Genomic DNA, 144,179 nt, shown 5'->3' on the forward strand with positions numbered 1-144,179 from the left:
CTTAAATATCGTTTTTCGCTTTTTGTCATAACTGATGTGACATTCGATAGGAGAATACATAGTCTATAATATAATATATGTTGCAAAATATTGTAAGTACATATATATTTATTTAATTTTTTTTTTTTTTTCATTCAAATAAATAAATATATATATAATAAATAATTCTATTTATTAAATATATATTTAGTTACCAATGCCAAGAATTCTCTTGGCATCTCTTAGGTATTGGTTCAATCTGTTAAGTAAGTGAGAGCTGAGATGACTAGGCCATACGCATAGGTTTAGAACGCGTCTTAACCGATGATTTCGAGTTCAAACCCAGGCAGGCACCACTGAATTTTATAATTCATCTCATTCCGGCGATGATGGAAAACATCGTGAGGAAACCTGCATGTGTTTAATTTCAACGAAATTCTGCAACATGTGTATTCCAACAACCCGCATTAGAATAGCGTAGTGAAACATGCTGCAAACCTTCTCCGCAAGGGAGAGCAGGCCTTAGCCCAGCAGTGAGAAATTTATAGGCTGCTAATGTAAATGTAAATGTTAAGTATTACCCGGTTTGTGACTTTGTTTCAATTCCCATAAAATTTTACTGCTAACCAAGAAAACGATTTCGAATTCTACCAAATTTTTCTTATACTCAGCATTAAAGTTCCCATAGTTACGAATATACGATGAATTCTAAAAGGAATTATTCATATGCATATGTAAAACAATACATTCATTCACGATGAGCAGAAAAATATAAAGAAAATATTATCTCTGAATTACTTATGGTACGAATGAATTGATAACATTTTTATAAATATTGTACTTTAATTGTGCTTCGCTCTGATTTTTTTATATCTCAAGAGTATACTTGTGCTGAAATCAAAAGTATTCTTCTTATAGGAATTTAGTAATAGCTTCTGAATATAAATCATTTATTTTATTTGCGTAATAATTTCGTGAACGCTACGAGGAATTGATAAATTTTTCCCCATTAATTTCTATCGGCAGCAGAATTGCTTCTCAACAGATCAATTTTAAAAATATCAATAACATAATTAACTGTCCGTAATTGCAATTGCAAGTGCTATTCATGCTAGATACCCACGATCTTTGATAACACGTCTTTGCCCACCTTTAACTGTTTAGGAGTAAATTTCCCGATCCCAAGACTGTGTAAAATCCTGAACCAGGCGTGTTCTTTTGTTGATTAACGCGGACCACAATTGAGGAAGTATGTTGTCATGAACTTCAACGATTAGAGAATCTTTTGTATTTATTTATTTTACATTATTTCTTTTGTTTTTATTCAGATGCTGTAATTACTTTCAGGTAATCTTATCACTTAGATAATACAATTGATTTCAATAAATGTGTAAGTGTAGGTAATTTTAATTAAACCTAATAAAAAAGTAATAAAAATAAAGAAAAAAAAAGTAAGATATTTAATAACTAAAATATAAATTTTAATTGTATAAAAAAAATGGTCGTAATAATTAAAAATGTAGTCCATTTATATCACGGCGTAATCAAGTTACAGCCTTTCAGCGCCATCAAAAATGAATCACCAAATTTCGCACCGAAATACGACGTTTTGTCAGTCAATTGGCGGTAGGGATGCAGAAACCACCAACTCATTACTCATTCTACCGCTAAACATTGAACCTTATTATTACTATGCTATAGCTCGAAGGAGAAGCGATATAGAATATTAGATTCAATAGTTTGCGTTGCATTTTGTGTCACTATTATCAAAAAATTGTAGCACAAAAAAAACTTTTACTCCTTATCTTAAGTTTAATAAAAGTAAAGTAAATTAATAGTCTTGCGCTCTTATTAAAAATAATTCAGATTATAATATATCGACAATATGTTCCTTCCGCTGATTATTGTTGGAGATTTGTATGTCTGTATTTTTATGTTATAGTTTCTTATGGGAGGATAAACCGCTTCGTTACGTAACGCGTTACGACGTTAGCCTGTCTGGCTTCCCCTTTTCTTCCACATATGGCAACAGTACACAGGCTCCTCCTCTCTTACTCTAACCCACAGTGCTAGCCGTATTTGCGACATATGTTTTTTTTTTAAGTAATCACTGACGTCGGGCGTCCCGTGACGCACGGGAACTTCTTTTTAAAGATTACTTTATTAACCTACCTACATTATCATGTTGGTCACTAAGAAGCTTTGAATGAATCATATGCTTATTAAATATAGAAGACAATGATAACTTCAGTTATACTTGCCCGGATGTCAGAAGGTAAATTATTATCGTTAAGATTCATTGTTATCGAATTTACGACTACTTGATAATAGGGCTGTCTGGGTGTACTACCCACTCATCAAATATTCTATCGCCAAACAGCAGCACTCAGTATTGTTGTGTTCCGATGTGAAGGGTGAGTTGGCTCATCAGTGTAACAGACACAAGGAACATAACATCTTATTTCCCAAGGTTGGCGGCGGATGGGTGATGTAAGAGATGTTAATATTTCTTACAATGCCATTATATATAGGAGATGGTGAAACATTAAGCTATATCATAAAAAAATATCGACCTTCAGCTGTACATTTAATTTGAATGAGGGGGATTTGCGTGTACGCTTCCCCCAAAAATATTTTGTGTTCTATAAAAAATGTATATTAGCTGTGATGTTTAATCTGTTTTATACAATTTACAGATTTTTTATCTATTTCTTTATTTACAAGAAAATTTTCTAACTACATAAAATACTTTTAGCCAAGCACTTGTCAAAGAAATTGATAAGAACGCGATGTTAATTGGAGCAGCAATTCTAGTTCAATAATAAATAGGTCGGAGGAGTCTATCCAACTTACTAATTAAATACTATGTTATCTCGAATTTCTAGAGTAAATCTCGTTAATATCTGTCAAACTAACTAATTATCATTAATATCTGTGAACTTAGATACAACGACGCGTTAAACTTATGGGTCTTTTATTTTTATTCGGATCATTATTTATATCCTATTTTAATATCTTCAAACTAAAATCGCATTTTAAAGTTTTTAAATTAGAAAATTATGATAATGACTCTCCGTGACTGCTTTTCGCAATTCTCGGGAGACCAACTATCTGCTCCGGACATATTCTAGTGAACAAGTTTGTATGTAAACACTAGTAAACTTTTTATTCCCTCGTTCTCGTAATCTGATGCCACTGGAAGACATTATGCTGTGATGCTGAATTTTAAGCAACTGAGCGTTGTAACTGGTAGATAAGAATTCGATGATGAAAAGAATTTGATAATCCTGGGTTAAAGAATAATTAAAAATCGATTAAATCGAATACGAAGGTGGTGAAACAAATAGGTCATTCATTATGTCTGTTAATAATAGAGAAACGTAAAGCCACGTTAAAGATTAATACACTTAATTACATATGCTTTGTATAACGTCACACCATCTCTAAGACCTACAAACACCTGGTACCATGCTCACTAAATGAACATTTGACGCGCAGCTTTCAGCCACATCGAATTAATTACATTGCGGCTTGCTCTCTCAGCTCGTATGCAACGAGCTTGAGTACCTTTTAAGTAATTATTATATTGTTAAAACTTTGTTACAACGTGTGTTTGAGTGTATTTGCTAAAATATTTAATAAAAAAAGTGTAGAACAAAGTGCGGACTTTGTATCTCTTGACTGCCAACCATAGGATGTACAGGAAAGAACGTTAGTTGTGCAAAGGAACAATAAACTTTACGGAAAATCTTCATCATCCGCATTATACAATCAAATTATACGTTGGTATATGTGCCATTCAAGCAACGTGTTGGAAAAACTCCAAACCCATTTTTCGACGGGCGAAAAAGTCCTAGCTCAGAAATGGTGTATATCAAATAAGTATTTTTTTATTTATTTAATACTAGACGGATGGGCAAATATACCGCCTGATGGTGAGGAGTCATTGGCATTGTCAGAATGATTAACCAACTCCAACATCGCCAACCTTGGGCGTTACCAACTAAGATATATATCGTTTATGCTAGTAGTTGGCTCACTCTTACTTACTTAAATCACTTTCACTTGCTAAAATAAAATTTTATGAAGAATTTAACACAAATCCGAATATCGAATATTGTTCTCACATATATATATATGAGAACAATATATATATAGGGATAAAAACATGAATAAAAAAACATTTATTAATACTTATTTATTATTGCATTTTCAATTATTTTGTAACTAAAGTACATGTAAAGTAAAAAAAAGTACTGTAACATAGTTGAACTTTTGTGGTTCGATTGAAATAATTTCAATAAAACTGTTCATTTCTATTTGGGATACCATTTACAATTATATCACAACCGATAACTTATTAATACATAATACAAACCATATACAATTTTTCATTAAAATGAGATTAATCGTGATAAACAAAAACGGCCAAACCACACATTTTGACAAAGGTGTAGGGTTTGTGGAGAACTTGAGACTAAGATTCACGCAGAACGCTTTACGCTATAATAAGGATTAGAGTGTTAGGTTAGGACGTGTAGAGCTAGGATCTCCATTAAATCTGATAAAATTTTGACTGTGCAAGCAATTTGTAATGGTTTCGTCATTACTTTACGTGAAAACGTTTTTGATAGTAGGTATTTACGCTTATTAATTGATAATCAAAGTAAAACTACAATGGGTCCTGAAAACACCAAATTCTTTATTTTTTACAGGCTTGCATTAAGATTTATTTATTTATTTATGATAGCCCGTTTTAAGTTTTAGCATGATTATTTTTCTCGGGGTTTGGTCCTGACGAGCGAACTCCTTATCGGAAAACAGCACAAATACAAAATTTTGTATATGGATTAAATTATGAAAGATAAGTCACACCACGATAAGCTGCTGTACTCAGGTTTGGCTTGCGACGACTGAACTGCAAAAGATAAAATTCTCTATATGAAAACAATTATGATTTTGACGACCTCCATGGTCGAGTAGTGTGCACACCGGTTTTCATGGGTACGCCACTCCGCGGTCAATGTAGAAAAAAATTCATTATTTTCTATGTTGTCTTGGGTCTGCGTGTTTCTGGTACCGTCGTTACTTCTGATATTCCATAACAGAAGTGCTTTAGCTACTTACATTGGGATCAGAGTAATGTATGTGATGCTGTCCAATATTTATTATTATTACAATGATAGCACATTATAAAGTCAGGTATAAAGAAGATTGTGTTCACGTTATAAGTACTGTGATGATGTCATCGGGAATATTTCGGCCACGGTTTCCAATCTTATAACCAGGAGACGGAGACCAGCCAAAAACAGGCACAAACACAGGTGCACTCTATATTCCGTCAATCTCATAATCCGATGAAAAGTTATATCGGAAAGAGTTCAGGCGCAAGACTTGGCTTTACGTACAGTACTGTACTGACGTAGAATGTTGAAGATCATAGCATGCGAGGTTTGCACGAGACACAAAATGCTGGAGAGTAATGTCGACAATTGGCTCAGAGATCTTCGATGCTGATCAAGCTTATTTTTCTTTAAGTACGGTCAGGTCCTCATTGAAGAAAAAAATTGAATACTATTAATGATTATGATACTATGAAGTATTCATTAAAATCAATAGATTAAGAATCATTTACACAGAAAAATAAAACATTAATATTAAAACTATATTTTTAAAAACCAACTAGTATTTAAAAGTCAAGAAAAATTTACTTGGTGGTGGGGTTTGTGCAAGGCCGTCTGGGTAGGCACCACCCACTCATCAGATATTCTACCGCCAAATAACAGTACACTGTATTGTTGTGTCGGAACACACACTAACCTACACTAACCGGAGTTAGAAGGGTGAGTGAGTCAATGTAATCACAGGCACAAGGGACATCACATCTTAGTTCCCAAGGTTGGTGGCGCATAGGTGATGTAAGGAATGGTTATATTATTCTTACAGCGCCTTTGTCTATGGGCGGTGGTGACCACTTACCATCAGGTGGCCCATATGCTCGTCCGCCAACCAATGCCATAAAAAAAGAAAAAGCAAAATTAGGGAGCAAATTGAAATAAAACAGAAAAATGATTTTAATTTCCATGTAAAACTGGCTTTTTTTTTCAAATGATTTTAAAGCATTTGAATAATCGATCGATTTTGAATAAGCAATCATTGTTTGAATATGATTTCGGAGATGTCGGGAATTTCGTTATAAATAGAAAGAAGTTTACGCATTATTTATTTAAAAAAATCGATAGGTTTGAAATGTCGCGAGAAGTCTTCATATCATATAAAGTTGTACAACGTAACGAAACGATGGGTTTAACTTAAACGTAATAAGGTTAACATTCTACTTTTTTTGAATATATGTATAAATAAAAACTTGTTCAAAAAAATGTTTACTAAACAACCAACCAACCCGCATCGGAGCAGAGTGGTGGAATATGCTCCAAACCTTCTCCTCAAAGGGAGAGTAGGCCTTTAGCACAGCAGTGGGAAATTTACAGGCTGCTAAAGTAAACAATCCCGACAGTATGCAAACTTGTTATTTGCTTTACTTTTTTAAGCAGGCGATTTACGATATAATAAAGACTTAAAATATAAAATTTATTAATGACTAAATTACAAACTAACTTACGTATAGATAGATCTCTGTAGTCTTAAAATATTGAACAAATAATGAGGTGATTAGAGCACTATCTAGGAACTTTATCTTTGATCTGCTGTCTGGATAAAACGAAATGTATATTATAGAGAAGACGCACATATTTATATTTGAAACATTAAGAAGCAAAATTTCGTCACAAGCAAATATATGGTTCCATGTTTAAATTGATATTTATTTTCCGCATGATAACAGTTCATAAAGGGCTTCAAAGATCATATTTCATAATTTCTACGAAATAGTAAAAGCGACCCAACATCTAAACGTAAATAAACATGGATATAAAATTATTTTAGAGTCACTTCACTTCCCTTTTTCCCCGAGGTAAAGTAAAATATACACTATGAACCTTTCACTATGCATGTATCTCTGGTTTCTGATTTAAAATAATATAAAGGATAATATTCACGTTAACCTCTTATATTTTTATATACGATGAAATCAAGTTGTATTAAATATTTTTAATTAAATTTATGCATGAAATATATTGTATATTTAGAATGACTTAAACACAGAATTAATTAAATACGTAATTGCACACAATAAGGTGACTGCCTTGTTATTCTAACCTGATAAATAATTAAAAACTATACAAGCAATAGTAAAATGAAAATTTAAGTAGTTTTGTCTAATGATTTGTATTTTTTTAATGTTAGATGTTGGTGGACGAGTCACCAGATAGTAAGTGGTCACCACCGCCCATAGATAAGAAGTATTAACTATTCCTTACATCACCAATTCGCCACCAACCTTGTGAACTAAAGTGCTATGTCTCCTGTGCCTGTAGTTACTCTGGCTCACTCAACCTTCAAACCAAAACACAACAATACTGGGTACTACTGTTTGGCGGTAGAATGATGAGTGGGTGGTACCCAACCAGAAGGGCTTAAACAAAGCTCTACCACCAAGTAGTGTGTTTATTTACAAATTAAATCAATGAGAAAAATACAATAAAATTTTATAATATATCGATATACATTGAAAATAAGTGTCCTTGTTCTATTCACAGACGGTAAAACTGAAATTTAGTTAGTAAAACTGGAACGAAGTTCTTCTACACGGCTTCCAGTAGAGTAAACTAGCTGAAATCGTCACGTAAGGTTGACCCACTCTACGCGACCGGTTTCCTTTCTCTTTCTATACACGGTTTTATATTATATATTTTTTGCTGTTGTTTTAATTCACACGGGACTTTAGTGACATTTTTGTCCGTTTGATTCAATTGTTCTCAAACATTGGTAATTTAGTTTATTTTTCCTGCTATTTCATAAATAGAGAAAGCAACTTTGTTTCAGTCGGATGTCTCACGACACCTTTCGTTTTCTTTTGTTTGTCTTTTTGTCGTGGCGCGTTGTCGATTCACTGAGATTCTATTCTTTAGAAATTTGACGTCGAAAATTATATACTAGTAAAATAAATGACAAACGATCAATGGGGAAGATCACCTTTTATCTTCAAGAGAGGTTGAAGTTAATTCCACCAAGCTGCTCCAAAGTTGCATACTGGGTACACGTGTAATTGAACTAAAATTAATTGGAAGATGAAGGCTTTCCCACTATGTTCTCCTAGCAATAGCTACCTACAAAACCACCGAGGAAAAGCTAATTTATATGCAAGAATTTAAAATTTAAAATATAAGTGTTTTGAAACCTGCAATCTTGGATATAAATTATAAATAGATGTCGTAAAGTCTGGATAGTTAGATATATATATATATATCTAAATAAATCTAAGAATTCAATGAGTCTGAAACAGTAAACCTCGTTAACTGATTGAATGAATGTACAAACCTCTGTTTATTTAAAGCTTTGCCACAACTGTCGCCCTGAAGAGCTGTACTTAAGGAAATTTAGGATAAACGCAGGCTGGGACTAAGGTTTACAGGAGAGTTATCGCCTACTTGAATCTGGGTTGCTATTTTCATCATTGGAATTTAAATTGAGAAACACATTTATAAATAATTAAAAGTCTGGCATGACTAATTAGCTTAGTCGAAATTTCTTGCTGTTTTTAAAAGTACAAGAGTGGTTTACAATCAATGTAATCCTTTAACATAATAATTCAATAGTGTTTAGACGAGCCTCTGACTTTGGATAACATTTTATTTCCCATTTAAAACACTAATTTTAAAAATAGTATCAAATAATTTTACTTAGTTGTAGGGCTTACAATAATTTAGCTCATGGTGGACTATTTGCCAGTTCAACTACCTAGAACTTAAAATAGGACATTACTCTGCTTATTTTCAAAAATGTTAAAGAATCGATAACTACCTTGTCAACGTTATCAAGTTTATAGAGGATCTCGAGATCTAGGGATAGTTTCTTCTCAAAGAAATCACTATAATCTTGTAACATCGTCCCCAAAGTAAAGTGTAATAGTGAAAAATAAAGTGTTGTGCAGTTTGTGTGATTAAGATAATAAGAAAAGGCCGTAACAGAACTCTCTCGGAGTATTGGATAAGTTGTCTCATTAATTATGAGAGCACAATTTTCATTATTATACCATGTAACAGTTGGACACTTGGCTAGTCTCTCTTGAGATTTCCAAAATCTGGTAGAAATACACCGTTTATTCAAATAATGATAGCAGAAGCTTAAGGCCTTTTTTTGTTGTTTAAATAGCCCCACGGATAAATGGGCCACCTGATGTCGCTGCCAATAGAAATCTTTAATATCTCCAATGTGTCTTAACCTTACGAATTAAAATATTATATCTCTTGTGCCGAGATGGCCTCATGGTTGGAACGCGTGCATCTTAACCGATGATTTTGGGTTCAAACCCAGGCAGACACCACTGAATTTGCATGTGCTTAATTTGTGTTTATAATTCATCTCGTGCTCGGCGGTGAAGGAAAACACCGTGAGGAAACCTGCATGTGTCTAATTTCAACGAAATTCTGCCACATGTGTCCACCAACGCGCATTGGAACAGCGTGGTGGAAAATGCTCCAAACCTTCTCCTCAAAGGGAGAGGAGGCCTTAGCCCAGCAGTGGGAAATTTACAGGCTGTGTATGTTATGTTATGTATCTCTTGTGCCTGTAGTTACAGTAGAAAATATATTTTTCAACCCTCACTCTTAATAATGTTACAAAGTTTCCTGTAATTTTTATAAAATATTTATCACTTAAAAATAAATAAAATGTAAATGAATGTAGATTACGAAGTCGAGATCTTAAGATTATTCAGTTTCATTGTTTAATTCATAGTATTATCGGTTTGGGAATTCAATCTTAATGTCTCCTCTGGTGTGTCAAGCTCGGCTTAGCTCTTAATGCAATATTAATAGGGAACAAAATCCAGGTCAATTGGAATCAAATAACAAACACTTGGCGAAGATTAATATAAATTTGAGTAGTTCTTTGTGTTTGTTATCAAGATTCATAAAATCACTTACAGTTATGTAAAAAACATTTTTAGGTCATGTTTAAATTGTATTTTATCGATAGACACATGAAAATCGCTGGCGTGAATTTTAGACGGAAAAAAACGTAATCTACATGTTAATGAGGGTTTTGCCAAGCTTGTGTAAAATGGTTTCAACCGGTTCAAATAATTAAATCACATCAACATAGGATTTTGACTCAATTGTCTTGCTAGACTGTATACTTAGAGTACACTGTCCCTGGAAGTATTTAATATAGTTTGAATATTTGAAACAGTTCGTAATTGGCTCTCTACTAAACAAGATCCAACAGTCCTCTAAGGGGAAGGTTTCTTGCTTATTAAAATTAATCATGATGCTTCACAATACACCGGTGGACACACACACGTGTGGCAGAATTTCAATTAATAAATAGCTCGTTTCCTGAAAACGTTTTCATTCACTAATCTCAGTGATGTTTGTTTAATTTGTACCCTTTGATCTTTTATTATTATTTTTTTCGATAAAATTTTATATAGATGAAAAGGATATCGTTGATTTCTATTTTGGATAAATATTGGATATATACTGTATTGATTCAATAAACCTGTAATTACAACGTCGGAAAAAGGAAAAAAATTCTTTCCGGTTCTTCTCGGTAGAATCTCATTCTGAAAGCAAGATTAAATTAAGTTTAAACTTAATTTAATCTTGCTAAATGGTGATTTAAAAGTGCTTTTTAGTCGTGCTTTACTTGGTGGTAGGGTTTTGTGCAAGCCTATTGGGGTAAGTACCGCACACTCATCGTAATCTACCGTCAAGCAGATCGCTGCTTGACGGTAGAGTATCGACTTAGTGTTGATGGTTTCCAGTATGAAGTGTGAGTGATATATATAACCAGTATAACCATAGGCACAAGGGAATAATATCTCATTTCCCAAAGTTGGTGCACTGGCGATGTAAGAGATGGTTGATTTTTCCTAGCGTGCCATCTGATGGTGAGGCTTATAGACATCTATGAGCCTGAGCATAAGGTAGCCTATGCCATAAAAAAATGAATGTAGTATCTTTTGATATTTCATCTTAAACTGAAAAAAAATTGTAATGAAATGCTTGTGAGTAATAAAACAATAGGTTCCTTCTAGCTGTTGTTCGACTGGAGGTTCATCGCTGTATAGAAGCGCTTCTAGAAATACAAATTGAGTTAATCTGTGTGTCATCTCGCAACTTCGATTCTCCCGTTCAATTATTATTTAAACCACGAGCCGGCCGGCAGCTAACGTACATTTATCGAGTTATCGATGGCTAAACCAGCCCGCAGCAATCGAAGTAATATATGGATATGGCTATGTGTCACCAACATATATTAAATCAGAATTTATGATGTTAATGTTATATATGGGTCTGTAGGCGCCTTGTCAAATGGGCTTCTGGATGGTACATTGCCGTCTTATTAAATTTTAACCATATCTTACACAACCAACGCTAAACAACCTTGAAAACTGTGATGCTATGTCCCTTGTTCCAAGCGGCCCCTAAATTTTACCCCTTGGCGTTACTCGTTTCAAACAAATACACCAATACTTTGTAAAAGAACAAAAAAAAACAACTTCATTTGTTGCACAATTTTAAATACTGTCATAACAAATGTTATATATATGTTTATTCATTAATCCGACTAAATTTATCTTACTTCGCAATTTTATGCGCTCGAAATTAATACATATTTTTTGTTAAAGCACCACGTTTGTGGTATTTCCACTTTCCGTTTAAAATATAACGCGCAGCCACAATGTTTTCAACCGACTAACACGTTCAAATCTAAAATTTATCACTGTATGAAAACTAATATATTGTATGTTACTACAACTAGTATGATTAAATATTATGATATTAACACCGCTCTACAATTACATTTCATATAAATTTTAGTAGAAAATCATGATCATAATTGTAGTTTATTATGCCATTAAAATACACTTTAGTCATTAAATATTATCAGTTAGGTTGTTAGCATTTCGTTCGCTCAAAGATAAGAACTTCAATCGTTTAGCTTTTGTTTCCAATTCACATTACATTTATTAATAAATAGACTTCGTCCAATTTCGACGATATCTGAGTCAATTGTGTTTTCTGTAACCATGGCAACGCGTATGCAACATTTAATGATGATAGATTGTATAGGCCTTGAAAAACAAACTCACATTCTTATATAATAGTTAGGATAGGTGTAAAGGATGATTTTCCAAGGAAAATCTGCACGGCTCGGAAGAAAGTGTACGCAATTACTTAAGCAAACCCCAGACCACTGAACACTAAATGCTATTCCTTAAATGGAGAGGTTTTCGTCCATCTTTAGTACATTTATGACCTATTAAGTAAACACCTAATGTTGATGTTTCGTTTATCATTAAATATTTATACCAAAAGGTAGGATTGAAGGTACATACATATTATATAATATTCTATCTTCTAAACCATACTTTACGGACTTACAGACGATTATCTCTTGACCACTTAAACTTCCTGAATAAAACTTATATGCAGGGCTACCAATACGACATATTTTTTTAAGACCCAGTGGTTATAAACGCAATTATTTTTCGAAAATTATAATTTCAAACCGTAGCCAATACCGACGAGTTTTCGCTGTATATTAAGCGGCGTATCCCTGCATTAAAGCACCGTGCAGATAAGCTCTTAGTCTTCTCTAGAGAACAAGAGATCTCAGCCTAGAATTGGAACATTTACAAGCCGTTAAATTTGTACTATCACAAATATTCAAATATATCTGAATAGATAATAATTTCTCAATGTAACGTTTCGTCTGAACTATATTTATAAATAATAATATGATGTTTATTTTGGCGCAATGGTTTACGGGCCGCCCAGTGATGTAAAGAGTCGCAGAATCGATCCAAACCCCTTGGGCTATCGTAGTACCCACTTATGAGATAATTGATAAGCTTAAAAGGAGGGGTAAATAAGAATACTGACATCAGCCCGCATTCGTTCACTGCTGGACATAGGCCTCTCCAAATGCACGCCACAGTGGTCTTATTGCCGAAGAATATGAATATTATCAATTCCTTAATTAACTTGAGGCATTGTTACTATTCTTAAAAAAGAAAAAAACTATATTCATAACAAGACAAAGTGACGATATAATCTTACAATATTTACTACGTATATAATATCGTCAATATTAATCTGCGTCCTTTAATATCCGGTGCAACGAAGCTAGAGACTTGATCGAATCTAATATTTCCTTGCAAATAATATACGTCAAAAACAGATGATCAAACAGCGTGATGTCTGAGATGAAGACTTGAGCGGAATGAAAACGAAAAGGAAAATAAATTCGTCTTTACGAATAAATCTGCATACCTGCTATTGATATTTGTCAAGTAGCGTCTTCGTTGCGAAGTTTTATGTCAGATCAAAGGCTTACATTGAAATCGAGGGCTTATATAAAGACATAAGAACAAATAGAAATGACATGAGCGATATCATTTTTATTAATAATACGATATCTCTATTCATTATATTATAAGCACTGCGTACACGTGTATGGTATTATGATTTTATATACTCTGAAATTATTCTGTATAAATGAGCGAGCTGTCTAACGCCAAAATTTTGTTGGATCTGTCAAATAAATAAATACACTCTTTACCTTAATGATATATTATTATAAAAATGAAAGTAACTGTCTGTCTATTTGTTGCTCTTTCACGCAAAACCGTGGAACCAAATTTAATGTGGTATGAAGCTTATATTATAAGCTGCTTTTTATGCCTTACAACTCTACGAACAAACGAATAAGCGAACAACTCCTTATGCACGAGAGAAGCTGAGGACGATAGCTAGTGCCTATTACACATGGCTGGCAAGTTATCGATTGCAAATTAATTTAAGCCTCTACATAAAAATTAGCTCATTAGATACATTCTATTTAAAAAAAAAAAGCTCATCACAATGTATACCCAATAAACAAAATGGCGGCACATCATACTAATTTAAAAAAAAAAACTCTTCATTGATATCAGGAATTAATATATAAAAAGGTAAAAGTTGGTCAATTCAAATATGCTATCATTAAATGCATTAAACGAAAACCGCTGAGTAAATATTTTATTGACTTAAAAAATACTTGATAATAATATCATACCGGTATGATCAAAGATCCAATTCATTTATACGAAGTGGTTTCAGGCAGAAAAGAATAAGTCCACCCCAACCCAATCCGTGAGTGTCGTAAAAGCCGACTGCGGGAATATTTTTTAAGTGGAAATATAATCAATACGATTGATGAATTGAAGCTCATCAGTAGCGGGCAAACACACCACGACCAAAATATTATCAAATAGTGATGTCAGGGAAGTCGTACATAGAAGTCTGCCAAATCATGATTTGGTATATTGTTGTAATAGCACTATCGCAAATAATAGTGATAAATAAATCCATTAATATTTTATGACATAACCACATTAATGGAACAATAAAAGTTTTACTAATGCTAGGCCCATTTGTCTTGGTAAGTTAAACGAGTTATTCCACCGCTAAACATATACCTATATTGCATAGTTTTAGGCTATATATTTATATTTAAGGGCTACGTCCTCTTATATACCATGTTGGGCGGAGTTTTGGGAGTTTGAGGAATAGTTTACACTTTGGCAATGGTGGTCAAGCCGACCGAGTGGTAGGTACGACCCACTCACAACATATTCTCCTGCCAAACAAGATCACTTAGTATTATTGTGTTCAAGTCGGAACGGTGAGAGAGTAAAACCTACAAGTAAAACTTAGTTAGAGTCATATTTTAGTTCCAAATGTTGGTGGGTTGTGGGCATTGATAAATAGTCTATTAGTTCATTGTGTCCATCATTAGGTGGCCCATTTGCCAGTCTGTCTGCCTGTATGAAAAATAATTTTGACAGGTATTCACATATAATCATTAAAATTATAATTAAAAAAATTTAATGGTATTCATAACAGACGCCAAAAATAGTATTATTTATACAGAAGCTGATGTTTTTAATTATCTCAACGGACTTAAATATTGCAAGCAAAGCTCTATGTTTTAAGGAGGAAAACAATATGATAAGGAAACTTGTAAGTTATGTTCGCAATAAACCAGAATTTCATTGCATCTTATAAGGAAAACCTTACTTAGCGGCGTACATTCATCACTTGGTATTAATTTACTATCCGCTTTGACTTCAGATGAGTAAAATTTCATTTTTGTTGAGACTTTATAAAAAACTTCATGTAAACAAATCAAGCGGATTAAGCGCTACATTTGAACTGTAATTATTTATCTTACCGGACGCCTAATGTATTTTATTTAACTTGCAATGTTAGTATGTTCGTGTGTTTAGATGAAATCTCGCAGGCTGATTAGGATTCACTTTATCTTATCTTTTATCTTATCTTGAGGAGTTGAAATATTAATGAAATATACATGAAAATGCATTTTGTTAATATTTATCTAATTCTATATACAGGTTTTGCTCCAGAAGAGAGAGCACTTCAATTATATGCGGCAGAATAACTGATAATTGATTTTTTATGAATATATGACTTTAAAATATTAATGTAAATTACAAAGTGTACATAATTATTTAAAAAAAGACACCTTTTTTATTTATTAATGTTATTTTATTGTGATGGCGTGTCTTGTTTTCTTAATCTAAATTTTTGGATACGAAATTGATGACAAAAATGTTCATTGAACGCTACTACGACTTCGTCGTTGTCTCGGAGCTTGTCTTTGTTTAGTATTCCTTGGTATTATGAGTTTTGGTGGGATTCGATTTTATGCGGCCTGTCTGTTCATAATCGGATCGTCTTAACAATGGATCGTCATTTTAAGGTTGTAGTTAGAATCTCTACTTTAATCGTAATCCGTCTGCGACATGTACAATTCCAATCTCAAAGTGATCCACTCACTATTCACTAGACTACATAATACATATAAATTCGCATTGCAAGATTGTGTCCTGTTGCCAATGTGATGCCAAACGTGGGATCTTAGTTGTCACGTCTGCTATTCCCTAGCTCTTCTATCTCGAACGTAGAAATATTTTATACACGCTGTATATCCAAAACTCGCACCGGTAGAACTATTATTTAATACTATTATATTATTTGAAGTAATGATTTAAACAATAACAATATTTGAGAAACTTATTGCTAGTTTCTGCAGTTTATTGTCTGAAAGTGCTCATATGCGGATTAGTATTTAAAAACACGGTTAAATTCGATCCGAACCGGCAAAAAACTCAATAGTTACTCTTTTTCAACATCTAAAAATAAAGTCATGTTATTTAAACACAATTATATATGTATGTTATATATCCTGCCTGGAAGTCAAGAAGCATTAACTCCACACTTTTTAATAATGAATAATATGTCCTCTTTACCAATGTATTTTTTTACAATTTATTTGAATTTATGAAACGTCAAAGTTTAAAATGTGTTGATATATGCCGATATCTTTTAATATTTTAGAGAATAAAAAAAAACAGACATAAAAAGTTTTTGTATATCTCTTATATTTTTATTATACTGTTCGATTGCTTTGGTAGTTATTATATTACGTCTTACACCATTTGGCTGTTTCTGTAATAAGATTCCACAATTTCCTGTCAAAATAGGCATACTCAAAAAGGATTATATTAATATTATATTTCTTGCCGGGTCTTCCTCGGTAAAATTTATTTTCGGAATTGGCTTTACATTGAATTATGTATATATAACATGATGATAAAAAATACTTATATAAGTCGATTTAAATTAAATATTCAATTTGATTTTAATGAATACTGTGAAAAACTAGAAGTCCACAAATCGTACAGCAATGCCCGCATTCCGTACATACTTGCTTAGCACACTATACGCAAACGTTCTTATTACAGGAATTGCAGATGTGATTCATTATTCCTTGGTCTCACAGAAAAAACGTATACGTATACGTAACCTTTTCTTACATTATTTGACCAAAACGATCAAAACTTAACTTCTATTGTATCACAAAAAATAATATTACCACTGACGTGTATTCAACTATGAATATAAACCTACATGAAACAAAAATAAATAATAAACATACTAAGCCATAAGCTAAAACAATATAAACATTAAAATAATCGTATCAAGTGTCAAAGAAAAGAATTACTTCATCATTATTTTGATTCCTTTGTCCGATAAAAATATTTAAAAAAAAAGAATAACGAATGACATTTGCGATTCAATTGCGTTCTACATTTAAATGGATAGTATATTACATAATAAACGATCATAAAGTTAGTTAGATAATAAATTCAGTAACATTATTATTGTAATGGAATTCGATTTGAGCAAACGTTGTTACGTAATAAATATTCATAATGGTAAAATTATAACCCAAATATGTGACTATTAATTACGCCGGGACAGGCCCTCGCCTATTACTAAGTTTTACCGATTATCTCGCATCGTCGTTTGATTACGGGTGCGAAGGTTCTCTGAGCTCGGCTGAAAACGACTCGATATTATTATCTCGTATATCTTATCATATATATTATTTATATTATAATTAAATTAATAATATCATATTTCTAATTGTAAAAAAAACATTTTGAATTCACTGGTTGCTTAAGATATAAGGACGACGTCATATTGCATAACTGAATATTGGCACATCGTAGATAGAGCACACATTTTCTCATTGAGAGGCGTGTAATTTGTTCTTAAAATTAATAACAAGGCAAGTGCTAATTTAATGCTTTGATCATTTATTTATTTAGAGCGTCCAACATCAAGCAAATAAAAATACTTAAGGCTCAACCATACCTGTAATAAGTATACATATGCATATCAATAAACTATTAATTGAGTCTGTACCAAGAGATCGAATACGATACCTTTTCTGTAAGTTGGTATTGAGTGGAATAACTTGCTGATTCCAGATGATGATATAGTATCATACAATATCATTGAATTCACGGTACAAAACATAAAATCAACCAGCTTAGTAGAAGCTACTAATACTAATTCTACTACTAAAAGAGTTTGTATATGTCCCACTCAGAGACGGTCTAGAGCTAATTCACCACACTGCCCCAATTTGTTACTGACACATGTGTCAGAATTTCAATGAAATAAGACACATATAGCTAAGAACAATCAATCGAGTAACCTAGTTTAGGACCTAAGATACCACAGATATACGTGCAGATAAACATGTTAAACTTACAACCCTCATTTTGCAGCGGGGTTAGAAAAGACTGAATTTCCAATTCTTGCGTGAATTTTTACCTAAAACTATGCATAGCTTTTTCTTACATGTACGCTGTATGACGACGCGAATGGTGATCGATGTGTGCGTAAACATTTCTGAGTACCAGTTTTTGATATTTCAAAAAAGAATATTTTTTATATAAAAACAAAAATTTAGTACATATTAATGGAATTAAAATATTACGGTCGTAAATTGATTGTTCAAGGAGGTTACTTATTTTCAATATAATTCTTCGGTACAATGGAAGCATAATAGGAAGCGAATAAATATTTTTTTGCTAGTTACCAGAGTTAGCGTTTTATGTTCAATTTTTAAAATAGTATTAACATAAAAACTATTACTGCTTGGGTTATTGTTAAAATATTTAACTATTTATTAAAAAATCGTGCAAAATTGTATTACAATTATTATAATGAAATGAAGAAAGTATTTATTTACAACAAATAAATAAACAAGATACATAAATATTAACAAATTACTATGTACAATATCAATGTCAGTTGAGATATTATTAGGCCAATATATGTCATTAATGGCTCTAATTGACCTCTATCAATACTACGAGGCGGCTTTGTTTATACAGGCGGCTACTAATCGATATTCAATTAAATGAAATTTTGTCTATTTTTTATACAGTTAGGCTTATATGTCATAGTTGGATCTCTTTGACCTCTTTTGACAGTATGATACGCCCTTATTTATAACGAGAGGCAATTATTTAGCTGAAATTCTTATGCGACTTTTTTTTTCTGTCAAGCTATATTCCACCGCGATATTGCAATAAAATGCAAAACCTTCTTTGTAAAAGGAGAGAATATAAGATGTTATACTTTACTGCTATGAAGCCGAAAGGGCCAGTGAAAACAACACGTGAATCTTAACCGAAAATTGTCTGTTCAAGGCCGACCAATCACAACAGCACACAACAGCAGTTCTCGCGTACTTTATTTGCTTTTATAATTTATATCATGCTTGGGAATTAAAGAAAACATCGTGATATGTGAAAAACTTGGACCAGTTTGGTGAAATTGAATTTGGAATATGTTCCAAACTTTCTCAAATTGAGATGATATTTTGGCTGTTATATATTTACTAAACAACTATTAAGATGTTCTTAACTCTAGTAAAATAGTATATTACTATTTTAAGTTAAAGCTTTGATGTAGATCTAAGTGAAATTGCGAAACATAGTTATATATCATAACGATATTACAATTTAATCTATAGTAATTTCAACGTCTACGCTCGGAAACTCAAAGTATTTGTTTCGAGGCGGAAGCCGCGCCCTCGTCTGTGAAATTAAAATTAAGGGGCTCGTTGACGAACTACTAGTAGGGTTGTTGAAAACATATCGTTTTCGATTTGGATACGAAAACCTTTAATCGATAAAAAATATTTATACTAATATAATCAAGTTAAACAGTTTGATTGCTTTTTTTTCGTACGCTGTGTGCGTAGATATTGCTGGGTGCCATTGTGGGTGGGTGTATTTGATATTTCAAATAAAAATTACGAAAAATGATTTTATATTTTTTGACTTAGCAAATATTAGATTTATTTTTTTTGTATAAAGACGCTTATTTCTTTAACTACCAATCAGATTTTAATAATTATTTCTGCATTTGATAACCCAATAATTATGGATAAAGTTAAAGGGTTAATATTATGATATTTAAATTATAGCATTACGTTAAACGTTCTTGCTTCGCTCCTTAGGAACCGGTTACGTAGCAGCCAGTATAAAATAAACATCAGCCAATTTTTATTTTCATACTACGAAGTTCTTATCTGACGAGACCTATCATTTAGATCATCAAAAATATCACATACCCTTTCCAAACTTAAATATTCATCTAAAAAAAAATGTTCGCTCCTTTATACGGGTGGATAAATGTGGAGTGTGATCCACCACCCAGTGGATTAGTAAGCTGAGTAAACAGACTTTTCCTAAGCGGTTGTCACAATGTTGAGTAAAAGTAATTTCCACACCCTAGAAAAACTTAAAATATAATATAACTTTTATAACATTTAGTTATTAATAAATAATATTTTTATATTTTTTAACTTATTCAATACCAGAATCTAGAATTTGTGACACTGAAAAAAGATATCTGTTGTCAGAAAAAGGCCTCAAGGTCGATTCATAGACTTCGGCGGCGGTACGGCATTCATAAAAAAGAACAGAAACATTTCAGGGCCTTTTAAAGTATTCTGATATATTGAGAGATATCATCGATGTTTATACAAATATTTTGAAAAGCTATAAAGAAAATTTTATTCAATTCAACAAAGTACACAAAGAAGATCATACTTTATGAATATATGTACTCGTACATATGTAGAAAATGATATTCCCTTTTTGTTTTTCTTAGTATAAAACTCCCCAAGTTTAAAAAAACATCTTCTGCAAAATTATCCATTTATTCAAGTCAGTAGACAGAAATCGTCATTACCGAAGTTTAATTAAATTGATCTGAAGTCTATATCGATATTAATTTTATAAAATAAATTAGGCTTACATATTTATTTATTTTTACAATGCACATCTTTCAAAAGCGTCTTCATCCATATAAAATATGTTACAATTTACTTGTCCTATACATGAAACAACCTTCTATACTATATACACTCTGTATAAATATTTTCTTATAATTACTTTGAGAAAATGACGATATTACTAACATATTAGGTAGGTATGTAACACTCGAAGTGATAGAAACGAATGGGTATGCAGTACATTAAATCGTTACATGATCATATCGTTTTCAAAAACAATGACACTTTAAATTAAGATTTTTAATAGAAAACGAGCGTTAATCGTAAATCAATAAGGTTCATAATGTTAATGTTAATTATAAAATTTCCAATCGTTTTTAATTATCGCGTTAATTCTGTGAACTAGAATTAGAAGCATCTGCTGCGTAGTGGAAATGACGGATGCATCCATGCTTGCTATTGCAATTAAGAGCGCCGACACGACTCCGCGATCAGCTAAGCTATTCTGTAGGAATAAACTTGAAACTCATCGCAGCACACAGTGGTATGGGACATTGGCTTCAATTATTATACGATTTAAAGTATACATTCATCAAAATAGAATATTGACTTAAGTCCGTTTTTAAAATGTTACGAGTCAGATACTGAGTTCTTATAGAATAGATCATTTACGGTTTTGTACAGGCTCGTGTGTATAGGTTCTAACCACTCATAAGATGTTCTGTCACCAAACAGCAATGCTTAGTATTGTTGAGTTCCGGTTTGAAGGGTGAGTAAACCAGTGTAGGTAGTCCGTTTTTTTATTACCATTCGGTTACGATTATGTACCATCCGGTGGCCCATTTTCCAGTCCCCCATACTTTACATTAAAAATGTAGTAAACTTAGGTACTTAATGAAAAACATCGAAATATACTATGTACTCGTAAATAGCAAGAACTAACTTAACTAGTTTAATGTCATGAGTTACAGCTGACATAATAGGCAAGGCTCAAAATTACCTAGATAACATAACGCTGCCGGGAAAAGAAACTCTTAGAGAGACAAACTGTTACAATTATTTGTGTCTTGTATCCTGTAAATTGTTCTTGAGATAAATAAGGCAAGGATATCAAGCCTCGAATAAAATCACCCCGAAGGCAGATCCTCCATATGAAACGTACAACTTGTATAATATAACGCGGAGGTCCGAGGGTCGAACTGTGTATTGTTTCCCAAACGTCTCAACTTGACGTTTATGCCCCATACTTTTCCTTATAATAAAACAAGATAAGATAAGAATTTTGTACTCTTAACATGATTATCGCGTGGAAACCTGTATATTATTACTTAATAGGGCTTTGTGCAAGCCCGTCTGGGTAGGTACCACCCATTCGTCAGATATTCTAAATCAGATATTGTTATGTTCTGGATTTAAAGGTGAGTGAGCTAGTGCTGAACAGGTATAAGGGTCATTACATCTTAGTTCCCAAGGCTGGTGGCGTATTGGTGATGTAAGCTATGGTCAATATTTCTTACAGTGCTATTGTTTATGGGCGTTGGTGACCATTAACCAACAGGTGGCCCATTTTGATTTATTCTTAATAAGTGATGTTCTATTAAAAGTCAATGACACTTGGCTTCTGATTGGCCTGAAAAATTGTCAAATAATTATAAATCTATTTACTTAGGAATTCATGTTAACTTATCGACGGGCATTAGCACGAGCGTACCTTACTCATACTAATGCAAGCCGATAATAATAAGGGGCGCATCTTCGTGAGTCAATCTGTATGATAATACCAGTATTCTCATAAATATATATAATATTCAGTATAAAATGTTAAGACAATTTTAAAAATGGATCGCAAAGAAGTCTAGATCCAATAAAGTCTGAAAGTATACACGTACGCCATTAACTCGTACACGAGGTGCAACGACTTATTTATTGAATTTTAAAAGTTTTATATAGTATTAAATTCACGTTCCTTTAAGTTGAAATCAATGTCACGTTTTCATAATTTAGAGGAACGACCGAATAATTTTTCACATCGTTCGTGTATTTATTTATTTCGCTTAAATAAAAATTATTTTATTTATAAAATTTAAAAGCCTTCTAAAAATATTATATTTGTCACCCATTTCAAAATAAAAGAACTAATTGTATGAAATTCAATCAAAACCAAAGTAGGAGCACGCTGTATAAGTCACATATTACTGAAACGACTCAAGTTCTGCTGGGACCACTTACAGTTTTTAAATTTCATTCTTCGTAAAGAGGCCGTTGGTCTCAGGCACATAGACTGTAATACACGTGCCTTTCTTTTCCTCTCCGAGCATGCTAAAGTTTGAACGACGTTAACTTCAGTCACCGATTAAAATGAAAAATTCAAAATTAAAATCGGAGCGAAAACGCTACGTTTATATATAAAACCTGTAAGAAATCACTTCGTATCTCACTCGTGAATTTTGACAACCGACTTAAGGCGGTACACCATTTTGATACGTTTGAAAATTTTATACACATATCATATTCTGATATTTGATGCTCGTGTTCCGCGGTGAGTTTCGACTTTCTTCTTATAGATTGCCTCTACTGCTTATACTTGTCACATATAATATATTCACTAATTATATTTATTGTTATTCAAGCATTTATTACCGATGTTAATGTAAGGGTTATAATTATATTCCTAAATATTGATAAAAATCAAATAATAATGATTCGTTTTATATAATATTCACCGTGGTTCCGTACGTGTGCAATTTATTGCTGAAGAAAATATGATATAAATATAATTTGCACCCTACAGTACTTAAGAATAATAGTGCTTATGACCAGTTAAGTTTTTTTTAAATTGGGTCATTAGTTCCGTGTATTACATATATACAAATTTTACCTCTTTTTAATATTAATACAGAAATATAACCTTATAACTTCTCCCTTTTCATGACATGTGTACTTTATACTAAGAGAATATATTTTTTTAGTATCGACCAAACACTATTTTTTATTTTAAACCATATATATATTTTTAATTAGTATAAATTATTTTAATTATAATCAATATCGATATTTCACATCTACCGTATATTTACAGTATATTTATTGATTGATTCACTTGAAACGTACGATTTCACGTATTTCATTGATTTCAGTACACTCCGGGCTAATTCTGAAGGACTCTCAGGACAATGGCTGGAGATGAATGTAAAGGTGAATAATTTGAGCGTAATAATTTCTTGTAGTTCCGAAGTTACTGCAGATATACCTATATAGCTTCTTACAGCTCAAATATTAGTTAGGTTTTCTTGTGGTGGTACGAGGAGTGTGATTTCAATTCCTATTAAGCAATACAATTTATAATTATCGTGACATTTAAATATAATATGAGAATTTAGATATAATATTGAACACGAAGTTTAATCCGCATCACCTAGATGTTCGAACATCCACAACAGGGTGATTTTTACGCTACCACTTTGTGGAACCATTTTTCGCCGGTGGCTTTTCTGAACCGATACGACTTGCGAACCTTCAAGAAAGAGTGTACACATTTCCTGTTGCAGATATCCCTAGGCAGTGGTAGTCACTTTCCATTAGGTGAGCGTCCTGCTCGATTACCACCTATACCATAATAATGATTTGATCAAAATATAAAAATAATTAACGTAGTGATGAAATAATTTCAGTCTGCACATTAAGGTTTCATTAGAAGATTTATACACAGAAACTAACTAACAATGTTATTTAATCAAATTAGTAGTAGACGTAAAAGCATTTATTTGAAGAGAATTGTTACGTGTGTTTACATTTCGACCTTTTTTATCTTAAATTTCCATTAACTTCGTGCACTACGTTTGCTTGATACTTCTTTCTTAATTTGTCAAGAACTTTCTTTTTGAGATAAAAGTTTCGTCGTTAAGTGTTCTGCACGCGATATTTTCATTACTCGCGGCTATTTTCTAGTAACGAGATAAAAAGGAAATAATGCGAATGTTTCAAAAACATTTTATAACATTGAAAAAGTGGAAGATATTTTTCTTAAAAAGTTAGTAACCTCTTGTATCGTCGTATCGCTTGTATCACTCATTGTTATTACACCTTGACTGTTTTACGCTTTTAATATATTAGAATATAATACTTTGACATTGTAATTCTAAGTAGTAGTAGTAGTAGTAGTAGTATTAGTAGTAGTTTTAATGATCTACTCAATAGTGCTTGTGAAGTCACGCGCAATATTGAATTGATCGACAACATTAAATAATAAATATAACTAATCTAAATTGGATGAACGCAAAAAATACGAAAAAAAAAATCGCATAGGAGCCGAGATGGCCCATTTTTACACACTATATAATAATACACACAGCAATAAAATTTATTGTCTTTTAAAAATACGTCTTTAACTTACAAATCCCAGCCACTTCATTCTCGTTAGGTATTGAACAAAGAGTTATTATAAGCTTGCAACGAATTTTGAATATCCGCTGGGAATCCATGAACATTGTCCGAGGGTTGTATGTAGAATTTTGAGAAATTATATTAATCTTATAATCTTCAAACAGGTCAACAGGCTTAACCATAGCTAGAATACTAAATATCAAGTGACCTGCCAAACAATAAAAAAAACGAAATAACATATTCATCTACATAATAGCTACGATACCTCAGAACCAGACAGATGGTCTGCCTTTCTTTAATTACCAATTTTCAGTGCAATCAGTAAGTTGATGTTCGTCAGCGCCATCTATCGGTGGTTGATCTTAAAATAAATTAATATCATAAAAAACATTTCCATGAAAATTACACTTTACTTTAAGAGTAATCGATAGAACTGTGTCGAATTATATTAAACTCAAGAATATATACCGACATCTAATACGAATTATTATTAAATAGATAATGAAAAACGAGGTAGACCGAAACATAGCAAGTAATGACGTCACTAAGGTTCTTTAAAGTGTGATTTTATATAACTAGTACTATTTATAATATTTATAAATGAGAAAGAATCTCTGTCTGTCTGTTACTTTTCACAACCAAACTACTGAAATGGATTTGATGAAATTTTATATGAAGCGAGCTTGATTTCCAAGAAAGGACATAGCCTAGTAGACTTTTTTATGACTAACACTTTACGACCAAACTCTAAAACGGGAGCAGAGCCGCGAGCGACAACCAGTACTAGTAGACTGTATAAGTCCATTATATTACGTATAGTCAGTAAACAGACATTTCATAATGTTACTACCTCTTTATCATATTTTATGGCATTAGGGGCCCGTAATAAAATAGTTACGTTTATGACTGCTATATTAAATATATATGTCCGTATTTTTGTCATTCAGTGGTTAGGAGTGTTGAAACAAGTTCAGTGGAACTAATTTTAGTAAATCTTATTAAAAAAAAACTGATGTTTGACAAACAAGAAAAGTATCTTCAAATGTTTTTGTTGTTTGACAAACAAGAAAAGTATCTTCAAATGTTTTTGTTGTTTGACAAACAAGAAAAGTATCTTCAAATTTTTTTGTTGTTTGACAAACAAGAAAAGTATCTTCAAATGTTTTTAGAAAAATAAACATTCGATATGAGTTAAGCTTCAGCATATCGCACTTAGATGATTCTTCAGATCCTTAACGATAATGATCAATACGAACTATAGTGCATAGTTGTTTAGTGTTAACTTTAGTCAGATTTACGACACGTATACTTACGCGTATGTATTACGAGACAATAGAACCATTAGGTTTTATATCTAAAGTGACACCCAATAATCCAGTTGTTACTCCGAAGCGTCCTGTGCTTGAGCTACTAAAAACCTGTCATTATTTATGGCAAAGGAAATTTATGTAATCTATTATTGTATATTCCTAAAAAAGATAGAAAATCTATGGTTTATTTTGTATTTTAACTTGTTGAATAGTAATCGGAAATGTATCACATACTTTGAAATAGCACCAAATGATATCTGAAGAACGATGGTACCTGTCAAGACAAACTTATGCAAAGTCTTATCTCCAAGTATATCGAAACTCTGTGGACTTCGGCGCTACATGAAGTACAGCATCTTCGCATTGCGTAACTAATGATTGCAGGACCCATTTGATGCCTTCACTCTAGAGTCTACCGGCTTACATCTACCGTCATGACAACATAAGCTTAAAAGATTTAGTTTTGTGTAATTTTTACACATTTACTAGAATCATCTCCGAAATTCATACCATTCGTAGGAAAAACCTACATATAATTCATATTAAATGTGTGTATTAAATAATCCTTGAAACATTATTTATACGTCATATCAATCATTATTGTTGGTAGATTTTCATCCGAATAGTGCACGTTTCCTTATAATATTTTCCTTTACTTCCGAGCACAAGATAAATTATAAACGCAAATTAAGCACATGAAATCTTAGCGATGCCCGGATTTGAGTCCTCGATTTTTGGTAAGACTTTACGTGTTCTAATCTCGTGTATGTTTTATGAATACTCGAAACAACACCTAATCGTTGAATTTAATTTCATACATTATTTTTAAATGTACAAGATATACTGTGTCGATGCAGTGTGGCAATTTAACATAGCCGCTTAAACCATTGCCTTTATTTCTCAAGACCCACACTTCAAACTGAGCTCAGTTCTCGAGACACCAAAAATGTGAACCGATCTTGTGGCGACATCCTTTTATTGGATATTGTAAAGCTTGCTCGGATCTCAAAGGGTAGAAACTCATATCTTTCGCTATTTTCAAGTACATCGACTTATCACTTTATTACATTGCAGACGTATCAAGTATTGATTTCAGAGGCAAAATTTCATACACTAAAGTGAGACTTGTCTTGACATATATATTTTATTGTTTTGAAGTAACGAGCCGAGGTTGCCTAGTGGTTAGAACGCGTTCATCTTAACCGATGATTTCGGGTTCAAACCCAGGCAGGCACCACTGAAATGCTGTGTGTGAAAATCATGTGCTTAATTTGTGTTTTTAATTTGTGTGAAGGAAAACATCGTGAGGAAACCTGCATGTGTCTAATTTCAACGAAATTCTACCACATGTGTATTCCACCAACCCGCATTGGAGCACCGTGGTGGAATATGCTCCAAACCTTCTCTTAAAAGGGAGAGGGAACCTTTAACCCAGCAGTGGGAAATTTACAAGCTGCTAATGCTAAATGATAATGCTTTGAAGTAACTGTTCACTTTTTATCTCCTTTTATGATATGGTAAAAATATTTCGAAGTGTAGAGCTATAATGTATTGATGTAATTATATATCGAACTAATAACAGAACATGATTCTGCAATGGAAACTAAGATATGCATTTTTATGATATATGTAGGTGAATAATTGGACCACCTGATAAGTGCTCACCACCGCTTATAGACAATGGTGCTGTAAGCAATATTGACCATTTCGTACATCGCCAAATCTTGGGAACTTGGATGTTATGTTCCGTGTACCCGTAGCTACACGGTAGAATATCTGATGAGTTATCTACCCAGGCAGGCTTGCTCAAAGCCATACCACAAAATAATGCAAGGTTGATGGTAATTTCCAGATATATAAATCAAAATCAAAAACAATCGGCCGGGTGCCGGCAATGCACCTGCAACCACCCTGGTGTTGCAGATGTCCATGGGCGGTGGTAAACACTGTTCATCAGATGAGCCTCCTCTCGCTCGTTTACACCCTATAACAAAAAAAGGTGCTTGTAGAAATACAAGCACTTTTGAATGTTAATGTACTAATTGCTTCGTTAAATATTATTCTAGAAATTTCGATAAGCACGCTATCAATATAAGGAACAAATAAATATTTGTAAACTTTGAAAATTTTTCAACAAAAAAAAAGTAAAAAAAATACTAACAATAAACATTTTGTGAAAATTGTTATTATGAATCCAATGACTTTATAGGTGATGATAGCATTTGTCAAGCAATGAACCGGGAAACCTTCAGAAAGATACTCGTATTCGGTGAGGGCTTGTTATCTAGGATCTACTACAATCACTATGATGAGCGTCTTGGGCACGGATTGGATAGCTATTTCTCACTCATAATCTTAAAGTTGAACACACGCATCAAAATAGTGAATCACCGTCAGGTGATTTTCGAACTGTATCCAGTGAAATAAGAAGTGAGAAGAAGAATCATAACACACCAGTGTTGTTCGTTGTCATCGTTACATTTGTAACGAGTTAACAGTAATTACGAATATTGTAATTTTCATGTATATCAAACTAACATCATATAAATTAATTACCTCGTTCGTTTTTTATCAGTGAAGAGTAAATGTTTATGGTAAATAATAGAGAAAAGGCATCACTGTTGAGGTCTCCTCAACTTCTAGGAACAATATTTAAAGCTTACTCCTACACACGATTATTACGACAGAATTCCATCTAACATGTGCAGGTATACTTTTTTTCTCCTCTGAACACGAACTGACTTATAAACATACATAAAGTACTTTCGCTGTTTATAAAGCATTAAGTAACGGACACATTGAAATAAATTAACAATGTTTAAAAATTATTAAATAACAAGAAATTAAATTGTTATTAAAAAAATAACAAAAGTTAAATTTAAATAAAAACGTATATGAACGCCTGGACGAGACATAATGCTTCTTACGTGCCGATTTCTGAAATTTCACTCTACAGTAAGCCGGAAGAACTTCCTTCCATAAACAAAGAAAAAGTTGCATGGATTTGAAACCGTGATTCTAGCCCAAACCCATTTCTGGCCAAAATGAATATTATATTAATTGGGCTATCTCAGCTCTATTGATGTCTATCATTAGTAAAACATACTAGGTAGGTTTTCGATTTTGTGCAAGACCATCTTGTACCCACACATGACGTATTCTACCGCCAAACAGTAATACTTAATATTGGAATGTCTTTTGGTGATGGTGACCATTAATAAAAAGTTGGCACTTATTATATATATAAAAAAAATATTCATTTTCATATTCCAAACACTATACCTTAGTTTTTATTAGTGTTATTTAAAAGCTAGGTAGGCGGCCGGGTAAATAACCTGATACTTTTTTACAAATCTGTAATACATAAAACAGTAATTATGAGTTTACCTTACAAGATATCCATGCTATTATGGATTTTGCTGTAGGGCTTTTTAAGACTTACAATTGTCTAATACATTGTTTTAATGTAAAGTACCCGTCACGAGAAGCTATAAATTATGTAAACAAACATCTTTTGCTAAGTAAACATTTTATACTGCGAGATAATAATAAATTGACCATATTCAATCGACATGAAATATAGACGGGTTATATGAAAGTAACAACCTATTTAATTTAGTCGGATCATATTTTAACGACGCAAAGCGCTATCGTTTGTGTTTTTTGGTACCGGAACGCGTCCGTCGCAGGGATTGTAAACTATCGGGACGCCATTTTGAAATAAACGCGTCATTCGAGTTTCGAATGCGTACGAGTTTGTTTCATTGCTTTGCATATATCGCGGATCTGGTTGTTATTGTTAATTTTACTTATGAATCTGACGAATAATTATTCTTAAATAATATATGTTAATTAATATTTGTTACTTAATAATTTATTAAATCTTAAACAAATTCATTTTTTTTGGTGGTCCAAATGTTGTGAACTCCTGAACACTTGTTTACAAAATAGCTTCTCATGACGGTTACTTTAGGTATATCTGAATGCCGTTTGATAGACATATACGTTCACGAAAACAGATTTTTTTTGGACACCATTCTGCCCTTTTGTATAAAATATTTACAAATTATACATACATACCACTATTCCGCCCTCGTTTACCAAAATTCGTTGAATCTTTAAGAAGAAGAAAGCGTAGACAGAGAGGCAGAGAGCGACTTTATTTTGATTTACAATTATATATAGGGCTGTATTCAAAACGAGTCCAAACTTGAAAGGCTTCCAAGTAGCGTCGAAGAGTGTAACTACCTTTTTCCTGACTTGACCATGATATTATAGCTTGAAAGATTAAAATTATTGTACTGAAATTCGAATTATATTTAACATTAGTAGACCTTAGAACCTAACCTAATATTTAGTATATTACTATATACAAATTATTTGTTGTAACATTCTAATGAAGCTAATATTATTTAATTTATACGGGTGGGATAGTAGGTTTCGTAGGTCAAATTAAAACGCAAGATTAAAAAAAAGAAGAAAAAGTATCTCAAAATTTGTACGGATTTCTTTCTTCTCCATCGATGTACTCTGTTCAGAGAAATGAAAGGCGATATTAAAAATACACTTTTATTCCAAAGTCATGCACACCTACAATTTGTTTTCTAAGAGTAACATTGTGATATTGTGCTATTTATATCGAAAAATCTATCCAGTCTGCCGTTTATGAAATAAAGGGGGTTCAGTCAGCAGAGTTGCAGCATCATGGTGTACAGTCGGCCTTAAAAATATGTATGCGAAAATAAACATCCATTGTAATTTCGTAGGCTTTTGTTTTATAATATTGAACGAATTCACAGGAACAAAACCTTTTACACATTTCGGGTACAACATTTAAACAATACATATAAATATTTGTCCGACCTTTTAGCCGATATATTGACTTAACATTTTGGTTTCAAGTTGTGGACATGTGTTTTTCTTCGCGTTTTATGTTGTGTATGTCACCGTTAAATTTTAAGAACCATTAGTTAATAATAATAAATCTAGTCACATTGTAAACAATCGAAAAACTTCTACGAAACTAATTACAATATTTTACTAACATTTAACAAATTACAATATTTTATAAAACAAATACCAGATATATTAAAATCGAATTGATATTCGATATAAATTACATTACAGTAATTTCGAAACGAAAAGCTTATAATTATGAATGTTGCTAGTTAAATATTTTAATCAAAAGTTGAAATGAATATGACATGACGTAAATTCATTCGTTTCGTTGTACGATATATTTTGTGAATATCAACCAATCTGAGTTTAATATGCGATGAATGTTACATTATTTATGTCATAACAAAATAACTGATTGCATGTTAAGTAACGCATTATAAAAAGCAATACATTGATAGCTACGTAGCCATTGGCACATTTTTGTAGTCCACACGAATGCTGTAGTGTGTTCAGCTTGTAAACAAACAGTAATTTTTAAAACTAGATCCACACACTCCTTCTTTACAATTGCCTTCTATCAACCTGTTGCAGTACAGTTTCTGTGAACGGCTCTTTGTAACAGTGACCACAGGCCAGTTTTACTGACATCTAATCTGACGGTTAGCTATCATACCATCGGAGCGCACGATGAATCGTGATAAAACGGAGAAAACAGCAATTTGATGTGAAATAATGATGCTTAATACACAAAGACTATGACAACATACTTCAGATATACTGTCATATTTTACAAGTGTACGGATTTATATATACACTAACATTATAAATTCGAAAGTAACTCTGTCAGTTGCTTTTTGACGCCAAAACCACTGAAAAAGAAATACTTTTTTATGCCCGACACCTAAAACGCTAGAAAAAATGCAGCCGACTTATAAATCTATATAGATTGTATAGACGGTCAAAAAATTGTACACGGAGCCTTCGGAAAAAATGTTGATTATAATCTTGTAGGTTAGGTTAGTTTTTTTTTATAATTAATAACTGAAATCGACCCGATATTCTAATAATAAAATGCGGCGTTTATTATTTTTCGATAGCTTGCAATTTGTCTCACAATTAGGTAACAGATACAAAACGCGAACTTAACAAATAATCGTGCTGTTATATTATGTAATTAATATATAATTTACAGGATAAATAATATAATAGATAAATAATAAATACTTTAATATGTATAAATATTAAACAGGCGCAATGACGACACTATATGAAAATTAAAATTTATAAAATCGTTTAAATATCAGTTGATAACCGAATATCAATTTAAAATTTCATTGTATTCAAAACAGTTGAATTTACAAATGATTAAACGACAAAATTAACAGGAATAAGTTTTGATTATTATTTAATATGCTCGTGATTAATGTTAAAGTTATTACAGATAACACAGTGCTATTTTATTTATATCTCAATACAATAATACTTTTTATGTCAATCTATTATTACTCGGACTGATTGCGTACATGAGTCATTTTATTTGTGGTACCAATCATATAGTGAGTATGTATGGCTGCACCTTTATAATGTATTGAAATTAACTGTCTTAGATTGGGTTGCTTAAGAATTGTTTTCCAACATAAAAATATAGCGACCCGCCCCAGCTTCGCACGGGTGCGATGCTGCCACTAAATATACTACAGAAAGTCTTACAACGTTCACAGTTGTTTTGAGTCGGAAAAACCGCGTCCCTACGTTTTAAAACTGTAATATCTGCGAAAATATTCATTTAAATTACATGATGTTAAGGGCCATATTAATCTATATTAAATGTAAAATGTATTTAAGGTAAAACTATCGTTTTACAGAACTATTTTATTTTGTACAGAAATTTTCTGTATTTTAAGTCAGTGGTGTGTAATAAGGTATTGAAATAGAAAGATCAACAGACAGATAGACACTTTCTTTCGAATTTAAAATATTAGTATAGATAATGATTGTTATAGTTGCACCAAATATCATAAATTAAAGTGCCGTCAATATATCTTAGTAGTTTTGATACTTTAAAAGCAAATTACATACATACATTTCAAAAATCTTAATCTTAGGTAACTATTTCTTTGTTACAACCATTTGCTTGAATAAATTATATAATATAAATATATTTATATAATAACTGAACTAGGAAAACTATAAGTATAAAACAATTTCATTGTCATGACTGTGAATTGCTTATGGCACCTTTTTACGCAGTAGACTTTGTTAGTATTTGCAGTATAGACCACCGAATTACTATTTTCCTTATCTTAGGTAAACACAAATAATACATTTAAATTAATTTTATACATACATATGAAATTTAGAAGAATGATACAATTAACAACTCGGCTGACTGAACGTGATTAGATATTTACCCAACTGTAATACAATTCTATTCAATAAAAATAATAAACACGAAAGAAAAAATATTTTCTTACAAAAGATAGACACATTATTATAATAATTCCCTATAGATCGTACCGACACTTGCTTCGTAACACAATTTTCTGACACGTTACAATGTATAGAAGTTTGTTTTATACTAATAATCTGTGAACTTATTATATTAAAGCAGTATTTTATTATATATGAGTAACGTTCATAAATGTTTCGTACAAATCTCTGTCGAACATATTTTCGAAACATAAAATATATTATATTAAAAATATATAAGACTTTTTTTATTTACTCAATGAAAAAAAAAATGTACGGTATAAATAGTTCCTCGGTTAACTGTTATGCTTGGTTTTATCGTTTTGCTGGCTGCAAGTTACCATTAAATATTATAACAGATAATTATTTAATATAACGGCGCTTTCCAAATTGTTTTATATGAGCAAAAACCTAACTGAGAATTGCCAACGATATTAGGAAGATTTTGAGCTTGTACACGCTGCTTTAATGCGGATTGCTAGGTACATAACGGCAGAATTCCAACACTTTAGATTCACACGTTTTAACCACTTTATCAACCCAGCTCCCTGTTAGATACATATATTGCTTGTTCTTTAATGGATTTACCTTTTCCCCCATTTTATATATAGCTAAGGGCAGCTAAGTAAACGCGTGGAAAGTTTATGCATTATTATGTAGGAACGTTTCTCTCAATCGTCAAATGTAGAATATTTAATAAAAATCAAATTCTTCGAAATATATACCCTCACCTTTTCCAAAGAAGTTTCACTTCTTAATAATACAGTTTTTATTATATCTTTTATGACGTCTACGTAAAATATTTCAAGAAATGAATAAACCAATTAATTTTCACCATAATTATTGTGATCTTAATACTGTGAAAAGGGTTAAATCTTTGTATTTGTAATTAGAATTCACTTTATTTTTTACTTAGAAAAAACGAATTATATAATATTATTACGCTACGAAATAAAGATGAAGTGTCGTCTCCTATCAGTGTGACTTTTCAAAGCACTACTTAGTATCTTTTTTAATTATAGTGACATGATGTCAGAATCAATCTGTATTTTAATTCTTTTGAAATCGTTACAAATTACATTTATAAGGATAAATATTTTATTTAATTAAATGAATAATTTATTTTTTTTGCTTTAAGTAGAATACCCTGTGTCAGTGGTTCAAATATATATAATTATAAAATTACATATATATTTTAAACAGGACTGAATACAAAAATATTTGTATTGCGTGCAATCAGATTATAAAACAAAGGGCGAACGGAGCGCACGAACATTATATCGTCGCGCAAAATCGTACAAAAAGATGAATATTTTTGCCAATACGTCAAAAGTTATGTCATTTTAATTATTATAAATTATTGATGTATTAATAAAATGTTCATAATTAAACAGAGTTTTGCACGGTATTAACATTATTGATTTGGTTTCCACTTTTGTTGGTTCCATCTGCCATTGAAATCCAAGACTTTAAGAGCAGCGAACACTTCTAGAGACCAAGACGCAAAACTGTATTTATTAATTTCTTTAAAAACTTTTAACTTCATTAGAAGTACCGTCCCCTTAAATAATCCAATTTAATATGTTAAAGTCATCTTCGTTACCATATAGTAGTAATAAATATAAATAGGGGTAAAACTTGAACCCTTCTTGAGCGGTAGTCAAGTAAAAAGTAATTACTTAGGCTATTGGCTTAGAAGCTTTCTGACCTATTTTTACATCGATTCGTTTATATCTATAGCACATAGTGCAACTTCATAGTGTGATACGGTACCATTGCTCTAGAAAACTCATTAAAGAAACATAATTAGCAAGTTCAAGAGCATGCTACAACTGGTTTACGGGAACGTGTTGAAAAATGCGCTTGTCATTCGGTACACTGGAGTCTATGCTTTCCAAGTACTGACTGTCTCAATGGTATGTTTTTATTTAAGTAATGTAGTCTTGGAGCCGTAATGATGCAGTAATTACATGACCCGGAGCAAGCACTTTGAGTTCATGTGCTTAATTTATATTTATAGTTTATTTCATGCTCCGTGGTGAAGGAAAACGTCGTGAGGGAATCTCCATGTGGTGGATAACAATGTGCAATGTTTATCCACCAACCGTCATTAGAGCAGCGTAACGTTTGGAGGCTACTCCACTAGAGTAACCTCCAAACGTTAACCTCAAAAGAGAGAGCTTTTATCCAGCAAAGGGAGATTAACAGCTATAACTAAACTTTACTTTAAATGTAAAATGTTGACAACCCTAATTATAAAATCAGAATAATAATATTATAATATAATGTATAATAAAACTTTATTTTAATCGTGTTTATATTTCGATTGTATAACTTATTGAAATTTAATTTAAAAAAAAAACATCGTTTATATATTTTTAATGTACTCGTATTTCTTTTTCAATTATAATATTGTTTTTCAATAAAATCAGTTTTAATTGCAAGATTATTAATTAAAAAATATATAAAATTAAAAGTCATAATTTTATTTTAATATATTATTATTGTTGCTCAGACGAAATGAAATATGAACGAAACAAACCCTTTTCTAAAGATAATCCACATGACTTAAATCTAAAATCTAACACGAAAAGAGATATATTGGAAACATACGTAACATAAAAAAAAAAAAAAACATTTTATTTAAAAATAGCTGAATCGCGGCTTCCATTACAAAATGAGAATGGAATCTCACGAAATAATTTTGTTGAAACGAAGCAAATGTCAGTACGACCGCGTCTATTTAAAGGGGGATACCCTGATAAAGATTTTATATCTTGTTCAAACATTTTGCAACAGAAAATGTCTAGTATTTTATTTTTCACTGGAATGTATCCAGATCGTATTTATTTTCCAAACACGTTTTATTACAATGGTGAAACTAAATGTATCATACAGTATCTCATGAAGACCAGTAACATCTATTCTAGAAAGACAATTGTCATACACCGTCTGAGTCAAGAAATATAGAAAAAAAAATAGATGATTATTACAATTGTGATTTCAAAAAACGAATTATAATATTTCGCCCGTGATACGATCGGAAATAAAGTTCGTCTAAATTATATAAGAACACATTACACACGGACGGCATGTAAAATAAGATTTGCCTGTTTATAAAAAAAAAAATTAATAATTAGTTTTTTTTTATGTGTCTTACGATACAATTTTTAATGATTGTTTAAAAATGAATATAGTTTATTTTAATGTGCGAATGTGTCAGTGTGAGTGATTACTTGAATTCGAAATCTTAAAATGGAAAGTCGTAACTCACTATGAGAGAGCTTTTTGCAAGCCCGCCTGGGCACAAAATAGCATCCGTTATTCTACCCCCAAACAACACCACTTTATATTTATGTATTCCGGTTTGAAGGGTGTATACTTCCGATTGCTGACGCCGCAAAAATAATATTATAATTAATATTTCTTACAGTAAACAAGCTTTGGTAGTAACACCATTTATTGTCAGGTTGCTCATTTGTCAGTCTTCCTTTAGTTTAAAAGAACGAGGAAAACTTGAAAATGAAAATGCGTAATAATGAATAAAATTATAAAAAAATTTAAAGCTCATTAAAATTCAGCTTTACTCGAGTTTGAACTGGCAATTTCCGGTTAACATTCCCGTCTTTAGCCACTGGGCCATCACGGCATCATTTTGTAAGGAATTCTTTATCGTAATATAGTTAAACAAGCACTAAACGCTTTGGTTTCACAAGTGAAAAGTATAATAAATATAAAAATACATTTTCAGTACGATATAAAATTTATCCTTAAAAACATATGTGAATTTTTTTATTTGTTCTTGTGTGCTCAGTGATGCTGTAAACGGATCGATTGGATGAATACGAATGTCACGAGTTTCCGTTTAATAAATCATTATTAATATAATATGACTGAAAATCAAATATTTACGCGTTTTACGATTCTAATTTGAATAAAAAAATTAATACTTTTGATTCGTCATAACGTAAAAAGAAACGGCAGTATTGTATCACAAAAAAAAAAATACTTTTATCAAAAAGGCCGATATTTAATTTTTTATCATTTCATTGTAAACTTTTTTCCATAACTTTAAAGCATAAAAGACGAAATTAAAAGCTTTCTTCAAATTGCTTTTTAGTCGAGAATTCCACGATTATATTTTATGCGAGAATGTTTGACCATTTTCTTATGAAGTTATAATTTTCATTTCAAATTAAACTTTAACAGCTATAAAGCTATACGAAAACGAATCGTTATTTATTTAATTTAAAATTATTACCATCGACTGAATAATACTATTATACGCAAATGTTTTGATTAACTTTATCGTAAGAGTCAATGACGAAACTAATTTTTATATTTAAACACATAGCTACTGAGAAGTCAAAAAAAGTATTTTGAAATTATTCTTTTAAGAAGAAGTGTGGGAGATTGAAAATAAACAAATATTTCAAACTAAATATACATTAGTATACATTAGTATATTCATAAATTAAGCATCTTAAAAAATGTTGAAGCGTTTATGACACTAAACGAAGTCTCATGGCAATGTGTTCCTTAATTATAATCAACCTTACCTTCAAACCTCTAATCGCATATTATTTTAAATATAAATAAACCTTTAAGCACAATCTACATATGGATTTGTCTATCAACCGCAGGCGAAGTTGCAAATGGTAAAAGCTGGTCATAGTATAATTGCTTTATAATTCTTGGCGGAGTCGTAGCTTGGTAAAAATAGCTGCAATTTATTAACCGCGAGTGAATTTTACGATAATGTGCTAACAAGATTGAGTATAATATTCTCAAATTATATAACTAACAAAATAATACTACCTATTCTGTAAAAGTAACACGTTCGTTACAGGAAACAAAAGCGATTTTTTCGTGTTAGATGGATATACTTTATATTCCTCGTTTCATATTTGTTGCAAAATGTCTGAACGCATTACGAACTAGTGTCTTTCCACATGGAAATATCATATTATTAATATCTAATATATACAAGTCTATATACATTTTTTAATATTACTTACATTATGAAAATTTTTGTGTCTTATAGTATTATTATGTTGAAAATTTAAGTATTTAGCTTAGGCTGTTGATTCATGCTGCATTCAATCAAAACAATTCGAATGTCACCTTTGAATGATATACAGTTTGCAGTAATAATAATCGTAATACACAATAAAATATTAAAACTAACACAATAAATACATTTTCGTATCGAAATGTTATACGTTGGTATAATTAAATTATTACACATTTTCAGACAAAGTTTTACAATCTCATAATTAAGATTAATAATCATAATTTTCTAGAAACCACCAGAAGTGTATTGAAACTTATTGATTTTCTAAGTCGTAAGACGCCAAGTGACGAATGATACAATTATAAATAAATTAATCCAATCAAACAAATATCATACAGAAATTTCGACGTTTCTTTATTAGCACACCGAAATTCGTCTGACATTAAATATTGTTACATTTCAATATTAATAAATAAATATTAATATATTAGATTATTTAAACATTTAAATAAAAAAAAATAAAACCGTAACATTGTATTTATTGTTCAGTATGGTACGGTAACAGAATTAAATTTATCATAATATTATAATAGACTGTTATTATCGTGACTAGAATAAATTATCAACATAATTACGCAATTTCTTTCCCCTTCAATTGCTTTAATTTAATATAATAAAAGACCTAGATTAAGATGGCTTTCTTTAAAAGTATTTTGTTAATGTAATAGAACCTTTTTCACTCCATCGAGGACTAATTGGGTCGGAACGTTCTACAGCTTAATATTTAATCGCCTATAAAAATATAATAGAAACGAGTACGTATAAAACATTATTATGATTTACATAATTTAATTCTAAATTCGAATGATTGTGCACGATACACAGAAGTTCTGTCCGCGTACTTTTAATAAGCTTATATACAATACTATTTTCATATTCAGTCGCTTTATCACTTTTTTAGCGTCTAAATTGCCCTGTTTACGCGTTATCGTTCCGGCGACGACGTCAGATGTCATTCGCGTCGCCGACATAACCCTCATCGGGGCTCTCGGAACACATATCAGAGACACACTTCGCGTTCGATACTTGAGGCAGCGGCTTCAAGACATTCTCCGTCCCTTCGCCCGGCATCCGAGCGTCCGTTGTCTGAGTATCGACACACCTTGTTTCCACCTGATAACACCTCCCTGGACCTTCCGGCATTCCCATAGGGACCATCACCGCACAGGTTCCTTTTGGGTTCCAACTGGAACATGTCTCTGTGGGTACACAGCACTGAACTGGCTCAGTTTTGTAGCCTTCTGGAGGCGAAGGTACGAACTCTTCATTATAATAAACAGTTCCATTTCCAACGAAAGCAATCTGACGATTTCTGGGAACTGGGTAGCCCTCTAACGTCCGTCTTACATTTGTCGCGCTGAACCCTTCACTGAAATTAGGACAAGCGGGTGGTGTCGCATTAAATTCGTTATCTTTCGCGAATTTACAAACTAGCTTCTGTCCTTTAGGCCTATTATGTGGTAATGTTTGATAAAAGGGTCCAACGACAGAATAGTTTGACATCATTGTTGGTCGACATGGGTGCTTCGGAAGGCCGTAATCGTATGGGTAGCCTTCGCTATCTAAGAAACAACCAGGATTGAGGTGAACGTCCGCCGAATGTTGGTACATAGCGTTAGGAGGCATGTTCATTGGCGGCATGCTTGTTAAATTTTGTTGATCCTGCCATGTGACTTGTCGCGGTACTGTCGGAGCAGTGAATGCGGTCTCCTCTTCGAAAGTGTCGTTAGTTGTTTGTGCTTTGTATACTGAAAGCGCTGTGTTCTCGTTTTGTGCGTTGTTAGCGACGGTTTCCGCGTCGCTAATTAGGTCAGGATTCCTGTCGACAAAGCCTTTCATGTTATTGCTTTGGTATGCATCGCTCGACTCATAATCTCGGTTTGTCTGTACTGTGTAATGCAAAGCATGATGCGAGTGAGCATTCACTATAACGCTTCCGTTATTTTTTGGCAATGATCCGTTACTTCTACTAGAAGGTAAAATTTGGTTACATAAAGCCACATCTTTTCCACTCTCTTTCTTTTTACGACTCCTAGTATCCGTTTTAAATTTCAATAAGACAACCGCTATTATTGCTATCAATAAAACGATTATTAGAAATATAACAGTTATTATCACTACTAAATGTCGGTGAGGGAACGTGACGACAATAACGACGGGTTCCTCTTTCACGAGAATTTTTATAGTATAATTTGCACGAACTTTTCCAGCTGAATTTTCTGCGATACACGCATACGTACCATTGTCATCGTTCCCAATATTGAATATGTACAGCTCGCTTTTTTTATCTATAACACCGTTTTCTACATAAAATACGTGATGGGGCTCAATAGCGGACGTTGAATAATTTCGAATAAGTTGGCCTTGATAGAACCACTGTATCTTGGCCTCCGGAACGGCCTTGACGATACACTCGAGAGATACATTGTTTCCGACATTCGTCTCTAAATATACGGTTGTAGGGGTCAGTTTTGGTAAACAAGATAAATCGAATTCATTTACGTCCGTGATAGTACGTTTTTTCAAACGCTCAGGTAGTGAGCAGATGGGTTCAACGGCATGTGGCATATTGAAATTCGATAGCCAGTTATGTAAATCTCTCAAATTACAATCGCAATTCCAATTATTGTTTTGAAGATCGATACCCCGAAGCGTATCGGGAAATAAATTATCTCCTTGAATATTTGATAATCGGTTACCATTCAACCTCAACCATTCTAAATGTTTCAGTCCAGAGAACGCCTCCGGTTCAATATTCTCAATTTTACAGTTGCTCAATTCTAATGTATTCAAATAGGAGAGATGCTGGAAGCAGTGCGTCTTTATACCGGTTATAGGATTATTGTTCAGCGAAAGTCTCATTAGTGATGGGAAGAATACGAAATTGCTCGATGGAATCACGGTAATATAATTATTAGATAGATCCAACTCAACTAGATTTGCAAGGCCCCTGAAGGCGTGGTTATCGATTTTCTGCAGTCGACATCTCTGTAGATAAATTTTCTGTAAGTCTAACAAGCCTAATTTGTGAAATGTCTCCTTTTGTAATACTTGTAAATCATTACCGGTGAAATCTAATACTTGAGTTTCGGAATCTAGCGAGTTTGGTATAGCTTTTAAATCCTTGTCGGTACACTCGACGTATCGTTTTCCGTTCTTCCACTTGCATATGCATTGGGTCGGGCAAGCGATTGCCGGTAGGAGTAAGCAGGTAGTACACAAGGCTATGAGCCTCACGTCTAGACTCCGTTTGACTTTCATATTGCCTTAAGGCATCCGAGTATCAGCAAAGGTGGCGAGCATTATCTGGAACAAAAGAAAATAGACGTTGAATTATTACTATTCTTTTATTATTCCTTCTTCCGCTGAAATATTATTCAGCTCGAGCCGTCTCTTTGTTTCCTAAAATCAATAAACTTATCGAATTGTATCGTAATTTATTAGAGTTCCCGTTGTGAATATTCCGTATTGAAAATATATATTATTATTTTAATACGAGTATATACGATATTAAGATGTTCTACTCCTGATATAATTGCTTTTGTAGAAATATTATTAAAATTATATTTCAACATTTATACGAATACTATTTTTGTTATCAAATAAAACTTTGCTTTTGAAGAATCCGTATTCGAAATGTTAATAGAAAATACGTAACAAAAATATGGATCAAGAAGAGCGGCGTATAATTATTACAAATACTTGTAAAGAAACATTGGCTAAATTTGAATTTTGTCTTCAAATTAATAACATACGAACTTCTTGTAATTAAATAAAAGTAAACATACTCTTACAAAAGTAGGAGGTTCCTTTATAAGCGATATTCGAAATTAAAACTCCGCATCAACGATGGGAGGTGTATATTTTAATTTGGCTCCATGTTTGGTTTTTGTCAGTAATGTGTTGGTATTTCGTTATTCCAAAGGCGACGAGTACTTTAATATAAATATATCGGTTACATAATGTACCAGAATTTAGTTTCCAGTGAGTCTTGTTCTTCTAAAAATCGTATAAAGATTTAATTATGGTTTTTTATATACATAATATATAAAAACTTTTTGTAACGTTAAATTTATTTCAAAAAGCGATCTTTTTATTCTATTTAAACTCGAAGGTCTATTTCACCTCCTTAGATTTAACCTCTTTTGAGATACCCTTACTTAGTGCTCGCTTTTATATGAAGCTTTTGTATAGAATTTTAAGTTCTTTTACGTTTAGAGAGTTTTGGGTTTCATAGAAAAGCCGCAGTGTTCGTGTATTCGTTAGCTTGGACGTTGACGATACAGCCTTTTTTTTATTCTTATAGATATTTTTGAATAACGTTATATACGTTAACCTAGTTATGTTGAACTGTTATCTGATTATATTTTTCTAAATAAACATAGAAGCTCCTATAAGTGAATGTTTTTATATAACCATTTTCCTATCCATAGTACTTATCAATTAAATACAAAGATGTAAATAACATAGATTTATAAATTATTCATTAAAAATAATATTTATATTATGTAGCTGATAAACAAGATAATAGATAATAATATAATAATAATATAATTGCGCTGTATATAAAATTCTAAATTTATAAACTTGCATTATACAATATAATTTTAATAGGCAAACAAACGTACTTAATACAACATCCGACTTTAAAGTCTGTTAAATTATTAATTTAAAAAAGTGTCCTTTGTATATGAATAGAACTAATAATTAATATTAAAAAATTAAAGCCCATGTTAAAAAAGATTGATAAATAAGGTATAATCAATACAAGATCATATTAATGATAAAAAATCGAGGACTTAGTATTTTTTTTGTATGCAAGTAACATAAAAAAATTAACTGCTTTAACTCTGTTATTAAAATGTGAAAGGTTGTAACTACTGATCAATTTTCCGAAACGGTGGTAACATGACGATTCGATAATGATTCAATAAAGATTTTTTTTTAATTTTGATTAGTTAATTAAAGATTATCTTTAAATACTTTAACATATTTAATTTTGTTCAAAACTATTTCTAGAGTAAAAAGTAAATCATAGTGTGATATTGGTTTAATTTCTAGATAGCTCACCCATAATAGACTTAGTCTAGTCTTAAGTTCTTAGTGCTTAAAGTCTCTGGTGATATGATTAAACTACGGATTCGCACGACTTTAAACGGGTAATTAAGATTTGATCCTGTAATATATCTCATTACATCTAAAATATATAACACCTAAATTGATCCGATAAGACTCTGTAATGGATTAGTTTATACAATAAATTAATTGAATAAAAAAAAAAAAAAACAATACAAAAGGGTGCTCACGACTACTCGGGGCGCTCGAAAGATGTGAAACAACAGAAAATAAATAAAAATGTCGAAAAAGTTTCGTAAATAAAATGAATAAAATTTTATTATTATTATTCCTATACGTCAGTCATATACTTGAACTAAATTATCGTCCCGGTTTCGCTCGGCTATAATAATTTTCCCACGTTTTTGTAACATTCTTCATTCATAGTCCGGTCTTATTATTTGTAACATGTGCTTATAGCCTTATAGCCTTTCTTGATAAATAGGCTATCAAACAGTATTTTTTAATTCGGACTATTATTTCAAACACTTCAGCCTAATAAAATTAGCATAGATAATAAAAAAATTTAAACTAAAAAATATTTTTGTATGTTAGCCAAGAAGCTCGCACTTGGCCAAGTTTGTTAACCCATATCTTACCAAAAGCCACATAAATTATGTATGCAATGCATTATTTATTTCTGTCGGTCGCCCCTTTTCATTCTATCTACGTTCAGTTGTTTCTTATTTCTCATTTTCTGAGCTATTGTTTACTTCGAAAACTGCTGTATCACAAAAATCGTACGCCACAAAGGGTATCTTTCAGTTGGTTATGTCTAAGTTGCCATTATTAAACTACAACGAAAGTACTGTTGCTATTTGTATTCATAGTAAGTAATCTTTTATTACCAAATTGACCATATTCATATTCAGATAGTCTTTTTCACTGACGTGAAGTGACGATATTTGATAAAATACGAATTTTTTTTAAACATTTTTCAACTTCACTTTTGAAGTTTCATTTTACAATTTTTAAACTACCGGTTGAAAACGTAAATTCTATCTAGAACCGGTTAAAATTTGAGAAACTCGTCGTTTATTCGGATTATACTAGATACATAGAACGATTAATTAAAATTACATTCAATATATTCTGCATGAAATAATGAATAATATGTAAAATAAAAATAAATTAAACGGACATAGACAAACTCTTTTGTATATAATTTATATACCAAGTCAGCTTTCCACTCGAAAGCCATTATTCAATAACTTAATGAAATCGCTCCGTTATTATTTAATAAACCTTTTATCGAGTGAAATGAATAATTCTTAGGCTTGGTACAGAGTTTAGACCTTTTTCTACTATTTTTTATTATATAGGTTGGCGAGCGAATAGGCCACATGATGGTAACCACCGCCCATACAAATTGGTGCTGTAAGATATACTAAACATTCTTTACATCGCCATTGCGCCACCAACCTTGGGAACTAACATATTAAATCCCTTGTGCGTTCTAATATAAAAAATACATTCTGACATACAATGCACAGTCCATTTTCACCCTCTAACACACATACTGCTGGGTGTGAGAGGGTGAAATTTTTCTTAGGAATTCCTTACGGAACGTATTATCATAAAAAAATTGTTTTTAAATTAATCCTCTAAGGAGTTAAATGAAGGATGACATGTTTTTTAATTTCGAAGTTAAAAAAATGGAAATCAATGCTTAGGCATATTTTATGACTATTACAGAATATACAGCGGTTTTGAATATCCGTCACATAAGAGGGTTAAATATGGGATGGAAGTTTATATGGAACCGGAGATAAAATGAGGGTATGCCTAACACAGGTTACCAAAACTCTAATACTCTTTGAATAATGAGATATACCGTCGGATACACGTATATTTCTAATAGTATTTAACGAAACTTTAAGAAGTATTTAATATACATGTTTAATCTACACTAATATTATAAACGCGAAAGTAACTCGGTCTGTCTATTGCCCTTTTTTAATATTATATAGGTAGGCGGACGAGCATATGGTCCACCTGATGGTAAGCGGTCACCACCGCCCATAGACAATGGTGCCGTAAGAAATATTAATCATTCCTTACATCGCTAATGCGACCAACCTTAGGAAATAAGATGTTATGTCCCTTGTGTAGTTACACTGGCTCACTGACTCTTCAAACCGTAATACAAGCTCTAGGCAGTCGAGTTACAGGAGTAACAAGTTTGTGTTTGTTCCTTGTACCAATACTATGAGTTTGTGCATTTTCTCATTAAATCATTAATATTTTTCCATACATACAAAACATTACAGAATATGTATTGAGAAGCAACTGTTAATATCTTGATTTCTTTAAATTTATACCTTAATCATTCTTTGGTTCCTAAGTTATAGATTGCGCGAATAGCCCTTTTCTGCAGCACAAATACAGTCTGGATAGCGGCTGCGAAAGTAACTGAAATATACTATAACGATACTTTGTACTGCTGTTTGATGGTAGAATATACGATGATACCCAGAAGGGCTCGCACAAAGCCCTACCACCAAATAAGATGTTCTTGCACTTCCAACCAACTTAACCGAATATGATGAAATTTGGTGTCAAGATTCTATGGGCTACTTTTTCTGCCTAACGGCTGACGACCAACCCCTAAAGCGCGAACGAAGCCGCGAGTTTCAACTAGTGTTGAATGCTTTGATATTGCTCACTTATTCACACTAATCTATCGTAAGACATTATAATATATCACATTCTTTATATTTTTCTACACACACATCATCCGTGCCCTAGGTGTATTTTATCTTTAATTTGTCTTTGTTATTACCGTGTACCTGCATATTTTTATTACCACATAACTTTTTAAGATTCCGGACTAACTTTATATTTTATTGTAATATGGTGTTACTAATTTATTTATTTTGTACTATTTCAATTAAATTCTATGTTAGTAGTCGTAAATTTCATACGAAACATTAATATATCATAAATCTATATTTATTTTTCGTATCTAAGCCGGCTAAACGTCGGCAATTATTTCGTAATTCGATTATTATTATTACGTAATGCTTTCCCATATAGAATTGGATTAAAATTTGATCGAATGGTTACTGTTACATCCCTTTACGATCTTCAATTCGTCTCCAAGATAATATCAGAATCGAATGATTCTTCAGAAAATATTTGCCTCGATTTAATACATGTTTGCCTAAATGGATAGGGCGCTGTTTTTTCAACCGAATTTATGTTATTTATGTAAAAGACTATTTGGCATAAGATACGAATGAACTCTGACAAAGAATAAAACGACAATCCTGCTTTGTATCTAGTTTTATTACATAGTAAAATATAAAAGATTTAATAACATAATTTCATGTTAATGTTAAGTAAGCATAAACTGCTTGTATTATGGTTCTTTTTTTGATATAAAAATCTTGGAGCTCAGAGGACTTCATTTTGAATATAATGCAAAAAAAAAGAGTTTGCATAGTTGGATGTTTATCACTCAATGAAAGAAAAACGGTTAGACTAATTTTGATGAAATTTGGAAAATAAATAAACAGCTTACTTAACATAAACAGTTTACCTAACATGTGGACCAAGTTGTGGACGGAAGCTGGTTCTTTTTTGATAACATTCTTTTAACATTAGTTATGATAATCTAAAGAAATTAAATGTATAATTATATAAATGAAGTTTTTGCTTTATCGTTTTACTTGACAACACAACAACAGTAACAGCCTGTAAATTTCCCACTGCTGGTCAAAATCCTCCTCTACCTTTGAGGCCAAGGTTAGGAGCTTCTTCCACCACTTTGCTCCAATGCGGCTTGGTGGATACTTTTTTATAATATATTTAATTAATTATGTGTTATATTACAGTGTTTGCTAACTTTGGAGTTTGGAGGGAGAGAGACTTTGTAAAGGGATTACTATAATTAATTGTTTATAATATCTGCACTGTACTAACTATATTAATGAGATAATTTCGCTTAATCTATCTGTAGGTTCATATAATTAAATTATAGCAAAGCCGTATCTTAACGTAACAAAGGAATATTTAGTGCTTTATTTATATTACCATAGAGGCGATAACACTGTTCGCATCAGACAGGAAGGTTGTAGTGGTACTTGGCTTTTATCAGAGAGTTTAGAATACTCAAATGTTAAATTAAATTAAAAAAATATATTGGTAAACAAAGTTTATGATGTTAAGAAGTTTATATTGTGTTGGTAGGGATTTGTGTAAACCCGTCTGTGTAGGTACCACCCACTCATCTAACACAATACTTTAGTATTGTTAATTTCTGGTTTGAAGGGTGAGCGAACCAGTGTGTACAGGGATGGACGGACAAGGGATATAATAAATATTAGTTTCCTAATGTCTATGCGGTGGTGCCCACCTACCCATACAATTAGCATTAGCATTAGCATTAGCAGCCTGTAAATTTTCCCACTGCTGGGCTAAGGCCTCCTCTCCCTTTGAGGAGAAGGTTTGGAGGATATTACACCACGCTGCTCCAATGCGGGTTGGCGGAATACACATGTGGTAGAATTTCGTTGAAATTAGACACTTTGCAGGTTTCCTCACGATGTTTTCCTTCACCGCCGAGCACGAGATGAATTATAAACACAAATTAAGCACATGAAAATTCAGTGGTGCCTGCCTGGGTTTGAACCCGAAATCATCGGTTAAGATGCACGCGTTCTAACCACTGGGCCATCTCGGCTCCATACAATAAAATATATTATATTCTAAGAAATCGTGGAATTCATATTCGTTGATTTTGATTCCGAATAAATATTAATTAGAATAACATCCGTAACGTAAATTAAAGTAACGAGTCTCTTGATGGTTCTGCTCGATAGATGACATTATGAGCCCGTGATTGGTTTAACTTACTACTTAAAAATGTTCGTATGGTACTTGAATAAAGAATACTTATATCGTAAGTAACCTAGATCGGACCAACTTCGAATAAATATTTTAACATTGTATCTTTGACCGTTAGAAACGTCAGTAAACAACGTATACGAACCTGTATATACATAATATGCAAAAGCTAGTGATGAACAAATCTCTATGATAATTTTTATATCTATTATTTGTAACGGCTCGAAGGCGATCGTTTTATTTCCAAGATCTTCAAAATCGTTTGTATTATAAATAACTTTTATTAAACAAACGTTGCTTATCATTTTATTTGCTTTACTATTGAACATTTCTGAACGTTCTCTGGGATTTCGGTGCGGAAGAACATACTTTATATAGTCGTATGTATTGTTTCGTCGAGGAAGTTGAAATAAAAATGTTATATAAAAGTAACATTCTATTCGTTTAAGTAAAAAGTAAATAAACCATACTCGTCGAGGTACTATTCTTAATTCAGATGTTTGCACTTGAATACAACAATAGAGACAGACATCCCCCGGGGCGTCCGACCGACGTCTGAATGTATGATGTTAGCTACAACAGTCTTGTTTTTATTGAGGAAATATTTACATTTTATAAGAAAACTGGCAAACCACGAAAACATTACAATTAGACGGAAATATTCTACAATAAGATTCCACGGTTATTTTTAACTTGGACTTGAAGCTCATGTCAAAATTATGAATAAGACATAATACTAAATATGAGATGATATTAGAGATAAAATAAAATGTGGGGTATTTGTCTAATTCTAGGCAGAATATATAAATTAAATTGTACTTAACTGTCATAGACTGTAATTTAATTAGTGGAATAGACTAAATCCTGAGTTTTTTTCCGATTCTTCTCGGTAGAATCTCCTTTCAGAACCGGTAGTAGCTTTACATGTAATTCAACACTAAAATGACATTTCAAAAATGTTTTTATAGACTTACTCGAATAAAAAATATTTTGATATTGTTTTTTTGTTTTTGAAACGTACTTTTTTTTGTTTACTTTTTTATTAGGATTAATACGTGTGTATTTATTGATATAGACTTATCATTTCAAAAAAATGGATGCAGTAAACAGTTAAGTAAATAGCAGCCTGTAAATTTGCTTCTGGGCCCAGGACTCGTCTCCCTTTGAGGAAAAGGTGTCCGCCACCCTTACGGTTCGTGTCCACCCTCTATACGGGTTGGTAGTTCTACATGTGGCAGAATTTCATTGAAATTAGACACATGCAGGTTTTCTCACGATGTTTTCCTTCACCGTCACATGAAAATTCAGAGGGTGCCTGGCTTGCCTTGGTTTGATCCCGCAATAATCAGTTAAGAAGCACTCGTTATAACCACTAAGTCATCTCAGATTCGGCATACAGTGTCGTATATCAATAAACATAAGATATATGCAGTCGCTGGCTTTGCTGTAGAAGTTTGAAAGATCTACAAATATTCATGCAAAGTTTTCATATATCTGGTACGTAGAGTTTTGGCAGCGTTTGCTTAAAAAGCACCCGGACCGACTGTTTTCTCTTCGACTACGTTGACATAATAACTTAGAATTCATAAAATATGTAACATTTAAACGTGCTTCAGAACTGAAACTATAAACTAAAATCATCCAAAAGTTTCTTATCAATCGGTTTAGGTATTTTACGAGTTACCATAGTGTACAAAGTTTATATCGAATATGATAATACGTGACGTGATAGACGGACAGTTAAATGACACTAAAGCCCTGTTACAAATAATTAATTATGATTAAAAATAATTTGATATTGATAAATTATTTGAAATTGATAATGAACACGCGGTGCTGGTACTCGGTGACAATTAGTTAACTGACTTATAAATTGTTAATTAAATGCATCATGAATATTGGCGTTAACGCTATGTTGCAATGTGCGGTTCATTGTTGAGTTTATATGGAAAAAACCTTACATCTATACCTGCTGTATAATATTGGTATAAATATTATTTTTTATATATCGAATCAAAATTAATTTCAACTGCGATTTATCCGAAACTTTTTTGGTAACGTATAGAGCTGCTAAATATTAATTATTTAATATATTATGTATTTTACATAAGTCGTAGTATTTAATTTATATAGCTAATAGTTTGAACAGTTTGCCAGTTAAAATTTTATTACCTACTAGCTGTGCCCGCGACTTCGTGCACGTTTGAATTTAACAAAAAAGTTTTTATTCAGTTCGCAGATTTTACTATTACTTATTTATTATATATTAGGCAGCTTTTGTGATATTAAGTCGTTGGTAAAGGCATCTGACGTGACGGCGGAATGGTGGCGTGCGCAATGGCTGCGCACTGCGGTACTGGACAGTATTTGGACATTATATATAATACTAAAATAAAACTAGCCTAAGTTACTCCTTATTAAATCAGCTATCCGCCAGTGAAAGTCCCGTCAAAATTGGTCCAGTCGTTCCAGAGATTAGGCGGAACAAACAGACAGACGAACAAAAATTGTATAACTTATGCCGGGTGCAAGATAAATTATGGGTAATATATGGTGTAGGTATTAGATAAACATATTACATTGAAAAAGAATAAAATAATAAGTATACATTTTATACCATATGGTCTATCCTTGGCAAAAATTTAGAAGTCCATTCGTAACTAGTCTTATTGATGTTTCGTTGCATCTATATCTGTCATAGATAACAAAAGGGTATATGTGCTTAAATCAATTAACTAATTGCTTATTATTAATGACGTCGGAGAAGCGATAAGCCCCTGTAATGGAATGGTCGTGTTCTAATCTGATTCGCTGAAAAGATTAACGTCATTGATAAATTGTCTAGAGTTCTAGACCCCAAATTAATCTGGTCAGATTGAGAATGATATCAGCTAAATAATAAATAAAATTCATGTTGTAAATTATAAGTCTACTGCTAGAAGCAATTATATAAAAAAAATCGGTTTTACGTTTCCACTAATAGCTTATTTAAAAAAAGAACTCTTATCTTAATATTTATGACTCTTATAATTTTAAGATTAAATAATAAATCAAGTAAGATTAAAAACATATAGAGTAAGCAACAAAAACAATTTTCTAAACGAGTACGAAACTAAGCGAGAACATAGTGATTTAAAAACAAAACTAGAAAAAGTATTCTAGTAGCTAAAAAAGTTCAAATGAAACGAGCGAACCTCAGGAGCCATAGAATAAAATTCAAACATGTGGCGAGGCGGGTGCAAAACAATCGCTGCAAGGTTTTTTAAATTCTTAATAGGCGGGACTACGCTCCATTACCCGTTTCCCGACGTCTCCGTGCGACGAATACTTGATATTTTTTCGTACTAACCGTTGAATGGCGAACAAAAGGACCCATTTTAAGCGAAAAAAAATTATACCTTCGCAATTCGGACGACTCAACTGTGGTGTTCTTAAATGGATTTTTCATGCCTTTTTAAGATATCGATATACAAATTTACTTTTTCTTAAAGTTACTGAAGATATTTTGTCTTATACAGAAACTTTTAAAAGTATTATAGACGGTAATGTTCATCGAGAAGTTGCGCCGTCTCAGTTTCTCGGAAAAGTCAAAGAGAAAATTTTAAATTCTACGCCAGTGCTTTAGATGTTAGGTCATAAATATACAGATGAAAATAAACAAGATATTGTGGCAATGCCACGAGGAAATATGTTTGGCTTGGTTTCACACGTACGAGGAGTTCACGTACGACTGTAAGCGGCAAATGTATTCCGGAATAGTACTCTAACCCATTCTCATCTAATGGTATATTTATCACAATGGCATAACATTTACGATATCTTCTTCAGTCCGCTTGCATGGTTTTATTTTCTGATTTAGTTTTAAATTTTATTATTAAAAAAATATTTTTATTATTTAGTTTTTTAAACGTATCAGTTTCAAGTGTTCCAAAATAATCATTATATTTACGAGACATTTTACGAAACCCTAAAGGTTAATCGATTCTTCAACAACTTGGGGTAAATAGGTATAAGGAAAGTTGGAAGATTAAAACACGTTTCTCCCTCTCAGATTTCTGATCACGCAAGGCGCCGCCGTCGGGCCAGCTTAAGTTACTGAGGGTGGGACTGACATCGCATTGGGTTTTTTGTGCCAAAAAAATTATCAGTGAAACTTCTTGCTTTAATTTATTTTTTCTTGTAACGTAGCGATAAGAAACAGATAATACTAGTTTAAAATAATACATTTTCTGATTCGAAAAGTATTTCAAATGCAAGAGCAAGAGCAGTTTTTGTCATATAATAAATATTTTATAATATGACTTGAATAAGATACGATTTGTAAGTTCAATAGTGCTAAAGATATGCAATTCTATGCAAGAAATTTCCTCAAAAAGACGCTGCAAACGATTTATCGTCGCTTTTGATATTTGAAGCGGATTTTATCGATTCCATTTACGTCGGGAAAGGTTGAAGATTGCTGGTGATTGGAAACGAAATAACTGGAACGGCTTGGAAATATTTCAAAGATTCAGATCTGTTCGATGAGGAAGTTACGAACATAAATTCTGATAATGATTATATGTGTTAGATAGAACACGTTTTGGTTTTTATGACATGATATTCAGTTTTATTTAATGCGTTCCAGATCTTATAATTTTACAAAAAAATACTATTAAAGTATTCATACACAATTTTTTACAAAAGTTTGTCAAAAGAATTGTCTCCCGCTTAGCGGTTAGTCATATGTTATTAGCTATAAAAAAGCAAATGTCCTTCCTCGAGGTTCTAGTTCATGCAAAATTTCATCAAATTTTGTTGAAATAGAAACACACAGACAGAGTTACTTTGATATTAATAATACTAGTTATAGATTTGGCGGATGGTGTTTAAGTATATAAAATCTATCTATCTATATATTAGGTTATTTTAACTTGTTATTTGCTTAACTATATGCGAACCATCCATTGCAAAATCAAAACATCAAATAACATAAATATTGCAAAATTGTCCTAAAGTATTTAATAGTTTATAATATCAATATTAGGTATAGAAGATTGGATCCAAATCAAATTTTCTTGATGATGAATACACTTCAGATATAGTTCCACTGAGCTAATAAAACTTATGAACGCATTTCATAAAGCTAAGCCGTGTTCAATTACTAGGTTTGAAAGCAGCTGACAAAGATTAATAGCGTCATTATAAAACTCTCATAGAGCATCGTCAATTTGGTCGTCGGTTACCAGATTCGAGCAATTTTCCATGCATTATACAAACGGGCGTAATATGCACTTTAATGAAATTCCGTTCTTGGCTTAATCCGTTCCAGTTGGAACTTTATTTCTCCCATATCATGTTCCCACTTACATTTTAAACGCTTAATTTAAAAGTCTCCGCAGTTACGAGCCTGCAGATAAGTTTGTTCTCATCTGTAGTCATCGTTTCATTTTCCATTTCAACATTAACTTACCCTTTAATTTGATTTCATAATTCTGAAGCATTTTATGCATTCATAATAGTATTTAAGTCAATTTACGCACTTTTTATACGTACTATTTTAGAAAAATTCATTTATTTTAGTTCATAATTATATTTACACCATACACCAAAGTAAATTTTCCGAAAGCAAACTCAATCAGAATTGCTTTAAATTCATCAACTACCTAGTTTTATTGCAGGTTGAATTTTCTTTCAAAGCAAAAGCTTATTTGAATCCTTGACATTGTTTGGTTAGATTTTATTCATCTTATTGTGACTAATTGTGGATCGTCTCTCCGCGTTCGTGTAATCCTCTCTTTTCATTCAAGGATTGCTTCAATCGATATTATTCTGATTCTGAGAGCAACTTTGGAAATTGTTTATATTTGAATTAAATTATCGCTTGATTTAAATACTTGATTAAAATGAAACAAAACAAAGATTTAAAAGTAACGTAATATTTTTCTAAATTGTAGACACGAGGCAAATTGACAAAATGATAAGGTATAACACGTGCGACGTTTTAGAGAAATTATTTATTTAACAGCTTGCCAACGACTCTTAAAGTTAATATTTTTTAAGAATAAAAATAATTTATATAACATAAAACTTAATCAAATAAAAATGGTAACAACATCGTTTAAAGCATGATGGAGCAATCGATCGATCGAACCTTCTGCAAGCCATTAATAATAGTTACATCTTAATATTTCTGACATTGAGTGCACTGAGTTTCTAAAAGCAGAAAACATAGGCAAACCGTAAGGTAAGAGTATGGTGCATTTTTGTTGTTTTAAATGGGTCATCTGAAGATCAACACCGCCCGTAGATGTTGGCGCTGTAAGAAATATTAACCCTTCCTTACATCGCCAATGCGCCACCAACATTGGAAACTGGCTCATTCATCTTTCAACAACGATACTGAGTTATGCCGTTTGGTGATAGAATATCTGATGAGTGGTAATAAAATTCTACGTGATCCCAATGCACTTGAGCTGAAATCAGTTCGGTAAATTTAATTAAATATCCAAAAATCGAAATTTGCTTTACGTTACATATCATTTTAGGATAAGAATGAAGAGTTAACAGTCATTTCATAGCATATTGCATTAAATAATAATAATTAAAATACACACATATATAGTAAATATTTTAATTTAATAATATACCGAAACATTTACAAAAACAATCTCCCCTCATAATATTATGAATCTGATCACGACTGGTAATATTATTGAACATTAAAACTTAACCAATGAGCAATTACAAATTTGTTAAATTGTAATGTAGTCGTTTTCTGTGTTTTTGTAACAAAGTTGCTTGCGTTTATTTTTTAACATTAATATTATAATTCAAATTCTTATTCAAGCTATCTCCAATTCCAATTTCTACATAACTATTTCCAAATGCAAATTTGGTATACGTGAATATAACTCAACGACCCTACCCTCGTAAAGAAAACGGAACGAGAAGTGAATTCAATTAATATCTAAAATTCAAACGCCGTAGCCTCCATTTTGAAAATGATTTAATTTATGGTGGTTCTGGAAAACAGGTTAGATGAAAAATTAAATTTGTAACAGCAATCATATCGTATCTCACACATCAATTATTTAAAATCTAAACATATTTTTTTTTAAGAAACTACAGTATCCATTGGTAAAAAGGCAAAATTAATAATTTATAATTCGAGTTTATTAACTAAAATAAAGTGTTTTATTTTATCCTAAAGCTTAGCTTTTACATGAAATTGGACTACAGTTTAGTCCTTATTTCATCAAACTAGCCTATCTATCAAAATGTATAAGTCCTATTTAGAAAACACTTCATATAAAAAGGGTTAGGTGGTGTTTTATTTTTAAATTGCAAATTTTGACTTAAAACAATGAGAAAAAGAGGCTTTAAAATCACGTACAGATTTCGATTTAATTTATTTTGTTACCTAAATACAATTTCAAAATTCCATTCATATATCACGATGTTTGTCGTTTCAAAATCAATTCTCGTGTACTCAGTTTAATTTATCTACTATTATAGCGTTTACATCAAGTGAAAACGATTTCGAAACCACGGCAGGTATAGCTGAAACTAATTTTACGCGTAAAATACTCAAGTTCAATTTCAAATTGCAATTTTGGCAACAAACATTATGTATAACCCCAATGTACCTATTAAAACTGTTAATGGTTTTGTAATTTCGCTTAAGAGGCAAATATTACAGGATATATTCCACTGTGCATAGTAAATGATTGGACTAATTTGAATTTACACTTACGCTTATATACATTAATTTAGTACATTATTCATTAAAGTAAATAAAATGATGCACATTTTAGAGCCTGATTGTATTGATGCACTTTAAACATACCAAGGTCACTCCAACGTAATCAAACACATGGTTGAATTATATAACTTTCATCGATGTTCTCTTGAACATAAAATAGTATTCAAACTTTTTATACAACGCCTTTGAAATACCAAGTATTCAATTTTTTTATACAAATTTAAATTTTGTTGCAGTTCTTTTTTTTTTGTATATATATTGTTAATACCTCAAAATTTTCACCTAGTTTAATCAAAAAAGTTTACATAATTATCAAAAATTTTAAATTTTTTACATTAGCTGCCTGTAAATTTCCCACTACTGGGCTAAGGCCTCCTTTCTCTTTGAGAAGAAGGTTTGGAGCATATTCCGCCACGCTGCTCCAATGCGGGTTGGTGGAATACACAAGAATTTCGTCGAAATTAGATACATGTAGGTTTCCTCACGATGTTTTTCTTCACCGCCGAGCACGAGATGAATTATAAACACAAATTAAGCACATGAAAATTCAGTGGTGCCTGCCTGGGTTTGAACCCGAAATCATCGGTTAAGATGCACGCGTTATAACCACTGGGCCATCTCGGCTCTTAAAAATATTAATTCGAAAGTAATCCTGAGCTTTCATGCAGTTTATGAGTCCACCAATGTATTCGGCATTTATTGTCAATATCTGTGAGTGTGTGAGCGAGCTAATAAAATTATAGATACAAGGTAATTGATATCTTAAATATGAGTTTGTATTTGGGGACGCAATGACTGGAGCTGTCTTTTGTCTAGTTTTGAGAAGTCATAATAATTATTAGTACATGGTATATATACCTTAGACTCCACTGCTGGTGCTGTACTTGGTTGAAGATGACCAATTACTGGTATTATCTCTATACTAGATCACTTTTTTGATCATATTATTCCTACCTAAACTAAATTAATCAAACTCTCGATGAACACGTTAAACTCGACAGGCTATTGTTACCATTCTGTAAATAAGCGACTGAAAAATTATCCTCGCAAACGCAATAATTGCGGACCTAATGAATGAATTGGATTTGTCAACGCCTTTCTTTTCCTTTGTTGCGCTTAACGCCTTTGAAATTTTATTTCCTTATCAGCATAATTTGCTTCTTGTTAAAATAGCGTTCTTTAATTTATGTCTTGCCTTTTTACAACGTCGTCTTATATTTGTTTTATAATTTCATTATTTATCTTCTTTTACTTAATATCATTTCAAGATAATTATTATGAAACCTTAATAAAGAACATGTTAATTTTATAATTCCTTATTATATTTTTGTAGAATATTCTTATTTTTATCGAATTGTGTTATATTTTTCAATTCTAACCTCTTAATAATTTCCATACGTAATATTATTCTGTACAAGATTAATGATGAATCTTCCATGATTGTAATTTACATACACAGACAGTCACTTCACAATTGAGAGGTTTTAGTTTTTTTTTTACCTATTTATATCCCTTCCAATACGTTGTGTGAAATAATATTAGTCTCAATCGAGGCGATAAAAATAAAAATCGATTTTATCGAAAATCTCTTTAACCCTTTTCCAGCCCTTCGCACATCCTATGGAATATAATAAAGACTTTACGGTTATGGTAATGACATGCAAATGTTGGTATTCCATTCCATTTAATTTCTGTCAAGGGGCGTCAAGGTTAGTGAGGTTTTATCGAATTATTTTGGAGGTAATCTATGGCTTACTTATGTGAATGTCGATCCTGAAACTCAGGCTTGAATACTAGTTGAAAAGTTAAATTAGCATTATTACAGTTCCGTGCCACGAAAACCACCTAAAATTGTCGATCCTGCATATTATATATAGTTCAATAGGATGGTACTGTTTACCATCGTATTTTCAGCGTATCTATGTTTTTACAAACACTTTGCTTAGGAGAATATAATTTTAATTGAAATTATTTGATCAGAATACTCCCAAAAAAAAATTTTGTATTAAAACTCGTCTGAAGAATTTTGTTCTAAAAGCTAAATTTTATCTTATACTAACAGAAATGGAAACAGTTCCAACTTTATCAAATATCAATGTAACTCTTGTAAACATACTCCGATTAGAAATATCAGGTGACCTTATTTGCTCGTTCCGATCGTCAAGGCCCTGTGGACACGTTCTGATTATTGATATCGGCTCTCCCGAACTGTGTGGATGTCCTAATTTTCAGAAATTCCATGAAACATTTCTAAAAGCATTGTTACTGTATTTCTGAACGTAATTTTTCCAATAAAGCAAACTTAAAATCATTATAGATTTCGTCGAAGTAGAACTTGCTATAGGTACTTTCCGATCGTCTTTTTACAGGGTCTATTAAGCGTGAACAACGTAACATCGATTATATTACTATTTTATAAGGATTTTTTTTTAAATAAAATCTAGAACGGTAAACTACCAAATAGACCATTTGGTGGCAATTGTCTACCAACTTTCTTTAAAATGACTGACTCATAATTCAGATTCAGTAATCAGTAATGATAACTTTTATTTGTATTAGTGATCTTCCGTTAATATTCATGACGTGTTCTCTTCACTAGGCCAGTATAAATCAATATTATCTCAATAAACTAAAATAAAAAATAGTTACCAAGAATGTATATCATTTAATACAAACTTTTAAAATATGTACGTGCTCTTGTTTCAGTACAGCTTACTAGTTATTAGACCGCCGTTTGGTAAGTGATCATTGCAATTGAAATTGCCATCTACCTAAGCTGTTTTGTCTGTACATTACAATGTTTTTCTCGTACCTACCCATACTTGATGTCATAAATATTAATACTCGGTACTATAAATGATAAAATATATACAGCCGAAGTCGATAACTCAGCGACAAAGGCACATGCGATTCGTTTTAGTACCATGCTTGTAACGATGTATATATATATATATATATATATATATATATATATTAATTTATTTCACTAACAGGTTGCACAAACTGCCTTCATGACACATGAGCATAATGTCAGATTACATTAATGGTGTAACTTTACATGGTATTGGCTTAGTTCCAAAAGCAGCATCCCTAAGATCTCTGTCGAGTGTAAATGGTTTCATTAAAATATTTTTTTTTTTACAAAGAGTCTTACACCAATTATACAAATTAATCAACGAAGCTGTTTAATATTTATTTGTACACATTAATTTCGAAGAAATACTAGAATTTATTTCGAGAAACTCCGTGGAATCTTGTTGAATATAAATTTCGATTTGATGCAACCGACCGGTCACAAGTAGGCTAGCTTATACCACCGTAAGATGGGGTGTTAAATTCTCCATAAATTATTCTAAGATCCAAGTATTTTAATAACAAATAAAACAGATCTATTACTTGAAATAAGAGGCGAATATTTACGACGCTTACTGGCTTCAACATTCACTGGTGTAGTTTCTGCCTTTGTCGTTTCCCTGACATAGGACAGGTTTGTGTGTCAACGCATGAGGCTAAGGAACTAGTATCTATTATGTTGGCAAAGATAACTTGTTGGAAACGCGTACCTAAAATCCTTAAAGTTTTCTTTCCACGCTTTGAGCTCAAGAAAAATATCATATCCGCTGAGAATTTCCTATCAGTCGTAACTTGTTTTCCTTTAGATCGTCAGTTTCCTTATACACAGGCAATAATTTACACGTTTCAAATTTAAATTCCCAACGTTATAATGATGATTTCTATAGATATCATGCACAGAAATTTTAATCGTTAGCAGTGACAATTTCCAAAACATAAATTCAAAGCGAAAATGATAATTTATCAAAATTTCGTAGTCCATATACTTGTAGCATTACATCCATGATATCTGTCAGCGCAGCTAGAGACGCTATGTGACGTCATCCCCATGATGGATGGTGTAATGCATACGGAGCAAGAAATTAATGATTGATGCGAATGCCGCTATTATGGGCTGTGTAGGGTTTTTGTGTGTACACTATCATATTCCCTTATAGTGTTAGTTTCGCTTTCGAACTATAAATGTGAGCGTGATTATTTATTTTTTCTAGTAGTCATTTTTTAAAATGAATATCATTCTTTTAAGTGATATAGTGATTATAAAAATTTGTTATTTTTTAATGTTTAGGTTAAGGTAGACAATTTAAGTTATCTTTCCAACATAAATGTCATTGAATTTATTCATTCAAGTTATACACAATAAATTGTTTTATTTTATTTTTTCTTTTCATCTTTACATATTGGCATGTTATTTTCATATCGTAGTTTTCTACTACGTTTCATTACATATAAAATAGTAGTCGATGAGAAAATAAATTCAGAAAATCCTTCTTTCATTTATTTGCACGAATTTGACATTAAAATAAATTCGCTTTATAAAATAATGAAGTTGCTTTTAATATTGGTAAAACTTTTAAGTATCTCATACTTATTCTCAGCAATGCGTCTAATTTGAATTCGGAAACGTGAAACTATAGTTTGACCGAGTTCTTGGTGCCAAGCGTCGTTGTTTGAACTGTAGCCAGTTTTATTATTAAAAAATCCTCAAATTTCGAATAAGGATACCATTGTATGTAATACATGCTTGATGGCACGGCTTCATTCGAGATTTAAAATATTTTGTCTACTAGATAATAAATCGAAATCAAAATATAAAAATATCATTTTTCAAGTAGGCGTTGAACCTTCCATCAAACCTTCCATCGGTTCGGATAGTAGAGTTTACTGAGAAGAACCGGCAAGAAACTCAGTAGTTACTCTATCACAGCGTTTTAATTACACAGAACGTCTGTAAAGTACAAATTAATTTTTTATATATCCTGCCTAGAAATCGATGAATACTAAGTCCATACTTATTTATATTTTAATATAATCTTTTATTGAGTAGCATTATTATTAATATTTTTTTACAGGAGCTATAAATTTTTTAAAGGCCAAGTCGAAAATTATATTTTTCATACAATAATAGTATGTGATGAGAAGTTCATCCCTCTAAGTATACTTTTACATGTCAAACTGTTACCGCGCTTCTTCATTTTCTTTCTAATTTGTATCTCCGAAACAACCGATTTCAATTCTTAAACGGTAATTAAACTAGTCATTAATGAAGCGTAGCTAATTTTATTAATGAATTTTCTTTTTTTAATCGACTAAAAATGAGAGTTATATTGTAAATGTGTGTAATTTTCTGATTGAACTCAGTGCCAAGTCTATCCATTAAAATATATTTTTTTATACACTTACATCCTTATCATTCAATTATACAATTTGTAAGAACTTTATGATGTACAGTTTATTTATTGTACATTTTTGCACAACAGAATCTTATTGAAAAAAAGACGTACTCTAAGCATTTTTTTAGCAGCATTTTCTACCAGCTAACTTAAAAGCGTACAAAGAAAGAAGTGTTTGATAAGTGTGATATATATTTTTTGTTATACGTTTGAAGTTGTTTATATCGTTAAGTGAAACATACATTCCTTGGACTTGGCACAGACTTCAGTTTTGTAATATATAACCTTTCTTTAAAAAGCTCAATTGAGCCATTGTTCACTTTTAAGTACACGTTCTATTATGAATTCGGATTAATTAATTTTAAGTATCTTAGTTGAGAATAGGATTGAAAAAAAAAATAACAACATATTTTGTATATAGCTTTATATACTAAATTGATTATTATTATTTTTTAAATTATTCATTAATGATTCTAATAATGTAGTTTTTTTTCCGGATTTGAAAAAAAAAAAAGTATATACTTTTCGTCAAAAGTAGTAGTTGGTTACGTGTTCTCAAATTTCCTTTAAGCGTATCAACCGATTTGGAAGATTTAACTTTATTTAATTAAGCCTGGTGAGGAGGACCCCCCCTTATATTAAAGCCGATTAAACTGGCTAACTTTAAGTGTTTGTTTATACATAGCTAAATAGTTTGTTTGTTTGTGTGTCTGAATGTGCTAATATAAAAAACTAATAAACCCATTTAAACAAAATAATTATAAGCTAATATAACTCGTGACAGAATTACTACATTATATGTGAATGTTAGTAAAAATAAAAAGAATTATGTTTAATTACGTATTTACGGAAAAACACTTCGCAAAAATGACGTACACATAATCTTCCCACGGCCGTTGTTGCTACAATAACATCTTTTAGAGAAACTGTAATGAAATATTAAGAGAAACAATTACATCGAAGAAATATTTTCGAAAAATTATTATTCATTTTTTCGTTATGAAAAGAAATTTCATACTATTGTGACTTTCGATCGTTTATACGTGATTGAAAAATGAATACGACAGTCATATTGTGTAGAAAATAGGAACGCAACGAACATATATTAACGAGGAAAATTTGGCGCTTTGCCCGAAAAATGTAGAAAGAAGGATAGAATATTACTTTAAAGTCAGTCTAAAATAACAATAGAAAATAATAAAGCTTTATTTTTAATAGGATAGCTGTCGAAAAGGCAAGGAAATAATGTAAGTTTGACAGCAGATTTAAACAATTTTAATCATAGTCAAGGGTACCGTTTTTTTATTCTTGCACAAGATCATCATTACATTAGCAGCCTGTAAATTTCCCACTGCTGGGCTAAAGCCTCCTCTCCCTTTGAAGAGAAGGTTTGAAGCATATTCCATCACGCTGCTCCAATGCGGGTTGGTGGAATATGGCAGAATGTCGTTGAAATTAGACACATTCAGGCTTCCCCACGATGTTTTCGTTCACCGCCGAGTTCGAGATGAATTATAAACACAAATTAAGCACATGAAAATTCAGTGATGCCTGCCTGGGTATGTATGCACACGTTCTAACCACAGGGCCATCTCGGCTATGCACAAGATCGCTAACAGTCAATCATTACAAATGTATAAAATATTCAAATAATCCAGTTGTATCTTATTTATAGGCGGTAATGGCATTTCTGTTGAAATCGAACAAGTCTGCTATATTTATGAATATTATTTTGTCATTGAGCTTTGTCCCTGTGTCTTTATTATATACAAGAAAAACACGCCTGTTTACAGTCCTGTCGTTAGTGTGTGCCGTTTGTATAAATATCATATTTACCGTAATATCGACATATTCGTCAATAAATAAAAAAATATTTCGTAAACGGATAAAATGTATTTATTGATTGTCATAAAATCTTTTATAAAACATTTTTATTTTTTAGAATTTGTATGTATCTATATGTCGTCCTCGGTTTAACTGTAAATCATTTTTTGTAGACAATTACAATTCTTATTGTGTATTTTACTGAAGTCATTTTTTTTAATTGTGCATTGTAAATTCTCACGGTTATCACACCTGTGTATATGTATATACAGATATTTAACGTGTTAACTGTGACGATGTGCTTTGTGTGCCATATTAAATAAATAAATAATCAGTTACCACCCGCTGATTATTTCGCTGCTAATTATTATTTAGTATTGTTGTTTTCTGGTTTGAAGAAGGAGTGAGTCAGTGTAAATACAGACACAAGGTATACATAGTAGCGTAGGATCATGGTGTATTGACGATGCTTACATCGCATAGTGAATATTAACTTACAGTAATGATGTCTATCATTGACACTGTTGAGAGATGGTAAACACTTACCACCAGGTAGCTCAATTGCCAGGCTAGAACGTATTTTTTAAAAAAAAATGAAAATATATTAATTAATGTAGTTCGTGTATATTTAGCTATAAAATAATATAAAGGTATTTCACGTACATTTGTTTCTTCTGTTTTTAAAATTGTGCACGATGGACGTTCAAATCGTCCACTTTACCATGGTGGTCACCACCAAGTGACAATACATGATACGTGATATCAAAGAATACAGATTGTGTCTAGATATAAACATATGATAACATTTTCATCAATACTATTATCATAATTGGATTCATATATATATTTTTATGTATATATGTTAAATATTTATGTACTTATATATGTATATGTTTGTGCATATTTATGTATATTATGTATATTTATAGGCATGTATTGCTATGTATATATTTTTTAAATATTTATTTAACTTCTGTGCACACCCTACTGACTACTCTCCTACATTATTCTGGGTTGGCTGGCAGACAATGCTGTTATAGCGTTAAGTCCGCCCTCTGTACATATTTTATTTGTGCAATAAAGAATAATAAAAAATAAAAAACATAACTACTTGTGTATACGTATCGCTTATAACAACCATCATAACGTCGGAAACTATACGGTTCCTTCAATGTCTCTATATCAGGATTTAACTGTAGTATCTAATATATTGTAACATTTTTAATTAAAACATTATAATTAATCCGTTGTTACTTAACAAAGGCATTAATTAAATATTATAAAAATCGAAAATAAGGATCTTAATATTCATTATAAGAATCCGATCGTCGAAAAAATCTATTCGCGGTAGAGATACAGGATAAGCCTAATTTTCCGGTCTTTTAAATTGCGTAGGGAATCGAAAATCCTCATTAAAGAACATCGCCTCAGAAATATGAGCACAATTGGATTGAAAGTCGAGGAGAAGCGAATTAAATTCAAATTAAAAGATGGATGTTCGTAACAAACCACGATTGGATAAGAAACTGGGATTTGTATTAACAATATAATTACTTTTACTTTTATATGTATCTCTTGAAAAAAAAATCTCTTTAAAAAAAATTCATATTGGAATATTTTTTTATTTATTTAATTTATTGCTGATATAAAAATTGTAAGTTTTACTTCGCAATTTAATAACATCTAATGTCTCCAGTTTTATATGACAAAATTCGAAACTTTTAAAAATTTTCTCGGTTGTATTGTCGATGAGGTGTATCTACCCCGCCAGGTAGTAGCTACTCATCATATATTCTACTATAAAACAGCAATGCATCGTTGTGTTCCATTTATGGGTGAGTGAGCTACGTAACATCTTAGTTTTCATAGTTGGTGGCGTATTGATAAATATTTCTTACAACGCCAATGTTTATGGGTGGTGACAGTCAATTACGATCAGATGACCCATTCGCTTGACTGATTAATTGAAAAAAAAAACTCAAAATAGTACACGATCGTCCAATATCAAAAATGGAGATGCAACAATGACTATTATTATAATATAAACAAAACACGCATAAAAGCACCGTACGTCGGTTTTTCGCGTGTATCCGTTTCAACATTTCACGGGTGAAATTCGAAAAGTTCTCATAACAATGCTGCTCTCTTCGGACAGAATGTACAAAAATGTCATAGACATTCTTCGTTTTGCGAGTCTAGCGTACCCGTGCAGTTGGAGATTGCATTGCAAAGTTCGTATTACATATAATTTCAATATGTAACATTTTTGGAGTTTCGCTTTTGTCATTGAGCTATATGTCATTTTTTAAAACGAATACTTAAGCATACATGAGGTATTTTTAAGCAAGAGTCGTATAGATAAAGATCTTATCTATACATCTAGTAGTTGCCCGGCAGGCGTGGTCTTGTCCATTTTGATATAATGTTTAATAAATAATCATGGAGGTCTGTCAAAACCTTTAAAAACCTGATTTAATCTAATCCTGATATGAAGCTTTAAGATTCATCTAGCGGCGTGTTGCAGAAACTGAAGAGTATCAAACCTTATCCACAAAAAGCTCCGAGGTACGTCAGAAATGACATCATTCATAGATACCAGGACGCCCGCCGTGGAGGAATTCGAATGCAAGACCACCTGACGGGCGTCTTTAGCCTCGTGAGCTCCTGCTGTCGCCGACCACCTGCAATGTCGCAGGCATTGACTACGACGATTTGGAGCAACGATAGAACGACGCAACCACAGGACATGACAACCTCTTGGATTTGAAACCCAACCGAACACGACATCCAACTAAGTAAGACAGGACACACCACTGGGTCAATAAGACCCTGACCCAACAAACTGACCTGACAAAGACACGGGAGCTAAATGCTACCCTTGAGAAAAAGCCCGGGCAAGGAGGCATGGCTCGAGGCTGATCTAGGCCAAGCAGGTTGAACCCTCTCTCTCCATCCACAAAAATATGTATGTATATATGGATCAACCGTTATAATAATTTCAAATTAAGGTAAAAATATTAAATATTGATTTTAATTTCAATTAAATATACCAATATTAATTTTTACATATAAGATATTTTATTTACAGCAAACATCCAAAGATATATTTTTTCATATAAGATTTAAAGCTGTAGTTAAGCGAAGTTACGATATAAATAAAAATTCAAATTATCATATTGCGTAGATTCATGTTTTTCATGTCAAACTGTTTAAACTAAATCAAAGTAAGGAGTCGCTATTAGAGGACAAGATAGAACTGTCTCACTATCTTGTAGCCATCTGTTTCATTCTACTTAATTTACGTCTAAGCTCGTACTAAGCTCGGGTCTGCGGACTCACTTGTAAGCCAAGACGCATACTTATCTCATGCCATTTTTACTGCAAAGATCCTTTACCGTTCGCCGACATTTTTCTCGAGAATTAAAGAGAATCATTACACTTTGTTGTCTTGAAGTTTTATTTGATATAAATAATTTTGTTCAGTAATATTTATTACCGCTGGCGCTGTCGTCGCTCTGTCAGTCAAAAAATTGCATGTAATAGAAACCGTTAATTCTATTCAATAAAAAAATTTATAATAAAATTACTTTTGATTACCACATCCACGCAATATAGAATGTTCCTTAAGATATTATTATAGTAGAATTTTATATTTGTTATTTATATTGTAATAAATAAATTAACAATGTTTGAGAATAATTAGATGACAAGAACTAAAATTCTTATTAAAAATGAATGAAAAGAATAACAAAAAATAAGTTTCAATAAAACCGTTTTTATAAAGAGACAGAGAGAAAAACAAAGAGAAGAAATTTTAGCCTGGAAGAGGCATAACGTTCCTTACGTGATGATTTCTGTTACTTCACTCTACTCTAAGCTGCGTACAAGAACTTTGTTAGTAAAAACAAAGATAAAGTTTTTATTTAAAAACCGTATATAACAGAAAGATAAAGGGAGATAGAGAAATAGAGATAGAGAGAGGGAAAGGTCGGCTGGTGGGGGCCATAACGCTTTTTCCTTTCGTGACGATTTCTGGCAGTTCACTCTACTTAACCTTACTAAGCCGCGTAAAAGAATCAAATTATTATTTCACCCGAACGAATTCGGGATGGGCAGCTAGTTTTCGTATAAATTTTTAAGCGCCTTTTGAATTATGACGTCCATATATCGGAATGTAAAAACTTTTGTTTAAAAAAATGCTTATTTTTGTTCGTATTTAATTCCGTGTACGGTTTATCCGATTGAAATGAAAACACATATATATATAATTCAATTAATCAATATATTGTTGTATATATTTATTTATATCAAAACTTTTTTTGTGCCTGAGCTCAGAATGTCGTAATGTGCTTACGTAATAGTCCAAGAGCTAACAATTCGTTTTTGTCCCATTGAAATATGGGATTAATCTAATCCCGTTGTCGTAATGGTACCGTCCTGTACTTTTAAGGAATATTGTCGGTGATATTAGGTAGAGTCGATTGAATGTTCAATGATGCGTATTCCCTACGAAGTTAAAGTGAAAAAGATTTTAAAAAGTGGTTATTTTGATTTAGATTTCGTCCTTTTGAGGATCTGGATTCAGACCTTAGTGTGAATGATTTGTTGAAATATAACTTCTTTACTCAAGACTACAATAATGAGCCTTTACTTAATTTATTTGATAAATAAAGTCTAAGCTTTTTGGACCTTGTCCTATTATTTAGTATTGAAATAAACATCAAGAATAAGATCTTTATTCAAAAGAAATTCTAAATTTGCTTATTGGTTGTCCAAAATTAATCAAAATTAAAAACAAATCTGATAAAAACCGGCAAAAAGAACTTAGCAAAGTTAGCAGAAGATAAAATATGATAGAAAAAAACTTAATACTTGTAACAGATAGTAGGCGAAATTTTACATATGATGAGACATGATGATAGCCATGATCCAAAAAAATTCGATAAATTAAAAAATCACTCATAATCTAAAAAGTTTCACAACGAAAAAGTTTTAAATAAAAACGAATTAAAAATCACTTTATAGGGACAGAAACAAATGAAAACAGTTTTCCAATCATTGAAAAAGAAACAATGAAGTGTAACATTCGTAAATTCATTCATCACAGCATGGAATACAGGCCTTCACTAGCGGTAATGTACGCTGATCAAACAATGTCATTTTCAGGCTTTCGATTCGCTTGAATCAATAAAGGATCGTACGCTCTGGTGCACTATTTTTACTGACCCGGAACAAGGATTGTATTACTACATATGTATTGTAAAATAGATAGATAAACACAGTGTACCCGATTTTGTCAAAAGCTTTAACGATTTCTCATAATATGTAATCTCAGTAACATGATTTGTCTTATAAAGTCGTAGAGACCATATATCGGTACCAAATAAATTTCAATGACATTAGTACCGTTAGAAATATTGTTAATTATAATCGCCAAAACAATTAATCATCGGAGCACAGATATTATATCTTTCGCTTGCTCAACCTCAAAATTGAAAATAAGTAATATTTTGTGCTTTGGTAGAATAACTGTTGAGTGAGTGTGCACGTAAACCTACCACGACAAAAAGCCACAACCGAGACTCCCTAATCCTAATTAAAATCGAGGCACTGTAAACGATTAACGTGATAGTGAATTACTATATTGTGCGGTCTGTAATAGTAAAACTGCAGTTGCGGAGATAATTGTGACTGTGTCATATTACACGTATAGTTCAAACGTGCTCCTTTCATAAAGAAACGGAGTCAGCGTGATAAAGGATTACTTCGAAATGTAGGCCAATACGTAACAGAGACTGACGTAAATGCGGACTGGAACTGAGAAGCCGAAATCTGAACTGATCAGACCACAAGAACTGAAGCAGTATCCACATCCAAATATAAAAAGCTTATATTTACAATACATCAATTATTATTGTAAGTGGCATCGTTATAAATAACGTGTATTAATAAAAATATCTATGTATGTATGTCTACACACACATATGAATTAATAAAGAATAAATCGATGTTGCATATAACATTTAATTATTGTTTATTCCAGTTGATATATGAGTCAAAATACAATTTAGAAATAAGAGCGTCAAAATTAACAAACCACATGCTATTTTGACGATAATAGTATCGATTTAAAAATATGTTGTTTAATGTAATGACGTATTGTGGTATCCGTCGAACAGCGTTTGTTTTGTTGACTACTAACATAATGCTAGTGTTGTATGAAATTCTAAATAATGATAATTGAGTACAGTATGCAATTCATTTTAGATTATAATGACGAGATATAATATTACGATATAATTATATTAAACTTATAACTAGGAATGATGATAATAGGGAGGACTGTGTTGTGAGGAAGGTCTTGAGCATGGACGTTGATGGATATAGAAAAAGGGGACGACGGACGGATTGTGTGAAAGACGATATGACTGGAAAGAATGTTACCTGTGAGATGATATCAGATGCGTATGGAAGAAGAAGACATGCCGTCCCCAAATGAAATTGGGCTAAGGGCAGGAGGACGATGATGCATAATCGTATATTTAATAATAGTAAAATAGTTATGAATAGGATATGTATGATTAAAATGATATACTGGAACAATGTACAATTTAAATTCAAAGAATATAGCATTATTTTAAATAAGTTTTACGAATATGTTGAGATTGCGTTGGAGCTAAAAGTGTATCGAATTATTTAAGAAACAATTTTTTTTTTTAAAGAGTTTAAAAGTTTTAAAAATCGAATATAATAATTATTTATTTCTAATATTTTACTAAGCTAAATTATATTGTGCTGTCATGCTTTCGAGTGACCTTTAAAAGGATTATTAAATTAAGGGCTTATGTAGTTAATAGACTACTTATCAATAGATAAATATGTTAATTCAATCAACACTTATTGCCATACTAAATATTTCCTCGTGATTTTCTGATCAAAATAACTTGAGATCATTAATCAAACTCATTTGTTGTAATATTAATTAAAATTATAGACTAATTTACTACTTATTTAATTACTTCGTGGTAGGTTTTATGCAAGCCCATCTGGGTACCACCCACTCAATTCTTAGACGAAGCCCTACCAATGAATATTTTGATAAAATTACTTTAAAATAAAATTTAATTTTAATCAATTACTAACAATTTAGTATGAATTTTCTCGATCATATGAACTAAACTTGATATTACTACAAATATGAAAATATTTTCGAATTGATAAATATCTTCAAAGGCTTCTAAGTATAAACCTTGTATGGCTTAGGACGTACAGAGCGTATTATATTTACAAAGGATTTCTCAAATTTAGCTCTTTGTTATTAAACGAATTAAATTTATTTGAAAGAACAACAAATGTGACCCCAGATAATAATTTAAAAACAGTTTTTATAAAGTAATTGTTGTAGCCTAAGTTACTCCTTATTACATCAGCTATCTGCTAGTGAAAGCTCCGTCGGTTCAAAATCGGTCCAGCCGTTCCAGAGATCAGCCGGAACAAACAGACATACAGACAGACAATATTTGAAAAATATGTTATTTTGGTATATGTACTATATATACATACATATGCATTTTGTAAAAAGCGATTATTTTAATGTTACAAACAGACACTCCAGTTTTATTATGTGTATCTATATATAGATGTTATCCTGTAATTTGATTTCAATTAGTTATGTACTTTTCATTTAAACAAAAACAGTTAATTCAATTTTAATAATAATAAACATAATATGTTTAATATGTTGATTTCGTATATCAAAATATATTTATGCTAAAAAAAGTTTAATTAAAATGTTTGCTCTTCAAAATGTAAACAAATAACGATGACCAAAGGCTGCCAAGAAAATTACTCGACCGTGATAAAAATGGCCGGATAATTTAAAAGCTATATCCGGATATACATTTGACAGCGGAATTTTTCAAGGAATAATCGTTACAAATGAAAATTAACCGTCGGTGCACGTACTATGTGTTATTTTGGCATGTACGTTTCGAGAATATATTTTGATAATGCATTGCGGTTGGTGGATCGGTCCGACAGGTCGAAATCAATGGCAAAATGAAAAACATAAGTTATATCGTTTGACATTTGACACTTGGAGTATTTTGCGATTCATTTGAAATTGTATTGGCTTCGGTTATTTATTGAAATCAAATGTGGTCTGACTGTTTTACAGTATATTGACTGGGTATCTCTTTAGCTTGTAAATTTTTGTTTTGTTTATTGTACTTGTGCCTATAATTCAATTGTTTTTATTCAATGGATAAGTTCATGTAATTAAAACAAAGCGCATTGCTCTTCTATAAATCAATTATAATATATTTTACTTTTTTTTAAATCTATTGATATAATAAATTTTGTGGTTTTTATTGTATAATTTACAACACGACTACCGCTCTATGCCTTGATTTAAAATCCATGCCATAAAAAGTTACCTATGCCTATTACTTTTTCTCATTATTATTAATATTAATCTCACAACATAGTTGCTACGCATACTTCAAGGGTATTATGGTAAATAATTGGTAGAGCTGACAAAGCAAAAAGTTTTCCAAGAGGTTTTAGAGTCCTTACAGATACTTTGTGTATTATTATATATGAAATATAAAAAAATTCTAGCGAATAATGTAATAATTGAATATTTTATATTTAATAATTTACAATTTATAAAACAAAAATTTATATAAAATATTATACATAGTACTTGGATTTTAAACGACCAGTTTGCTGCTCATACTAAATACAGCACAATGTTTACTAAAATACAGAAATAAACAAACAAACAGAATTAATCATTTCCAGACAAACTTCGTGAGAAATTAAACAAAACGGCAAGAAAATTAGGTAGAGTCAGCTGATACTAAGCCTTCCTAATTGTACTTGTGATCATTATTAAATTTACTGTGCATTACACAGTAAAGTTAACATTAATATGTGACCCTTCCACCACTCCAATGGACGATCTTTGGGGAATCTTTACTCTTTGTATTATCATGCATCGTGTCCATAATTTATTTGTAGATTTTTTAAATAGAAAATTTATCAAACCTTGTACGTTTTTGTTTTATTAATTTTTTCTCGTATAAGTTATTTCTATTTGAAGTAAAATTAAAAATAAATTATTGTTATGAAACCCATAATTGTATTGTCATTTCAAGAATAAGCTATGTAAAAAATCTCGCTAAGTTTCTTATTACCGAACCGGTGATAGAATTTTGACAACAAATAAGCATATGTAACGCATTTATGCTGAATAAAAGGTTTTTTAGTGGGTATTCCGGTGTTCCAGGGTACACTCGGCGTCCAGGGCACCGGCAGTCCCACATACCCCCCCCCCACTTACATCCGTGGGGTGGGGAAGCGCGTAACGCGTTTTTCCAGCGAGAAAAAAAAGAAGGCATGAGTCTTATAAGCCAACCACAGGAACTCACAGTAACGTAAGTATTGTATATTATTATTTTACAAACGTCTTTATTGGTAAAATAATGACGTAAACATTTGTATAGATTATGACAAATAAAACGTAAATCTATTATTTACTACACACTGCTGTCCAAAATGGTGTGAATTGTTCTTCCTAACATACCACAATACTGATTAATTAACGAGCCCGTATTTAATTACGTCCTTGTGTTTTATGATCATTTAATTAAGCATAGTATTTGTATGAACATCATTAATGCAATCAATGCTTCATTAAACATAATATTATATGTTGAATTATTTGTTATCTAAATTGGTATAACTTAGGCTTCGTGTACACGGTGCCACAGCGGTTTTAGTGCCGATCTGTAGTTTTATATTTCGTTAATCAAAACTATTACATGTGGACTAAGCGTGGACTACTCATATGAACAGTGTTCTTGCCACAATTCTGCCATTATTTAACTACTGAGCAGCTATCCAAATTGTTTTTGGTATTCGTATATATGGTATGTAATATGTGGACGAAGCCTAAAGGTTATTAATGAATTCTGACTGCATTTATTTATTGCAATCTGTGGTTACTGTGATGTGTTTAATAATGTATGATATTGATGACAATATATTTTTTTTTAATAATTTGTAAAGATATTTATCAGTAGTGGGATGAACAACGCCAACTTATCAGAATCTATAGTGTGAGGTCTGACGACAGAAATTGTGGTAAGCGCAAGCGTTTTACAGTCAAGTCAAATAAAAGCAAAGGACATTTGCTTGACTGTAAAACTTTGCTTGACGACCTCCGTGGTCGAGTAGTGTGTACACCGGTTTTCATGGGTACGCCGCTCCGAGGTCCCGGGTTCGATTCCCGGCCGAGTCGATGTAGAAAAAGTTCAATAGTTTTGTTTTGTTTTGGGTTTGGGTGTTTGTGGTACCGTCGTTACTTCTGATTTTCCATAACACAAGTGCTTTAGCTACTTACATTGGGATCAGAGTAATGTATGTGATGTTGTCCAATATTTATTTATTTATTTGCATCAGCACGTGCCTGACGCAAATTTTCTTTACAAATAGAATATTCTCGACTATCAAAGACTGCCTATTAAATGGCACAGGGACAACCAAACTTTGATCTTGATATAGATAATTTGTTATAGTAAACGAGCTATCACGTGACTTGAATAGGTATTATTAAAATAAAATGAGGCCAAAGTTTTACTGACAGTGATTGATGTAAAGAGTGATATTAATGGGAAACCTTTCTGAATGAAGTACCATCTTATATATTATATATATTTCTGGCAATTATATAGTTGACCGTCAAAAATACTTTTTCGGAAACAATGTAATTACTTATAATATACGGGTTCGACAGCGAGATCTCCAGTGGATATGCTGCTGTATGTATCGGTATCCATATCTATATAGTATCTTGAGAGATAAATGGCTTGTGAAAATAAGTCTCGTGTTTGAATTTATTTTATAAAAAAATTATCTACTAAAAATATTATTAGGTAGGCAAATGTTTTTATAAAACAGTTGCACCTAGCATTAAAAGTCTTAATGATATATCATTGTATCTTTTTGGTGCACCATAATTTGGCAAAAAGCGAAGGGAAGCAAAATATATAAAAAAAGTAAAATAAAAATATTTTTTGACAATACCAATAACTTATTTTATCTGAAAAAAAATCTAATTTTGTCCTTTTTTTTACAAAATAATAATATGGTGCACACGAGCGAATCCAAATTTAAAATTTCCTGGTCTTCAATATTTAGCCCTTTCTAAAACATTATTTTGAGACCATTTTAAATTTATAGCTGGATTAATATCCCTGGATCCAAGTTCTATTCGACATGGTAACATTGGTGTAAGGTAAGTTTTGAGTATATTACATTCCCCGATTCTTTCTTTTTAGTTCTTTAAAATTAGTCATCTGTAGTGCTATGTGTATGACGATATTCTTGTAATATTTATGAACTTACTACTTTATCTACTAAAGAGTTGCTGGTTGCAAGCGAGATAACATAAAACAGTGAGTTAAACGACGATTTATTTCAATGAATAGTAACAGGTTCTTATAACTTAAACCCAGATAAACGTAAAAAGAAGAGTTTATAATACTATTCTTCTACTTATCTAGCAAAGAAGAAAACGCGAAATTTACAAAAATCATTGTTGAATTAAGTAAACCATCACACGTAGAATAAAATATTTTATTAAATTATAAATCAGTGCACAAAAGCTTCCACTTACAGTTAGTAAAGTGCAGTCGAGATGGATTGAAAGAAAACTTAGAAACTAGCATTAATATACGTTTTTCTATTACGAAGAATTTCTAAAGTCTGCACGATATTGATTGATCGCCTCAAATTTAAAATTCAACAAGAAGTACGAGAATTATATGCACCTGATTTTTTCATAAAACAACTTTTCAAAGTTTTAATTTAAAAAATGGTCCAGTGGAAAATTAAATGCAAGGGTCGAATGGCCTGGGTATTTAGAACGCAATAATAAAAGCGGCAATTCGGAATCTTGAAACTTAAACAGACAACGAAAAAAAAATTGTTATTTGCTTTACTTTGCCCCGGGGACTCGTTTTGTTGCCTTTTGTTTAAGAGATGGATTATTTTATGGCCAAAATTTATTATTATTTGGTAAGATAACTCAAACATAATTGGCGTGCACGGAAAAATACAGTAAAATATTTCATTTAAGTCGATTGCTATGTTTCGTTGAGCTGGTACCATGTTGATACTACCAATATATGTTGGTAATGTATGATTTTCTATATAAAAAATGCGTTTACTTAGAATAAAAAGTATACTTGTTTTGTCAGCTGCTAATTTTTATATAACACGGGAGTTCCATTAACAACAATTTTGCTGTATATTTGATACTTTTCTTAAGTAGATTCATTGATTCTAATTAAAGAATCATACAATATTGCTCGGTATTGTTGTATTCCGGTTTGAAGGTTGAGTGAGCCAGTGTAACTCAGGCACATGGGACGTAATATCTTAGTTCCCAAGGTTGTTGGCGCATTGGTGATGCAAGGAATGGTTAATATTTCTTACAACGCCATTGTCTATGGGCGGTAGTGACCACTTACCATCAGGTGGCCCATTTGCTCGCCCGCCTACTGATATCATAAAAAATATATATTTTGCTCATCATCAAACATTAACTGTTCCATGTGCCTAATTTGAGTTTAACATTTGGATAAAGTGAAAATTTCAATGAGATTCGAGCCACATTTATATCCAGTGTATTGGAGCTTCCAAGCCTACTCTTTAAAAGGAGACAAAGCCTTAACCCAGCAGTAGGACAATTAATTGCTATTACTTTACTTGAAAAAGTTTTAAAGTATTTTGGTTATATGAAGCGTCAAGGAGATAATGTTAGGGTACAAAGTAAACAACTTTTACTATTTCTATTTGACTGTTATTATATTTCTCGTCACAATGTTGTAAATTAATGGAAATATTGAGTCTAAATAAAATTTTAAACAAATAATTAGTTTATTTCACAACCCGAACGACTTGTTCGAGTCCTCACATTCCACTGCATGTCTGCATCAATGGGACATTCAATTTCGAGCTGAATGGCGATGATGATCTATTGTGTTCACAACCCGACCAGTATACATTATAAAACTATTTTATTCTGTAATAATTCTATTATCCTTTCCATTATATTGTTGTGCGTGTATTTAAGTAATTTTAAGTGGAATAATTTTCATCTCCTGTGGCAATATTTTTAGAAGGAGCATTATATTTCGTGTTTGCCAATTCTTTGGTAAATTAGATCTTTTACTACAGTGGTATAATAGTAAAGTAACAATGTATTAAATTTATCTATTTTTTATGGGACAGGATATTAACACGTAAATCTTAACTGTAAGTTATGGCTTCTAGCCCAGGCAAGTACCAAAAAGTTTTTATGCGCTTGTTTGTTTTTATCATGTCGTACTCAGCACTCCAAAAATTAGCGTAAAAATAATTGGCTGACATCTAAATCTGACACACTCCTGCATTTTCTTTAAAGATGAGAGGTCTTTGCTAAGCAGTGGAATATTAACTGCTTAGTCACGCAAAGTTTACTTTACATTACTTTTTTAGTTTATATTTGTATCAAATTTTTATATATGTACCATAATTTTGTAGTTCCATTGTTGGATCATTCTTGATTTTGTATTAATCATCCAACATTAATTGGTTTTACTCAAATTGATTTTACTTATAGATTAAAAATTTACGTAATGATCCATCGGACATCCGGTGTATTGATAATAATGTAATGATTTCCACGAAGACCGAAAAAATCTATTCGTTTTACAAATCCAGTGGAGAAGAAAAGTAAAATATTCTTAGCAAATTCTCCTAAACGCAGCGACAATCAATCATTCGAGGGCGTTTATTACGTATTTACACTTCCAAGAAAGATTTGTATTTTTTTCACAAAGCATGTATATCTTATCTTTACAAGTGATGAAGACATTACTCAGGAAAATGTCTAAACGCTTACATAATGACCGAAAAATTCCTCTGATAGTATAATCATATACATCATGTATAAATGTATAAAATTTTTGCTTTCTGGAATATATTGTTTGGCACAAAAGATGATGATGCAGGCGAAAAACCTTGTAACATTTATTACCATTCGTATTCGATTAGTGGCGCTTAATCGAATTTGAATTTATTATCTTTGATTAAAACGTACTCTTACGTACGTTCACGTATTCTATCACCGGGCTATTTCAGTTCTCATTCTGTAGAAATAACTATCTAAAAAAATCCATAAAAACACGAATTCTAAAAACGTGTAAATAAATAGTTTTATCGTGATGATTGCTTCTGTAACTAGCTCTCCTATATCGGAGAAATGTCTAAGCCCTACCTGTCTTCGATGGTGACTTGTGCAAATGTCCATAAAACATACCCAAGCTTAGAACTATCTTCCAAGCGCCGTCTACTTTATCAGCACTCTGCAGAGGTTTGTTACACGAAAAAGTCGTAAAACGTATAAAATCCACCCGTATCAGGTGACCGTCATAAAAGGAAATGGCAAAAATGCTCGCTGTCTCCGAATCTTTTTTTCATCTCGGCACTCTGGGACAATCAATCATTCTCACGACATTTATTATGTATTTACGTTGCTCTAGGTATGCTATTGTTGAGAAATTTGTACGAATTTCCCTTACAAAGGACCGTAACGCGAGTGCCAAGTGGAAGATATCGAGTTCCTTTACGATCTGTGAATAGTCCATGAGACAGTAAATAAATATTGAATTATATTTTATAATTAACAATAAAGATAAAGTTGAATATAAAACAATTTAAATTAATGTAAAGTTTTTTAAATGGAAACCGCAACTTTTGCGGTGCGTTTGTTGATTACTTGCATAATTTAAACTGAGTCGTGGAATTCCATACATATTCAGTACAGTTATTTCACGTTAAATTAAATTATTTGTTTTTAATTTTGTACAGTTATTTTTAATTTTGTCTTATAATATGTATATTTGAACTGGAACTGCGGTTTCATAGGATTTTTTTTATGGCATTGGTTGGTGGACGAGCATACGGGCCACCTGATGGTAAGTGGTCACCACCGCCCATAGACAAAGGCGCTGTAAGAAATATTAACCATTCCTTACATCACCTATGCGCCACCAACCTTGGGAGCTAAGGTGTTATATCCCTTGTGCCTGTGATTACACTGGCTCACTCACCCTTCTAACCGGAACACAACAGTACAGTGTATTGTTATTTGGCGGTAGTATATGATGAGTGGGTGGTACCTACCCAGACGGGCTTGCACAAAGCCCTACCACCAAGTGGAGGATATTAAGGATTTAAATTTCTCACCGAGGTTTATATTATAATGTCATAAATGAGCTAAACTGGTCTAGTAGATTAAATAGTACGTACATCTCAACATAAGAACGCGAACGCAATCCCAACAGCACGAATTTTCATGTATTAATTTGTAATTCTAAGGTTCTCTTCTCGTACTAAGGTACTATCTCGTATCTATCTCGTACTACGAAGGTTAAGGGAAACAATGAGAGAAAACCAGCGTCTCTCTTGTGTATCCACTAGCCCATACCAAGTAAGCATAAAGGAATTAGATTCAATTCTTAAAATGAGAGGGGACTTAAGAAATGATAATACTTTACTTTTTTAAAGAAAAATATCTATTTTGACTAAGATAATCAACTGTTGATAAGGCTAATCATAGAATTGTAAAGTAATATAATAGTTAGCCATTAGATCAGTTTTCTTTCCATTGTAAACCGCTGTACTGTCTATTTTAAATATTATAGTTGGTCGTTAAGTTTGTGAAAACATTTTATTAAATTCCTAGTCTTATATAAATCCTTGGCTTATAAAGGAACTAAAAAATCGAACGGCCACTATAAATAGAATTGCATTTTTATGCTTTACATAAGATCCAAAACCGACTATCAGCATTCCTTCGGTATTTTATTGGGAAATGGTCTTTATCATTTGACTATTACGAAACATTCTTCAACCGCTAATTTCTTCTCAACTTCAATATAAACGATATCAACCATTTTGATAAGCCTCACTTTAGTTTCGTATCCATTGCGGACATTAAAATCTGAAATCGGATCTCTGAAGTTCGGTTCCGATAGTCGATTTTCGATCTCCGAATCATAATTAGTTTACCACTGTCAAAGCGTTTGATACGGTTTCTAACTTGTAGGCATAATGTAAACATACAGAAGTATTTATTAACACTGAATATTCTTGACCAAATATTTTAGTAAACTTTTTTATGATATAGGTAGATAGACTGGCGAATGGACCATCTGATTGTAAGTACCATCACACATCGACAAAAGCACTCCGAAAGAAACATCACCATATCTTATATCAGCAATGTGATATAACAACCCATCGTGGAAATAAAGATGTTGGGTCCCTTGTCCCTAAGGAATTAGTTTTGACATAGTAGAAATATTAACCTCATGATAATTATTTCAATGATAATGTCCCCCTGACTGATTACCGTTATGAGGGCCAATTTCAATAGAGACTAGCTTACTGCGCAGGGCATAAGAACATAAGTGCCTGAGCAAATAAAGGGGCATTCTGTGTCCTCTCTTAGTCCGATACGTCGGCAGTTCGACATAACTATACAGAGCTCAGAAATAGAATCAACGACTGGACTTGAATTCCAAAGCACGGAAGTGTAAACGTTGCCAACTTCCAGACTTCAGACAGGTATTGAAAATTTCGGTGAAAAACAAAAACCTACCAAGAATCAGCAGTCTTTTGGGCTCAATCCGTATAATAGCCCAAGGATTCTTTATTATACAATTGACATCTTAAATAAAAAAAAGTAACTACTAAGTTTCATGCCGGTTCTTCTCGCTAGATTCTGCTTTCCGAACATGTAGCATTATATTTAATTCAACACTTTAACACGATGATTCAAAAGTCCTTTTATAAGCCTACTTTAATTAAGAATATTTTGATTTTACGAACAAGCATTGTTACGTATATCCGTTGATGAAATTGTCATCCAAGTTAGTTTCGGTCTCAAACACTCGAAGAGTTCGACATCAGTCCGAATTCCCAGAGGATCTAGATAACGACATTCTTGCCTAACTTCCACAATCTGATAAATTATTCTTGTGTACAGAATCTGAGCTTGGTAAGTGTATTAGAAGATTATATTAGAACAAAGAATATTACAATCGGCAGTGGTTTTTATGCATTCAAGCGCTTGCTTTTGCCATCGTGAATATCAATGCATCGTGAATATCTATCATGTTTAAATAATTTAAATATACATGATGTATATACAGTATTTTTTTCTTGGTGGACTTTGTGCAAGTCCGTTTGGTAGGTACCATCCATTTATCCAATATTTTACGGCCAAACAGCAATACTTAGCATCGGTGTGATTAGGTTTGAAGGATGATTGAGCCAATGTTTTAACACACGCACAAGAGACACAATATCTTAGTTCTCAAGGCCAGTGGCGGATTGGTGATGTAGTGGTGAATATTCCTTATAGCGCCAATGTCAGTAAAATTAAATTATTAGCTTTTTTTTTTAATATTACTGGTTGTTAGTTTCTCAAATGATCCTTTTCATGTTCATTTCTTTAACATTAAAATAATGTGTTTAGTTATTTAGTATAAAATTAACGCCATTTTAGATGGGGAACCTGGGGCAACTACAGTACAGTTCCAAATAAAATAAAATATTTGTAAACAAGAATTTGGAATAATATATAAAACTCCTGTGAGTTTCACGGGTTCTTTTCAAGCCTAAGGAATTTCTTTCCCGAGGTTTTTGTCAAACAATAAAAATGCTTTCACATTGAATAAAGTATTTCATTTTAAATAAACCAAGTAACCTAATTAGTCGACGTTATTTTCTTTAAGAGGAACTTTATTGTGGTCTTGGTACAAACACGCTACCTTAAAATTTATTAATAGCCATACTTCGCTCTTTAATATATAAAAATTAAAAATTATTATACAAAAAAAAAAATTGGATTTTTTTATAACGCTTTTGTTCAATGTCACCTTTTAGTATTTATGTGGGATACATAATTGGTATTAACGTTGTATTGGTTTGAAGTATTCAAGCTGTAACTACAGACAAAAGGGAGATAATAACATAGTTTCTAAGGTTGGTAGCGCTTTGGAGATGTAAGGAATTATTATAATTATTGTAACGGCGTCAATATCTATGGGACACGACGCATAGACATTGACCATGTGATCACTTACCATCAGGCATATTTGCATATTCACCTAGCTATTTCATAAGCAAAATAATTTTTTTACAACTTGAAACCAATGAATTCGTGAGCATACTTGCAAGTGGCGGATGAAAATCTGCCACACTTATCAACTCGTATTGGAGTGAAACCTATTTCTCAAACAGAAGAGGAGATCTTAGCCCAGTAGTGGGGCAGTTATAGGTAACAGTTACTTTACTAAATCTTGCTTCCTTCGCTACTGTTTGCAAAACATATTGCATGGTGAATGGAAACATCTACAAAACCTGTATAAAATTAAACTAAAATTCGAGAGACTGAGATTTAATTTTATATATAACTAGCTGTTATCCGCGGCTTCGCTCGCGTAGAATATGAATATATTTACAAATGTCTTTGTATACCACATTGGTGTGCATTTCAGCCCTTAGGGTAGAATATCCAGAAACGCTTAAATGCGAATCAACTCATTTTTAATCGGTAGCCAAAAAATAAAATTTCATGCTTCTTAATTTAAAAATGACGGACTTCCAAACTATCCTGTATACAAAATGTCAACCCCTATTTCTCCCCTTAGGCGTAAAATATCCAGAAACGTTTAAATAAGTATCAAATCATTTTTAATCGGTAGCCAAAAAATAAAATTTCATGCTTCTAACTTCAAAATGTCGGACTTCAAAAATGTCAACCTCTACTTTTTTCCTTTAGGCGTAAAATATCAAGAAACGCTTAAATACGTATCTACTCCTTTTTAATCAGTATCCCAAAAATAAAGTTTCATATTTCTAACTTAAAAAATCCATACAAACGTTCAACCCCTATTTCACTCCTTTAGGGGTAGAATTTCCAAAATTCGGGTGTCATGATATGTTAGTTTATAAGTATACAGACTAAAATATAAGTTTTATACTTCTAGTCCTAAAAATGACAATACTTTCAACAGCTTACAAACTTTCATCCCCCTTTTAATCCCTAACAGTATCTACTACTACTTTATCAGGCTCTAGACTATTTGTGATAGCGAGACAGACAGACAGACAGAGTTACTTTCGCATTTATAATATTAAGTATGGATTTTTATCTAATAAGATACATACATATATGGATGCTTGTTAGCTACCAGGTACTGTACATTATTTTATTTTAAATATATTATTATTTCACTGTAATGTATTCATATATTATGTTTATATCTGCCTTGTACAGCCCTACCTCTTTCTATATCTGTTTCTTTCCTCTACCCTAAGGTTGCCTGGAAGAGATCGCTGTTTAACGATAAGGCCGCACCTTTCATCTTGTGCACCTTTCTTAAATGTGATTCAACTTTATGTTTACTGGTGTACAATAGAGAGTATTTTGATTTGATTTGATTTGAAACCTGCATGCTGTCAAAATTTAACGTGTCACCAATCGGAGATTCTCATTCGACGCTTGCGATTTGTTAATATTTTAATTCGATGTTAAATTACGATCGATATCATTGTAGATTAATCTAATCATATATGCATGTTTCTGCGTAGACACGTATATGATAGCTAATGCAGTTAACCAGCGTCTGAAATGGATTATAGACTAAGTGACTAATCTCCATCAACTATGAGATGTGGCCAATATATCTGTGCCCACTGCGAACAGTTGGAAATCGAAATCATGACCAGATGTTTGCTTTGTCAACATTGACTGTTCTACTTGAGAAGCTTTGTTGTGATTGATTTATTAATAATCTATATACGTAAGTGTGTGTGTGTTTGCTTTTTTTAAATTTAAATCATTTATTTTTAATTTTTAAGTTTCTTTTAAAAAAAACTGATTCTCCTAATAGTAATAATTGTGGAAGTTTTGAAGATCTACATCACCTTTTTATGGGATGTGGCAAGACCCAGAATCAGAGAAAGTTACTATTAACTAATTTAAAAGCATGTTTGTTCGATGTTGGATTTGTACAGAGTATCCTATCAGATCCTTTATCAGAATCTGCTAAGATGCTCTTGGAATTCTATTTAATGGCTGTTAACATTAAATTATATTTAAACAAAAAGGAAGAAGACTGACGTACCTGTGTAGGACAAAAGTCCCAAAATTAAATAAGAAAAAAAAAAAATCATCTTTTTATGTCTTGGAGTTCTCAAGGATAATGTTAGATACTAATAATTATTATTTTATTTAGTTTATTATTTAACATTCCATCCATTACCAAACAGTAATAACCTGAATTACCTTAATCGAGTTTAAAGGTTGAGTGTGCCAGTATAGTAACATAGATTGATGAAGTTACCCTAAATATATTTAAGGAAAATAAATAGTCGTTCAGAGCGTCAAATGAGAGACTTGTTCGGCAAATTCGGTCGCTCTAAACATCAAACAAATTATCATAGTTTCATAACAAATATGGAAAATACATTGAACCCATCTTCGAGCAATAATCTAATGTCAATATCTTGTAAGTAATTTATATGATAATTATATATATATTTGAACGAACACTAGTTTACTTTGAGTTTGAAGTCGCCAACAAACCCGAACTCCAAATCCGCTTAGAATCAATATTATTACGTTCTATTTATATTTCGACTTGTATATTCAGAAACTTCCATGAGAACAGTGAACCGAATGAGCACGAAAAGCCTATTTTGAACTTTATGTATATAGCTATACAGGTGAACAAATATCGCATGCTAATCTATTGGGAGGTCCTTTGCCCTAATGTTGGCTTAGGATCACAGCTATTTCCATTCGTAAGCAGTTGTTCGTTTAAAAAAAAAAGGTTTGGTCGTCTCTTCTAAATAAAAGATAGTTTCAAGCATGAGTTTCTTTGATAAGATTGTGCTGATATAAAAGAATTTATATACAGTTAACTCAAAATGGGTAAGGAACGAATTTTCTAAGCATGCCCAATGGTCCTGTCCCAAAAGTTGAATGAAAATAAAACGTGTAATTACGAGCTGATGGGAAATATAACCTAGGGATATAATAGATTATCGGTACATCGTAAACAATGATTTATATTTTTATAGATGTATGTATTAAATCCAATGGAATAATTTCTTGCCTGTCTTCCTATTGGAAATCGCAAAACGATATACCACAAAATCATCGTATCAAATACGATCACTATTTACTTACAATTAAATGTATGCTATAAGAAACTATATATGTACATATAGATTACAAAATATTTTTTCTAGATTTTGGTAGGTACCCACCCGGCCTTTGTCCGTAAATATATAAAGCTGCCTTTTCCAAGAAAGGATTTTTTGCAAATAGTGTTTTCAACACTCATTTGTCTCAAAAGGTTTCTGAATGATTAGCCTTAAATTGCCTACAAAAGTATATACATTCGTTTAACTGTTGGTGACATTCTACAATAGTAAAGAAATAAATTGTGACCTACCTAAAATTTTGACTACGTATAAAATGGTTCGTAGGTTTTATCACGTGCAGACTGACAAACACGGATTAGTTTAATAATATTTGGTGATCAGATTGAATGTGCCTTGGTAAGCATATAAAGCCGTTGGTCCTGTCTGAACTCTTTCCAGAATGTTGTCCAATTATAAGAGCGAAGGAATAAAGAGTGATCTGTGCTTGCGTAGCGTAGAGTGTCTGCATAGTGTGACTTCTCTCTTAAAAATTGCCGCCGTGACCAGAATTCTTCATTTGAATCTTTCAGAGTATGTGGAATTTTGTCGCCTCAACAAGGTATTTGTCTTAACGTTATGATATTAATATATAATTAAAGGAGGGGTCAAGCCCCTTGGGTTGAACCTAGTTGTTCTAGTTTTGAAGGTCGTATCCAATTAATCATACAATTACATCAGGAATAATATTTATATCATAATGTATATTATAATTTAAAAATAATATCGAACGTATTCGAATAATATTGCCGTCAAGATATAAAATGATTTGTTTTTAGTCATTCGTCAATTAAGTTACTCGTAGATCATTAAATAAACTCCGTTTTAGGATAGTAGTTACTTGGTTAATTCAAGAAATTCACAATAGCAGCGGCAAGTTAGGCAGTTGGCGATGTCAGACTTTCATGTTCTATAGATCTCGTGAAGTCATGGATCTTATTTCTGCACAGGCGTGTGGTTTAATGGTATTGAACTCGAAGCTGCATTGATCAACAAGGATTTACCCAAGGGTCAAACAAATTTAAATTATATTTTTGTATTTTAAATATGTATCCTTCGTCAAAGTTACACTGACACACTCATCCGTCAAACCGGAACACAACGATACTACCAATAAGTATTGCTGAAATGCGGTAGAACATGTGGAGTGGGTGGTACTTACGTCTTTATGCAAATAAAATGTTTGTTGGTATTGGTCTGGATGAAACAGCATATTCCACCAATTCATCTCAATGTGGGTTGTTAGATACAGGGGACAGAATTGTTCCGACATATGCGGGTTGCTCGAATATTGCATCCCTGAGGACTAGATGAAGTACGAACACAAATTAAAGACATAAATATTCAGGTTTGCTGCCGGATTTGAAGCCGATCACTGCGGTTAAGAGTGAATTGTTAGTCTTGTGGCTGAGCTTTTAGCTTGTCTGTACCGAGTTCAAATTTATAGATGCAAGTGAGGTACTCTAGAAGAATAACGTCGGATGTCTCTAAAGTGTGAAAAAATGTGTGAATGTGTGAATGGCTAAAGCCTTCTTTCCTTATGCGGAGAAGATTTGGAGCTGAAATGGCACATTAGACGCATGCAGGTGTCCTCGCAATGTTTTCCTTCACCGTTCAGCAAGAGATCAATTATAAGCGCAGATTGAATACATATAGATAATAGATTCAGACATATGTCACGATAGTCAACCTCAATTCAATCGAAAAATAAAGAATTTCATTTGTGCTCAATTCTAATCATATGGTTTATCTAATTAATTATTATTTATTAATAATAGCTTAAAAAATGTATTGTATTTCTTATTTTTAATTATTATGCTTATGTTTAATTCATATTTTCAATAATTACATTGTGTAATATGATAATGCATGGTGAGACTACCTGTAAGTAGTAGAACTTTTGCCTTGATAATTTTGAAATGTAATTTTTTATTTTGGATGTGATATTGTATCTACTGTTGGTTGTCCTAATGTAAATAAAATAAAATAAAAAAACATTGGTTTGAATCCGCAATAATTGTTTAAGATCCACGTATTCTAACAACTGGTCTCTTAAAGCGATATGCGACATTCAAAATAGCGTCAGTTGGTTTACAATATTTCTCGATCGTGTCGAGCATCGCATTTCAAATTTCTTTCTGAATACCTTTGTACAGACTTGTTGAAACTAGTCGAAGTTATATTGAAAATTTAAATTTCCCACGTGAAATACGTTTACGTATTACGAATATAAATTACATTCGACGTTCGTATTTATGTTTAATCAGTGTGCGAAATATTTTATTTACATATTATCAACCGCGTTTTTTTATATTAATTATGTCACGTTGTAAATCAACTCGTGTGGAAGGCGGGGTGGAAGTGTGTAATGTAATAATTATTTTCGGGCGGACAATTAAGGTATGTGTTTTTGTAAAACAAAGGGTTTATTTATATTTTAGCAGGACCAAATTTCTCGATACTTTAATGTCAATGTTGATTCCGTCAAAATAATAAATTTAACTTCAACACCTTTATTTTATTCATAGATATAATAAATGTTGTAATAATAAATTTGATGTACATATTATACCTACTAGCGATCTACTGTATTTTTATTTTTGTTTTTTATTTTTTATGATAGGTGGACTGAAATGGTCACCACCCCCCATAGAAACTGGCACTGTAATGTTACCGCCACTGCGCCACCAGTCTTAGAAACTTAGATATTATGTAGCGCTTGTGTGAAACTTAGATACTCTGTGTAGTTACACTTACACTTAAAACCGGAAAAACTGGTTCTACAGAGTGGTTGTGCGAGGCAAAAAATGTCTTAAGATTCGCGCTGTTGTGGAATTTCGGACATTTAGGTGGTGGGGTAAAACTTGGAATTTTGACGAGATGTCCGAAGGTGAAATTCAGTAGCCGGGATTAATCCAAATAATTCCTCGGAACATTCCCCGTGAAAAATTCGGTAGAAGATGCAGAGTGACCCAACATCTCTACGATAGATTGGAAAGGGCGTATAGGTTTACTTATTAACGTATATAGAATCCGCATTCCGAACCGGTGGTAGCTTCACTTAATAGATTTTTGTAAAGTGCTTGTATATATATATATATAATACATCCTGGAAGTCAACAAGTAAACATTTTCACGTTTAATCACAATACGATATTATCGGCAAAAAATGGACCAGCCCAGTTACCAGTGGATGCAATAAGGCGAGGTGTTATACTTTTAATAATTTTATTGTACTTGTATATCATGCATGGTCTATAATTATAATACCATACAGACATACTAGTTTATACGTAATAATATAAAACAGGTTTTATATTCATCCGAGGTTTGGGCGGGTCGTTAGTTATATACGTAACTAGCAGTACTCGCGCCTAAATTATCATGAATTTTGTATTTAGAGGTACAGTATGCTGTCGTGTCTCATAATTTTAACTTTATTATACTAAATGCAATTCAATGTAACGCTGTGAACGGTTACACGAAAAGCGCATTAATTTCAAAACAGACAGACGTGAAATGAGTTTTTGATCTTCGTTTAATAAGACATAATTGTATTAAATGCAAAACATTAAATATAATTAAACACTAACGTGTTAATAACATAAATTACTTAACAAGAATACCTCTGTGAGTAACAAAACATCATCAAACTTATTTAATAATTTTACGTCTCAACTATTAATTTTGTATTGAACGTTGTCGGGAGTTTAGAAAAGGACCTTAGGTACCCCATTCGGAGTGGGACGTATGTACGGGCGAAGGCTCAGCGGTAGCAAATTATAAATAACATTTTTTTATTAGAGATTAATAACGAAATCACTGACCAAGACAATTACCCAAAGTTTTGATATAATGCTTGTTATTAAGTTCAACTAGTGTTCCGTGCCAGGCCTGAATCAAGCTCGTCTGACGGGCGCCAGTTGATTTCTTTTATGTTCTAACGTACCTAACGCTTACGCAAATCCCTACTATACCATACACTTGGTATATGGTGTGCTTAGTGGTGCCATCAATGCATGTATTTTAAAGGAATACTGCTCTACTAAATACTTATGAGCTACTGCGTTTGCTGACACTCCTGTATACATAAATACGTTTTGCATGAACCCTTTGTAAAACAGGACTGACAGCTTTATAAATAATAAATGATTTTTAATTAAATAGATAAAAGTAACAAGACAAAGACTCTGCTTAGGGTTATGTTAAGAGTTATGTTTGTATACTACGGACTAATTAATATAAATTATATATCAGTGTATTGTATATTTCACATAATATCCTTTTGGTGAATAAAATAATTATGTTTTTAATTATGACATAAAAATTGGCTTTAATTTACTGAATTTAAATTAGAAATCTTCGAAAAAAGAACAAAAAATGTAAAAATTATATTGAGATATTAAGATTTCAGTAATTGAAGTTTTTAGTTGATTCAAACAAAGCATATATTTATTATTAAATGTATATGTTTGACTTATGAATTATTTTAAACATCTATACACTTTATAAAATTCATCTCATAAGAGAGTGAAATTTATGATTGTAATTCATTTTTTTATGTACAATTTTCTCCAATTTTCCTTAAATATTTTTAAATATGTACCGACCTAAGAGTAGATGAACCCGTTGCCGCCCGCTGAAGCTTGTATCCTTCAAGCCTGATATTAGTAGAGTTCATGGAGTTCAGCTTTGAAGGTATTATTCTCAAGGTTGCCCGTGTGAATCCGTTCGTGTATTGGTTACATAATTAATGATCATTTTATAACTCTTTATATAACGAAGCTCAAAGCTTAGTATTTATTTTGTTTATATATTTACTTTTATTTCACATACTTCCTTTTTTTATAGTTAAATAAATATTTCTAACAGTGAAGACCACTTAAGACCACCGTATGTTGAATTAAATGAATGAAAAATATAAGCTCTCTTCAAAAAAATGTTTTTTACGTATTAGCGCGTAAAAAAAAACAATTCTCAGTAGGAACAGTTATTGTAGTTTAATATATTTGTTTCGGACGTTTTTTATATTTGATATAAAATGACGCAATCATTTTATACGTATATTTGCGCGTGTATTTATTTAAATTCATATATGAATCGTTTGTTCACCTCTCTACATTAAATTACAAGTCATCTATCTGGTTGTCTGAAAGAAATTATTATCGTAGTGATAATACTATCTTGGTTTGTTATTTCGTTTTTTTTTTCAATATTACTTGATGTGGGTTAATGTTTCTTGCTTGTCATATCGTAAGAGATTAAAATATAGGGTAAATATTTTAATTTACCCAAACGTCCAGATAATTTAATTAAGTATTAATATTGAAACTACTAGATTTTTTTAGGAATTATTGTGATAGAATATAACTAAAATCTATAAATAGCATAATACATAACCTTAAAATCTATTTTAGTCGAACCACGAACGCGAAATAGCGTGCTAGTGTTCTATTATCGCCAGACCATAAAAATCGTGATTCACACAACTTTATTTTTATTTGTTCTATAGGCCAAGTATAAGCATTAGCATTAGCAGCCTGTAAATTTTCTCACTGCTGGGCTAAAGGCCTCCTTTCCCTTTGAGGAGCAGGTTTGGAGCATATTCCACCACGCTGCTCCAATGCGGCTTGGCGGAATACGCATGTGGCAGAATTTCGTTGAAATTAGACACATGCAGGTTTCCTCACGATGTTTTCCTTCACCGCCGAGCATGAGATGAATTATAAATACAAATTAAGCACATGAAAATTCAGTGGTGCCTGCCTGGGTTTGAACCCGAAATCATCGGTTAAGATGCACGTGTTCTAACCACTGGGCCATCTCGCCAAGTATAAGCCTGTACATCAACTATAACGTTTTTAATTCAATTGTATTTTTTAAATATCGAATACGAATTTGTATAATATATATTTAAAGCAACAGTTTACTAGTAGATTTTCTAGAGGAAACCTAAGAATTCGAGCACAGAGATATTTAAATACAGGTACTGTGTTTGGATGTGCTGTTATATTCGTGTGAGCTATGTCTGATGATAATCGTCCTAGTTTTCTATCTCTGTATGGGAGAAGCTGACTGCTTCTATTATTTATATTTTTGAAGCAACTTTACTAATACAATATTTATAATTTTAAAACAACCATTTTGTACTAACAACTACAGTATAATACATGTATTCGTATGCATTGAGGATTTTCTCATTCTTAATCGGGATAAAAATAAAGTGGCCGATAGTATTCATGATTTATTATATCATTATTAAAATATATGTATGTAAAAAATACTGTCACAGCTAACATATTAAAGCAATTGTTTAGAATATTTTGAAAATACAACCGTTAAAAATAATGTAACAGCTTAAGGCTGGTTACCCTGGGAGAAAATACATTTTCTTGATAGTCATCGGGGTAATTGAATCGGCAAGCGAATGTAAGTTTCCCTGACGTCATTACAAATAATTTGTGGTTTATATTGTTGGTAATAATTCCTTATTCATCAACGTAAGATATGATAACATGAGAATCTATGTTTTTTCTACTAGCCGTGTACTGGATGGTATATCCTATCGCTTAAACATTATTCAAAAATCCAATGATTTTTCTTAAGTATTAGAGATTTGTGGTCTTCATTTGACCTTAATCGCGGCACTATTTGAATTGTTTATTGTATTAGCTGATGGACATGCAAATAGGACATGCAAATAGGCTGATGGTAAGTGGTAACTAGCACTGCCCATAGATATTGGCACCGTATGAAATTAATCATTTAAAACATAACCAATGCGCCACGAAGCTTGAGAAACGAGATGCTTGTGCCGGTTTTTATTCGGGTCCAGTCACCCTTCAAACTAAAATACAACAATACAGAGTATTACCACTTAGCGGTACAGTATATGAAGGGGCGGCACCTACCCTACGGTAGTGTAGTACTACACTAATGACTAAAATACTTAACCAAAAGTATGCTTAGATATACCTATTTACAGATAACCTGGGTATACTTACATCATGAATTCTGTACTTAAAATCTTGCCTGCATGATTAAAGAAAAAATTAATTAATTATGTAATTTCACCAACTAGGTGAAGTGTGAAAAGGCTTTAATAGCTTCTATCTATGTGTATAATAATAATAAGCCTATTGGTAGAAGCAATAAAATACTTTAAAAAATGTTGAACTTCCGTAGAAATTTTCGTCTTAATGTTCACCCTCTTAGTTGATGAATTTTCAAAATAACTTTAACAACGATCTTCATATCATTTACATAACCCTAAAAACCGATTTCCATATTTCTAACATCAGAAATTTCCATACAAACTTTCATCTCCCATTTAACCCTATAAGGAAATCCTGTACAGAATATCATCCCGTTGGGCATAATGGCTTAGTACTGCGTTGTCAGTCCGTTACTATAAAGTTTTAAAACTTATTAAATTAAAAAACAAAAGAGATATAACTCGATAAATATATTAAATGGTGGCATAAACTACATTAATTTAAAATAAATAGATTATCCTAGTAAAGAAGTGTTGGGGTATTTTTTTTTACCTCTAACGAGCTAAATTACATATGTACATAGCCTACCTATTAGAGCATAAATCAGTAAAGCTTTCTAGAATTGTAATCAATCTTTGAAAAGATAGCATATTACACGAAGCTAGCTTGAACTTTGTTATTTTAACTGTCTATAATTTTATTTGCCGAGATGATCCAGTGGTTAGAACGCGTGTATTTAACACCCAGACAAGCATCATTTAATTTTCATGTGTTTAAAATTCATCACGTGGTCGGCGGTGTAGCATATTTCTTATTTCAATAAAGTTCTGCTGTGTGATCCACCAACAGGCACTCGAGTAGCGGTGGTGGAATCAGCTCCAAACCTTCTCCTCAAAAGGAAGGGAGGCTTTATCCAGTTGTGAGACATAAACAGGCTAACATGTGATAATATTGCAGCTGATCGTCCCCACTTCTTACTCTTCTTATCCACCCTAGTTTGTTTTAAATTTCAGCTTTACAGGCAGTAGTTTGATACGGTAGCATGCACAAGCGAACTTGTGATGCGCCCTGAAGAGACGGAGTGGGTACCGCTGGTTTTTCACCGCCGATAGAGTCCCACATACCCATAGAAAAAAAGTCAGTAGTTTTATGTGTGCGAGTGAGAACAAACAATTTTATATAGAATATAATATATTTCAGTTATAAAGATATTTACAATGAATGATGTATTGGCAAAAAAGTAATATCAAATAAAAAATGTTAAACTTTAAAAACTTTTAGTTCAAAGTGCTTGTAAACATATTGGACTAAAAAAGGCGTAGAGGTTTATATTTATAATACGTTTGGTATCAGGTGGCGCGTTCACGTTCTTGACTTTAAATTCAATATAATAAAAACGATTTCGATTTAATCCAATAATATTGCTGTCAGAGTGCTAAAGGATCTTTTCTTTGTCCATTTTATTAATTTACAGATCTTCACAGCTGTGCACACAATAACGATTTTTTTCTTAAAATATATAAAACTCATTTAGTAATCAAGAAAAGAGCCTATACAAGAGACATATGTAATGTAATTTAATGTTGAATTCAGATCTTTTCAAAGTTTTTGTTCGTCGGTAACCACAATAAAACAGTATAAAAACTTAATACGGCTTTAATTTAATTAAAACTGTTGATAAGGGAAATAATAAATTAGGAATTCGTCAAAATCATTTAGGGTGTTCTCTTAGATAAGATATCTTGACAGATAACGTTTCTGACAGGCCTAAGATTTAGATGATAATTTAATTGTAAAGCAAAATTAATAATCAGATCAAAACAGAACTGGATTTCCTTTAATTGTAAACAGCAAGTCACTGATCTTACATTAGGCGCCAAAATGATGAAACCTCTTTTGAATGAAATTTTTAATATCAAATAGTATTTGTTGAGTTAGTATTGGAGTTTGTCGAAAATAATTTCGTTTACCTTTTTCATTTTTTTTCTTAAACGTCCATAGAGCCGCTCTCTAATTGGCCAGTAAGTTTTATCAACAGAAATTAATTGCTAATTCGTAACAATTTAGTAAAATGCATAAAAGTATCCTCTTTAATTTTCTGCACATTTAAGGCTGGAGCTATTCAAAATGTGAACCGATTATTTATATGCAACTATCGCCCCATAATTACTGGGACAAAAATTGGCTTACGCTATTAATATATAAAATATTTTGGTAAAACTATTATACAAATATCTAAGGTTTCTTTTTGAAATTATATATAATATATAAATTATTTACTTGGTGGTAGGGCTTTGTGCAAGCCCGTCTGGGTAGGTACCACCCACTCATCAGATATTCTTTCGCCAAATAACAGTACACTGTATTGTTGTGTTCCGGTTAGAAGGGTGAGTGAGCCAGTGTAATCACAGGCACAAGGGACTTAACATCTTAGTTCCCAAGGTTGGTGGCGCATAGGTGATGTAAGGAATGGTTAATATTTCTTACAGTGCCTTTGTCTATGGGTGGTGGTGACCACTTACCATCAGGTGGCCCATATGCTCGTCCGCCAACCAATACCATAAAAAAAAGGTGGCCCATATGAACGTCCGCCAACCAATGCCATAAAAAAAAAAAAAAAATACACATCGTGTTTGGTCCTTATAGAAAAATAGCATTTTCTTTTTATCATGTGACAATTGAGGTATTAAAATTCTTCTTTCTTTTTAGTCAAAATAATATTTTATATGAACAAAACTTTATCCCAAAAATGTTAAGAAGACGATATCTAGAAGACATATTTAAATAAATTTTATAAGTAGATATTTGACTATCAAATACGAGACGATACTTTCAACTAAAGTGAAATAGAAAATAATAAAATCGGGTTTCAAAACATTTTTGTTATCTTATTACCATAAGTTTTCCGAAATTGGAATTCGTGATTTAAATATAGTCCGAATATGGGCTTCGAACGTAATAAAGGTTAAAGGTAAGGGTCTCAATAGAGGAGCAAGGTTAGCAAAACCCGCTTTTTTTCCATTACTGTTTGACAATTCTCCAAACTTTTATTACTGCCCGTTAAATGCTGAGAATTCATTTTAGAATACTATTTCGTATCAATTTTGAACATTGAAATGCAATTTGAAATCATTTGAATCTTTGGAATGGCTGGAATAAATGTGTCACAATTTCATGGCTATTATTGATGAATTAATTTTTTCATTTGGTGTAACGATTAGGAATAAATCATTATGGGTAACCTTAATATTCTTTAAGGTCTCTTAAATTATTTTTTATTTCATAATTGATTATTAAGTAACTGATTCGTAGTGGATAGTAAGCACCCAGGCAGACTTTCATTAAGTTGTAATCACTCTGTAACCTGTTTCCCCATTTATTTGGAATTGTAGCAGTGTGCACATTCCAAGATTTTGATACAAATCTTCCTAGGAAATGATTTATGTTTTTGCTCGCCAGCATATGCGTTGTTGATACATTTTAACTTGCTTCTATGATACTTGTGGGCTTAGTTTAGACATTTCTGTGCTACTCGATAGTCAGTAAGCAACACGGCGTCAAACTTGCCCCCTTAAATTTCAAGGATACCAATTACTTCAACTGAAAGCAAAAGTGTATGTATGTACTTTACAGTTATTTCTCTTTATTTATATATAAGCATATTTGTAGTTAATATTAATGGAATATTTCACTACGTTGAAAGCTAGACGTTAAACTTTACTTAAAAAAATAATCGCTTTATATGAGGAACGAATCGGTTTATCTTTTCACACTATATAATATTTGTATATTGTTTAGTATACAATATTTGTTAAATTTTTAAACTAAAAAAAATACTCGTTAAAATATTAGAGTTATCTTGGAAATTTCACAGATTTCCGTGGTAATACGTTTTACAGAAATAACCTCGTTTCTGTTTAGTCGGTAAAGAGGTTAATGTACGGCTAGGAACGCCTGATTTTGCGGTACGCGGTGGTTATTGGAAAATCGCCAACACCAAAGCATGTCCTCATGTATGGCTTCGTAAAGTATAAAACAACCGTTAGATACTTAGTATGATACTATTTACTAGTTAGTTCCTTTCATAAATAAATATTGGATAAATATTGGACAGCATCGCATACATTACTCTGATCCCAATGTAAGTAGCTAAAGCACTTGTGTTATGGAAAATCAGAAGTAACGGCGGTACCAAAACACCAAGACCCAAAACAACTTAGAAAACTAATATTATTTTTTTTTATCGAACCCAGGACCTCGTATTGGCGTACTCATGCAAACCGGTATCTCGACTACTGAGGTCGTCATACGTTGCTATATTGTTTTTAGGCAGGCGGACCAAAAAAATGACTTATTTTTGGTAAGTGGGCACCACCACATTGACACTGACACTATGAAGGATAATAATTATCCCTTGGATTGCTAATGCGCCACTAACCTTGGGAACTGAGATGTTATGTCCCTCGTGACTGTATTTACACTGGCTCTCACCCTTCAAACTTTAACATAAGAATACTAAGAATTGCTGTTTGGTAGAATATCATAGGATTAGTGTGTACACAACGGCAATGTTTCTACGATTATTATGGACTGTTAATTACGCAATGTCTAATTGAATTTATTACAAAACTTTTACGAATTTTCATTGTATTAGAAAAAACTGTTTGTGGGCCTTTTTTCCATTTGGTGGCGCGAGCGTTTGCAAAGTATCGGAAAGAACACGTCGAAATCTATTAAATTACCAATTTTCAAAACTCCTGATAAACTTCCCATATAAGAAACCCCTTTTCGAACACCAAATGAGTGTTACAACAAATACATACAAAATTCGAATAAATAATTCAAACAAATTATATGTAAATTGCTTTCGAAGCTCCAGGTCTGTTAGATAGCAAAATTTGCCTTCGTAAAAACAACACGTAAAATGCGTTTGCTTTACATTTTCAATCAGAGTACGATGTGAAGTACAAATTACCTCGTCATTATTATTTTATGAAGCGATTGATTTAATTTGCAATGTGCGAGGTTGTTCGCTAATTAAATTCGATATTGTACAGGTTTCGTAAGGACTCGCTATTATTGTTCACTTCATTTAAATTTAATTCGACACATTCCATTGAATTCTGACGCGGAAATGGGTCATTCGATAAAACGTTTTGTTAGTACAACTTTATTGGCTTGCTACTTACAGATCCGATGCCTACGAATATTTGACAGAGCATTATCGTCGCATCATAAAAAAAATTGCAATCCAAACAGATATCAAAGTTATTAAGCGTTTATGACGTAATTACCGCCTGAAATCGGTCGTAGTTTATGAAAAAACACCTGCCGTTCCCAAGACAGTTTAAAATATTACTAATCTAATATAATTTCTTTTCATAAATGATAGCGTGATTCAGAAACGAATAAAGTAACTACGACATCTATTGGTACATATAAAAACTAAATTAATGTTTAAAAATTACACAGATTATATCTCTGAATATAAAACAATTTTTTGCACCAATATACCTACTTGGGATGTTAGTTTTGTTTCTTCTTCTTCTTCTTTTAATTACGTTAACTTAAGGACATGAGCGACTTGATTATTTATTTCTTCTGTTTTCTTTCTTTGGAAATACTAAATTGAAAATCGTTACTATCTGAAAACTAACATAAAATCACATAATTTTATGTTAGTTTTCAGATAGTAACGTAAGTTTAATGTATTCAAATTAAGAGTGCAAATTATAGCGTGAACTCATAACACTCTATTATCCAAGAATAGCGAAGGGAATACGTGTTTAATCAAGCGTCATCAGTCAAAGATCACTCTTACCCCTTTGAAGGGAAAACTTCACACTCTTCACGACTATTCAAAGCCGAGGTGTGATATTATAGGATATATCCTCCGGATGGCCATCCTTTCGAGTCCAAATGTCGCTTTCAAAGCGAATCCTATATCGACCCCCGCCTGGTGACGCTGTAAGAGTCAATCGTAATTACACAGTCAGGAAAGATAAACAGAAGTCTCATTACCTCGTTGACGTTCAATGCGGAAACATCGGTACAATTATTCTTTTGTACAAGTATCAGGAGACGTGAGACACTTCTCATTTTGATTAGTGAATTTTTTCGTTTTTGTGTACTGTGATAAAGTCACCTTGATCCTTGATTGTTTAATTTAATGTGATTTTAAAATTAAGTGTTGTTGAAATAAACAAATTTACAATTTAAGATGGTATATTTTAATCTTTAATCGACTCCTGTTTTATAATGTAACTACCAAAATCCAACCTTCTTGTTGCTACTGAGAACTTTGTGATAAACAGGTAAAATTTTGTTTCCCCAACTCGGGATTTTAAGAAACGAATATTATTATTAATTGTTTTATTTAGAAACAGACCTCTATTACCTTGGATACGAAAAATTCTAAGTAAATTGTCAACTGATCTAATTAAAGGGACACTTGTTTCATTTGAATATTTGATATAACAATTATCTGTGTTGCGGGACTTCGCCGAAAGACCTGATTAGCCGCGTCCTTTTTGATTATTCCAACCACATTCAAAGAAGATACATTTTAGATTCTTATCAAAGTGAAACCGACGTGAAATCAACGGACTGGTTAATATAATTGTTTTGAATGAATAGCTCCCTATCCTTTTCCTAATTAAATATAACTAGTTTTACTTGGCTTTATTGCTTGTAAAGAAAATATAAATGAATAATTATTTAAATGTGATTCGACACATTTAAATGAATTGCGACGGGGAAATGGGTAATTCGATGCACAATACTAAATGATGACTAGGTATATCCAAAGTACTATATTCACGAAACAATTTGTTTAGGCATCATAAATACAAATAACTTCGAGGTATAATAGTAACGTCCGTATTAATTCATTTTAACACGACACATTTTTAATCTCAGAAATATATATTAATTTAATTATTTATTAAATTAAAAAATGATTTGAATGGCTTTAATAGACGGTGTCAAATATTATGTTTAAGAGTCCATAGCAGATGTAAATTCGTAAAATAAAAAAAAATATATAAAATGTTTACGTTTCTATATCTTATATTCTAAGCTAGGTATTTATAGTCAAGATAAGGTAAGAAAATTCGTACAAAAGTTTGAAGTATGTATATATAAAAGATAACATTGTTGCTTTGTGTAGAACCTTTTCAGTTGATTAGTTCTCTTAGACAAAGTTTATGGATGTCTTAACATAAGTTCTGTCGGTGTTATACACCTATCTCTTTGATCGTTACAGTCCAATATCTATAGTAAGAGTCGGAATCAAATATATATTTATCAGACCATTGTCTGCAATAATACATGGCTTAAGAATCAACTTGCTGTATGATAATTAAATAAAATCATTTGAAATCATTTCTCACAACAAAACTATATGGAGACGAGACTTCAGGACGATTAGAATAAGGACGTTTGAATGTACCTGCACTAATAAAAATTCAACATAGATATTCAGCGTATTCACAACAATGTATAGAAAATGCTTGACACAAAAACTTGTAAGCAGAAATAGATCTCTTACTCATAATATTAAGAGTTAATAGCCCATACCATTTCCAAAATGCGAAAATCGCAGATTTGTTCTAAATTATTTTTGTTTTATAAATTTGTTGACTGTCAAATATGGTACCTGATGGTAAGTGGGTACCACCAGCGATAGAAATTGAGCACTGTAAGAAATAATAACTATTCTATATATCAATGCGCCACTAATCTTGGAAAATAAGATGTTATACCGCGGGCCTGTAACTACTCACCATTCAAACCAATACCCGGCAATACTTTATGGTGGTAGAATATGTGATGCTTGGGACCACCCAAGGTCGTAGGTAGGCTACCAAGCCTACCCATAGACTTGCATAATACTATAAATCATTAATTTTTTTGCCAGTTCAAACAAATCTATAAATATATGTCTTATAAATAGACGTTTAAATTTCGTATAATTGAACTCACAAGCGATTATTTCTTAGCCATTTGGTAATACTGTTATGGAGCTAGCGAACAATCTTTCTACGTGTTTCTCTCATGTGGCAGACATTATGGCTGGCGATAATTGTTTCAAAAGAAACACTATGGGCTGCCGAAAAAGCGGGTTCTAGTTGGGTTAACTACTGTAACATAGCTTACTTATGCCTCTGAGGTTAGTATTCAGAATCCTTTACATGAAATAAAATTACCGTTATATACATACATAAACAATGATTCGCGTAAACGTGATCTATGATTTTACAATAAGCAAAGTTTCCAAAATGTTTTATAGGTGTGCTGTGTTATATCTGCATTTTAAATATTATACACAGTAGGGCTTTGTGTGAACCCATCTGAGTAGGTACCACTCTCTCATTATATATAATAATAATAATAATAAATAAATAATAAATATTGGACAACATCACATACATTACTCTGATCCCAATGTAAGTAGCTAAAGCACTTGTGTTATGGAAAATCAGAAGTATCGACGGTACCACAAACACCCAGACCCAAGACAACATAGAAAACTAATGAACTTTTCCTACATCGATTCAACCGGTAATCGAACCTGGGACCTCGTAGTGGCGTACCCATGAAAACCGGTGTACACACTACTCGACCACGGAGGTCGTCATATACCGCCAAACATCAATAAATAGTATTGTTGTGTTCCGGTTTGAATGATGAGTGAGCACTGGTAAATACAGACATAAGAGACATAATATCTTAGTTTCCAAGGTTAATGGTGCATTTAACCAATCTTTATAATTAAATATTTTTTTCCAAATTTCTGAGGCTGATTTTAATTCAATACTGTTTTTTTTTACCACAATACTAATAAATATCTGTCTTTTAAATATCTCAAAGTCTTAAATGCATTGCGGTTAATTAAAGACTAGCTGTGCCCGCGACTTCGTGCGTGTTGAATTTAACAAAAAAAAAGTTATTGTTGTAGCCTAAGCTACATCAGCTGTCATCCAGTGAAAGTCCTGTCAAAATCATTAGCCGGAACAAACAGACAGACAGACGAAAATTGTAAAAAAAAATATTTTGGTATATAGTACATATGTATTTAGTAAAATGCGGTATTCTAATATTACAAACAGACACTCCAATTTTATTATATGTATAGATAGTATGTATTACGTAATAACTGTTTTTTTACAGCGTTTAGGGAAAAATAAGATCAAGCCGAAGCAAACGAAAGGAAACGTTTAAATATATTAGTTAAGAATTGTCTACATAAATTCCGACCTTCGTTTCGAAGGCAGGCGATATCGTAAGGCTTACCCTAAGTACGAAAGGGTGGTTATGTGAGAATTTTTTCGACGCCAAATCCCCCCTCCATTTCCACCACATCCCTGTTTTACGAGCGTCGTTACTTTGATTTCACTTGCTAATCTTTCTGACCTGAATCTTATTTAGTTTTCTGTGACAATGTTTCGACTTTTCTTTTTTGTGTTGATGATTTTATATTAATTGTAAAAATGTTTGGTGTGTATTTATTTAATAGAGTATTTCAATTGACTGAACTTACTTGTTACATTTTAAAAGAAAATTAATTATCAAATTTTGTTTTAGATAAACCCAATATTTGTTACCTGTTTTTATATGTTTTGCAATATATTATTCAAGAATTTATAGACTTTTTTTAAAAATAATACAATAATTTAAAAATGTGATTAATTTTCACTAAAATGATAACTCTAATGCCAGTCACGTGGTGAATAATTAAACTTAAAAATTATACAATGTTTAAAACAAATCAGCGAGATTACTGGAAACTTACGGGAGGACCGGTCCCATAGATTCCTTAGTTGACAGAAATTGTACTGCGCAACATAACTATGCCGTACTTCATATTATCATATTAGAAACACTTCACAGTTGTAGTGAAAAAATCTTCATTAAAAGTCGCCTTATTGCATGCACTGGTGAGCGGAGGGCTGATTCATTTTTGCCCATAGTATCGGATTTGCGATTCAACGGGGTAATGCTGCTAGCATTCTTGCCACCATTCCACATGGTCATGATTAGTACAGTAACTATTTATTTTTTGTGAATAATTCTTAATGTTAATAATTCTTATGTAAATTAAATGCTATATAATATGCTAATGGGTATAGACCACAGTGTCTCACCACAATTGGATGATATTTAAATATACTGACCATAAATCTTATGTTCGTTAGTAATATTTATATTCTGTACACGTCTACCCTTCATATTTGGAAATAAATATTCCCATTCCTCGGTTGAATAATTGAAGACTACGGGGTAAAACCAAACGGACCTACATAAACCCTTAACACTGTGTTGATTCGGTTCCATGCTTTAATCAAGCTAAGTTTTACAAATGAAATATTAATTTTTAATTTCAGAAAGTATGTACAGTATAATATTTTTAAAAACTCACAATTCGCTCATACACAAAAGTCTTAGCATATAAATAGATTTCATATATAGTTAGTCAGTAATCATTTATAATACTAATACGTAAAACTTGTTTAGTCATATTAATCATGAAATTTATTACTATGCTGTTGAGAAATAATATATTTTTTTATTAGGAGCCTGTAAATTTCCCATTGCTTGGCTAAGGCTTAATTCCCTTTCAGGAGAAGGCATGGAGCATATTCCACCACGCTGCTCCAATTCTGGTTGGTTGAATACACATGTGGCAGAATTTCGTTGAAATTAGACACATACAGGCTTTCTCACGCTGTCTTCCTTCACCGCCGAGCAGGAGATAAATTATAAACACGAATTAAGCACATGAAATTTCAGTGGTGCCTGCCAGGGTTTGAACCCGAAATCATCGGTTAAGATGCACGCGTTCTAACCACTAGGCCATCTCGGCTCTATATAATTATAATTTTTACTTCGTGCTGATATAAAAATATGCAGGCACTAAATAAATAATTCCAATTTATAGAACATAAACCGAAGGCAAGAACAAAACTATTGAAAAAAAAAGTCCTAACACCTCAGACATCGATTAAACTAAATTAATTGGTGAAATAATTTCTTCAAATTATTAAATTAAACAATACCTAAACGATAACTTATTAATTGAACCGAACTTTATAAACGTATAGATTTACAAGTGGATTGTCAATGTCTAATAGACCGTAGTTATTAATCACTCGAAGACCACTTTGATAGAAATTAAATCGCTTTGAAATCAGGTAAAGGAATCCTAAGAACAGTTGAGTGGATTATAGCAAATGAATGAATCTCAAGGCGTTCAGTGTTAAGTTCGAGTGGGCTCAACATCATCTTCAAAGAACTTAAAATGATTAAGATATAATAAATTACAATATTTTAAAAATAATTGAAAAAGTGGCTAGAACATGAGAATCTTAACCGGTGATTGCAGGTACAAGTCCAGATTATCAGAGACGGACATGAAAGTAATTTAACATCCGTTTTTATTTTTGCAAATTTGATTTGATTCTGTTATACGAAATAATTCAAAGATAAATCGACCCTGTATCAATAAAGCGTTGATGATGAAAGAACAATGAACTATATATAAAATGTATCGACAAATTATCGATTATTAAAAAAAGAATGTTTTTTTTTCTGTCTGTTTATCCACAAAATTCGTATAATCGTGATATTTTGATATTAAATCCATGAAATTCAATGACATAAAGTTCAACGAGCGGCCATGTTTGACGTTTACCGATGCGTTCAGTAAGTGTGTTCCAAATAATAATTTCTTGCAAGGGTACGATAGACTCGATGGAAACTTATCCACAGTAAATTAATAGATCGCTAAAAATAATAATAGCGAATCAATAACAAATATCCGTGAAATTCTATGAAATGTCACCTGGCAACCATTATTGTCTATGTCACGTTAAGAACCTTCGTACAATGACCCCTATTCAAAAAAACCGTGCGTAACTACTGTGACATATACTTTTGAAATTTGAAACATTAATACTGAGACTGAGCCTTGTGTATGACATCAAATAATGATTATCTAAATAGACAATATAGATATTTGATTATCACAACGTTTATGAAAAAGTTGTTTGTTACATGAAAAGTAAATGATAAGCCGTATTTGTTTAGTTTTATTTATTTACCCGACCGATGCTGGATTGATTGTTTGATAAGGATAGTATTTATTTATCTTTAATCATATTATGCAGTATAAGATATTTTTCTTTAGGATATAAGTACATTTACAAATTATTTCTTCGTCGCTTATTAACTATATAGAAAAAAAAAACAAAATTTTTATAGTTTTTAAAAGTGTTTTAAATGATTTATTAATAATTCCTTATATCACCAATGTATTACCGACCTGGGGATTAAGATGTTTTGTCCTTCATGCCTGTACACTGGCTCACTCATCCTTCAAATATCCCTGACAACGCCGATTTTCATCACAAATAAAATATCTAATTTTATTATTAAATACAAAAATGTAATAACTCCTCCTACTTAATTCTTGATTTCTCTTCATAAAGCCTATAAATTAAATTCATCCTTCTTTATTAATTCAAATTATTCAACGATAAGGAAAAACGAAATACAACAACAAAAAAATAAATTTAATAAAGAAATAGTCACTCGTATATAAATCGTCATTATTTAAAAGCTATTGTTACAATTGCTACGTAATTAATTTCATTTTCATCTCAACCATATTGCGTCTCTTCAGAACGCGTTCTGCTTCACAGATTAAAAATCTCTTTTTTTTTTAATTATGCCATCATAACTAGATCGCGTTGCATTCAGCCGTGATGCGTGAATTTAATGATGTACGTGCATTTTGTTCACATCGCCGTAAAAAAAACATTGAAATGTCAATATTATGGGAACGTTTTGTAGTTTTAAATTTGGATTCAATTTTTTTTTTAATATACCAATCCTACTTCTTTGTAACGTTTTAATTTAAAAATCTTAATTTAATCCTTTAATTCTGTAATATCCTTTTTTCCTTACTCTTTCGACCGAATTCAAAAACATTTCACAGTAATCGTCAACATTTTCCTGCTCAAATAAGACTCGTCATCTGTCATTTTAAAATTAGCTTGTTGCTAACGAATCTGTTTAAAAAAAAACAATATAATTATGCTTAAATTAATATTTTTGAATTGAAATCTGTTGGGGCACGAAATATTTTATTTCTTAAAATTACTAGATGTTATCTACCTGTACAAAACAAACACATTTTTTAATAATATTTCATGTAAGGAGTTTCGAAATTCGTGAAATTTTTATTAATTGGTATCATTTAAAATAGCATGATTTTAGCATGAATCTAAATCAACCAAATATTGATTTAGTTCAATGCTACAAATTGCTTGCTTTTTTTATGTAAATGCATAACGAATCATTAGAAAAATAATATATGAACATCTGTGGAGGTGTATTTAAAACAATTCAATGGTAAAAATCTTATTTTCATTTTTAATCTGTAGACGAAGCTGTCGGCGTTATTATTAAAAGGATCATTATACTGAATCGAAATTGGGACGTAGCCAAGTACTAGACCGAATAGTAGTTGAGAGATATGAGAATGTTCGTTGTGTGACTCTGATTTTGAATTGCAAATTAAAACCAAAACATGTACATGTACATAATAGCATAGAACGTGCATACAGATAAGAATTCAAATATTTTGTTCTTTATTTAAAAAAATAAATGAAACAAAACAATCGAACATCTTTTGACATTTTTATTATTTAACACGAGTAATATTTACGTTAAAATTTAATCGATTATATCATTTTGAATTGTTAATTTCAGAATAAAAAAAAAAAACTAATTAAAACAAGAATAAATGCAATGGCGATAAATTTCACTTTCTTATAGATGTATGAAATTATGTCCCTTATAAAATAAGTTATTAAGAATGTTTATATATAATAACAATTTACGATTAATCACAATCACAATTTAAACTCGAGATCAGCACGAGATTCCTTCAAAGGGCCTTTGAGGAGCTTACTCATATACTCGTGCGAGCGCTCGGGCGTGCCTCTTGACAAACGATATACGTACCTATGTACCTCAAAGTACATTCCACTCAGCCTACATTTTTATCGACCGCGGTTGTAAATAAGCCTACATGTGTCGTGGTAAATTTTAGATTACATTTACAGAAATGATTACATTTACTAATAGCTGAATCAGTCGTATACGTTCCAATGTTTGGAAAAGGCTTCCTTTTCTGTTAATAAAGTAGTTAAGAGCTCATTCCACTATACAACTCCGCTTTAGGTTCGTGTTTATTTATGTGACAAGATTCTATTAAATATTAATTATTTATCCGATTATATTTTACCTAATAGTTAACTACAGCATTCGGTTTCAATGATATTTAGTCTAAGTAATACATATATATTTAGTTCATGATTATTATTTATGAAAACGTTATTTAACGTTAGTAATTTGAATATCATGTTAAAATCAAAATGTTTTTTTATTTATGTTGGTTCAATGAATTAAGAAATGGGAGTTATTATAGTTTTCTATTCAATAAATATTTTTTATACTTTATTTGTAAGTCGTTTTCAAAGAAATTTTTATGATATCCTTCGGAAACTCTTGAATTATTTTTTGATGATAGTAAAACTTTTGTATTATTAAATTTTGTTGTTGGTAAATCTTTGTAGAAAAATGTCTGGGAGTGGAGTGGTCTATAATGTATTCACCGACAAATAGCAATACTTTGTATAAAAGTGTTCCATTTGTGAAAGGTGAGTCATTTAATTCTTGAAGTCCACTGGGCTATGTTTCACATTATATAATTTGAATATCATGACAAAATTAAAATATATATATATATATATATATATATATATATATATATATATATATATATATATTTATCAATATTTATCCAATCCGTATAGAAATTAGGCGAAAATAATGTAAAGAATTTATATCTTTGGCATTTTAATCGTTACAACTCACACGAAATCATCTGATTGAAGTAATTTCGTACAAAATTATCCTAAATACGTGGATTTGTCGTATACATCAAAATACTCGTATTTGCACTCTCACTTTGTAACTTTCACTATAAAAAACATGATTTAGATTAATTTTACATTTTTAAAATGTATAAATACTTTGAAATTTAATAATTGGTTTAATAATAATTGGTTTGTAATTTTAATTCTATTGAGAAAAAAATATTTTTGTTGTAAACCAATCATATGTTAATAGTAATTCATTGCTTATTGTTTATATTGATATATTTCTTTATACAATGAAGTATCGTCACGTATTAATACTATATTACCAACACAAATATCACGCAGCTTACGACGTATACCAGAAATAAAGAAAGACTAAAATTTAGCCTAGAGGAACTCCCATTTTTAATACAGTTAGATAAAAATATTTCACGGATGGAAACATGTTGATTTTTTTTATTTAAATAGGAACTAAGGGTAACATCAAGAGCCTTAACTTCAACAGCGTAATAATAAAGATTACTTTAAAAAGTTTTGCTCATTGCAATCAAAGGCCTTAGATAAATCATAGAGATTTAAACTTGTTTAAATATAACATAAATATTTAAAAAAATACACTACGTTAATCATTTGCAATATAACATTAATCCATCTCAAAATAGATTAAAGGGAAATAACGTTTTAATTTTAATTTATTCAATAATCGATTTTCAAGTAAATCTATTTTTATGAAAATAATATTTATAGTTTTAATTAAATTCCTTTATACTGTACGTAATGTTTTATATTTCAACTAACGGGTTATGCGTGGCACGCAATACCTTTATTTTTATCCGACCAAACGGAGGATATATTATATGAGCTGGTATATCAGTATGTTCATTTGTTCACGCATAATTTCTCGTCGAAGCGTCTCTATAGTCATAGTTATAGGGCATCTAATGTCACTCTAAATTCAATGTACGCCTTCTAGAGAAAATAAGGTTGTGTATTAAAAATATGTTGGAAATATACCGTGTTGGGTATCAAATGAAAGAGCTTAAGCACAATACTTGATGGTGGGGCTTTGGGCAAGCCCGTCTGGGTAGGTACCACCCACTCATCAGATATTCTACCGCCAAATAACAGTACTCTGTATTGTTGTGTTCCGGTTAGAAGGCTGAGTGAGCCAATGTAATCACAGGCACAAGGGACATAACATCTTAGTTCTCAAGGTTGCTAGGGCATTGGCGATGTAAGGCGTACGAAGACACAACAAATACATAAAATTTTACTTAAATGCTACGCACTGGCTGATATTTAAGAAATAAAACACAATGGTCGTTAATTTTCTTCTATTTGTCAGCTACTTGTGTTTAATTAACGAGTGCACTAATCTTATAATGTCTTTAGATCCCCTTCAAGCAAGAAATAAATTCTCGTCGAGGATTCCTCTAAAAAGTTCGGACCTAACATCTTAGTTCCCAAGGTTGGTGGTGTATAGGTGATGTAAGAAATGGTTAATATTTCTTACAGCGCCTTTGTTTATGGCCGGTGGTGATCACTTACCATCAGGTGGCCCATATGCTCGTCCACCAACCATAAAAAAAACAATTCTTAAAATATATGTAAACAACTGTGTCTAGATTGACTCAATAATTGATACTACGTATATATTTTGCTGAACGCGACTTATACGTAGTTGAGTTTTAGTTTTTAAACTTCATCTCTAACTTGTTTGGCAAACAATTATTCAATATGATTTGTAAGGCAAACGATAATTGTACCATTCCGTTACCAGTTACCGTAATTCTAAAACCAGAATACTCACAAAAACAAGCATTGATTGGTATAAATATGAAAATTAAATATTCAACGAGCTCCGAAATTAATGGAACTAATTCAACTTGTATCGATCACGATAATTTTTTTACTCACTTCATAAAAACACGATGGATTTTAATAAACAAAAACGGCATGCGTAGCTATGAAATGGCACATGTATTATTATTATTAGTAGTAAACACATAAAAATAAAAAATATTATTTCTATTTCTTAATATACATTGTAAGATTACCTACGAGATATTAACTGCTATGTGTCTTTTGTATGAGCCGAGATGGCCCAGTGGTTAAAACGGGTACATCTTAACCGATGATTTCGGGTTCAAGCCCAGGCAAGCACCACTGAATTTTCAAGTGCTTAATTTGTGTTTATAATTCATCTCGTGCTCGGCGGTGAAGAAAAACATCGTGAGGAAACCTGCAGGTATCTAATATCAACGAAATTCTGCCACATGTGTATTCCACCAACCCGCATTGGAGCAGCGTGGTGGAATATGCTCCTCAAAGGTAGAGGAGGCCTTAGCCCAGTGGTGGGAAATTTACAGGCCTGTAATGTAATGTAATATAATGTCTTTTGTATTAACCTGGGCTCATTTTCTACTAAGAAATTGTCAGTTTTTATCTAATTAATATAACAGGAACAAAGGATTCACCTTCGTTCCCATTATAGAATAAAAAATAAACAATACAAAATAGACAGTGTCAGAAATGTTATATCAGTAATGCAATATCTAATAACATATATTTGAAATCTCTTCTTTAAAGTTACCACTGTAAAATTCCGAAAAATGATAGATGATATTTAGACTTATATTAAATGAAAATACTTTTTATTTCAAAATTATACCTAATATACCATTTCAAATATACATCAACCACAACAAATACTAGTCCTTGCCCGTACTTTCAGGTTTGCGTCTGAGGGAAGAGGCGGGTAAGTAGTAGGTTTTAGATATAAAAAAGTAGTTGTCCTTCCTTTGAATTCAAGCTTGCTTCGTACTAAAATTCTACCAAATTCGCTTCAGTAGTTTAGTACTCATACATACATAAAAATATTATTTATATTTAATAAAATTACTACAACATTTAGAACGCAAAAGATATTTAAAATTTGCAGCGCGCAATTTGTCGCCAACATAGAGTTTTAACTGAAGATTATATTTACCTAACTTATATGTACCGAATCGAAGTTACTTTAGGGTAAAAATTTTCATATTTTTATAACGCTTTTAACATAATGAATGTTGACATAAAGTATAAAATAAAAAATTTAACAATATTGTATATAACGTCTTCGCTCTTGAAATATTTTACCGATCTGACTTACCACCAAAATTTATTATATTATTATAAATAACGAAAATTAAAAAAAAAAAATTTATTATTACTTTTAAAGGAACGATTTTAAACTGCTAAGACAGATTTAGATATATACATTTGGCGCTCTTATGACATAATTCCCAAATAAAGCTTTATTTTCTAGTTTAACGGTCCGTAGGTCAGAATTTCCTAAAATTCTTTCTCAGCGAACGCTTACGTCATAAAGTCCTACACTCTTAATTACATACTACTGGGTCCATTACTTCAGCTCGGCGATGATAAACCAGCCAACATAAAATTACATATATGGAATAAAGCTACGTATAATATGTAGTTGCTCATATAAAAATTCCAATGTATCATGTATAGCTTCAGTATTTCTATATACGTAAATATATATTATGTTCGTATATATTCATAATAAACGATATCTGAATAACTGTCGTGGTAAAATTTATTGTTTTGAATCTTAATTGATTATTAAATCATAGTTATAAAGCGATGCAGTTTATTAAATTATGAATAGATCTTCACCGTTCATTTTCGTTGACGGTAAACGAAAGTCGAGGAATATTCAAAAATATATTCTTCGTCTTGTTTACAAAATAAATGTCTTTCAATATTGTAGCGTCAAACAAAAGCTCTATTAACTGTGGCTGACGCCGCTCAGCTTAGTTTGGCGAGAACAAATTTGCTGAGGAAATATAGTTATATTGAATATAATACATTCTCAACTACATCATTTATACATATATAATATACTTAAAGTATATATATATATATATATGTATATATATATATATATATATACTCCAATAGATTTTGATGCAATAATGACTTTGACATTTATATAATTTTTTTTCTACAGATAAACATTTGATAGAAGTGTTTAACTTTTTTTTTCTCTCTTTATTTAATTATATATATTTATCTACCCCCAAATAGCAATACCTAGTATTGTTGTATGCCAGTTTAAAGGGTGAGTACCTTTAAACTGGCATACAACAATACTAGTAGTAGTGAGGTGAGTATAATCACAGACATAACATCTTAGTTCGCAAGATTGACATTGGAAATGTTGGGAATGGTTCATATATTTATATGACAAACTAGACGAGTTGGTAGGACCCGAAAACATAGGTATTGTGTTTGTAAAAATGTATAATGATTTTATATTCATTAGTATATAACTATCAAACTAAAGATGCCTTCAGTCAGTCGGCTTGTCTCTTTTTTTTTAGTTTATAACCAAAATTCGTTTTTGTTAATGATATATACTTGGCTATTAATTGTCATGTGTAACACTGTAAAATTAAAAATACCGTTAGATTATATTATTACCATCGAAATTGTAAGCTATTACATACTGCTTACAAGTAAATGAAGTGAAATACAATTAAATATAATTATTATTATAATTATCAAAGGCTCTTTTCGAACTGGTTGAGTCATCTCCATTCCTTTATCGGACTACTAGGCGCAGGCAAAAGTTTCATCCATACATTGTTGACATACCCAAGATGCGAACTAAACGGTTTGACAATTCGTTTTTGGTGAGAGTCGCCAAAATTTGGAACGACCTGTCTGGGTCTATTTATCTTGATGAGTTGAACTCTGGTGCCTTTAAGAGTAGAATGAACACGTTTCCTTTGGATGGGCGTGTACCACCTTCGTCTTCATCTACACTTTCCATCAGGTGAGATGGAAGACAAACGTCTATTCCACTACAACGATAAAAAAAAGAAAAGAAAAGTTGTTATAATTTTATTTAAATTTAATAACAATGAACTCTTGTCTCGCTTATAGATTATAATATACATATGTTTTAAGAACTTACTCTTTGTTTTTCGTTATCTAAATTGTGTTAAAGTCAAGCTCTAAGATGTTAGCAAAGGAAAGAATTACTCGATTTATTTTCTAATAACTTTATATGCTCAACCACTTGTGACAAATTTCTGATTTCCAATTCTTTCGGTCAACTTATACCGCATGTATTGCTACGAGCCTACGAAATGCTTGTAGTACTTTGTAGAACGACGCTAACCTTCACATTTCACGACTTTATTTATAGATTTTCAAAAATGCTTCATAGAACTTGTCCAATAATTCTTTTTATACTATAAAAGTATTTTTGTGAAAATAAAATAAGTAATTTTTTTTTAAAATAAATTCATTCATTCTATGACAATGAAATGATGATCTTTCGCGTTTAACGAGTTGGTTGTCAAGTGTTAGGTATAAAAAATATGTCCTTCCTCCCAAGCAAACCACAGTTCATGCTTATTTCATGCAAAGGTTCATCAAATTCAGTGTATTTAAAGTTCAACACATAGACAGTTAGTAAAATATTATCCATACTTAATTTTGTTATATAATACATTTGTCAAATACTTTTCTTAGCGTAAATATTTTCTTTTAATGAACATTTAAACAGTACCGAGTATTCTATTTGATGATGTACTCAGCGTCCATGCGTCTAAATGTTCGATCCTGAGAAGAAGCGCTAATTCTAATTTACTATAATACTAGATAGACCCTGAAGTCATAAATACAAATTATATGCAATGTCTCTGATTGCTTGCTAATAATAATTGCGAGACGTATTACTATTTATATTAACCTAGTTTATTTATAAATAGACAATGTTAAATTTATCGGAAAAATGTGGAAAAATGTATTCGTAATAGTATATTTAATACAGCAAAACGTAAAAAATTAAATTTAGTTCATAAAAGACTATATCCTCATGTTTTAGTATCTATTATAATCCTTATATTTTCACCTATATGGTTTCTATGGCAACTAAATAATAACCATGAATTTGTATTGTCAATTTGGTCATAAATAAAATAAAAATTCTCAACAAAATCTATCTTTTCGATTTTGAATTTGAACTTATTTTCTGTATACCTTATATGTCGACTTAATTTTGTTATCACTGTTTCGGAATATACTACCAAGAAGAATTGGTTAGAAACTCCGTAGTAACATAGTGACGTCGTAGACACATTAATCTATGTGCTATATTCAATTTAATTTCTTTACCTATCTTGTATAAAAATCAACAAACATTAAATCCAAGACTTTTTATCATTTATAATATACTTTATTTATTTTCAAACTCAAACTCAAATTCCTTTATTCAATATAGAAGTATTACACTTTCTTATTGATGGTCAAATTAGACACTACCACCGGTTCGGAAAAGGAAACACCCTGACCTGAGAAGAACCGGCGAAAGAAACTCAGCGGGTCTTTTTTTTACGTCAAATTAATTATATACATAATTGTATATGAATAGAAACAGTATTAAAATTTAACTATGGTTTTGTATAAAAAGTAACAATAAATGATATCATAAAATATATACTTAGTTATTTCATTATGTCATTAAACACGTCAAATAAACAGTTAATTAAATAATTGTATAAAATAATTATGTCATTATTATTCGTGTAGATCTATTTACATTTGAAATATCTTATTTCAAAGTACCATTTATTATTAGCATATATGTTATTACGTATATGTAACGTAATAACATATATGCTAAGTCAATGCTTTTAATTCTGAAAGGAATCGGAATGTCGCAATAAAAAATATCTTGAAAGTTTACGTTGAAAACACAATACGCGAATAAAACATGTAGGTGTTAATAACCTTATATTTATCATAATACTGTAAAACGAGGTTTTATAATTTTTGTAATCATTACACACGATGTGAGACTACAAGAGCTAAAAACGATGTGACTTCATTCGATAAAGAAAATTTTAATATTTATATATTGTCTGTGATCTGAAAACTTCACACGTTTACAAAATGTTTTGCGAAACAATTTGCTAAATGTTATTTACATAATATAAAATATACAGCTATATTTATATAAACGTTGTTAATAACGCGAGTCATATAAATAATTCCTTATTAAAGAATATGTAACAATATTATGTTTTACATATAAATTATAAGTAACAAACTCAAATTAAATGTTTAAGGTTTTTGAAAAGAATGTTTTTATATTATAAAACCAAACTTACGTGCAATTCATAGTTGAAATTCCACCGGTTCACGTGAGTAATCATCCACCCACACACACAAACACTCTATAGCAGCACAAACACTGAACATTTATAGAACATACTTTCCGCAATCATTTGCACGAGTCGAGTCTCAGCGTGGTCACCGTGGCGAGGGTGGCGTCGGACTGAGCGCGGGGGTGCGGCGGGGTAGGGGAGAGGCGCCGCGCAGGCGGGTGGCGGCAGGGAACTTTATTTTTCTCCCGGATTGCCCACTTATCTTTGCTGATGCAGACTGCAAAGCAAAAGCGCAATTAGAACGTCGCCTGAGCGGGAGTTTGATTCGAATTATGTTACTCTTGATGAAACGTTTCGATGGGGTATTGATCGTGGTTGAACCCAATAATTCATTGAATGCATGAGGTACAGTTGCATAAAATATCAAATGGGTTTTTTTAAATGTAAAAACGTAATAAATGCGCATTCATTAAAATAAATTATGAGCGCGTGGTCGCCAACAAACCGAATATAGAATTTGGTTAGTTAATGTTCTTCAGAGTTGCCACTTTTTAATTTAAAAAACAAAAGAAAAATGTAATTTGTACTTTCCTTAAAAAACAAAACTTTCTAACATTTTTGATGTTATTATATAATATATTAATTAGTTTTTAGAATAGCAATGATAAAACATAAATCATACATACATATAATGCAATAACTCATGCTCACATGCAGGTTTCCTTACGACGATTATCTTTTAGCCGAGCGTACGATCGAATATTAACTCAAATTGAAGAACATGGAAACCTAGTGATATGAGTCTAGGTATGAATTCACGTTTAATGATTGAGATTGGCGTGTTGTATCCATCGTAAACTCGAGTACTACCAGTGTCCAATTCAGTTTTTTTTTATCATAGACAACATCACATACCTTACTCTGATCGCAATTTAAGTAGCTAAAGCACTTGTGTTATGGAAAATCAGAAGTAACGACGGTACCACTGAAAACTAGATAATGGGTCCTAACGACTATAGTATTATAATGTTTAACGTTTTTAAAACTTTTGTATGCGATACGTATAATTCATGCTCCTTTGTTTTATAATAAATCTGTGTTAGTATAACAACAACCTATTTGATCATCCCGAGAAAGCCACGTGTTTTTTTTTTTCAATCAAAATATACCTACTCGTGAATATTAATAAAAGATCGCGAAATTTCTACGTATAAAAGTACTTCTGACTTATTCACCGCTTATAATTCATTACATGCCCTTTAAAACATCTTAAGAGTCTGGATTATTCATACCAAGAATTCGTAATTAAATGTAATTTTGCTGAAAAACTAAATAAATTTCAAACATAATCGTAATTACACGCTTCTAAATACTTCAACGTATTAAAATGTTTACACGTGTATGATATTGTGCTTAAAAGTTCATATTTTTAACCTTAACCTCTTCTTATTAAAGCAATACTATAAATATACGCTTTTTTATTCGCACAAACTTTTGCAACACAAACATATAAAAAGTGTAACTACATTTTTTAAAATTGGGGGTGCAACACACACCAATATCCAGTGTGGTTGATGACTTCAGGTCCATAATCCCGTCCACGTTACAATTTTATAAAGAAATAAGTATAACCAAAAACATTAGTTCCCTGTCAACTTTTATTTGATCAGAGGAAAGACGCTGCAAATAGTTTAAAACTAATATATTATACGACAGCCAAAATAAATACACATAAAACATAACAGCGTAAAAATAGTCTATTTACTAATATTATGAAGAAGTATTTTATTTTTTGTTTATACACAAGTAGGAGGTAATCTCCGGAACTAATGCAATTGTAAATATTATTTCAGTACAATTATATTTATATTATATATTTTTATTTATTAATAATTTGCACCCACGTAAAGCCGGGATGGGTCGCTAGTAGTAAAATAAGTGAACAGGTAATAATTTCGTTATAAAAAAAAAAACAATCTCAACTAAAATGGAAAACTATCTGATTAGCACTTTAGGAAAAGAACATGATGATATATATATCATAAAAAATATATATGTTTATATTTATCTTTATTTAACAAAGTATATTTGTAACCATTTACGACTCCGTACTTCGTTTGTACAATTTGCGTGTTTAATTACACTCTCTCGTTCACCCTTCAATCCTGAATACGAATTATTTCTATGTAATAAAATGAAAAGAGCCGAGATGGCCCAGTGGTTAGAACGCGTGCATCTTAACCGATGAGTTCAGGTTCAAGCCCATTAATTTGTGTTTATCATTCATCTCGTGCTCGGCGGTAAGGAAACCTGCATGTGTCTAATTTCAACGAAATTCCGCCACATGTGAATTCCGCCAACCCGCATTGGAGCAGCGTGGTGGCAGCGCTCGAAACCTTCTCCTCAAAGGGAGAGGAGGCATTTAGCCCAGCAGTGGGAAATTTACAGGCTGCTAATGTATGTATGGAATAAAATGAACTGAATAGACACCTACACATACAGACAAAGTCTTATCACAACTAAAATCATTTTCAAAATAATATCTCAATGTATAGCAAATGTAATTAATTACCAGCAGCACTAGATGCACGTAAGGTACACTTAATACTTATGCGAGATCTAGGGCGGGTCTAGTTGGGTATTGTTTCTCAAGAACCAATCCCGAGGAATCTAATTGCGAAACTTCGTAATTCCTATCACCGGGACTTGTACGTACCGATCTAAGTGAAGGCGCTAAGAAAGCCTTTTAAAAGTTGCCTGTAATCTCCTCAGATAGTGGGTTTGTTCGAGGAAACTTAATAAAAAAATATATAATATCTTCCAACTTGTATTATCTGTGTTCAATCGCAAATACTAATAATGTTTGTCCTTTTTTTTTTTTAATCGTTTCTGCTATTGAAACTAGAAAGTTTCAAAAACCGTATCGTGCTTTTCTCTACGCCGTACTAAAGAGTTACAAACGTTAAATCTGATTAAACTTGTAGCCGGAGTTTCGAACAGTGGTTTTAAAATAAAATACATCAATTTAAAAGTGTTAATAGCATTCTTGTTACCTAATTAACTTTAGAAAAATTCTAAGATTCGTTTTTAATTATTTTTTATTCGTATTGAGTTTAGTAATAATATGTCTTGTTGCATGAATGATAAAAATGTTTTCATATTTATATTATTGATATTGAATAAGGAAGCGTGTCTGGGTAGGTATTATCCACTCATGATATTTTCTACCGACAAATAGCAATACTTGGTGTATCCCGGTTTGGAGGGTGAGCTAGTGTAACTATAGGAACAAGGGATATAGCTTTTTAGTTAACAAGGTTGGTGTTAAAGTGGTGATATGAGTTGCGATTAATAATTCATACAGTACAAAAGTCTATGTTTAGTGGTGACCACTTAGAAATTGGTGGACCATTTGCCTGTCCGAGATGGCCCAGTGGTTAGAACGCGTGCATCTTAACCGATGATTTCGGGTTCAAGCCCAGGCAGGCACCTCTGAATTTTCTTGTGCTTAATTTGTGTTTATAATTCATCTCGTGCTCGGCGGTGAAGGAAAACATCGTGAGGAAGCCTGCATGTGTCTAATTTCAACGAAATTCTGCCATATGTGTATTCCGCCAACCCGCATTGGAGCAGCGTGGTGGAAAATTTACAGGCTGCTAATTGCCTTTCCACCCAATTATGTGATATAAAAAACGTCATTATAATTAGTAAGTAAGCCGATGAGTTTGTTTGCTTGAATGTTTTAATTCAAGGACAAAATCGTTTTGCGTTAATTAGTACATTTATTGGGAAAGGTCGTGGACTTGGGGGGTGGGGGGTGCTAATGCTTATTGCGAGTGAAACCATGTGATAATGGACTAAGTACTAACAAAGATTAAAATTAATTAGAGATATGGTACATATTATGATCGCGTTGGTGGTAAGATTGTTATTAGCGTTTCCGTTTCGAATCAAAATCTGATTGTCTGGATAAACAAGAGTGATTTATCCTTTCAATAGTGGAGGCATTTGGCGGGGTTTCTACAAGCTGGTTTGGGTAGGAACCACCATCACGTTTGCAGGTGAGTTAGTCAGTGTATTCACAAATTTCCCGTCAACCCATACTTTATAAAAAAAATATCTCCGAAGTCTAAGATTTTCAACTGGAAAGACAAAATTATATTTGGTTTAAAAATCACGATCTAGTAATTGTTTTAACAATTTCGAATACAGATTTGAAAATTTCGATTTCAAGCAATACAGCATTAATCTTTATCCAATTAAGTACCTTAAACAAATTGTTCATTTATTATAAATTAATATGGCACACACTGGTGTATTTTAGATAAATATTTTCGAAGATATTAAACATTTAAAACGCAGAGATATAGCAGTTTGTATTGTCTAACGACTGAAAAACTGTGAACGTTGTACAAGATTCTGTAGTATATTTAGTGGCAGCATTGCAGCCGTGCGAAGTCGGGGCGATCGCTGGTTCTATATAAGCTATTAAGCAATGTATCTTTTATTCGATCTAATAATGCAAATTACAAAATCTTTCAATATTATCTCCATTTCAAATTTGGAATTAGTAGTAGAAAATACAATGAATGAATGTAATGTTACAGAAACATTAATTATACGAACGACGTCTAAACTCCCCTCATAGGGAGCTCGAGACCTACAAAATGCAATTTTTATTGACACATACACACACATTCGCAGTAACCACGCCAGCGTTGTGGAGGTCATTATATTTAGAACGGCGGGACGCTGGGGCGACCATAATTTGTACGTTTTATTAGATAATAGAAAATACCAGGTGTTGAAAACCTGGGACGAAGTAAAACAGAGCTTAATTGCGTTGTTTTAGGTCACTTGTTTAAGTAGGTTACAAGAAAAAGGTTCCTCATTTTTTTGACGGGAACGTGAATTTCTATAAATTTTGTATTGCATTTACATTGTTACTGATATTTTTTTTTATTTGTAAACTTTCTTTCATTCTTTCCTCGAGAGAATATTATTTTTATTATAAAACTATCAATGTCAATATAAGCAAAAAATGTTTAGTTACTTCTTATTAAAATAGTTAGTTATGAATTCATTGCTATTTAACCAATAGTAAATGGGAAGATTTTTTTGTTATGCCTTTCTGAAAGCCAATATATACAAAGCTTATACCAGGTAGTACAGACCGTTTTGGAGAAGGTTTTAGTATATAATATATTATATTAGTAGTTGCGCTTCGCAATTTTACTCATTTTAATTTCAACATATACAACTTGTGTAATTAACTAATTTTACATCATTACTGAATTAAAATATATGATTATTTTGTCAGCCTGTTGTATTCCTTTTTTAATTTCATAATCGTATATTTTAACCTTCGCATTTCATTCTGTCATATCTAGAATTTGTTTTATATTGATGAGGTCAAATCATATACCAAACAATTTCACAATTTTATTTTATTATATTTCGGATGAAATGTTTATTTATAACATGTTATTCAATACTATTTCTTAACACTGACAGTTAAATTATACTTTTGTTTCACGTACTATATTTAAACATGGTTTCCGTAACATCTATTTTTTTTTAACCAAAAATACATTTAAAAAATTTGTAATATATTTATCTACATCGAAACTAACAAATGATAAGTAAAAAAAGATTTAAAAAAAAAATAATATATTATATCAAAACTATAAATCGTGGTAGCCCTACTCACCCATGATTAAAACGTCCGAAGCGAAGCTCCGTCAGATTAGGGTAGCTACAGGGGGGTCCAGTCCCTGGCGAGCAATGCTTCCCGCGTTCACTAAGGAAGTTTTGTTTAATCGGTGTCTAGACTTGAACGTGTAGCAAGAATCCATATATTATAATATTAATATAACAATATCAGATTAAAAAAAAAATTTACATCAAAGAAAATACGCTTAGATTGAGTATAAATCATTCGATATTCAATACGTCAACATGTACATGTTTTATGATGTGACATAACTCGTTCTGGTTTTTACACTTTGATACAATAATTTAGTTAATAATACAAATGAGCCTACTCAGTCTACTGATTCATTTAGATATAATTTGTAATAATAGTATATATATATATTATTAATATGTTTTTGTATTTTAACGATGCAGATTAAAGCTTTAAAGTAAATTTGCTTTTAAATAATAATTGCAATCACAAAGTTATATACGAGCTTTTTGTTACTTTTATATTAAAAAAATATAGTTATTTAAGATATATATTAATGTTAACATACAACTACAACAATAAAAGCACATCAATTTTATCAGAGAATGGAAATTTATAAATGTAAGATAATTCTTAAAATGTTTTTAAAACTAAGCAAAGCTTTATAAGTAGAGATCGCTGTGCTTTGAAACTTGGACGTTATAATATGTCAAATTTTCATCCCCTTTACAGTAAACAATTTCAACAATTAATTCATCGAACTTTCTCTAAAAGGGAATATTTAAGAAGGCGGAAATGGTCTGATATATCAACTAATAATACAGACTACATACTACTGAAACTGGAAATAATTCCATAGATCAATGACACTTCTTCAAGCTGGTGCTGAGAAGCTGGCACCCAATAACAATTAAATCACAATAATATGTAGTAGTACTTTCGGCAAGACCGTCTGGTACCAACCACTCATTAGATATTCTTCCGTCAAACAACAATACTTAGTATTATTGTGTTCCGGTTTTAAGAGTGATCGTCACACTCTTGATCATGATAGGAATGACGAAAATTTCTAACAGCGCCAATATCTATAAAGTGGCAAAAGGGAGCACTTATCTAATGGACAATTCAACCGTTATTTTTCATTATATAAAGGTAGACCTTTATCATATTAAAAGAAATAAAAAAACTTATGCAAACATTTCAATTGTAATGCTTGCACTTAAACTAAACTAAACTCAATAAAGAAAAAAAAAAGATAGACTAAAGGTACGTACAAAATGCTATAAATGAATGTTACGAAATTTATCTTAAGTTTTTTATACGCCCAAGACTTGAGCACTGTAAGAAGTGTTAACTATCCTCACGATACGTCCTTTGGTCTAGTAATTAAACTGGATGACTCGCTCTTTAAGCCGAAATGCAGAAATATATAATACTAACTACCCATCTTTCCTTCGAGTAAAATAAGTATTTCATCTTGTACTAATTTTATTAAACCAATTAATGTCTTATTATCTGAATAATAGTATAATTATAATGATTTTCCAACAGTCACAGATTTATTCGCCCGTATTTTTACGCGAATTTGTATATCTAATTGCAAAGTGTAAAAGGAAATATTATTCCAGGTAAAACGTTTAAAAATAATATGCCGTTGCTAATATTTCTGTTGATATTTTAAGAACCCTACAATTACTATATAAAGATTATTCATATGTCTGTTGCAATTTTTACAACGTTCTCTACAAAAGCGCCTGGACCAAAAATGTTTTCTCCGTCTTCGTTGGTATAATAAGAGATACTAACGTCGTTGACCTTGCATGTTTGGGCGTTACCGAAAGACATGCCAAGGGGAAGAAAGTGCCACAGGACCGATCAGCACAACGACTCATCCCGGATTGATTTATTAGGCGGCTGAGAAACTACACCGCGTTTTTGGCGTATCGATTACGTAAAAATCTATTCCGCCATAATAAATCGAAGGCGCGTTTAGTATTGTGCTACACAATAATTAAAAATAAAAAAATAAAATAAAAACTTTTGCTAATAATTACAAATTCGGAGAGAACCGTACACATTTATTTTTATACTTTTAATTGTATTTTTTTTTAAACTAAGAAATATTTCGCTAACGATTACTGAGAAAAAAGAAGCGACGTAACACAAAATTTTAATAAAATATACTATATATAAATCTTCTAAGTTCCGATTATTCAATCCTCAGATAAACATTGAGATAGTAGATATTTATTTGACGGATAACAAAACATTGCATTTTTCAATAGTTTGATATGCTCTATTTGGTCAATAACTTACTGAGGAATAAATCTATTGGACGACCAGATATGTATATTTTCTATATATACTCGTAAATATAACTAGATTACCGTTTCAGTTTTTTTTATGTCATAGATGGCAAACGAGCAGGAGGCTCATTTGATAGAAAGTGATTACCACCGCCCATGGAAATCTGCAACACCGGGAGGCTTGCAGTTGCGTTGCCGACCTTTAAGGAAGGAGTACGTTCTTTTCTTGAAGGTACCCAATTCGAATCAGTTGAGGTTATTTCTTCTTATTCCAAAGTAATATTAGAAGTTATGGACATTTTATACTATTGACGACCAGACAATTTCACAGAGGACTTCTTTTTGGCATATACATTTTTTAATACCTTCATACTTTAACTGTAACGACTTCCATGCGCGTATACTGTTCGATGATGGACACGATTTGAATTAAAAAAAAAACAAGAAGCCACGCAATATTCTTTTTATTTTCAACAGTGTGTTTATGCTCGTCGACTCGTGTAACTACTTCAGTAGTATTGAAATTACTAGAGCGCTCTTTTATTTGATTGTATTATTATTGAAATAATACCGAATCAATTGCATAAGCCCAAAAACGTCAAACAATAGAAAGTCAAAGCATTTGCTGTCCTCTTCTTACACGCATTACACCATATGCGTGTCTCGATCATACAAGATTACAGTGAAGTTAGTAACTAAAAATCACAGATAACTATTAGCTTGTTAGGTAAAATAAAATAAAAATAAAATGTTAACCAGATTTTTTATGTAAATATATTATTTTTATTTAATTATATAGACTTACTTCATACATAAAATTTTACTATGGTACATTTAACCTTACTCCAAGGCCTATAATCTTATATTTAAATACCATTAACTTTATCAGATTAAAGACACGTTCGGGTACGTACTCGTATCGAGACAACTCTCTCCTGCAACATTTCACAAAACGTCGCAGGATGAAAGGGAATTGAAACTCGACTTCAATGTGGGGCCGTATTTCAGTGTAAGTCTAATTCGAATTTGACTTTCTTAAGATAATTTCTTATCGTTAATTCTAAAACATTCGAAAATTATAATTTACATAATTATCTAAAGTAAAAATTATTCCAGTAGATAGGTATAAGGGCTAATAAAAAAAAAAACCGACTTTAATTTTTTTTTTTATTTAAACCACCTACATCACCAAGTGGTGTACAATTGCCAAGAAAACAAAAAAGACACAAAAAAGATTTTTTCCCAAACCGTTCATTAATTGAGCCGAGATGATTACGGGTTTAGGAAATTTACAGGCTGCTAATGTAATGTAAAATGTAAGTTCATTAATGACAGTTCTGAAGAAACAATCCTAAAATAATACAACTGAATTGATAACTTTCTTCTCCTATGAAAATATGTTAAAAACCAACTAGATCCATTGTCTATAAAAGGTATAATTATGTAGTACATACCTATGTACGTATATTTTAAAATATCAATAATATAGTTTTAGCATTAATAAATAAACTAAATGTTAGTAAACCGATAATGATAATGGAGATTTATGCTTAATTTGATTTTATTCCACGTAAGTTACGTTGGCGCGGGATTTAGAATTTCACAATCTAAATCAAAATATACTTTGTTCAAGTAGGCAAACACTTTTGAATCGTCATTTAACAAACTATATTAAGTAAAGCTACCACCGGTTCGGAATGTAGATTCTACCGAGAAGAACCGGCAAGAAAATCAGTAGTTACTCTTTTTCAACATCTAAAATGACAGTCATCTAGTTAAATACAATTATATATGTATGTAATATATCCTCGAAGTCAACAAGCATAACTCCACGCTTTTTATCATCTATATAATGTTGTATCGAATAATATGCCTTCTTTACCAATGTATTTTTTACAAATGATTTTAATTTATGAAACGGCAAAGTTAAATATTTCTGCGTAATTTTATTATAGAAACGGAATAATAAAAAATATGAATAGTTTTTTTGTCCGGTAGAAACTTTACCGACTAGACTATTCACTTACTCGTTTCCAACTTTGATATTCTAATTTGGAACCAAACTGAACTAGATTTACTAGACCGTGTAGTACGTAAATTGTTAGCATGGTTTATCAAATGCACCATCCGCTTGCACCTATAATGAAATTATAAATGCCACGAAAAAGTTCGAGGTTTTATATTTGAATATGGAAAAGAAAATTGTGACAGCTGGAGTCATGTTTTAAATAAACTTATTTCATTAGTTGTAACTATAATTAATTTGTCAACGTTTAGTCAACGCGATTCAGGAATGTGACCTTAACAATCAGCGCCCTCTTTTCCTACTTGGTTGTAACTTACAGCTAAACAACAGTTTGAGAGGATATTAATCTCCAAAGAGAACTGGCTTAAACGTATAGAATTACGCAATTAGAGTAAGTAGTACATGGCTGAGTCTACAAAGCTCTAATAGTACTGGATATATATCAGACGAACGAGATCGATGAACGATTAATGAATGAAAATAAATGATAAGAGATGGCACCTCAATATATGTCGAGCGTATCCTGTTCCGGATAAGCACTTCGACATATCATTTCCGATTATAGTCATCATTCAAGCTACAAGGATACTACTTATTTTTTACCCGGCTTATTTTTTAAAGTCTGCTTTTCAGTTGGCTTGTCTGTAAAAAAAGACTAATTATATCATAAGTCCAATCTTTGTATTTACTATATGTATTTAAAACTAAGCATTTTCTGTACTATTATAGTGATGTACAATAAAAAACAATAAAACTATGACATCATCCGGATTTTTTATAAACCAAAAAAATATTTTAGAATACAAATTACAAAAATATTTACTAATATATATTTTTATCTTACATGTAATGATTATTATAATATTTTAATCTATACTTAAATTTAAAATACTAGAATTAACACAAAATATACTACTTAAGCGAGTAAAATTATATGAAAATGTATCCTAATGTTACGCTTCGTTTGAGCGGAATACGATATAGTTTGTAAACAGGACCACTCGTAAGCAAAAACGTCGACAAAGCACCGACACAATTCCCATTGACGTATAAAAGGCCTTTAGCGACCAATTTACTGAATAAATAAATTGAATTGGATTCCTTCTGAACTCGAGTGGGGCCCGCGTGTGCCGCGTCTGCAACGAATTCTAAATCTATACAAATTGATGCGATATTTCAACTTAGCTTCGAACATTCGAGAAATATTTGGGTGCACGTACGACTTGATACAAACATATTTTAGACGATTTAGGATGCTAAATTGATGATATTATAGACGAAACATAGACGTGATCTTGTAGAATTGTTTCATTTGGAGTGACTTCTCTGTACATGTACCAAATAACTATTTAATATAAGGTACTTGACTTCAAACGCGTGTATTATTAGATTTCTATATAATAATAGAATAATGGAAATGTTCTTTTTACAAAATCGTATATTTTAAAGATAATATTAAGACCCGAAATTTAAAAAAAAGAACGGACATCCTGAGTAAAATTATGTAATAATTTTGAGAGTTTTCTTAGAATTAATCTGTTGACTAAATCTTGTAATTGAGCCTTTAGAAAAGTGAAAAAAGTATGTATATGTGTATGTAGTTCATACTTTATCCGAAATTAATAGAGGATGTTTTCGCAAGTCCAGGTTATTTAAACATACCGTCAGTCAATTTCAGCTAACAACATCCATGTTATTTTACTAACAAAATAGTTCGAAGTTTGTCCGTTCAACAGTACAATAATAACGAAATTTTACCCTTCCAAATGCTTAGATAAGAACAGTTATAGAGCGATAACATTATTATAGTTTAATGAACGACAATCATTTTATAATGGTGTTAAGTTGCGTATAAACCTTTTTACAACCTTTTGCAAATTGCAATAAGTTTTCTGTTAAGGTCAAGTGAGCCAGTATTATTAGAGGCATATATAGCATTCTAAGATCGTATCGTTAGCGGCATTGTGGGTTGTGTTTTTTTATGATATAGGTTGATACAAATCTTACATGAGCAGAGATGGTTCAGGTGCAGGACCAACGGCTTTTCAGACTCCGAGCTGTTTGAGTGTTTCTGAACTGAAAATAGCGATAGCTTTTTACTGCACCGACCTGGGGCTTGCATCCAGTACAACGGAACTGCAATCTTCACTAGCTATTAGATCTTAAAGCAGTCAATAACGGCTATATTTTGTACTCATATTATGTTTACATAAAAGCAGTCTAGACTGTATTAATGCTGCAATACTAAACCCGTCCCGTTTATTTACATAAGCAGTTTTGTACATCTATATACCAGAACACAAAGAACAACCCAAGTAGTAAGACATATCAACTAAATCTCTACATAGTATGAAATAAAGTCGCTTCTCGCCGCCTGTACGCTTAGATCTTATAAAATACGCAACTGATTTTAATGCGATGCATCTATAAGCAGAATGATTCAAGAGGAAAGTTTATTATAATACATGCATATTATATAAGAGAAAAGTCGAGAATTTTAACTTTCCCAGTCAGAACAAATCAAAGAATTTTTCTTACTATGTTTGTTCTTTAATCAAAAATTTGTATATAGGACCTTATTGTGTGGAGCCGGGACGAGTAGCTATTACATAATAATGCACTAAAATATCAAAATTTCAATTTTAATTTTATTAAAAATTCTAGACAAAATTCTAACAAATTTAATATGTGACATCTGCCGTAACACTGGCTACAAAATATATAAGACAGAGAAGGAAGCTGTTAAGTTAATATATCGTCCATATAATGTATACGACATACGAATATTATGAATATCAGCCATCATTAAATGTCGCCAAATGCAAGTATTTTGTTCAATAATAGTGTTTCCCCCGCGGCTTCGTCTGCGTCTTAGAGGAGGGGATGGTCTAAGTGTTAGGTATCCTATGTGCTATTCCAGACTATCATCCATCCCTGTGACAAATTTAATTCTGATTCGTTCAGCCGTTCTGTCGTGATTGAGTACTATATATAGAATACCTCATATTTATAAAATATATAAACCCATTGTTTCTTCTTATAATGTTTCATGTCTCGCACTCAAAGACCAAATAAATAGTCCTTAAAGTGACCTACTGTGACCGAAATTCGGTCTAGGGGACGGGATCATGACACTTGATATTCTTACTGACTATGACTTTTCCTTATCTTAGTTAGTTAAATTAGAATTATATAGACTATATTTTTAGTATATAAATATTGGCTTCGCTCTTTATTTTGTCTAGTTAGTCAAAATCCATATGATGTCATTTTTGTCTAATGAACGTGTTTTTCTAGAGCGTGAGAGATCGTAACTACATCGACTTTTTCTTATTTAACTTATGATTGGTAAAAATGTACCCGCCTGTATGTGATGTCTTCGCCTTTAGATGTGGGGCGTATTCCACCGCACCAATTTAAAGTATTATAGGATGAACACATAGAAACCTTCACTACCAAATACCATCACCGAGAGAAATTATAAGTCCATTAAAACCACGGAGTTGCTGCCCCTCGGCTTACAAAGTTTGTAACTCTCAGGGTCACGCTGGGTATTTCGGCTCACGAATTTCACCACAGAGAAGTTATAATCTACGTTAACCGACTGATTGTATACGTAAACAATAATTTGTTTATATTTTTTTCGATTCAATTAATCCAGTTCAAAGAAACAAAACATTAATTAAAAGTCGTGGGGTGGAAACTAATTCGTCCCCTTTGAAAACACACTGACTTAATTAACAAATCGAAACTGAAGGATAATTACTGGTAAGAAAATACTTTAATTAGACATTGGAAAAGGTGTTTGAAATTAAATTTTAGTTTGAATTAAAATGAGCGCAAGTCTCACTTGCGGTAAAGACTAATCGACTGGAAACATTGAGAGGATTAGTTCAAGAACATATGTTTTATATTGTTGATATATATACAACTACCTCATTAGTAGTAGGTAGATATAAGGTCACAGATCAAGGTCCTGCTTTCAAACCACAGGTCGGGCCGATAAAAGTTGTTGGGTTTTTCAATGGGAAAAGTTCTCAGTAACAGCTCGGAGTCTAGAAGTTGGAAGAGTATCGTGCCTCGTAAAACACGTAAAGCGAAGGTCCTGCAACTGAACTAGTTTCGTGTCCGATTATTATTTGATTCCATTTGATTAGGAGAGTGAAGAAATAGAGAGTGCACCTGTGTTTGTGAACACACTTATCTATGTCCTGCGTATTTAGCTAATTTCCGATAAGATTGACTGCCGGAATCGAATACGTTTTACGATTTCCTTGTTTGTCTATAGCCTAGCTTATAAGAGCGCAGATCCCGCGGTCCAACCCCGAACCGGTTTTTTTTAATAGCAGTTTGAAAATCTGCAGTATTTACACTTCCGTCCCTCGAAATGTATATAAAGTTTTCGAACTTTCGCCTGAATTTATTCCGGTTGTGTCAGATTTGACGTTCCGTCAGTTTTTTTTTTATTGCATTGGTTGGTGGACGAGCATACGGGCAACCTGATGGTATGTGGTCACCGCCTTTCATAGACAATGGCGCTATAAGAAGTATTAACAATTCCTTAGATCGCCAATGTGCCAACCTTCGGAACTAAGATGTTATGTCCCTTGTGCCTGTAGCTACACTGGCTTACTCACCCTTCAAACCGGAAAACAACAATACTGAGTAGTGTTGTTTGGCGGTAGTTGGTAAGTGGGTGGTACCTACCAAGACGGGCTTACTCAAAGCTTTACCAAGAGATTTTACGAGATTGCGAGAGTGAGATAATAAAGGATACACCAGTGTTAGTTTTATGTAGTATAATTTGCCTAGGACAGTTCTCAAGTTTCCCTTGATCATGGTCACCGTTGCAATAATTAGTTCAAAGTACAAAAACACTTTTGCGAGATGCTATCGTTAAATTATAACTAAATAAGAGAAAATCTTTATTGGATATTTTCTGTTATCTTAGTTTTATAAAAACATATTATGATTAATTGAATTAAAACAATAGTTTTTTGAAATAAAATATAAGAAATACATTTCAAATAATTAAAACCATTATTTTAATACACTCGTGCAAGAAAAGAAACTCAATTTCAAATTAAATTGAGAGCGACAATTTTTATTCTTGCAGCGGAGTTGTAATCGGCTATTAGTTTAGCCGGCGATTCAATCGATACAACAATCAGATTAGCTTCTCTTGGCTTTAATTTTAGGAAAACTTAGGACATGGACCCATTTATTTTTTGTCACTTTAATCTATAGGAATAATGGTAACCTATATGTACATATATATGCCTCCAAAATGCTACGATTCATCTAACATAGTTTGGTCCCCTGATACTGTATGTAATATACCTATCTACATAATACAAAGCTACTGATCAAATAAATAGTTACTCTAAATGGTATTTATTGAAACTCATGAATATACATGAAACTCATGAATAAATAATTATTTTTTTCATTTAAATACCTTACCATACTTTAATAATTTTAACCAATTTTCAGTTAATTGGTTAATAATTACATACAGAGAGATTCATTCGCCTGCATATCTATTGAAGATTTGAGTAGTACAAGCAAATTAGTACTACTGATGTGGCACATGTTTGCATACATCTTAATTCTCTACGAATTATAAAATCATGGATATTGTTTTTTTTATCATATAGGTAGGTAGATGGGTAAAGACCCACCACCGCCTATAAACATTAGCGCGCCACCATCCGTGTAACCACTCGCTCACTCACCATTCAAACTAGAATCAATTAGTAAAATGGTAAGAAAATGGTGCTATAAGAAATATTAACCATTCCTCACACTGCCAATGCGCCACCAACCTTGGAAACTAAGATGTTATGTCCCTTGTGCCTGTAGTTACACTGGCTCACTCACCCTTCAAACCGGAACACAACAATTCTAGGTACTGCTGCTTAGCTGTAGAATATCTGATGGGTGGGCCCGTCTAGATAGGTACCAACCTATCCAGACGGCAAACACAAAGCCCTACCACCAAGTAAATATTAGGTATATTATTAGTATTACTGTTTAGTGGCAGAATATCTTACGTCTACGTGGTATCTACCTAGACGAGCTTGCATAAAACCAAACCGCCAAGTAAACGAGTTTTATTACCAAGAAACAGATACATAATAAGATTTCTTCGCATTTCGTATCAAAGTACAGCGGCTATACTAAGTATAGACTGATATTAAAATATTCCAATTCCAATCACGATCGCCAATCAATTTACTACCTAGTAAATACTAGGAAACTTTCTTAGTAATATAAATAACCGATATTGATATAGTTTTCACGGAATCGATATCGAGTCCTCTTCAGTAATAACGGAAGAAATATGACCGTAACTTATAAACCTAGTTCCGAGTTATTCGAGTTCTTTCTTTCGTTCTGGCACCGCTATTAACTTATCACAATTAATTGGACTCTCAACTCGAATATACTCGCCGCGTGCGAGACGATATCTTTTATTTAAAGTTCGTTTAACATTCAGTGTGTGTACTACAATGTTGACATATTCTCACTTTAAAAATATACAAACAGAAGTGGCGATCAAACTTTTTTTTTTAATTCTGTTATTTAAAAGGGTCGTACTTAATTAAACAATGGGTAAGTAATTAGCACTCCGTAAACGCCCCACTGTTGGAAACGGCCTCTCTTGTTAAGAAGATGGATTTGCGTTGTAATTCACTTCACTATACCACGGTGTAACCATCCACAGTACAATCTCTTAGATTTATTACAAAATAAATTTGAAAGTTTCCATACAGTTTGGATACGATATGAATTTAAAAAGCGAATTTTGATCTTGATAAAGTCAGTGGTCTGAATGAAAGTAGCGGATTCGAATCTATTGTATGAAATCTATAATGGCACTCAACATTAAGGGTATAAGCCATTTGTAGCATTTGTTCCGAATCACTCTACGAAAAGTATGCAACATTAACAGTCGTAGGTCTGAGGGTATTAATTAATTGAATGTTATTACGATCCACTCTTAATGTTTTGCTCAATAATTCTATTTTTACTGTATTTTATGGCCCACTGGAACTACCTAACGTTGGCGTTGATTCTGATAAATGGGCAAAATTTATCTCGTGCGTTTTTTTTTTGGGGCAAAATTTGAAGAAGAATAATGACTTTTGACTGAAACAGCTCTTTTAAAGTTGTAATGATTACAAAGAAAATAAATTACACTCGAAGAGTCAACGTCGTTTATCTTGTAATCGTTTATATGAGCATATTATATGTAGATAATTATATATTAAATAATAATCGCTTGTCATCCGAACCTTCTTCGAAAGGGAGAGGTTTTTAAATTGACTAGCAATAAATGTCATGTGATTGTGACACAAAACATAGAAAAGCACTAGCATTACGTCGAATTATTAGTATTTCCGTTTTTTCAACGATGCTTTATGACGGACGAATCTGACTTTTTTCTTAAGTACGTAATGAACGCCATGGTTGCTCCAATATTTGACATATAAAGCAAGAATCAAAATTAGTCATATTGAAAATTCATAATTTAAACTCTTTATAAACATGTTGATGGCAAATTTTGCGGCTAAAAATGTTTTCAAGGGTTTAGCTTAAAGTTAACCTACAAACGTGAAACGTTTATGTCATATTCACGGCTTAGTCGGTATGTGTACGATTACGAGATGACAGGCAGCCGCCGTATTTTCTAGGTATTTTTGGCTTTATCCAGGGATATGGTCCGTCTAGCTCATAGACTAGTATTTTAGCTAAAAGATTTTCCCTGAAAAATCACCTGATTTGTGTATTTAAGTATGCGATGTTCTGATGCGAAATTTTTATCTATTTTATTGGAAAATATTCGTTTTTGATTTCGTTGTGTTACTAGTTAAATGTGTAATAGATTTGTCCGAATGACAATTTAAGAAAAAACTTAATTATGTTCTATAAATAGGGCTTTGTGGAACAAATTTTAACGTCAAACACTTGGTATTGTTGTGTTCTAGTTCGTAGAGTGAGTCAGTGTGTGTGACTCCAGGTACAAGGGATACATATCTTGGTTGCCAAGGTTGGTAGCGCATTGGTGTTTTGAGAAACGTTTAATATTTCTTACAGTACCGAATATATGGGCAGTGGGGACCGCTTAACATCAGATGGTCTATTTCCCAATCTGCCAACTCATTTGACATAATTAAATACATATGTATTAACGAGGGAACCTGTTAATTTTTTTAAGTCAAACTTTCAATTTAGATTATAAACGAATATTTCATAAAACAAACATTATTGTTACAATTAGTTTATTTTATATCTATAAACAAATAACGGAGCCGTTACTATTTTTGTTAATTTATAACGTAATTAGTTTATACGAAACGGTTAATTAAATCGTTTAGAACATATTTTTATCCTTAATTGGTGTCGTAAATTTAGATCGCGTGGGCTCCAAGCACAGTTTGCTTTTAACAGGCAAGCTTACACAATGTGACTATGAATATGTAAATAAATAGTAAATAATAGATAATTATGTACGAGTGAATAGAGTGAAAAACTTAGGAATATCGTGTACGTTAACATAGTTTATTTTTTATAGTCTGATTATTATATTTCTGACTGATTTCTGGCAATACCGGTATTCTCAATGAGAAAAATCAATTAAACAGGAGATATTAAAGAATATATTAAAGCAACTGCACAATCTATCTTTTGTCCCACTCTTTCAATATAGTGGGAGGCATATCAACACCGTCAAAATAAGTTCAGGGGCAAGACTTAACTCAGGGGCAATGGCTTAGAAACCTTAAATCGTTTGTTTAATTTTGCAAAATATGTGTGACGGTACAATAACAGTTGGTTAAGGCCCCATTGATAGGTCTGCTTGAGCTTAAGTTTCTTAAAGTGCTCTACAACGTGTTAGTAGATACATATACATATAATATAAAATGAATGAAATGATGATAATGAGTGATGAAATAATACTTATTAAATCGCATCGAAAAAAGTATAACTCTACTATAAACTAGTAGTTTTACTCGGTGGTAGGGCTTTGTGCAAACCCGTCTGGGCAGGTACCACCCCCTCATCAGATATTCTACCGACAAACAACAGTATTCAGTATTGTTGTGTTCCGGTTTGAAGGGTGAGTAAGCCAGTGTAACTACAGGCACAAGGAACATAATATATAGTTCTCAAGGTTGCTAGGGCATTGGCGATGTAAGGCGTACGAAGACACAACAAATACATAAAAATTTACTTAAATATACTTAGAAAATTTATGTTTAGTCTACGCAGTGGCTGATATTTAAGAAATAAAACACAATGATCGTTAATTTTCTTCTATTTGTCAGCTACTTGTGTTTAATTAACGAGTGCACTAATCTTATAATGTCTTTAGATCCCCTTCAAGCAAGAAATAAATTCTCGTCGAGGATTCCTCTAAAAAGTTAGCGTCGCGCCACTCGTGCGATACCGTGATTAAGTTAGACCGGACTTAGAGTCGGCACGGGGAAACGTAGATTTCTACGTAGATTTTCTTTTTTTTCGTTGCTTTTTCTATTCTGTGTTATGTTGCAATTAAGTTTTATTGTATTTTTTTTATTTTATATATTATGTTAATATTACAGATGCGAAACTGACTCTATCTGTCTGGCTGTCGGACTGTATGTCTGTAGCTCTTTTACGGTCAATGTTATTATCTATGTTATTTATTAAAAAAAAATAAAGGCGTGGCAGTCTTTTTTCCAACAGTACAGAATCTCACCGGAAATATAAAATGAGATAACGCCAAAGGACGAACTTAAATAAGGATTATAGAACGTTAAATAGAGTTAGCAAATTACATTTCAAAACTAAGCAGATGTTAAAAGTATTAAAAACAAAACTCTCATTTTTTTAATTTACCAACTTAAATGCTATATTGAAATTAAATAAATTTTTAAAGCAACTTCTATAAGACGATTTCCATGTCCCGCCATGCCTATCAAGAGCTCCACTTTGAGACCTAGAGGAATTATTCTCGTAGTTTCTACAACGAAACTGTTAAGTCCACATATATTTTACTTTATAGTAGCATGTACTAGAGAATAATTAATTTAGTAATTTCTATCTCTATTATACGTTTCTTTATAACTAATGTTTTTTGAACGTTAATTTAGAACAGTCCGATTACAAGTGGACAATAATGTGATGCCAATTATTTCATCTAAATTTCGCTAATCAACCCTTTCGATACTATTATCATATGAATGATAAGGCGACGCTTTGCGATGTCCGCCATATTTAATATAAATTTATTTAACCCTCCGTGTGTGCAAAATGTCATTGCATACGGGAAATTATGTCAAATTTAACGTAAGACCATTGAAATGTTACATTTTTAGGCCACTACCTTGCATTTCTTAAAAGACGCAATTTTATTTTAGGGATGTGTGTGTGTGTGTGTATGTGTAAGTAATGGATTATAACTTTAACAATTAAATATTATAATTTACGCACACTTTAATATAGACTATAAAAAAAGAGCCACACATGATGATCATAGAATTTGTTCCAATTCCATCCTTATAAAATATATGTGAACTGTAGACTTATTATTTAGGCTCCATGGTTACAACAAACGCCAATATTGACGCTGACTTAACCCATAGGATCAGTGATCAGTGAAGGTGGATAAAATGGCGATCACGTACATGAGTATTGTGTGATCCACGCATTCCCATAAAAAAATTGAAAAGTCTATTAAACAGCAGTCCAGCTCTACTGTATGCATCCGAATGTTGGACAACAAAATAGACGCGAAAAAAGGTTCATACTAACGAAATGCTCTGATGGCCAGGAGGTGTGACTCGACTTGACAAAATTCGTATTGATTCGAACTAGTTAGCTGTAAACACCAATCGCAGATAAAAGGACCAACACATAAGTAGAGGCCGCACACGATGGACCTCGTGGTTAAATATAGAAAAAGACCTTAAGAAAACCCAATCGCCAGAACCAACAGCCCAATACAGAATAAATTGGTGCAAAATAGTGAGGAGACACGACCAAATAAAGAAACCTATGCTCCGGTTTGAAAGCTGAGTGACATATTGATGATGAGAGTTAATATTTCTTACAGTTTAATTTCCAGAGACAGTAGTGATTACTCACCATCAGGTGACCCATTTGACCACCGTCACACTATCTATACATACATATAATAAAATTGGAGTGTCTGTTTGTAATATTATAATAACCGCTTTATACTAAATGCATATGTATTGGATATTGGACAACAACATCACATACATTACTCTGATCCCAATGTAAGTAGCTAAAGCACTTGTGTTATGGAAATCAGAAGTAACGACGGTACCACAAACACCCAGACCCAAGACATCGTAGAAAACTAAAGAACTTTTTCTACATTGACTCGGCCGGGAATCGAACCCGGGACCTCGGAGTGGCGTACCCATGAAAACCGGTGTACAAACTACTCGACCGTGGAGGTCGTCAAGTATCTGTATCTGTCTGTTTGTTTGTTTGTTCTAGGTTATTTCTGGAACGTCTGTACCGATTTTAAGCTGATATAATACAGAGTAAATTAGGTTACAACAATAACTTGTTGTTGAATTCAAGCCCCCACGAAGTCACGGACACAGCTAGTCAATCATAAAAATTAAGAGATATTTGTACTGTTTGCAGTACTCCTATTATATAGTCCTACTTACTCGCTTTTATTACTAAAACATGTAAAATGAATACATCATGCCAATTGCATTAGCAGCCTGTAAATTTTCCCACTGCTGGGCTAAAGCCCTCCTCTCCCTTTGAGGAGAAGGTTTGGAGCATATTCCACCACGCTGCTCCAATGCGGGTTGGCGGAATACACATGTTGCAGAATTTCGTTGAAATTAGACACATGCAGGTTTCCTCGCGATGTTTTCCTTCACCGCCGAGCACGAGATGAATTATAAACACAAATTAAGCACATGAAATTTCAGTGGTGCCTGCCTGGGTTTGAACCCGAAATCATCGGTTAAGATGCACGAGTTCTAACCACTGGGCCATCTCGGCTCTCATCATCATCATGCCAATTGAAATACTATAAATAACGCACTCACATTATGACGGTTCGTTCGAGTACAAAAGTCGAAGCATCATGCAGACGTTATTCATATTACATGTTTCAGTAAAACTTTGATAAAACCCAGGTCGATGAACCATCCGCATCGTTTCGCCTTAATGAGATATGCTAACGAATTACTGCGGAAGACTCGTACGCTATTAGTGTAATGATTAAACATATTGAATTTTCTATTTAATGATACAAAGTTTTGCAATATTTTCATATATATTTTTTATATGATGAAATTTTATAAATGAAACGTCATCGATCAAGAAAATAAAATATAAGTTATTAATACAAGCAATAATAATAATATTTATTGCAATCCAATAGTAATATACTATTATATAACGTGACTCTGACTCATAAACTAGATTTGACTGTAGGAATTTTCCACATTTAAGAGGAGGTGGACAATTCTGAGACAGGACCAGCTTTAGACCTATAAACTTTGGACTGACACTGAAAATTTCTAAATGGAAACGCACGATAACTTTTTAATTGCCAGACCCGGGTCTGTACAAGCCCCAGGGTTTGTACAGATAACCTTGAAAGCCCAGATAGCTAGTCAGTCAGTACTCTAGAGACAAATATTAAAACGATAGGTATTTTTTTAAGCCACGTAGCTGTTGTATGCAATTTTAATCATTAATTATTTAATATGCAATGCGCCGTGTCCCTGTAGTTACACTAGTTCATGAACCCTTTAAACCGGAATACAACAATACTAAATATAACTGCGTGGTGGTAGATAATAAGATGAGTGGATGACAATTTACGAGACAAACTTTCACAAGATTTTAACCAAGTAAATTGGATATAGAAAACGGTAGATATATTTAAAACAAAAGCTAGTAATCATCCGCTTCAAGCGGATTAAAATCTTATTGTATTAAAAATATAATTTAAAATTAAACTATATGAAATAAAACATACAATTGTGTTAAATAATAGAAAGCTGCAGTCAGACTGTGGAATTAAAATCTCCTTTTTGGAGTAAATTTTTTTACCTTCAATACGAGACTTTTGAACGTACTCAATGCCCGTTATCTTTTATGAGCCAATGAATACAACGCTTACAGTGGATTGCTGAAACTTGTACAGCGTTCAGAGATCAAAAGAATTGAATTTACTTAATTACACACTGTGAGATTTATTAATTTTACTCATTAAAATATTTGAGGAACAGGAGTAAAGTTTTGCTTTTAATCATTTCAATGATTTTAATAATCATCTCTATAAAAAATTAACTGTAAGAAATGTTTGTAATATGTTAAGACTATGACTTTAGATGACAGCAGTGAAACTTCGAAATAGGTTTTTAGTAACAAAATAAAATAAGATATAGAGTTATTAATAAGAAAATAACTATTATTTATATATTTCTCATTATTACAATAGTTAAATAATGTATACGCGCCACACATACCTAAATTAGTAGAGAGTTTGCATTAATAAAATGCGCATTTTATGACATTACGAATTTATCAAACTGAAAGATTGTATAATATGTATTTATGACGTCATGTGCATAGACAAGACTGATTATATTAAGTTGTAAACACTAACGGCCGTTTTCAATAAACTATCTATCCCTTGTTTCAGTAACTAAAGATAACCAAATCTATCCTTCTGCCTTTACTTTGTTTTCAATAACCTATCGACGGTTAGCATTTCCTATCGAAACTAGCTATCTGTCATCGGGAGGACAGATAGCTTACTAAAGATAGGAATGATTATACGATTCGTGCTTACCTACGTTTCTATATACATTTGAAGTTACTCTCGGATAGACGAAGCTATCTCTAGTAACGTCAATCGCTTATCCGTCAAATTCGGCCGATCGACTTGAAATTTTTAAATATAATTGCTCTAATTTCTATTAATGATGGAATATTTTAGCAGTGATATGGAATTATTACAAATTATTAATGATTGTGATACGGACAGTGACAGTGATTCCAATATTGTGCGATCACAAAAGAAGTATAAGCCACGAATAATTACTCAATCTCTCAATTACTCAATCGGAACAAAGATATAATGAAGCTCATATAAAAACCAGGAATACAATAGAGAGGTAATGTTAACTAAATAATATCAGAGCTTAAGAAAGGTTGTTGAATATCATATGTACATATGTAATATTCATTTAGGTAACTTTGCAGATGCATTGGTTTTTGGAAGAGAAGATTCCCTATTCTAGCATTAAAATGCCGACTCAAAATTCAAAATTTGCAAGCAGTTATTATAGCTACTGCTGTGCTACATCATATTGCGAGGAAAATGAATTTACAAGAATTAGAACCAGAAATATCAATTGCAATTATACCAGAAGAAAATAAAATTTTGTTATTGATAACCATTTACCATCAGAATTTTCTTCTTCACGACAATCACTAATAAATTATTACTTCGCCAACACATGATTATACACATAAATATTAAATTTATTAGCGTTTTATTTATTTTTTTAATTATATAGGCATTTTACACTTATCAACAATGAAAGTCCTCCTTTTAAACGGTAAAACTATTTATTTAAATCATTTTTTAATTTTCTATTTTTGCGTTCTCTAACTCCACCTTAAGCTTAAGCAATTACGATTTCTTTTTCCTCTAGTTCTAATTCAACTTTTTTCTTTTTAACTATTAGATATTCAGCTAAAGCATTATCTCTATTAATGCGTGCCTTACATTTTTCTTCTTCTAGTTTGAGTTTTTGCTTTGCTGTAAAAAATAAATAAAAATATTAATGATGGCCAACCAATATTTTTATCCGTACCATTAGAGATACATTCGTAAGGGTTAGGCAAGAGAAGTGTAACAAACCAATTTTTAAAAATGATACACGTATGGCTAGTAAATTTTACGAGACTCCAGAGGCAATCACCCCTATATTTGAGGCAAATTTATTTTAATAAAGTATCAGTAACAACTTAATACTAGTAATGTAACCACCAATTACCTACAGAACCACTTCCACTAGCCCTATTTAAAAAAAAGTTTTTGATTTTTGGGGAAGATGTCTCAACACAGGTTGTGTTTCAAAATTATGTATTTAAAATCATCGTCTGATCTCTGGTCATAGGTGCTGCCTTTGTTGACCAAAAAAGTTGGTTGGTATATCAATGATGTGATGAGATGAATGCAATGCAAAAATGTACTATTAAACATCAATATATTTCGTATATACTTACATGAGCCATTTTGTATCACTTATAAAGAAGCAAACATAAATTAATAACCGAAAACCAAAATTTAAACTTCAAACTGAAAAGACGTTTCGTTTTGTTATTGACATTACCGTGACTTTGTCAAAAAGAATGGAAAATCACACAAAACAAATACCTATTTATATATTGATATCTTTTTTTTATTCAAATTAATTTATTAATCAATTTGATATATGTATTGAATTGAAAACAAATAAATGAAAAAAAAAGTTTTGAGCGTGACATTGTTTCGTGGTTATCGTAAAACGAAACGTTCGAAGAAGCTAAGATAGGTGAGAGGGAAAAGTAATCTATCGTTGGTCGAAGATAGATGACACTTATCCTTGATTGTGAAACGCATATTAACGATAGATAAGTTCTAACTGTCAATCGGGGATAGCGATCTATCTGTAATCTTAGATAGGTTATTGAAAACGGACGTAAGACATATTTACGGAACTAATACTCAAAAAATTTAAGCCGAATCGTCACTCTCGTACACAAAATTTTATAAGCGAAAAAAAATAAACTTCTATTGTTAAATAAAAAAATATATATTCGTCATATTGCAGTCGGTCGCCAGTGACGGGATGGCAAGTGGTTAGGTTAGGTTAACATTGATTTTCCATGTTCTTAATTTGTGATTATAGTTCATCTCGGGATCGACGCCGAAGGAAAACATCGTGAGGAAGCTTGCATGACCACAATTCCAACGAAGTCCATCAACTTGCATCGGCAGCGTAGTGGAATTAACTCCAAAACTTCTCCCCAAAGGCAGAGGGGGTTACTTTTAACTTTTTTTACTTTTGTAAAGATTACATTATACATCGTTCTGATCGTTTCGATATTCATGGCAAATTATGAGTTTTGGTACAATTTCGCTTCAAGCGTAAAATGTGCTAAAGGTATTAAAACCACAATAAAATTGTCTTTTTCTCGAAACCAAATCACAATGCTACTCACTTAATTGAACTTACACAGCTTCAAAAATTACATTACAAACAGAAATATAATATTTTGTCCATTTCTTTCTCAACTTAATAAGTTATCGATCGGAAGTTAATCGGTTTCTAAAGTCTTTGTTTAGTTGTCGAGATCGTCGTTTGGTCGTTTTATGAAGGAAGTTATTACTGTGAAGGAACAACGCCTAATTTAATGATATTGTTACAACACAAGGTTCTTAACTGTAAATTTTCAAGTACAGATTTAAAATAATTATTCTTGATGATATGACTGTGTCTGTGTGTTGCAGGGATGGAACGCTTTACAGAAATGCATTACAATCCTTGTATATGTACTTATAATTTTTCTATTCACTTTTAACATACGTTTGCGCATATAACGTGTGCTTTAAGATCATACCACTGGCACGCAATATAGATGAGTCTCAGGAGAATATAATATCAACATATCGCGTTGCGCCGTACCAATTCTGTCCCTAGTCCGAGATCACTAGGAGTGACGGGAAGGCGCGAGATTTTTAATTTATCAATCTTTCTATTTAGTCCTGACTTATAGCATTATAGTACGTTAAAAGTGTATCACCGCTTTGCTGCCAATGCGATTATGGTATAATCGTTTAATTGCCAAAACTAAGTAATTTCATACTGTGTGATATATAATGTGATATGGAGTAATATGTTCCATTTTTCACTAGTCTTTCAAAAGTTGTTCATGAACTATAGGTACTTCTTGGTAATATTTCCTTGGTAGTAGGACTTTGTGCGAGTCCGTATGGGTAGATACAACCCACTTATCATGTATTCTACCGCCTAACGGTAATATTTAAACCGGTTTGAAGTGTGAGTGAGCCAGTGTAATTGCAAGCAGAAGGGACATAATATCTTAGCTCCCAAAGTTGATGGCTCATCCTTGTGACTTAACTAATGCTTCATATTTCTTATAGCGTCAATTTATATGGGTAGTGGTGACCACTTACCCACCGGTGTCCCCTATGCCTATCCGTCTTCTCTTTATGTATAAAAAAGATCAATTTGACGTGATGAGTTAGTCCAAACAGTGAAAAAAGGACCCAAGTTGCTCAATAGTTAAATAATTATGGCTCGTTACTATTCTTTGTTTTATTAACAAGATTGATGTACCAATTTGAATTCTGATATTTGTATATATTTGAGGACGTAATGTGAATAATCCTCTGGTAAACACGATCATAACTGATAGATTCTAGAATAAACAAAATCATGCAATCAATGTCGCACTGGCTTCGTTTCCTCTCACGGCTTCAGTTGACACAGCTATGTTCGTATAATATACCGGCGTATAATATAGTTCAGAGCGCAGTAACAGTTAGACTGTTCATTAAACAGGTCACTGAATTTCAAGCGATGTCGACACGTCAAAATTCAATTGTTTCATGCTTTTGCCAACTTGCACTTCAAGGTACTTTGTATTCTAACAAGCTGAGGTATGAATGGGGGAAATTGGTGAGTGAAAACCTGGATTAACCTATTAATGGTCGCGGGTTTTGAAGTGCCTTTGTATTTTGAAGTTCTGAATGTGAATTAATGAATGGATCAATATAAATACGTCCTAGTGAAAAATGTACAAGTGAGTTGTTATAGCATTCTATGTCATATGTTTTGAATAAAGAACTGAACAGCAATACTGAAAAGACATCCATACGAAGCATTGATTTGCTCAGCCAAAGTTGGGCTTTGTGTAAGCCCGGCTGATAGGTTGTTACCTATTCTCGCTCTCGTCACATATTCTATCGGCAAACAACAATACTAAGTATTGTTTCAGTTTGACGGGTGAGTGAGCCAGTGTAACTACAGGTTACGGTTGGCGAATTAGCGATGGAATTATTCGAAAGTGTTCCAAATTTTCCAAACGAATCAAATCTTTCACTGCGAAAGGGGTGTTCGGTTAACTGGTTTTACAAATCAAATGTTGACCTTGCAACTCATATTGCTTTTTTTAGCATATTTTCTGGTGAGGCGAACTTTTTATTTTATTAATAAATTGCACTCGTGTGTGGCTGGGTCGGCTCACTAATAAAATATACAATTGAAATTTAATTCCCTATCGATATATTGTCTGATTTTTTTTATGGAATATTTATTTTTATTTATTCAATATTACGACAAATAAACTCGAGATTTCCACTCTTAACTAGATTTACAGAATGCGATTTTAATACATTTATGTACAAATCCTGTGAGACTCATGTTGTTGACATATTCGCGAACTCTTGTTGTGGACTTTAATCCAATTAACTACCAATTGTTTCTGTACATTGAAACGATAAAATGAATCCAATGTTGAAATATATACATATTACATTTAAAAAATAAAAAATACAAATTAAAATGATTTATTTTTCATTAAAAAAAAAAAACAGTTTCAAGGGTGAATCAGCCAATGTAGCTAAAGTAACGAGGGACATAATCATCATTTTAGTTCCCACAGTTTGTAACGCATTGACCATAGATAATAAATGGTACCTACTAAAAGGTAGTCCATTTGACAGCCTACCTTTGTAAAAAAATAATTAAATATTATATCTCGTAGTCCCTAAAATTTAAATATCCCGATACTTATTTGAATTACAATTTACTATTTTCCGTCTACTTAAATGTTCAGTAATTTCATATCCCTCGGGACTTCAGTAAAACTTCGGTACTAATTCACCGTCGAACTATGGCTTTAAATTTAAAAGAGAGCCGAGATAATTCTTTATTTTCCGGAATTTTTCGAATGAAAATAGATTCTCGTTTACCAGTTCGTGTAAATAAATTGCTCAGTTGTTTTTAATGGCTTTATAAAACATTGAAAATTAAAGTATTTAGAAAATCCTAAAGTACACGACTCATATCGCGCAAGGAATAGGGAAAAATCTTCTTTTTTCTTTTACTTGTACATGAATCGGGCAAAATAACCACTAGGTATGATATTTACTACGAAACTGTCTCAAGAAGTTGCCAAGCCCTCGAAGAATTTAAAACTTTTCAAGCCTTCGTAGGTTAACTCAGTTCACTATTTTATACGATTTCTGTTAAACCTTCTTAGAAACGTAAAGCCTTTTTATAATAATTAATTAATTTAACATATTTATTTATACCTATCTATGGCGTGTCAAATCGGAGTCATGATTTTTAAAATAAAAAAATTATATAGTCGGCAAAAAAATGTTAAGCACTCGGTCTTTCGCTTTTCATTTGTTAACTGTCGTTAAATTTAAATGTAATAATCAAGGTCATATTATTATGGAAAAAAAATGTATAGTCCCTACAAAAAAAAATTGATTCGTTGTAAATATAATTAAGCCCTTACTAGCGCACACGCTACTACATGCAAATATATTTAGGTATCTTATATATTATACCACACCGTCACCTTTGTATGGAGACTGTACCAACTACCATGTAGCTCCATCACGTCGGCTTCTGATTCGTTGCTGATGACGTGATCGCGGCGGCTTAGTCTTTAGGATATCTATCTACTAGATTTGTTCTCCTAATTTCATTGCAAATCACTGCAAAAGTTCAAATTAAAACAAACAAAGTAACGGCAGGATCGTGTAATGAGAGAAATCCCATGGAGTGTACAAAGTCTTAACTCAGTAAGGTGAATTTCTAGTAAATACATAGAATACGAAATTATACAGTTATGCTAATTTTTATATAAATAATTATGTTTATATGTAAGCTCAAATTACACATAAAAAACACGCGTTCTATCTACTGGGCCATCA

General features: G+C 31.9%; 1 protein-coding gene across 1 annotated transcript; it reads right to left on the reverse strand.

Annotated features, from left to right (window-relative positions):
- Positions 1–39,465: 39,465 nt before the first annotated feature.
- Positions 39,466–114,302, reverse strand: LOC125066364. Its single transcript, XM_047674420.1, has 2 exons — positions 114,145–114,302; positions 39,466–42,216 (listed from the first exon to the last, which is right to left on the reverse strand). Exon 2 carries the CDS (start codon positions 42,169–42,171, stop codon positions 39,856–39,858), a length of 2,316 nt encoding a protein of 771 aa, XP_047530376.1. The 5' UTR covers positions 42,172–42,216; positions 114,145–114,302; the 3' UTR covers positions 39,466–39,855.
- Positions 114,303–144,179: the final 29,877 nt, after the last annotated feature.

The sequence above is a fragment of the Vanessa atalanta genome, chromosome 9 (assembly GCF_905147765.1).
Source record: "Vanessa atalanta chromosome 9, ilVanAtal1.2, whole genome shotgun sequence".
Lineage (NCBI taxonomy): Eukaryota > Metazoa > Arthropoda > Insecta > Lepidoptera > Nymphalidae > Vanessa > Vanessa atalanta.

Bases quoted from the DNA above. Each gene is read 5' to 3' on its own strand.
- LOC125066364 (XM_047674420.1), bottom strand. From the start codon at position 42,171: ATGAAAGTCAAACGGAGTCTAGACGTGAGGCTCATAGCCTTGTGTACT.